Source organism: Cricetulus griseus (assembly GCF_003668045.3).
Source record: "Cricetulus griseus strain 17A/GY chromosome 1 unlocalized genomic scaffold, alternate assembly CriGri-PICRH-1.0 chr1_1, whole genome shotgun sequence".
Classification (NCBI taxonomy): Eukaryota; Metazoa; Chordata; class Mammalia; order Rodentia; family Cricetidae; genus Cricetulus; species Cricetulus griseus.
Window position 1 is genome coordinate 192,139,767 of NW_023276807.1, and position 144,179 is coordinate 192,283,945.

A 144,179-nucleotide genomic window follows, 5' to 3' on the forward strand; every position below is an offset into this window, starting at 1 on the left:
AGGGAAGAGAGAGGGAACTGGGATTGACATGTAAAAGAAGCTTGTTTCTAATTAAAAAAAAAATTGTTGGAGCTAATCCTGGAGGTTTGTCCCCCAGGTGATTCTGAATCCTGTCACAATCACAATCAGTATTAATCACCATACTAGACTAGTCCTAGTTATCGTGAATATCCTATAACAGAGTTCTACAATCGGGATAGGATTTTTGTTTTGTTTTTGGGGGGGTTAGGGGATTGGTATTTTGTTTTGTTTTGTTTTCTTTGGTTTGGTTTGGTTTTTAGAGACAGGGTTTCTGTGTGTAATGCTCCTGGCTGTTCTGGAACTTGATTTGTAGACCGGGCTGGCCTCAAACTCACAGAGATAGTTATGTCTCTGCCTCCCAAGTGCTGGGATTGAAGGTGTGTGCCAACACCACCTGGCTTCGGGATAGACTTTTAAGCATGGGTATATCATGTTTTTAATAAGATGACTAATAATCAGTTCTGAGAAAGCATGACTACTCTCAGGGCATTCCCATTTGTAACATGAGGCTAAAACTCATGTTGTCTGTCTTCCTGGAAAGATACAGAAACAGTGTAAAATAACAGTGGGTCTAACCAAATTTGCAGTGAAACAATATATAATGCCATCCAGTGCAATAAAGGTGCCACAATTGTCAGACCTGAGGATCACAAGGGGAAAACACCAAATCTACTACTGTCCAATTAAAGCAAGCTATATTTCGGGGTGCGCCGAGGACTGACCAGCCAGTTGTCTCACTCTAAGTTGGATTTTGAGAGAACAGCCCCTGCCAGCCTTTTGAGGTCCCTTTCATAGAAGAGATAAGGTGTTCTCAGGGGTGAGAGAGTTGGCTGGTATACACTGTTAGAAAGATGGGTGGGAACAAGGGTAAGAATATACATGATATGAATGGGGTTTGCAAGCAGCTAACATCATATCTACGAATCAGGAACTTATTCCTTTTTTTTAAGATTTATTTATTATGTATACAGTATTCTGCCTGCATGTGTCTCTTCATGCCTGAAGAGGGCACCAGATCTCATTACAGATGGTTGTGAGCCACCATGTGGTTTCTAGGAATTGAACTCAGGACCTCTGGAAGAGCAGCCAGTGCTCTTAACCACTGAGCAATCTCTCCAACCCCAGGAACTTATTTCACAAATAGAAACCTTAACGTGGAGGACTTAACACAAGACAAACAGGAACTTATTCTTTAACTGCAAACAGAACCCTTAACTTGCAAGGTATATTGTTTTAGTTTTGGTCTCACACAATCACATAAGAAGTAAATTTAAAACAGAAAAGCTTCATAATGTATTTGTAGCCAGTTCAGTTTAATTGAATGAGTTAAGAATGAGCCTTAGAAGGTACACATGTGGCACTCAGCAAGCTACTCCTCTCATTGGCTGAGAAGGGTGCTGGAGGAGTGAGTTGGGAAGGAAAGAAACTCACATCTAATTTTGTTTTCCCTTTTATGTATACATTTTTTTTTGCATGAATGTGTTTGCTCTCAATCAACAATCCTTTTGTAAAGTGTGAAGGGAAGGGGAATGGGGTACCATCCTGTGTCTATGGCAACACAGCCTTCCAAGGAGTGTCAGACATCATCAATCTGTGCTATGGATGCCTCCTAGAGAGAAGAGGCAATCAGCTTCAGTTTGTCTTCTGCACAGAGAGATTTCCTTTCTTTCAGTGGAGGACTGGAGTTTTTTGGTTTGTATTTTTTTTTTAATTTTGCCTTTCCTATCTGCAGCAGCAGAGCAGAGTCTCACAATTCATAATTACTTTCTTTTCTCTCTCATTAGCTACACATTGTGAACACTACGGGAAGACAGACTTGGTAATGCTGATTATTTTCATTCTGATTTATTATTCAGCTTTGGAATCGTCAGCCTCTCTGTGTCTCTACCTCCACACTTCACTTAGGAGGTTCTAGGTAAAATAAAGACACATGAATCAAAAATTTCCATAAACAACTAATTTTAATTTTATATATCCTCTTCTAGGGCATTTTTAAAGGGAAAGTAAGGCTCTGTGCTGGTTAACTGTTCATCAACTTGACACAAACTAGGGTCATTTAAGAAGAGGCAACCTCAATTGAAGAACTGCCTCTGCCAGACTGGCCTATAGGAAAATCTGTGAAGTATTTTATAGATTAATGATAGATGTGGGAGGGCCCAGCCCACTGTGGGCAGTGACACCCCTGACTGGGTAGGAAATATACTTAGCAAGTAGTCAGTAAGCAGTGTTCTGCCATGGTCTCTGCTTCAGTTCCTGTCTCCAGGTTCCTGCCTCATTTTTGCCTTGGCGTCCCCCAATGATGGACTGTCATCAGGATGTGTAAGCCAAATAAACTCTTTCCTCCCCAAGTTGCTTTTGGTCATGGTGTTTATCACAGCAGTAAAAACAAACTAGAACAGGCTCGAATAATTTTATAAAATTCATATAACATCAGTATAAAAACAAGATATTAAAAATACAAGAAAGGAAAATTCCAAGCCAATTATGATGAACACCACAAGAAGAAAAAAATGTAAGTAGAGAATGGTGGTATACGCCAGACATTAGCATAATCATTATGACCAATATGTTTATATAAAATATAAGTTGATCTAATGTTAGAAAAATGAATTAATGCGCATATAAAATTTATAGATTAATTTTTTAAAATGATTAACCCAATAGATTGAGAAAAGCAGCATGATAAAAGTAACATACTAAAATTTTTCACTGGTGTCTTCTCGGTATCCCTGATATACAATTACACCCATGATCCTTCCCAGCAAGTTAGCTAAAGAAAGGGAAAACACCAAGGGAGGTGGGAATAGTAGAATATAGATAAAGGAAGGCAGAGTTGAGGGAAAAAGTCAGATTCAAGCAGGGAGTGGTGTTGTGAAACAATCTTTCTATACACTCTGAAGAATGTCACTCTGCTTTAATAAAAAGTTAAAAGGTCAGTAGCTAGGCAGGATTTCCAGGCACAGAGGATGCTGGGAAGAAGAAGGGCAGAGACAAGACACAGAGGAAGCAGGAAAGCAGGATGGGCAGTATGTGGATGGTGTAAATGAGCCTCAGGGAAGCACATAGATTAATAGAAATGAGTTAATTCAACTTATAAAAGCTAGCTAAAAACAAGCCTAAGCTCTTGGCTGAGCTTTCATGGTTAATAATAAGAAGTCTCTGTATCATTATTGGGGAACCAATGGTCCCAATGGACCATCTACATATGGCACCAGTATCCAGGCATGTATTTGTGCATAAGATCTGACAAAGCTTACAAAAAAGGTTCCAAACACACAGCTTCTCATGTAGGCTGCAGTACAGAGATGCCTCTCCCAGCCACAACCTGTGGGCTTGAGCTACCAGCATACCATGAGCTAAGTTCCATGGAGGTTTAAGGTTTCAATCATTCACACAGAAAAAATACATATATGCAGTAAAGCAGGTTCAGATGGGGGAAAAAACTCTAAACAGGTTACAGTGTATTTAACAATGTGCAAAGGCTTAAGAGAAAAAAGAAAAGAAAAAGGGTATAGATAGTAATAAAAATAATAGTTTAAAAATAATAAAGTCTTTAAAGAAAGAGTAAACTATAATAATTTTTTAAAAAAAAGAATATGCCATATAAAGATGGGAAACACACAGGGAGTCTGGAGCCTGTGTGTTATTATGTTGTCTTTGAATTTTTTGATTGCTGATAAACAAATGACAGCTGCTAGAAGACACAGGATTGTCAAAGGGTCTGCTGAATTAAACCAATCCAGAAACTTTAAGAATGCCTTAACTTTAAAAGGAAAGTCAAAAAATGTATTGCTTTGAGGAGAGCTCATGCTTTTGTTATAGCAGAAAATGAAAGGCTGTGTTAAAAAATTATCAGGTTTAATTGGGGGAGACCCCTGAAAATCCTGACTACAAACATAAAGAAATAAACTTAGGAAAACTACAAGACAGGTGACATAGATTTTACCTGCTCAAACATTAAATTAAAAAATCATCATTGAGTATATAATGCACAGTCTATACTTGTATTAATGCAAATATGAATGTTACCTTTGAAAGTTTATATGTTTTCAAAGCAGGGGTACTAGACGCCAATGAAAATGGGTGGCCTTGGTGATCCAGCCTCTCAGAGTCTCTGCTACAGTTTCCTCAGAGTTCTGCATCCAGAACAACTTTAAGGCTGCTGGCTGAGATGGTTCAGCCTTACAGACTACTCTAGTCAGGACTTGACCATTATCCTAATTTTCTCAGGGTCCCCCCAAAATGCCAGCACTCCTAGACATCAGGAAGCAGTTTAGAGAACACAATGCCCACATTCCCATGAAATATGGTGGGTGGTTTGGTCATTCAATGGACTATGGATGCTTGTCATTATTTAGGGGGGCTTGGTAACAATTTGTTATAGGCCATGGTCAAAGAAAACTGAACAAAGGAGATTAGATTCATGAAGATCTTTCTGGAGAGAAACAGGGGGAATATAGTACAAAAATGATGAGATAAAAGGGTGGATTGTTGAGTCTACTTTTGAAAAACCTCTAGCTTCAAATATTTTACATTGGTATGAATTTTGGAATGTTGATACAAATTTATAGTTATTTTTGTTATACTGAATTATGTTTCTACTCTTATTTGGGGTATTGTACTTATGCAGCTCATTTAAAATGTAATATATAATTAAGAAATTCAGGTTAGTAGTCATCTATAATAATCAAACTTGTAGTCATACTAGGTATGTTTTCAAAGTTAAATAGACATATTTAGATGGATAGATGGTCATCAAACACTTCAAAGACCTATAGACTATGGCTTTTAAAATGTTTAATAACATAGGACTTTTCATGACAGTGAGACACATCTGCTTCTGGCAGCACCAATCTACATCATGTAAATGTAAGTTTCTGTCCCACCCAGTCCCATAGCCATTTTAGTCCCAAATAAACACACAGAGGCTTATATTAATTATAAACTGTTTGGCCAATGGCTCAGGCTTCTTATTGGCTAACTCTCTCTTAATTATTAACCTGTTTCTATTTATCTGTGTATCTACATGTAGTCTTGGCTTACCATCAATGCCCATGCCTCTTGCTTCCTCAGTAGCTTACATGACATCTCCTTGACTCCACCTACTACCTTTCTCTATGCCTGTTTGGATTTACCACCTGGATAGATCCAGACTGCCCATTGGCTGAAACAGCTTTATTTATCAACCAATAGGAGAAGCATATATTCACATCATACATAAGGACATTCCCCATCAACATGATGAAAGGATAATGGGCATCAAAAAGAAACTCCATATGGAGCTTTCACTCATTGTGGCAAGGTTAGCCACTGGGCAAAGAAACTGCTCTTGCCTTGACTACTGACAGTCTGCTGTAGAAACTGGACAAGCAGGACACAAAGGAAAAGACTGTCAAACTTTGCCAAGATAAGGCAAGTCAATCCTTCAAACTTCCTGCTTCATAGAAAAGTCTTCCAGACATTCTGCAGGACACACAGAAAATGACTGTTAAACTTTGCCAAAACAAGGACAGTCCTTCAAAATTCATGCTTCACAGAAAGTCTGTCAGATATTCTAGGCCTGTAGGCCAAAGATGGATGCCCCAATGTTGCACAGGAACCTTTGAGTAACTGTCCAGGCAGCTAGATGTCTCTGTCATTTCTTAGTTTTGGAAGTGGCTTGTATTGCACTTCCTGTTTACTCAGGTATATTATAAACTTCTGGGGACTTTGATGGAATTGAAGACTAGATAGTTATAATTCTAGTTTTCCTTAGTCATGATAGAATGTGTAAATGGAGTTCTTAATTGGTCTAGATAATAAAAAGTCAGAGTCAGATATAGAGGGAAATGCTGAGAAATCAGAGAAAAGGAGCAAGCCACCACACACCTTACTCTCTTTGACAAGAGAGCGATTTCCTGTTTCTCCCGTTTATATCCTAATTCTGACCAGCTACCTCACTTCCTGTCTGTCTGTACAGAGCTCCAGACCTCTATAGTTAGCTAGTGGCAAGCTCCATTCTCTGACAGGATTTATTTGTACAAGCAAGATATCACCACAAGAATGTAAATTAGCTACAAAACTCTGGACTCATCAAGAGAAGATAGTTAATGGGATATTTTCTCTGCATTTGACAAATACAAATGGACTAGACATTGTGAATATAATTCTTACCTGATAACTATTCTTTTTTTAAGATTTATTTATTTATTATATAGTGTTCTGCCTGCATGTGCATGTGTCCCTGCAGGCCAGCAGAGGGCACCAGATCTCTTTATAGATGGTTATGAGCCACCATGTGGTTGCTGGGAATTGAACACAGAGCCTCTGGAAGAGCAGTCAGTGCTCTTAACCTCTGAGCCATCTCTCCAGCCCCCCTCCCCCCCCATAACTATGCTTAATGTATATATTTTTACTATGTTAGAGTTAAAACCTTTCCTTTTTATTTAGAGGAAATGGAGAAATGTGGAATAATCTTTTTGTACATTGTGAAGTGTCACTCTGATTTAGTAAAAGCTGAATGGCCAATAGTTGCCAGGATTTCCAGGCACAGAGAATGCTGGGAAGAAGAAGAGCAGAGATTCAAGGAGACGTGGAGGAAGCAGGAAAGCAGGATGGACAGTACGTAGATGAGGTAAACAAGCCTGGGGCAGCACATAGATTAATTGAAATGAGTTAGTTTAAATTATAAGAGCTAGCTAAAAATCAAGCCTAAGCTATTGGCTGAGCTTTCATAATTAATATTAAGTCTCTATGTCATTATTTGGGAGCAGATGGTCCCAACAGATCATCTACAGAGTTGGGTAGAAGTGGAGCAAAGAGTAGACTGGAGAAGGGTTAGCCAAAACAAAGTGTGTATGGTAAAGCTTCATGGAAACTTACAACCTTGTAACCCAAGCAAAAAATAAACTAAGAGAGGACAATAGACCACCTGTGGTTATGAAAGAGCAGGATGGGGAATACAGGAGATTAAAGGTCTAAGTAGAGATGGGGACATAAGAATTGGGAAAATGAGGGGATGGTAGAGTTAACCCAAATTAGGGATATATACAGAAACCTCATGAAATCCCACTAATTTGTTAACAGGATTAAACAAAATCAACCATAGGTCCAGAGGCATGGCAAGCAACCAGTTGGCAGGGAGTACCCATAGGGAGTAAGGGGGAGTCAGGAAGATGGATAAAGAAATGCACAGGGAGTAGTAGGGAGGGACTTTGAGTTTGTCCTTTTTGGTTTGGGACAGTGGAAGAGAAGCTCTCTTCTGGGATGTCAGCAAAGGAAGATCAGCTGGCTGCTTTCTCTGCCTCTCTGACCTATCAGGTCTGCACCCCTGCATCTGGCTCCCTAGTCTTTATTGGTAAAATAAAAGGATAGAGGATTAGTTAAAACAATATTTGTCTCCCTACATGGAGGTGGCTGAGGCAGTAGTGGCAGGACTCAAAGGCTTCCCTGGGACGAGGCTTCATGGAAGGGAAGACGCAGTCAACAGCTGAGGCAGTGATAGGATTAGGTGTAGTTGCTGTGCGCAGATATAAAAACAGTAGGCAAGGCACCCCAAGTGTAAAACTCTACCCATCAAAAGCTCTATCTTGTGAAACCTCAAATTCTTTTCAAAGGAGACAACCTAAAATAAGAATGCTACTAACAGGATTCCCTGAAGGGAAAGGAGAAAAAAAAAAAAAGAGCCCAATGAGACCTTTGCAGCTTTGGCTTAAGGGGATGAGGCTATGTATTGAGCTACATAAAGCTTTTCGGAATCATCCACAAACGGCATGGTTTCCCGGACATAAAAGTTCTAAGATTGAAGGAATCATGGAATCTGACGGCAAGGTTCCAGAGAATTTCTATAGCCAAGCAATGTGTGGCAGGTGGGGTCAGAGTCCCTGAAAAGTGATTGTAAGAAGCCATTTCATAACCTGTGAAGGTGAATCTGAAATTACAATGGAGATCCCAGGTTGTTGGAGATGCCAGATTCATGGGACATTTGCTAAAGAGAGAGGTCATGGAGCATTTGCTAAAGAGAGTTATAGGCAGGGGGTGAGGCTGGCCTAAGAAAAAGATTTATGTGTCACAGGCTGCAGAGCTTGAGAGGCCTGGTTCCCCAGACATTTTACAGTCAAACTCCAGAAGTTTGAACCAATACTGGCGGCTGAGTTGTGTTGAACAGAACTGCCTTCTTGCCCTCCCCTCAGCTCATCATTCCGCACCTCTTCAGGCTAAAGAGACACCACCATAAAGTAATATATGAATGTCTAACAAGAAGTGGACTTGTGACACTCCTATTGTCAACATGACAAGATCTAAAATCATCTAGCAGACAACCCTCTAGGCACGCCTGTGAGAGTGTTCCTAAACTGAGGTAATTGAGATAAGACCTCGATGTGTGCATCACCATTCCAACCCCAGTCCTGGGGTCCTGAACTGAATAAGAAGGAGAAAGTGAGCTGAGCAGCCCGGTCCCCACCCTACCCCACCCCCATCCCTGTGCACACACTCTTATTCTCTCTCCTTGTTCTCTTCTGCTCTTGCTCTCTCTGCTTCACTAAATTACTAAAAATGTAGCGGAAGCCTCCAGCTCCTGCCAGCATGAATTCACTGCCATGATGCACAGGACCTTTGAACTGTGGGGCAGAACAAACCCTCCCTTCCTTGAGTTCCTTTTGTCAGGAATTTTGGCATTAAAACAAGAAAAAATAACCAATGCATGTGATTAATTTACTACGGACAATATTCACTACAAAGAAAACTGGTGAACCCTAAAGCGTTTTCACATTCCTGCTCTTGGAGTTTGAAACTCCCATACCTTGGAACTTCTAGCTGAATCCATAAAAAATGCAGAAAGCAGCAACCTGGCGGTGAGCTGGAGATGCTGAAGAAGAGGCAAGCTGCAGGTAGCACGATGCATCAAGAAGCAGCGTCAGCCGGGCCAGGCTTGCCGCCTCAGCACCTGTGAAGCCTGTGAAGCATGAGAGAGCTACCTTGTACAGGTGGCAAGACAGCTAGGTGGGAAATGTCAGAACAAAGTTTACTAGAAATACTTAAGGAAGCAAGCCAACAACAGAAAAGAAAACAGCCCTCAAGTTCAACAGAAGAAAAGGAGAGGGCTCAGATGAAGACAATTCTGAAATGTAACATTTAGATAGCTTCTACAGCAGTTAGGATCTGTTAAGTGCTTGCTTTGCTTATTTTGACTTCTTTTTTTCTTCTTTTTGGTTTTTGGAGACAGGGTTTCTCTGTGTAGCCCTGGCTGTCCTGGAACTTCCTCTGTAGACTAGGCTGGCCTTAAACTCACAGAGATCCACCTGCTTCTGGAGTGCTGATTAAAGGTGTGTGCCACCACCCACCCCACTCTGCTTGCTTTGTTTATTGTTTATATATGCCTTTTGGAAAAAAATAAGCTGTAATAAAAACTAAAAGGAAAACATGCAGAAAGTGAAATTTCTGACCATGTATTAATTGTGAAAGTCTATGCTTCTAAAAATTTGTGTTCTACCACAATTAGACAACAAATCTCTAAAATTGACATTTGTTTCATTTTTGAGACATCTATAAGACATACAGAAAAGTAATTATATAGACGGCTAAATGGTAAATTATGTACTCTTGAATTGGAAATCTAATAAATCTCGAAAGTAAAGGGTGGATTGGCAAGGTGTCTCAAAGGGAAAGGGTGCCTGCCACCAAGCACACATCCTCAGCACCCATGTGGTAGAAAGAGAGAATTGCCAGTGGCCATGTCAGAGGAGCTGCAGACAGCAATAGAGCAGAATTCATGGGTCTATAATGCATAAAACTTCCTTGTTCTTATTTTCCATCTTCTGAAAAATCTCATATCTAACAAAGCAGAAAGTGACTTTTAGCCCGTGTTTGCCTTTTTTGTGTCTCTTACTGCAACAATTGGAAGGATGATCTAAATCCTGTCCCTAATCATCTTTAGTAACTGTCCTAACCACCTGTGTCTTAGGCTAACTCAGAAAGTCCAGTTAAATCATAGGTCTAACCAATCATCGTTGCTCTTATACAATTCATCTTCATTATAATCTGCAAGTAAATTGCCCGGTGAGGAGTGAGATTTTCCCAAGAAACAATCACACTATACTAGATACAGTGGGATCCTTTCATGTGGTAATCACACGGTGGCAAATACAGCAGGAGCAAGGCAGCAGCAAGCAGGCGGAAGCACAGCAGCAGCAAGGGGCATTCTGAAGACAATCTGCCCCAACAGGGGAAGGGGGCTTTGCTTCTCCAGGATGCACCCAGTGTAGCTTTGCTATCCTCTAAACTGTATCCCATAAGCTCCATTGCGGTCTGTAGTTCCTCTGACATGGCCACTGGCAGAGAACCAACTTCCTCAAGGTGTCCCCTGACTGTGTATGTTCTGTGGCACATGCTTCCCAGCCCCTCCAACAAAAAATAAATGAAATAAAATAAAAATGTTTAAAATAAAAGTGGGGGGGCTAGAAAGAAGGCCCTGATCCAATTTCTAATACACAAAATGGTGGCTCACAACTGTCAGTAGCTTCAGACCCAGCAGATCCAATGCTGTCTTCTGGCCTATGATATATACATAAAACAAAATACATCTACAAATAAAATTTCAAATAGTAAATGACATCAAATTCTTAAGTAAAGGGTGTATCCCAAGCCTGGATTAACACTTGGTGGTTTATGCCTGTGATCCCAGCATTTGGGAAGCTGAGGCAGGAGGACTGCTGTGAGTCCAATGCCAGCTTGGGTTACATGGAGAGTGCCAGGCAAACAAAAGTGGTCTTGTGAAAACTTGGAGATAGCTTCAGGATTTTCCAATTTACAAGCTGATGGTGTTTATATCATAGAAAGAGACAGTAGATGCAATGACAGTTTGGAAGCACTCTTACTGATGATGGAAAAAAAAATATTCAGGATTTGAACAAGGTGTCTGGGAGATCCGAAGTAGAATTTTCTACTTCCATTTACAACTTGTTGAGGTACAGTCATTTTCACACTGACACGAGAAGGGAGATAAAGTTCAAAAGTCATTATGATGCATTCAGCACACCCTTCTTCATAATATAAACTAGGGATTCCGTTTACTGAGCATCTGCTACAGGCCAGGAATAAATGCCAAGCCATAGCAGATGAAAGTCCTCCCACATTTTCCTTTGAACAGTTGAATTAAATGAGATCAAGGACTTCTCTGTGGAGACAGAGATCAAGGGTTGCCTGGGGCTGGGACTGGTGAGTGGATTATGCATTATTTACTATTTTTAACCCTGTGTGTTTAACCCTCAGGATTGACTGAGGCTGTATGAAAAGAAAACAGAAGAGCCTGACCTCTACAGAAGCAGACTGACCTTTTATAAGAGTAGTAAAGGGCAGCTTTCTCTCCGTAAAGTGGAGACTGTGCCCAGATGCAGGAGGCTTTCGTTTTTTGCAGGGCAGAAAAGGGAACTTTTGATGTGGAAATTTCATCTGCAGATCTGTTCCCCTGGGATAGCTATAAATGCTCTTAACCACTGAGCCATCTCTCCAGGCCCCAATGGGATAGCTAAGCTTTGCACTAATACTACAAATACTTATATACATCAACTTTTAAATAAAATCAACATTTGAGTGTGAGAAATGTTTCTTGGTTTTATTATTTGTTTGTTTTTGAGACAGTATTGCTAAGTAACCCCAAATTGGCTTCAAACGAACAACAATCCTTCTGCCTCAGCTTCCAAAGTGAGATTACAGGTGTGGACCACCACATGAAGCACCAGGGGAGACATGGTGGGAGAGTAACCACCCAGGCAGAAATGAAGATACAGAGGCTAAGAGACATTTGTGCTCCTGTCAGCCATCAGACTAGGAACAATTAGAGTTCTCTGGAATCTCTTGCTGGGAAAAAGAAAAGGCCAAGTCTACATCAAGCCAGAGAAGGAGCCTATGTCCTGGAAAGAGCTTTCACATAGGTCTACTTATGCATATCTCTTGCTTCTATTTAAACCTAACCTCATTACTGTACCCCAAACACGGACCTTAGGGAGGAGTTGTTACTAGACCTTCATGGCTTAGGTTGTTAGAACTGTTAGGGCCCAGACTGCCCATGCCAACTCTGGTAAAAGAAGGACACCAGAGAGAGGGAGGGAAAAGGGAACGTAATTGGAGGGGGGGGGCATATGATCAAGTATGATATATGTTTGAAAATGTCACAGTGATACCCATTATTTTGTACATTGAAAAAGACATGACAAATAAGCAGTCATGGGTAAGATACAGTGCAATGGGAGACCAGTTGGTTTAACATGATATATACAGTTATATAATGTAACATATGGTATATATCTACTACACACACAAATTTTGATCTATATCTCTACAACTGTTCTACCTTACACTTAATAATATATTATAGAACTTTTAAGAATCAAGTAAAATTATTATATAAGATAAATATGTAATTCTACCTTGCAGACAATTTTTAAAGTGTCATATTTAATTAATGACTACACACAGAGCTATGCAAACATCTACCTTGGCTCTTGCAGTTTTTGCTAATTCCATGTAATTATTCTCCATAGAGAATAGTCCATTTAAAATGAAATTCGTAAAGCTGCTTGGAATTATTGTTTTCCGTCTGCAAGTCACAATTCACAGTAGCATGGACTGAATTTCCCAGAGAAAAGCTGCACCTGTGTTAAACATTCTATAGCTGGTTGACTGATTGTAGAGAGCTGGAATATTCCAGTTGGGAGCCATCTTGGGGCTATCTTCAGGCCCCTAAGAAGCCACTGATGCTTCCAGCAGTGTATTTGAGTGTGCCTTGACTTCGGAGTTGCCTCGTTCTGTTACCGTTCCCATATTGGAATGTGGTATTTGGGGAAACCTGAATTGGTGTTCCTGGGCCAAGGTCATTCATTCATATTTGAATATAGAATAAGCTATCTTTTCCTTTGAGGTAAATATATATGTATGTACATATGCATGTATGCATACATATATGTGTAGAATGTTTGTTTTTATGTCAGAAGTACTTTCCAATAACCACCTACAGCTTGATAAAATTCCACTCATATCATAACATCTTTATAATCATTTGGTCTTTGGGGCAGGTTCGAACACGCAAGGTTAGAGTTACCATTCAATCTTTCACACACACACTTATTTTTTAAACCCAAACTTAGGAGCTAGAGAGATGGCTCAGTGATTAAGAGCATGAAGCTCTTCCAGAACCCACATGACATCTCACAACTGTCGGTAACTCCAGTTCCAGGGGACCTGACACCCATAGCACATAAAATAAAAATAGATAAATGAAAAATTAAAAACCCAAATGACTATAACACATAAACTGGAAGAATTAAGGCTGGGGAGATAGACCAACTGATAGATTGCCTGCCTTGCACATACAAAGGCCTGGGATTAATTCTCAGAACCCACATTGAAAATCTGGGCATGGTGATGCACACTTGTAACCTAGCAATGGGGAGTGTAGGCAGGAGGATCCTAGGTCCACTGGCAAGACAGCCTACTTGGTGAGTTCCAGGCCAGAGAGTGGGAAAAAAAAAAAAGGTGGGCAGTGTCTGTGATGGCTACACTTGGTTGTCAACTTGACTACATATGGAATTAACTAAAACCCAAGCTCTGAAGTGAGAAGGTCGACCTTCTGCTGGCAGTCTATATAAAGGACATAGAAGAAGGAAGCTTGTTGCCCGCTTGCTCTCACTCTCACTGCCAAACCTATTCCTTCACTGGTATTAGAGCCTACTTCTTCAGGATTCTGGTGTTTACTGAAGACCAGCTGAGACATCCAGACCTGTAGACTGAACAACTACTAGACTCTTGAACCTTCTGTTGGTAGACAGCCATTGCTGGACTAGCTGGGCCACAGCCTGCAAGGCACTCTAATAAATCCCATATATGTAGAATATATCAATTCTGTTCTTGAGAACCCTGACTAATAGAGTGCCTAAAGAATAACATCCAAGGTTGTTCAACACACACATACACCCACCACACACAAACACATACACATGCATATATATCAGAAAGACCCTCAGATCGAGGAGCCTCCACAAATCGGACGGTTTCCCCCAAAAAAGTCAATGTCCAGTCCAGCTGATGTAAAAACAAGAGGTAAGTTTATTGCGGGGCATTTGTGCGAACGGGCCTCCCAGTCCAGCAAACAAAGGAAGCCCTGTTCCTCAAAGGCAGGCCTCTTTTATAGGAAGAAACCACAAGATTTTAGGGAAGGGAGGGGGTTCAGATACATAACCTGAGTCACAGGTCCTTTGAAGGTCTCTTATCTTTGGGGCCAGATGGTCTCCTGACTCACCAGTTGGGTCAACAGCCCACAGAATGTGCTGATTACCGGTTGGTAATTGAAGCTATCTCTTTGGTTTCTCAGGGGCTCTCTTTTGTCAATTGTTGCTACATTAACCAGTGGAATAGTCTGTTCTTATCATCATGACCCCATGGGAGGGTGGCCCTTTGGAAATTCTTGGTATTTAGTTAGGCTATCTTTCCGCCTTGTAAAGGAGTTATTACGGCACTAGGAAATTCCAGGAACTCAAGTCATTGTGGCCTTGGTTAGATTTTTAAGTCAGGCCGCCCTGCTTTTAGTGTATGAGGTTTTTCTAAGCCTCCTTAATTTATTTCTTTGTTAATTTTTAAGTCCTTCAATAATGTAAACATGGAGAGAATTAAATAAAAATTTACAAATCTATAAAATAACCATGCTTTACCAGAAAGAAAGAGCCTTCCTCAGTGGGTTTTTACCAATGTCCAGCTACCTCTCCATTCCTCCCTTCTGTGTGGTATTTTACAAAAGAGGAGAATAGTAGTATTTTTCCTTTCTTAAAAGTAGTGTGTTGGGGTTGAAGAGATAGTTCAGTGGTTAAGAGCACTGGCTGCTCTTCCAGAGGTCCTGAGTTCAATTCCCAGCAACCACATGGTGGCTCACAACCATCTGTAATGAGATCTGGTGCCCTCTTCTGGCCTGCAGGCAGACACACAGGCAGAACACTATATGGAGGGGTCCATCCTCAGTAGCCTCCATGCCTACTGTTTGACTGCCCACACCACCTAACACATGCCCTGCCCTGACGCCTGACACTTCCGGTTTCCTGTGTCCTGTCTTTACACATACCTTTTTTCCACTTGGAATGTCCTTGATCCTTGTCCACCAAGTGACCTACTTCTTCTTGTAAACTGAAGGAACCGGCTTCCCTTTTGGCAGCCATAACGGTCGAACATGTGCTTCTATGACCTTGCCCTAGACACTAGAAAGTCAGATTCCTGTCTTGTGACAAGGAACCAATCAGAAGTTAGCTGGTGGCGCTATGCTTTACGACCCTGGGTGTGCTTTACGGACAAGCGCACAGCAATGACGTAGAGAGCATAGCAACCACCCTGGGAGGGCCTATGGGCCATAACAACCAGTTGACCAATCAACACAGGGCAAGCCCTCCAAGCCTGGAGGCACACCAATTGTAAGCCTGTGCGTACCCCTAGACACTCCCCTTATGCTGCCCTATAAAGATCTATGCGCAGTGGCTTCAAACCGTCTTTTCTAGCTGTCCGCCATGGCAGGTGGGTGAAAGACCCGAGCTAACATGGGGTTAGCTCGTTAAATTACAATAAAGCCTCATGCAGTTTGCAGCAAGCTCTCGAATCCGCCTGGTGATTGGGGTGACCTCGAAGGTGGCCTGGGACCCCGTGAAAGACCCCCAAAGAGGTACTTTCGTAGAAGGAGACCCGCACCCAGGAATCAGCGAGACCACAGACTTGGATGCAAAACCGCAAGAGGTTTTATTAGAGACGCGGGTACCCGGGGCGACTTAGCTTCTGTGTGGCTAAGCGCGCCGAGCCAAGGGAAAGGGGTCCTTATATAGGGAAAAAGGCGCAAGTTAGAAGCAGGGATTCTATTGGATAATTCTAATGAGGCATTGTACAGAGCTATTCCCATTGGTCAATGTAAATGAGGCGCTATACAGGGTTATTCAAATGAGGTGAAACACAGAGTCTTTCAAATGAGGCGAAATACAGAATCATTTCTATTGGATGGTTCAAATGAGACACAGAGCCTATTCCAGATCAGCATATTCTCAAGGTCTGGTGTCTGGTACAACAGACTCAATTCCCCCCCCCCCCCCCGCGTCCAGATGGCTGACCTTGGGGGCGGAGACCTTGGGACGGAGTGTTTCTCATCGGGCAGGGGCTCAGGGGCAGGGCTCCAGGCCGGCTCACTTGGTGTTCGTTCTCGTGCCGGCCCACCTGGTGCTCGTTCTCGGGCCGGGCGTGCGGCAGGTGGCGGGGGAAGGCCGCCGGGGGTGGGGATCGGGGAAGCCACCGACAGGAGGAGGAGGAGACAAACTTGAGAAAGAAAGGGCTAAGGGGCAGGGGTCTTTCACCCGGATACTTGAGTTTCCGGGGGTCTAACAAAACCAAGTGCTCATCTGCATATTATGGGTCCTTCCATACTCTCAGAGAGGCATCCTCCTGTCTTTGGTGATGCTATGAGCCAGATTGGTGAGCCCCTCTTATAGCATTTCCACACTTCCATTTCTATGTGCTTACGGTCTCTTCTAGCTAACACAGAGAGAAATCCAAAACAGTAACGACCTGCTTTCTATCCTCACCAGGAGGCAGTGCTATCACCCATAGCAGCCCAAGGAGCTCTCTTACTCTTTTAGTAAAACCAGATCTTTGGCTTCAGTGCCCAAAGAATTTAAGGATAAAACAACATGAGGCAGAGCTGGTGTTTATTAAAAGAGATTTTCAACAGATTTCTGTTGTGCCCAGATTGCGGAACCCCAAAAGAACCCACTAACAAGGAGATGACTAACCGAATGCAGACAAAGGTTTCTTTATTGACTCAAGGATACGAGCTGCAGCAAGGACCCCATTCATTCAGGAACAACTGGAGTGCCCACTTTTGACTGAGGGGTGTTTTTATAAGGGAAAATTGTAAGGCTGGAAGCCCCAAGATTACAAAACTTCTGTGGTTACACAGGGTGGGACAATGGTTATATGCTTTAGGCAAGGTGCAATTAAGCAGGATGCTGCAGAGGAAATGAGTTTGTTAATTATCACCTGGGCTGGGGACTTTCTACAATTGATAACTATCTGATCCTCTTTGAACTAGAAGAATGTCCACACAGCTCAAGGGTGTGATATCTGGAGTCATGTGGACCTTTGTCCTTGAGTCAGGTGGACCTTCATTTAACCTTCTCTGTTGAGCTGCCTTGAGTCATGTGGACCTTCGTTTAATCTTGTCTGTTGAGCTGCCTTTTGGAACTCAGAGAAGCTTAAGAGTTTTTCTATTTGGGCTTTGGAGTCTGGGTTTTAGACTTTTATTATTTTTTCCCTTTCAATTTCCAGATGGATTAATACAAAGGACTCGATCAGGAAGACAAGACCTACCCTTGAGTTAAGTATGGGCATCTCTGAGAGGGGCTCACACTACACTTGCTTTATAACATTCACACATAGGATTTTGGTGGGTTTTGAGTTTATTGTCTTCAAAAGGTTGCCAAGAAACCTAAATGAGATCACAGAGTGGTTCCTGAGAGGCACCTACCTGATGGGATTAGATCACAGGTGAAAGACCCGCGAAGGGGTACTTTCGTAGAAGGAGACCCGCACCCAGGAATCAGCGAAACCACGAACTTTGGATGCAAAAGCAAGAGGTTTTATTGGTGGCGCACGTACCTGGGGGCTTAGCTTCTGTTAGGCCCCCGGAAGGGGGGTCCTTTTATAGGGGAAAAAGGCACAGTAGTAGTCAGGTGAAATGGCCTTTATCTTCTGCCGCGTCCAGATGGCTGACCTTGGGACTGAGCGATCCGGCAGGGGCCGGGGCCGGCCTTGCGCGGCGGTGGGGAAGTGAGAGCCGGCAGCTGTGGGGATCAAGGGTCGGGGAGTGCAGGGGAGGATGTATTCCCCGCGCGCTCTGCCAGCTGCCGACCGGAGGAGGAGGCAAACTTAAAAGAAAAAGCTAAGGGTGGGGGTCTTTCACAGGAACATGATGTGAGAAGGTATGACATCTCCACTGCAAATAAAGTTAAGTCTTGGTGGTGAGAGTCCCAGGAAATGCCCAGGGAAAGAACGAGGCCAGAGCTGCAGGTCTTACAAGCTTGGGTCTTAAGCACAATTCTACAGGAGGAATATTATTTTGATGTCAGAAACCTTCACAGCAAGGATTGCTCACTGTGCTGGAGTTCTTGATTCTTGGCTAGGGAGGAGCATCCAACAGACTCTAGTGAGCATTGCCTTTCCCTTCACAGATATCTACAGTTTATACCGTCTGTCTGTGTTAGGTTTTTGATATATGGTGGAGGGGGGTTCAAGCGAACACTGAGATGGCTTACCGGGGCTAAGGAGTTTATAAGAAGAGTTATTAATGCCATGGACAGAGAGAGAGGCAACGGCATGGTAGAGACTCTGGGGAGCCTTTAGACCCCTGCCCCACAGACAGACAGCCTTGCAAAGTCTCTGAAGAGACACATCAGAGCCCAAGTGGCCGAAGGGGAGGGGGCCTGTTCTAATAGCTTTCTGAGGATGAAGGAGGTTCGAGAGCCTGCAGCCAGGTTCTCTGGTTCCCAGGCAGGAGGCAGGGAAGAAGTGGGGAACAGGATATGACACCAAGTCCCCTGCCAGTGTCCCGCCTGTATCAGTCCTAAGCTTCAAGGGCCATCTATTCCGTACTGATGTCTTTGGGGCTGTGATCAGAACCAGCCGAACAGCCGTGGGTCTGACCCTGAGTGAGGGAGTGTAGATGAGGGAAGCTAATCACCCAACTAGAAAGAAACACCAGGTCATCTCAGGAGGGCTCTCAGTCAATACTGGAGACCACGGTTTATTGAAGTATCCTCTTAAGTAGTGTTAGACCCCCGGAAAACTTAGGTATCCGGGGTCCCAGGCCACGACCTCAGTCACCCCAATCACCAGGCAGATTTGAGAGCTTGCTGCAAACTGCATGAGGCTTTATTGTAATTTAACGAGCTAACCCCATGTTAGCTCGGGTCTTTTGTCCACCCACCATGGCGGTTGGCTACAAAAGACAGCTCCAACCGGCTGCAGAGAGAGATCTTGTAGGGCAGCATAAGGGGAGTGTCTAGGGATATGCACAGGCTCACGATTGGTGTGCCTCCAGGCTTGGAGGGCTTGCCCTGTGTTGATTGGTCAACTGGTTGTTATGGCCCATAGCCCTCCCAGGGTGGTTGCTATGCTCTGTGTGTCATTGCTATGCACTTGTCCATAAAGCACATCCAGGGTTGTAAAGCATAGCACCACCAGCTAACTTCTGATTGGTTCCCTGTCACGAGGCAGGCACCTAACCTCTAGTGACTAAGACAAGGTCATGGCAAGCACGTGTTACTGTCATGGCTGCCAAAATGGGGAGATGGTCCCTTCAGTAGCTCTCCAAAATCGGGGTAATGGCAGAAGACATCTATAATCATGTATAAAGGTCTGACTAGGAAACATTTCCATTAATCCTAGAGATAGTGCTAGACCGCACTTACTCAAGCCCCCACTAGTCCTCAGGATGGCTGTGGGTTCACCCAGAGCCTAGGTCTTTTGTTACACAAACTAGGAGCCATTCTCCACCGTGGCCAGGCCATCCGTAGGTAACCAGCTGGAGATCTGAACTCCTGGAATTAAGCTGAGGCCTATTATCATTTCCAAGGTAAGAAATCCTGGCTTTGGGATATCTGATAGCCGGGACTCACAGTGTCTCAGCTGAGTGCCTGCAGGGGTCACTGGGTGGACTGCTGCAGACACTGTGGCTTGAGCAGAGGCTGGAGTCTAACATTACAATATTACACCAACCTGTCTCTCTTCATCTTTGTATGCCATCACTATATTTACTGAGCACTTCATGTGTGCCAGGCACTGTTGTAGGCCCTGAATATGGATGTCTTGCCCTATGGGGTTCATAAAACAATGAAAGAAACAGTTAATAAGCCTAGAAAGCACAGCCTGTTTACTGAACAGTCGTCACACAGAATAGAGCTGATAACTTGGAACAAGGTTAAGGAGGAACAAACAGTAAAACTGGAGCCATCTGAGACACAGGCAGAAGGTAAAGCCAGCTGGATTTGATGGATTTCTTGGCAGTGGGAAGGGAAAAGAAAAAATCAAGGGCATATTGTTTTTTCATTTTATGCATATGGGTGTTTTGCCTGCATGTATATCTGTATACCACATGTGCCCAGTTCCCTCAGAGACCGGAAAAAGTTCACCAGATTACAAAAGTTACAGATGTTTTTGAGCTACCATGTGGGTGCTAGGAATCAAACCCAGGTCCTCTGAAGAGCATCCAGTCCTCTTAACTGCTGTGCCACCTACCCAGCCCCAGGAATGTGTTTTAGTATCATAAGTGCCTAATAAATTTTGTATGACTAAGTTCTGTGACAGTAGACAATTTAGTTTTAAACTATCATCCTATAATCCAGATGAGCTGCAGAGGCCTATAACCCTAGCACTTGGGAGGCAAATAGGGGGATCAGGACTTCAAGATTATCTCAGGCTGAGTCTGAGCCCTGGACTACAGGAGACCCTGTCCAAAAACAGAATAAAAAGACCAACCTAGGACCTATATTCTAACACCCAGGAGTGGAGGGGAAAGGGAGGACTGAAACTTGTGGGCTAGCTATTTATTTATTTATGTGATAGAGGGTCTTGTGATGCAGCCCAAACTGGGGTGAAATTCACAGCCATCCTCCTGCCTCACCTTCCCAAGTACTGGGATTACACGCATTCACCATTACACCTGGTGACCTATAGATTTGAGAGCATCTAATGCACCAAGTTTTACAGGAACATTTCTCTGTGCTGACTAGATTCCATGGACATTTCTGTGGGGTTAGACTTAAGGCGGACTGTTTTGGCTCTACTCTTATTCATCTAACCTAAATGAAGCTATTTAACTTCCCCAAGCCTCATTTTTTTATTATCTGTTAGATGGGCACAATACTAGGATCTACAGTTGGGTTTTAATTTTTCTCAACAATTATAGAATATCATTTTATTTACAGAATTTTTAAAATTAAAAAATTGTATTAGTTAATTTCTTTTCTAATTCTGCCATAACACTGAGTTATCTTTTAAAAGACTAGATAGAAATGCAGAAGAACTGCAAAGGGTTAATCTTTAAAGAATAAACTGAGCTGATGCCTTTAAAGTACTTAGCGTATTGCCTAATACATAGGCCACTTTCCATAACTGTAAGTTTATTTCAATAGCTCAGAAACTAGTTTATTTTTTTAAGTTTTTAGTATTGCATTTTTGGTGTGTGTATATGCATATGCACACATGAGCACAAGGGCATGTTTGCTGAGACCACAGTGTATATGTGGAGGTTAGACATATCTTATGGAAAGCCATTCTCTCCTTCTACCATATGAAAACCACGGATGGAACTCAGGACTTCAGAGCCACAAGTGCTGACTGGACCCTCTACTCTGTCTCAACTGCCCATTAAATAGTTTTGTTTTAGTCTGTGTTCAAGAATATTGTGATTAAATTTTTTGTTCCAATCTAGTGATATCTTCAGAAATAAAGTTAGATAATTCTTTCTGTGGCATTATATCTTGTGCCTGCAAACATTTAATGAAGCTATCAAGAGTATGCTTGTTGCATTCACTGAGCATAAAATAAAATGCAAAGTTAAACTGTCGTAAGTCTCCCTGATAGACTGAAAACTGTTCAATTCAGTGCTTCCAAGTGTCTTTCCAAAGTGGCCCATTTTCAAATATTTCGACCAATCTGGAGCATCATCTTGCGAAGCTGGGGCTTCTGAGTTCTCAGAGCCCATCCCCGGGAACGTTAGCAAAGGTGGGTGGCCAAGAAGTGTGTCTCCAGTGGGAAGGAGTAATCAAAATCTGTCATGAATCTCTCTGGAAGTCAGTATAGACAAACAGCAACAAACAAGAGAGTGGAGAGGAGAAACAAGAATGGGGACTCCTGGTCTAACCTTGGGTGGACACACTTAGTTAAGCTGAGAAAGACCGACTGAGACCATATGTTAATATGTCCTCCCAAGAAATGCAGACAAGGAGCCTAGCAACCCTCCCCACTATTCATCCCTTCAGAAATCTCATGTCAAGTTCTACTATTGTCCCCATTTTGTAGGGAAAGAAACAGAAACTTGCAGAGGGTAATGAAGCTGTGTCCCTGGGCTCAACCATTAAGATGTATATGGTAGATGTGAGACCCGACTCCCATCTGTTACCCTCTGACTTTTTCACAATCTCTATGGCATATGTGTTACTTCCAAAATAAATAAATGTAGTTTAAAGGGCTGGAGAGATGGCTCAGAGGTTAAGAGCACTGGCTGCTCTTCCAGAGGTCCTGAGTTCAATTCCCAGCAACCACATGGTGGCTCACAGCCATCTGTAATGAGATCTGGTGCCTTCTTCTGGCCTCCAGGGATACATGTAGGCAGAACACTGTATACATAATTAATAAATAAATCTTGCCGGGCATTGGTGGCGCATGCCTTTAATCCCAGCACTCGGGAGGAAGAGGAAGGCGGATCTCTGTGAGTTTGAGGCCAGCCTGGTCTCCAGAGTGAGTGCCAGGATAGGCTCCAAAGCTACACATAGAAACTCTGTCTTGAAAATAAAATGTAGTTTAAAAAGGAATTGGTTTGTATGGGGCAGTAGACAGGGACATGAGTAAGAACAAACTGTAATAGCACATTTGCAGGGCTGAAGAGATGGCTCAGTGGTTAAGGACATTTTGCTGTTCTTCCAGAGGATCCTGGTTAGGTTCCTAGCACTCACATGACAACTCACAGCAGATCTGTATCTCCAGTTCCAGGGATCTGATGCTCTCCTCTGGCACCACGCAGGCATATGACACACACATGTGTATGAGACACACACTCAGACACATTGACGGGACCAGCCCCCCATTTCGGCAGCCATGACAGTAACGTGCTCACTATGACCTTGTCTTAGTCACTAGAGGTTAGGTGCCTGCCTTGTGACAAGGAACCAATCAGAAGTTAGCTGGTGGCGCTATGCTTTACGACCCTGGGTGTACTTTACGGACAAGCACACAGCAATGACGCACAGAGCATAGCAACCACCCTGGGAGGGCCTATGGGCCATAACAACCAGTTGACCAATCAACACAGGGCAAGCCCTCCAAGCCTGGAGGCACACCAATCGTGAGCCTGTGCATACCCCTAGACACTCCCCTTATGCTGCCCTACAAGATCTCTCGCAGCTGGTTCAAACTGTCTTGTAGCAAACCACCATGGTGAGTGGACAAAAGACCTGAGCTAACATGGGGTTAGCTCGTTAAATTACAGTAAAGCCTCATGCAGTTTGCAGCAAGCTCTCGAATCTGCCTGGTGATTGGGGTGACCGCAGTCGTGGTCTGGGACCCCAGATACCTGAGTTTTCCGGGGGTCTAACAATATAAAATAAAAATAAATATACCTTTAAAAAAATAGCATGCTTCTGTGAAAATGCCATAAGGAAACTCATTGCTTTGTATGTTAATAATTTTTTTAAAGGCAAAAAGGAATCAATGTGTGCTTTATTAATGAAGTTCTTGGGGCGGTGGGGAGTATAGTATAGTTTGGGAATAGTCTCCAAAGGCCCAGGAAGAGAGTCATGATTTTCTGTCATTTTCAATTTTCTATGTTAACCGTGTAAAACCACAACTTTTCATTTAATGTAAGTTTAATCTTCGAAGGTTTCCATTTGGCATTTTCTTATAGGAAGCTGGGCCTATACTGCCATCTGCTGTGTTCTGTCAAGATCAGATTCAAAATCACCCACATCAATGGCTCCGGAAAAATGAAAAGTACATGGGGAAAGCCTGTGTGGCATTGCTTTGTGAGACATGAGCTCTGGAGAAACACATTTGCAGTTGTATATTTCAACATATATGAGAAGTATAGGGAAGGCTTATGTGTGGCTTTCAAAATAGTATAAATTTAAAGAACACAAAAAAATAGAAAATAATGTAGCAAGACTTAGGCCTTCACCATCTTTACAAAACAAAACAAAACAAAACAAAACAAAACAAAAACGTACTTCCACTATACCTTATGGATTTTTTCCTCTGGTCTTATTGTTACCATTCCCATCCCAAGGATTTTACTTTTCTCAGTATTACAGGTATCACTCACTTTTTTTTTTTTTTTTTTTTTTTTTTAGCACCAAAGCCACACTGTCTTGATTACTACAGGTTTATGGGCGTGAGGTTAGTCAGTCCTTTAACTGTGTTTTCCTTCCATATGCCATCGCTTTTTAATACTGTTCCTCATGTGGTGGTGGTCCCCACCCATAACATTATTTTTGTTGCTACTTCTTAACTGTGATTTTGCTGCTATTATGAATTGTAATGTGTTTTCAATTGGTCTTTGGTGACCCCTGTAAAAGGGTTGTTGGACCCCAAAGGTGTCAGGACCCACAGGTTGAGAACTGCTGTGAATCTACCAGGTTCTCCGTGGCTTTTGATGGAGAGCAGTTACAGCTGCTGCTGGATTTCTGTTGTTTTCTGAGACGGGATCTCAGTGTACAGCTAGGCTGGCCTTGGACTAGAAATTCTCCTGCTTCAGCCCAAGGGCTGAGATTACAGGCATGAGGCACCATGCTGGGCGGGGTGGGGGAGGTTTTAACAGGTGATATGTGAGTGTGCTTTTCCATCAGACCACTTTATATCTGATGCTTTCCATGATTAGGGAAGACCTTCCCTCTCACTTAATCCTTTCAGGAAATACAGACCTCAAACCTAGATTCATCCTCACAGTGTGCTACTGTTTGTATCTTAATTGCCTCCCAAAGGCCCATCTTCTGGTATCTTTGTGTGTTGTTAGGAATGGGTGGAGCCTTCAGGAGATGAGGCCCTGTGGACATTAGGACATTAGATGGATGTAGTCCTTAAAGGGATGATGGGGGCTTGGCCTCTCCTCTTCCTCTGCCTTTGTGTGTGTGTGTGTGTGTGTGTGTGTGTGTGTGTGTGTGTGTGTGTGTGTGTGTAGACAGTCTGTATCAAATTGAAGCTGATAGTTTAGTTCCACCAAGGCAGCAGTGTGCCTCTGCTGCCAAAGCAGCTAAGTCATCACCTGTCACCAGGTGCTTTTTTACTGTCAGCTGTGTGACACATGCACCCCTTGAAAGTGCCCAATAGGCACAGTTTGCTCTCTTGTCTCTTGTTCCTCTCTTATTTCTCTTGCCTCTCTTTTTCCTCTTGTCTCTTCCCTGTTCTCTTCCTGTGTCTGTCTTCCTGCCTCTCTCATGTCCTCACTGGGACATGGCCTTTCACTCTTTCACTCTCCCCCTCCCACTTCCCCAGTCAACCGCTTGCACTAACTCTGTTGCACATGGTGTGTTTGCTTAGTGGCAAACCTTGGCAGGGACCCCTAAAAGGCGCCCACTCTGCCTTTCTTTCTTTCTTTCTTTCTTTCTTTCTTTCTTCCTTTCTTTCTCTCTCTCTCTCTCTCTCTCTCTCTCTCTCTCTCTCTCTCTCTCTCTCTCTCTCTCTCTCTCTCCCCTCCTTCCTGATTTTCTTTCTTTCTTTCTTTCTTTCTTTCTTTCTTTCTTTCTTTCTTTCTCTCTTTCTCTCTCCTTTCAGAGGCAATTCCCTCTATGAGGGACTTTAAGTCGTAACAAACTTAGACTCACATTTTGAAAACCCTGTTGGCCCAGCATGGAGACAAGGCTGTAAGAGCACTCCCATGGAGAGCTACCCAGGTGGAAGCAGTGGGTGTGAAGACAGACTGAGGACAACCAAGTTCAGACTGCTCTCCTAATCTTCCCTTAGAAGAACCTGAGGTCAGAGCGGTTAACTAACTCCTTCCCCACCTCCCCTGCCATTTGCACATTTCTTAAGATATTTCTCAAAATTTCCCAATTAAGACCTGAGTCCCTTCACACCAGAACAATTGATGTAATTTAACTTTACTTTTATATAATGTATATCTCCTTCAGTTTCTGTTGTCTGCTCCTGGAGACAGAGAGGAATCTAACTCATTTTGTGAAGCTGTGCTCACAAATGAATCACCAGCATTGCTTGTATGTAAGGAAGGGGAGAGAACTCCACTAATGCAGGATTTGGGTAGGCTTTCCCATTTGTGGAGTTCTGGGAGATCTTTGGCTGGTTGTTTGCTATTTTGTTTGGGAGCCAGGGCCTCATCTCTACTTAGTCCAGTGTGAACTGAAGCTCCCAGAGGAAGTCCACTTTCTTTGAACTCTCTCCACAGGCTAGTTGACTGGTTGGTTAGAACTTTCACAATTGGAAGAGGTGAGAGTGTTGCAGATTCAGAGACTAATTACAGTTTGTCTTATCTTTTTTGTTTTTGTAGATTTATTTATTCTACTTTATTGTGTATAAGTGTTTTGCCTGCATGTGTTTATGTATCATGTGCATGCCTGAAGAGGGCACTGGAGTCCTTGAAACCTGAATTAGTTACAGATGGTTGTGAGGCACCATGGTGCTGGCACCATGGGTGCTGGCAAACAAGCTGAGGTCCTATGTAAGAACAAAATGTGCTCATGACTGATGAGTCATTTATCTCTCCAACTCACCCTTCCTCCCTTCCTTTCTTTCTTTCTTTCTTTCTTTCTTTCTTTCTTTCTTTCTTTCTTTCTTTCTTCCTTCCTTCCTTCCTTCCTTCCTTCCTTCCTTCCTTCCTTCCTTCCTTCCTTTTCTATAAATTTTCATGTGTATGGATGGTTTATATGCATATATGACTATGTACACATGTGCCTGGTGCCCATAGACACACACACACACACACACACACACACACACACACACACACACACCAGATATCCTGGGATTAGAGTCACAGACAGTGTGAGCTGCCACGTGGGACTCAAACTTGGGTCCTCTGGGAGAGCAGCAAATGAGCCATCTCTCCAGCCCCTCCTGAACTGTCTTCAGTCTACTTGTTATCTATTTGCTGCCCATATCTTTGTCTGACTTACTGTCAGGTAAAACATTTGAAAGGTCTTTTCTTAGCAGACTACTAGCTCCTACCAACCCCAAAGCTAAGCATTGGATCAAACAGAATCTAGGGCTGTTAACAGAGGTTCCCGGCTCTGTTGTTCTCTTTCTACCCAGTGTCCCCACTAATGTATTTGAAAAGTTTTGATTTATGACTTTCTTTGTTCTGTTTCTATAAAACATCAAGAAACTGTTACCACATTGAAATATGGAATTCTGGGTAACCTAAACCTGTTGTTATTCCCAGGCCATGGTTACTCATTTGACTCCAGAATTAGATATCTAGAGGTGAGGTGACAGAATTATACCTCTAGAGGTGACAGCTCTGTTTTGTTTTTTTTTATGTGGTCACCAGACTGGCATCAGATTTATAGCCATCTTCCCACCTCAGCCTTCTGAGCCCTCATGTTACAGGTGCCCACACCATGCCCACATGGGGAGGTTTCTGAACCATTCCAAATAAAGTTATAGAAATCACAGGATTAGCCAGACAGTGGTGGCACACGCCTTTAGTCGCAGCACTTGTGAAGCAGAGGCAAGAAGATCTCTGTTAGTACAAGGCCAGCCTGGTCTACAACTTCCAGGACAGCCAGGGATACACAGAGAAACCCTGTCTAGAAAAACAAACAAAAAACAGAGCTGAGAGGAAAATTAGACTCTCAGTGGCACTCAAATGCTGGAGGAGTAGGATCTTTACCTGTCATTTTGCAAAGTGGCTGCTTTTTCTGACCCTGCTCTGTTAAACACCAGCCTCAGTAGGGAGGGTTTCTAGTCTGGTTCTGATATATATATTATATATATATATATATATATATATATATATATATATTCAGCTTTGGAGCCTGTCCTGGAACTCATTCTGCAGACCAGGCTGGCCTTGAACTCACAGAGATCTGCCTGCCTCTGTCTTCCAAGTGCTGGGACTAAAGGCATGCGCCACCACTGCCTGGCTGGTTCTGGTATATTTTATATGCTATCTTAGGATTTCTACTACTGTGATGAAACACCATGACAAAAGAAAATTGGGGAGGAAAGGGGTTATTTCACTCACACTTCCGTATCATAAAAAAAAAAAAAAAACAGGACAGGTATCTGAAGGAAGGAGCTGATGCAGAATCTATGAAGGAATACTGGCTTGCTCCTTATGACTTGCTCAGCCTGCTTTCTTATAGAACCTCGAACCACCATCACAAGAGTGGCACCACCCACAGTGGGCTAGACCCTCCCCTATATATTACTAATTAAGAAAATGCCCTACAGCCCTATCATATGGAAGCATTTTCTCAGTTGAGATTCCCTCCTCTCAGATGACTATAGCTTGAGTCAAGCTGATAAAACTAGCCAGCACATGTGCTAATTTTGACCTCACTCTCCTTCCATACTAAAGTGCAGCTCTCCTAGGCTGAGTTTTATTTATTGCATGATATAAAGTGGAGCCTGCCAAAATCCTAGCAAGCCACAGAGGCCAACAGCAGCATCCTTAGGGATGCCTGTGGAAAGGGATAACTGTTGGAAGGAGAAAAATGCTCTAAAGAGAGATATTTGTGCCCTCCCTTTGTCTGATAGACTATTGAAATGGTACTATACCCACACACAATGAAGACACAACTATAAGGTAGATGAACGAGACCTTGATCAAAAGCTTATGCCCTACATGAGTTCATTGATATGATGTTATAGAAGAGGCTATGGTATTCTATGTTGATAGAAATCAGAATGATAGAAACCAGAATTTACCAAAAATTCTCAAATGTTTAGATTTGTATATAGTTAAAAATCTGTGTACTTTACTGGTGGTAATTTTTTTCTAAAAAAAATTAAAGATTTAGTTTTTTTATGTGTATGAGTCTTTATCTGAATGTATTTATATCCACAATATGTGTGCAGTGCCAAAAGAAGGCCAGAAGAGGGCATTATGTCACCCAGAGTGGACCTACAAATGGTTGTGATGTGGATATAGGGATCTGAACCCAGGTCCTTTGCAGGAGCAGCAAGTGCTTTTAACTGCTGAGCTATCTCTCCAGCCCATGTTGGTATTCTTTTTTGGGGGTGTGGGGGCAGGGTTCAAGACAAGGTTTCACTGTAGCTTTGGAACTCACTCTGTAGACCAGGCTGGCCCAAACTCACAGAGATTCTCCTGCCTCTGCCTCCTAAGTGCTGGGATTAAAGGCATGCACCACTACAGGCTGGCCATGGTATTTTTCTTTTAATGAGAAAAATATTCAAATGATCTAAAAATAGGTAAGTTACAGGACTCACACATCACTTCTTTCTTTTAAAAAAAGTTGAGGCTGGACGTTGGTGGTACAGTCAGGTGGTACAGTCCTGACTGTATCTACAGTCAGGAAGCAGAGAGAGGTGACTGCTGGTACCTTTAATCCCAGAACTCAGGAGGCAGAGGCAGGTGGATCTCTGTGAGTTTGAGACCAGCCTGGTCTTCAAGAGCTAGTTGCAGGACAGCAAAGACTATTAACACAGAGAAACCCTGTCTTAAAAAATGAAAATAAAATAAAAAAGTTGATTACTAACACATACGCAGAACCATTTTTAAAGGATTTTGTGTATATTAAATTCATTTAATTTCACAATAAGTCTCTGAGGGGGAGTCCTAATATTCATGTTTATTATAATGAAGAACAAACTGAAGCAGAGAAAGTAACTTACCAAGATCACATAGCTGTCAGCAGCAGAGTCAGAGTCTCAATCCAGTCGGTCTCCAAAGCTTTGCTAAATCACACTCTCTCTGCTCCCAAACAAAATAGAACACCAAGGCCACACTTTTCTCCTTATCCATGGGTGACTTGTAACTTGTCACCTCAAGGGCTCTTACAAGCTATAAAGGTGCTTGGTATGAGCTAATAACTCCCAGGAACACTTTGGGGCAAGATTATTATCGATGTGACCCTCCATGTAGGTACTTCATATGAAGGCTTTGCTTATAGACTCTCTGTACCTCCCATACACCCAAATAACAAAGATATCCAGCACTTTTCTGAATTCTGGGAAAATACTACCAGAATAGAAAAAAAGCACAGGCTTTTATATAACATTATTCCTGAGAACTTGATACTTTTCAATTCTTCTCTCATAGTAAGCTTAGAAGGTGATGAGGGTTGTTTTATGTTCTGTGGGGCTGTGTATGAAAAGCAGGGCCTTGTAAATACTAACAGTATTACTTCTTTCATTGCTGCAACAGAATATCCAAAGCAATTTAAAGATGGAAGAATTTATTTTGCCTCATGGTTAGAGGGTACAGTCCATCCTGATGAGGACGTCACTGGGGGGTAGGGGGGGCAGCGGGTGCAAGAGCATGAGACAACTGGTCATATTGTATCTACAGTCAGGAAACAGAGAGAGGTGACTGCTGGTACTCAACTTCCCTTTTTCCTTTTACTCAGCTGGTGACCCTTGCTAAGGAAATGGTGCTGCCAACATTTAAGGTGGATCCTCCCTCCCTAACTAACTCAATCTAGAAACTCTCACAGGCATGCTCACATACTTGTCTCCTAGGGATTGAAGATCCAAGTTGATAATCAAGTTGATGATCAAAATCAAGTTGATGATCAAGATTGACCACCACAACCACTGACTGCATCTCCAGCCTTAACGAAGAGTTGCCCTCAGCCAGGCGTTGGTGGCGCATGCCTTTAATCCCAGCACTCGGGAGGCAGAGGCAGGCAGATCTGTGTGAGTTCAAGGCCAGCCTGGTCTCCAGAGAGTGCCAGGATAGGCTCCAAAGTTACACAGAGAAACCCTGTCTCAAAAAACCAAAAAAAGAAAAAAAAAAAAAAAAGAGTTGCCCTCTGTGGACAGATAGCCTGACAAGAACATAAAGACACAAGAGATGAAGATGAAAGACAGAACACACAAAATAAACAGTAAAAAGTTCCGATTGTGTGCAAAGTAGTTAGGGACCAGAATATTTTCACAGCACCAGATTATTTACTAATTGCAAAGAGGAAATCAATATTTATAATACAGAAGTAGGACAGCCACTATTGTAGGATAGTTGATCACATTGTGGACCCCAAGTTTGCATTTGCTTAATTAAATAAAACCAACTTTGGGTCAGGACACAGACCCAGCAACTAGTTGACAGAAAGTAATCATAGAGAGTCAGAGGAAGTCTGGAAGACAGAGAGACATACAGGAAGTAGTAAGGAGGGACTTTGAGTGTGGCAGTCCATTTCAGTTTGGCTGAGCAGAAAGAGGCATTCTTTCTAAGATGCCTGCAAAGAGGAAAGGTCATCTAGTTTCTCCTCAACCTCTCTGAGCTAGCAGGTTTTTACCTCAGCCTAAGTCTTATTGATAAATAAAATGATAGAGATTTAGTTAAAAACTACATTTGGTGGCAGTGGTAGGAGGCAGATTTGTTGGAACGAAAAGTCTGGCTGACTGCTGCCAGAGAATTGGGGCAGTAACTATGGAGCAACAATTAATGGCTGAAACAACAGTAGATTCAGGTACAGCCACTGTGCCTGGAAAAAACATGAAGCCACCATATTAATTCTTCCAACTTGGCCAGAAAGATAGTGGGACAACCTGATATGATTGTGGTAACTATTCTTGGCTGTATCTGGAATGAACTATAATCCAGAAATGGATGACACATACCTTTAATCCATACCTTGAGGCTGGAAGGTACTCCTTTAATCTTGGCTACACCTTCTGTCAGAAGGACAATGGAAGAAGGAAGGGGTGTGTTCATTCTTTGACTGCTTGCTCTCGCTTTGTCAACATATCCATTCCTTCATTGGCATTGGAGCCTATTTCTTCCGGATTCCAGCATATACAGAAGATCAGCTGAAATACTCAGCCTTGTGGAACTGAGCAACTAATAGAATTTTGGACTTTTTATTCACAACTAGTCATTGTTGGACTACAGCCTATAAGTCATTACAATAAATACACACACACACACACACACACACACACACACAGAGAGAGAGAGAGAGAGAGAGAGAGAGAGAGAGAGAGAGAGAGAGATTCACTCTGTAAGTTCTGTGACTCTAGAGAACCCTGATTAATACAATGATGCACAGTGAACTGTAAAATGTCACCTTAGATTACTGTCAAAATGCTACAATTGAATATCCTAAGAGCTAGAGCAGTTGTTGCCAACTTTCCTAATGCTGTGACCCTTTAATACAGCTCCTCATGTTGTGGTGACCCCAAACCATTACATTATTTTTGTTGCTACTTCATAATAGTAATTTTGCTACTGTTACTCATCATAATGTAAATAAACTACCCAGTGTCAGACTCTCAGAGTTTGAACCAACACTAGCTACTGAGTCATGCTGAAGCAGATTTCCTACTTGCCTCACAAAAAAATCAGCACTTTGCTGGCCCTGGGGTTGGTAGAGAGCCCCACAGCAGATATGCAGTAAGGCAAGTGAGAGAGATATGCAGTAAGTCCAAGTGAGAGACAGTATCTCAATATACAAAGTGAAGAGAAACTGAATAAACTCTACATCAACCTCTGGCCTCACAAATGTGCACTGTGCACCCACTTGAGCACACATGAGAATGCACACCTTGCATCTATACACACCACACAAACTCAAAAAGTAACACTTTCAGATTCATACCATTTCACCTCCCAGAAAATAACTACTATTTACATACTTTTAGCCCTTTTTATGTATAAGGAATCAAGTACCCCTTTAAGTAAATTTTTTTTCCAGACAGGGGCTTACTACATAGCTCTGGTTGACCTGGAATTCACTATTTAGACCATGGTGGCCTTGAACTCACAAAAGCCCCTCTGCTTCAGCCTCCAGAGTGCTTGGGTCAAAGACATGCACCACCACAGCTAGGTAGAAGTAAACAGCATGGTCAAATGTATAAATGTATTCTCCTTTCATGCTTCCTCCCTCCATTTGTTTTTTTGTTTCTTTGGTTTTTGATTTTTGGGGTTTTTTTTGGGGGGGGTTTCAAGCCAGGGTTTCTCTGTGGCTTTGGAGGCTGTCCTGGAAGGGATGGATTAAAAGTGTGTGCCGCCAATGCCCAGCACTTGTTCTGTTAGACCCCTGGAAAGCGCAGGCCTCTGGGGTCTCAGCCTAGGACCATGGTCACCCCAATCACCAGGCAGAGTCGAAAGCTTGATGCAAACAGCATGAGGCTTTATTGAAGTTGTTTAATGAGCTAACCCATGTTAGCTCGGGTCTTTGACTCACCTGCTATGGCAGATGGCTAGCAAAGACAGTTCAAACCGGATGCATAGAGATCTTGTAGGGCAGCATAAGGGGAGTGTCTAGGGGTACCCACAGGCTCAGGATTGGTGTGCCTCCAGGCTTGGAGGGCTTGCCCTGTGTTGATTGGCCAACTGGTTGTTATGGCCCATAGGCCCTCCCAGAGTGGTTGCTATGCTCTGCGAGTCATTGCTGTGCACTTGCCCGTAAAGAACACCCAGAACCATAAAGCGTAGCGCCACCAGCTAACTTCTGATTGGTTCCTTGCCATGAGGCAGGCATCTGACTTTTTAGTGCTAGGACAAGGTCATGGCAAGCACGTCATGGCTGCCGAAATGGGGAGCTGGTCCCTTCAGTTCTTGTCTCTCTTTTTCTCTGGGCCCCTTTTTGAAACAGGGTCTCTTTTAGGAGAGACTGGCCTTGAACTCTTGGTTCTTTTGCCTTAGACTCCTGAAGTCTGGGATTACAAGTGAGTGTTTCCATGCCTGGCTGTTGTTTGATTTTTCTTTTTCTTTTTCTTTTTTTTTTTTTTTTTTTTTTTTTTTTTGGTTTTTCGAGACAGGGTTTCTCTGTGTAGCTTTGGAGCCTATCCTGGCACTCGCTCTGGAGACTAGGCTGGCCTCGAACTCACAGAGATCCACCTGCCTCTGCCTCCCGAGTGCTGGGATTAAAGGCGTGCGCCACCAATGCCCGGCTTGTTTGATTTTTCTTAAGAATGATAAACCCTGTATAGCCTAGGCTGGCCTCAAACTGTGGCAGCCCTCCTGCCTTTGCCTTCCAAGTGGCAACCACTGTGGTTACAGAAGAGTCCAAGACATCAGCTGTTTCTCTGACGCTCACTTTGGTACAGGATCCCAAATGCTTATGTGACATGATAGAGAGACCCCTAATATTTCAGAAGGGCTTCTTTTTCATGGAACTATCTTCCAAGTCCAACTACCACCATCTTTAGGATGTTTAGATGTTTGCATAAGATAGCACACCCTCTGTCTTAGTTAGGGTTTTCATTGCTGTAAGAAGACAACCATGGCAACTCTCATAAGGAAAACAGTTAAGGGGGGGGGCTTGCTTACAGTTTCAGAGGTTCAGTCCATTATCAGTGTTGTGATATAAAAAGTGGGGCCCGAGAGAAAGACACCATGTGACAGAGCTCATATGGAGGGTTTTGGGGTTTTTTGTTTTTTAAATTAGGGGGAAGGGAATGGTAAAGGAGGGAAGGGAGGGGGGAGACCAGCCTCTGGGGAAGGAACAGCTGAAGAGAAAAGAGAGATAAGGTGGGAGACAGAGAGAGAGAGATGGGAAGTGGACAGGACCCTTTTAAAAGGGAACGTAGTAAATATGCACAGGTGGTGCTCTTAGTGGCTGCAGCTGAGGGCGTATCCTGTCAGAACCTCAAGAGCAGGCCAATACAGATGCCTGAATACTAACAATCATCATGGCAGGGATCATGCTGGCTCCTCCCTTGGCTTGAATGCAACAGGAAGTCAATTCACTCATTAGGTGGTGTCCTGAGCATAGGAAACCTCAAATCCTGCCCCGTAGTGGCACACTCCCTCCAACAAGGCCATACCCACTCTAACAAAGCCATACCTCCCAACAGTGCCACTGCTTATGAGATTATGGGAACCAATTATATTCAAACTACCACATTCCACTAATACGCTTATGCCCCCCATAAGCTTGTAACAATACCATAATGCAAAATGCATTTAGTCCAACTTCAAAAGTCCCCACAGTCTATCACAGTCTCAACAATGTTTAAAAGTACAAGGTTCAAAGTCTCTTCTGAGATTTGTACACTCTTTTAATTGTAATTCCCTATAAAATAAAAATAAAAAGCAGATCACATACTTCCAATATACAAGGGCATAGGATATACATTACCAAAATATAGGGAAGTGGGGGCATATCGAGGAAATACTGGACCAAAGCAATACTGAAAACCAGCTGTGCAAACTCCAAATTCTGCGTCTTGTCTTGGCAGAGGGCACGCCAGGCAGCAGGAACAGCCACAAGCTGAATAGTCACAGGGTTTATATAGGGATTCTTAAGGGGTGGAGTTTACCCAAGGAGATTTCCAGGGTGAGGATTGGTTGGATTTCAGTCCCTGAGCTTAGAATGGCTAAATCTCCTGCTCAGGGATTAGTTAGTTTTCTGCATAGGCTTAGGGTCAGATTTGGCTCTGGTTTCAGGGTTTCAGGGCCAAAGTGTGTTTCTTTCACTGGTCCATTTTAGCCTTTTGGCTCTAATTTTAGGGCCAGGGTGTATTTCTTTCACTGGCTCTGATTCCAGGGACCAAGTGTGTTTCTTTGGCACTAGTTTCAGGGTCAGGGTGTATTTCTTTGGTTCTGGTGCAGGACCAAAGTGTGGTTTTTGGCTCTGCTCAGGGTGTGTTTCTTCCTTCCTTCCTTCCTTCCTTCCTTCCTTCCTTCCTTCCTTCCTTCCTTTCTGCCTTCCTTCCTTCCTTCTTTCCTTCCTTCCTTCCTTCCTTCCACCTCCCGGCTCAGGGTGTGTTTCTTTAGCTGGCCCTTTTCCCTTAAACCCTTACCTCCAGCAGTTTCCCTGAGGAAGTGCCATTTGAAATTGTTTTGTTTTTAAAGATGTGTATACGTGTGCCCCCCACCTCCACACCCCCTGTCCAATAACAGGGTTGATATAACTATAGGTGTCTCCGTCTGACCTGGGTGTTGGGATCCGAACGTAACGCCTCTGGAAGAGCAACAAGTGACAATTTTGACTGAGTCTTAAAGTATCAACGGGGGTTATTCAGACATTAGCTAGAGACATAGGCACTGTTGTTTAATTGTTCAGTGGTCAGCGACCCACGTAAGCCCGTTTGCCTCTTCGTGCCCCAGAAATAGCTCTGTTAATGACAGGTATACGGATTTGGTCCACATTGTGACTGCTGCTGCAGAAATGAAAGAACTTCAGTATGTAAGGCTTGATGAGATCGACAGACCCACACTGTGCCCTCGGCGCCCCTAGTCTTTAAACATGTTTGTGCTAAAATAAATTTCTACTCTAAATATGAAGTAGGACAGTTACATCTGTTGCTTCTGTCTATTTGGAAACGTCCATCTGAGCCAAGGCGGTTCCCTGAGGCCAGCGGCGACCCTGGGGAGCCACAGACACCCCTACAAGACCCTGAGTCCGGAGAGACCGACTGGAACCGAACGCACCCGCCAGCATGCGCCACTCTGATTGGTTCGGCTGGCCCCGGGCATCCAATCGGCGTAGCGTTTGTTGAGTAGCGGCGGCGACCCGGTACACAAGTGACCTGAGCGAGCTGCGGGTGGGCGGTGGGGCCATGAACCTGGGGTAAGCCGGCGGGGACTCCCTGGGCTGTGGGGCTGGCTTTCAGCCCGCGCGTGGCGTGGCGTGGCGGCGGGCGCGGGAGAGGCGGGCCGGGTTCCAGGTCCAGCGCGGGCTGTGGTGTTGGAGCGCCCCGGAGGGCGCGGTGCTCGGGTCGGCATAGCTGCCCGGCACCGAGCTGGGGGTACCCTGAGCTGGGGCAGGACCATTTCAGAAGTCCAGCGTTTTAGGAAGACTGGCCATCAAACCCAGAGTCTCCGCGCATCCTGCAGCTGAATGTTAGGTTCTCATCGGGGAGCTGAGAAATAAATGAGGCAGCCTGCCACCGTGAGATTCCGGAGCTGTAGAATGGGAACTTAGCAACTTCGGTTTCATTCATGATGTTGCCTTCTAAAGTAAACATGAGCTGTTCGTAGTCCTGCTACCGGGAAGTCTTAAACATTTCTCCCAGATTGTTTTCCTTTAACAAACCGAGGCGTTTTGATTCCTCTACCAAAGCAACATTGGGTTTAGCGTTGCTAGTTAGACCCTTCTCAGCCTGCTCGCCCTTAATTGCTTGGTTTGATATTTTCTCAACACCCCCTTTGTCTTTTATTGCTGTTCATGGACACATTACCCACTCCACCCCACCCCCAGTAAAACAATGAAATAGTGTGGAATCCCTTCAGTGGAGTTTTGATGATGACCCTAATAGACAACAAAAGTTTTGCTGGTAGTGTTTATCGTTCCTTTATGCTGGTGCCTTTGACATGTAAAGTGTCATGTCAACCAAAGTTTATTATGCATTTATTATGGTAGTAAAAACAAAGAGTCACTAAAGCAACCATGTATTATATGAAATATTCCAAATTGGGTGGAATTCTGTGCTCAAGCAGCTGTCATTGGTGACCTTTACCCATTTTCAGACACTTCCAGCCCTCAGAATGTGTCAGTCATGAAATCATTCCAAAACTAATAAATGGCATATCAGTGTCTTATACCTTGGTAAGTAGTTCTGATAGCAGCATGGAATTTTTGGTATAGAGCTACAAGTTAAAGGATGCTGTGATAACTGAATTACTTTATCTTACCAGTAACAAAAACCAGGTTTCAAGTTTAAAATGACAAATGGTTGCCTTTATAAGGATGCCTTTTCCTGTTCCACCCCCACCCCCACTTTGGTTGAAAAATATACTTTTTAAATATTTAACTTTATGTGTATGGGTGTCATGTCTGAACATAAGACTGTGGGCCACTTGTGTGCCTCGTGCCCTTGGAGGCCAGAGAGAGCATTACAGGTGGTTGTTAGCTGTAGTGTTGGTTTGGCTCTGAAAAAATAGACTGTGCTCTTAGCTGCTGAACCACCTCTCTAGCCTTGGAAAAATATTTTAAAATATAAAGACTTCTTCGAGGGAGGTTCAGACATGAGGATCAAGAATTCAAAGCTGGCCTGGCCTACATTGTGAGTTTGAGGGCAGCCTGGGCTATATGGCTTTAGGAAAAAAACAAACAAACAAACAAACAAAAAACCTGCTTTGATAGTCATATGAATCCTATATACATTCGAAGGAATAGGTTTCCTTTCAAGGTTCATATAAATATTTCTGGTTACTATTTAACTAAAATGTCAAAAACAATTTTCTTTTATATCACAGAGATGGTTTGAAGCTTGAAACTGAATTATTGGATGGAAGAACAAAGCTAATACTGTCTCCATATGGTATGCTGTGTTATTGGAAGGCTAAAATGTTTAAGTTTGTATGTAGAACTTGTAATAGTTTAACAGACATTTTGCTTGTAATGAGATAGTTAAGTGACACTTGGAAAAAGCTTTTTCTCTTAATGCCTCAAATTGACGTTTATCCAAGTAAAGACAGATTGTGACAGTGATTACCGCTGTCACTATTGGTTCATAAAATGTATTTCATCTGTAATATATTTTTGATGTTAGCATACCTTCTTGCCTAATAAGTAATGAAGGTAGAGTTTAGAGGATTATGTACTTTTCACTTAAGCTATTGTGTGAGAAAGTTAAATGTATACAGTATTGCTATATAGTTGCTAAAGTCTTTTATTATTGTTATTTGTTAGTTTTTTTTAAAGATTTATTTATTACACATGCACTGTTCTACCTATATGCCAGAAGAGGGTACCAGATTGAATTGTAGATAGTTGTGAGCCACCATGTGGTTGCTGGGAATTGAACTCAGGACCTCTGGAAAAGCAGTCAATGCTCTTAACCTCTGAGCCATCTCTTTAGCCCCCTATTTGTTAGTTTTTAAACTCAGTATAGTTTCTCAGTTTTATCCATCATATTATTTGCCTGCCCCCTCTCTGGCATCTGCTTTTATCCTTACCTTGGAAAGATAACTTGAATAAAAATGAAATGGCGGTTAATACTTGAACCACCACATTGTAAAAGTGGGAATACTCAGTTGGGACTTATGGTTAGTGCTTGTGGGATAGTATTTTTATCCTACATTGTAAACAGTACTTAATGTTATTTTGTCACTGCCTTGACATGTTTTGGGTTTATAGTTTAGTAATTTTATTTTCTTTTGTAGAGCATAAATCAAAAGTTTCTGTGAAGGTAAGTTACGTGATTTTGACCCTACCTGTTTCCACGGGTGAAATATATACTTTCATGGGTGCTGTATGTTGAGGCGGGGCCTCTCAGGTGGACCCAGAGCTTGCCAGTACAGCTCGTGAAGCTGGGCAGCTTTCTCTGGAGGACTTCCTGTCTCTGCTTTCTGAGTGCTGGAATTAGAGGTGGGCCTTCGTATGCACCCAGCATTTATGTGTGCTCTGAGCATCCAAATACTGCTCCTTGGCAAGCGCTTTAACCACTGGGCCATCTCCTCAACCAGAACTTTGTCTTTATAGTAGAAATATTGATAGAACTTGCTTTTTTTTTTTTTTAAAGTGTTTTATTACATAATCTCATCCAGTAAGCTCTTGGGAATGATTTGGGGTTGGTTGCTTTTCTTGCTTAATAACCTGAACATAACTGAATCTTTATAGGGAAGTCTAACTTTTTCTTTTCTTTTTTTTTTTTTTTTTTTTTTTTTTTTTGCATCCTCCTTTTTTGGGGAGGGGGTGGCTTTGGAGGCTGTCCTGGAACTAGCTCTTGTAGACCAGGCTGGTCTCGAACTCACAGAGATCCGCCTGCCTCTGCCTCTGCCTCTGCCTCTGCCTCCCGTGTGCTGGGATTAAATACATGTGCCACCACCATCCAGCCTTGCAGCCTCCTTTTATTATTCCTTTTGGCCTTGAGCTATAGTGCTTAGAATTAAACTAATTGCACCTTGACATGATGTGCCATCACTGAGTTTTTGGTAAATGTTTTTAAAAGACCTTTTCTACGTATCACTTCTGGCACAGCTGGAATATGGCAAAATAATAATAGTTATCGGGCTCTGGTTGGTAGGTTTGTGTCCAGCAGAGATTTTCAGCAGCTTCGAAGCTCCAGCATGGCCTAGAGCACCACTTTGGCTTTATTCCTCCTCTTCAGGAGAGAGAAACAATTAGAAAGCTCCACCCTTGTTTTCTAGAAGTGTGAAGGCCAGGTAGATGACTATAGTGAAAGAGTTAAATGGGAACTAGACACCTGTGAAGGTGTAAACACTGGAGAGCAGTGCCTGCTGATGTAGAACCAAGAGATGACTCTTGCATGAGGTGACTTTGTAATTAGAAGTTCAGAGATGATGGATTAGTTAAAGAAGTTGGGAAGTATATTCCAGGCCCGAAGAAAATACTGCAAAATGCCAAATTATGAAAAATAAGTTATTGTGAAAAATGGTGTACCCTGGGGACATGTAGGACATAAAGCTTAGGTGGAACATTTGAATTTATGCTCAAGGACCTTGAAAATGGTGTGACTTATTATAAGAAATCCATTAAAGACTTTTTAAAGATGGGATTTCACTGTATAACTCAGGCTAGCACAGAATACCACCGTCTTCCTTCCCCAGCCACAGTGCTGGGATTACAAGCATGCACTCCCAAGCTCAGCTCAGTATAGGAGTTTTGATAATGGGAGTAGTAGATATGATCTATTTTTCTACACAGGAGAGCACAGTTAGGTAGCTCCATGAAAGGCAGATGATTGTAACAGGAAACTGGTTCCTTGTCAGTTACAACAGCCTAAATGACCTTTAACGCCTGTTATGGGAGTCTGCCATACTTAGCAGTTTGAATGAGATAATGTTTAGACACTATGAAACAACAAAGGCTCATGAGTCAAGATAGCAAGAAGAGTCGAATTCCAGTGGTTGGAGATGAACTGGGGTGATAGGTAGAGTTCACCTGTTTGAGCCATGTGCAGTATGTAGATAATTTGGTTGATAAAGTAACTTGAAAAACTAAAATTACTTGTTTTTTTATTTTTTTGGTTTGGTTTGGGGTTTTTTGTTTTTTGTTTTTTTTTTTTTTTTTTTTTTTTTTTTTTTTTGAGACAGGGTCTCCACACAGTTCTGGCTCTACTGGAACTTGCTATGTAGACCAAGCTGGCCTTGAACTCACATAGATGCATCTGCATCTGCCTCTGCCTCTTGAGTGCTAGAATTAAAGGTATGTGCCACCACGCCTGGCTCTAAAATGACTTGTTTATGTCTAAAAATGAGGATCTAAAATTGGGCATTCTTGATTTTCTTGAACTATTGGATGATCTTCCAACTAGGCTGTATTCCTGTACAACAGTGCATCATAGCTGGGAAATATGGTAGTATCCTTTAGATGAGAAAAATGACCTTAAAGTCATGCCAGTTTCCATCTGGTCCAACTTACAGAACATATTTTAAATTGTCACCCATCATTTAGACAGTTCTATTGAAAAAGCTCCAGGGATGCAAAGGCAAAAAGATACCCAGATGCTGGTATTATCCAAACCTGGAAGCCAGCAGCTGGAGAGACACCTCAGCAGCTAAGAGCACTGACTGCTCCTGCAACATGGTAGAGGAAACTATTGTTTCTTCTGACCTCAGTGGGCCCAGCACATATATGATGCACCAACATACACTCAGGCACACACACATAAAATGTGTATTTTTAAAAACAACCGAAACCTAAAGCTAGGAATACACAGGGTGAGCGGTTTGATTAGTATGTGTGACAGAATGCAGAAAAAAGAAAAGAAACGATTCTGGTTGGTGGTGGTATCTAAGATTGATAAGAAGGAAAAGAGCAAGTGGGGAGGTGTTATGATGGGAAGATAATAGATTCCAGCACATGCAGACACTACTCAGAATTGGGATGTGGGAGAGAATGAGGTAGCAAACAGGAGATGATAGTCATTATCTAGAAATTAAAATTGAAATTGTAGAGAGCCTATAGTTGTGGGTCCTTATAGGGTCAGTATAAGATCACTGGGGTTCTAGTACAACATCCAGGACACTGGGGAAATGAGTGAGGCCATATGGAGACAAATATAAGACGAACATGAGGAAGTGACTAGCCAGAAAGGTAGAAGAGTAACTATGGGGATGTGAACACAACAGTAATTAAGACAGGACTGGAATTGGAGAGTTGGTGACCAAGCAGCTAAGATAGTTGAGGAATAAGGACTGGTAATCTCAAAGGTAGTATGAGTTATATAATTTACTGACACTAAATTCAAAGCTGACATAGAATGGAGATGACCTATAACATACAATTTTATTTGTTTTCTTTTGTGTCTGGAGTTAAAATAATTTCTCATTGTTGAGTTTTTCAAGTGTAAGTCTGCAAAGGTGAACAATATCTTATGGCTTAGTATCTAGTAGCAAAATGAAAAGTTTTAGAGGCCCAATTTGCTGGGAGTTGGTGGCGCATGCCTTTAATCTCAGCACTCGATAGGCAGAGGCAGGTGGATCTCTGTGAGTTTGAGATCAGCCTGGTCTACAAGAGCTAGTTCCAGGACAGCCTCCAAAGCCACAGAGAAACCTGTATGGAGTGGGGGGGGTTAATTTATCACAGATTTTAAGAATAAAGATTATTGTTTGCTGGGTGTAGTGGTTCAGACTTGTAATCTCAGAAGAGATGAGAGGATCAAGGCCAGCTTAGGCTGCATAGCAATACCGTGTCTTCAGACAAAAATGTTCATTTCGGTTTTTTCATACACTGTCATAAAGAATAAACTTGTGTTTTAACAGATGGGAAATAAGATGAAGATTGAAAAATGTCCTTTAAGAATAAAACAGACTGGACACGTTCTAAAATCAACACAGAATTCTTACATTGGGAATGAAAACAGTTTTCAAAAGAAGATAATTAGCTCAGAAACTTCACAGGCAAAACCTGAGAAAAGTAGATTGACATTTTCACCTTCTAAGGATCTATGTCAGCAGCATGCAGAAAAAGACTGTCTTCATTTCCAAAAACAGTCTTTACTCGCAACCTCTAATATACAGAAGACTATAAACACCACAGTGGCTAAACAGAAGTCTTGCAAAACACACACCACTGAAAACATGAACAGCAGCATGGTGTGTCTAACACAAGATCAACTACGGCAGATTCTGATGAGTGTAAACCAAAGAAATGGATCTATGCCCCTAACTGAAAATGGAAAGGAGGAGGAAACAAGTAAGATTTTTTTTAAACTTTGTTAACTATTAATTTTCTCAGAATATGCTTTTGAATTTCAGATTTATTGACTGCTTTTGTGACTGTGTCTCTTGGAATCTGATTTAACATGCAGTAATCCTTTTTTTTTTTTTTTTTTGGTGGGGCAGGGTCAGGGTTGAGACGGGGTTCGCTCTATAGACCAGGCTGGCCTCAAACCCAAGTACTGGGATTAGAGGCGTGTGCCACCACCATCTGGCACATGCAGTAATTTTAAATTCTTATTCACATTAGGCTTTTCTTAAACATAAAATATGTAAAAACTGCTTTATAGTTTTGCCATATTTTAAGATTAATGCTCAATTTTTATTTATTTGTTTGTTTGTTTGTTTGTTTGAGGCAGGGTCTCTCAATGTAGTTATAGCTGTCCTGGGGTTTTTTGTACATAAACCAGGCTGGCCTCAAACTCACAGAGATCAATCTGCCTCTGCCTCCTGAGTGCTGGGATTAAAAGCATTTGCTACTCTGCCTGACCTAAAAATAATCTTAAAATAGCTGGGTTTGGGCTGGAGAGAGAGCTCAACAGTTAGGGTTTAACCCTGCAATCTCTGTATTCAGCAGACTGAGGCAGGAGTACACAAACTGAGGCAACCTTGAGCTACCTAGGGGGCTCCATTTCAAAAAACAAATTACATTCAAGAGTTTAAAAAGATAAACCTCTGATATTGAAGTGAATCTTAAGAACACCTTGCTATGACGACTTGAGCTTCTGAAATACATTGTTTTGGTTGCTGTGTGTGCTTCCTGTCCTTCCCTCCATCTGTGCTAAGGTTGGCTGTGCTATGCTTTGACAAGTGTAAATCAGATTTATCCATAGAAGAGTATCTTTCTGCTTCTTTTTTTTTTTTTTTTTTTTTTTTTTTTTTTTTTTTTTTTCAAGACAAGGTTTCCCTGTATAGCTTTGGAGCCTATCCTGGCCTATCCTGGCACTCGCTCTGGAGACCAGGCTGGCCTCGAACTCACAGAGATCCACCTTCCTCTGCCTCCCGAGTGCTGGAGTTAAAGGTGTGTGCCACCAACACCCGGCTTTAGGCTTTCTGTTTCACTTGTCAGAGTTATGTTTTAAAAACCTAAGTTCAGCTTTGAGCTAAGGAATTATGACTATGAAAGTACTCGAAATGCCAAAATATTAAGTATAGTGAAATGAAAATAAAATGGTCCTGACCACGGAAGGGTCACACAACTAGCTTGGGTGCTGGATAACTTCTATATGCTCCCACATATTCACAGCAGAATTCCTTCTCCCAGTCTATATTACTTGTGAAATAAAGGAAGTTGGTTTTCTTTAAGGCTAGAATTGTAGCTGAGAACTGTATCTCATTGCAAGGTATAGTGAGAGTATTGGTAGAGTTAAGACACTTTACTTAATCCTAGGATAACTTGCATTTTAGATACTCCATCCTCTTTGAAATGGCATGTTCAGGAGGAATCACAACAATGTTTAAGCTAGAGTATAAACCTTCTGTACAACACTTGGTTTAGTTATGATGGCTGGGGCATATAGACCACAGTTCACAGACAACTTCTACGGGTAAAGAAGAAAAAGAAGATCATGGTATTTTGTTTTGTTTTTAATAAATTTATTTATTCATTTATTTTACATCCCGGCCAGTTTCCCCTCACTCCTCTCCCCCCAGTCTCTCCCTCCATCCCCTCTCTGTTTCCACCCCCCCCAATCCATCCCTCCTTCATTTATTCATGGGATTTTTATTAAACTGTTTGCATTTGCTTCTGTTTATGTTGTGATTTATATTATAATTACATAGAATTACAAATTTGTAATTATATAAATTAAGTTATAAATTATTTTGGCAAGAGTGAATGGAAGTTTTTTTGTTTTGTTTTTTGTTTTGTTTTGTCAAACAGATCTCACATAACCTGGCTGGCTTCAAACTCAGTACATAACTGAAGACTGAACTTGTGTCTTTCCGCCTCTGCCTCCTGAGTCCTGAGACACAGGTATGCACCACCCTACTGGTTCATGCAGTGCTACAGATGGAATATACTGGGTTGGCATATGAGGCAAGCATTTTGATCTATTCTAGGCAAGCTTAATGGTTTTTTGTTTTTCTGTTTTTGCTTGTTTTCTTTTTTATTTGATGTAAAAAGTTATATGGCTGTGGCCAGGAGTGAGCTATTTAATCTCTGGGCCACAATTTTTCTCTTTAGGGTAAGGTCTCATGTAGGTTAGGCTGGCCTCAGTCTACCCTAACTCAAAACAAAAGATCATATCAGTCTGTTTTGCTGTTTGTTATAACAACCCTGCTATTGTTTCCAGGGTGGTCTTGAACTCCTCCCAATCTTCTTACCCTTAGGAATCATCCAGACTCTTGGCTTGCACTGAGTACTAGCTTATATGGTGCTGGGAGTCATCCTAAGGCTGTGTTCATGTGAGGGAGGCACTCTACTGACCGGGCTGCAATCTAGCCTGTTGGGTTTTGTTTTTGAGACATCCTCATGTAGCAGAGGCAGCCTTTAACTCCTGATTGTCTTGCTCTGTCTGCTGAGTGCCAGGATTGCAGTTGTGTGCCATCATGCCCAAGAGTCAGGGTCTCACTGTGTAGCCCTGGCTAGACTGAACACAGAGATTGGCCTGCCTTTGCTTCCTGAGTGCTGGGACTAAAGGTTTGTACCTCTCTACCTCCCTATATTTATTTGTTTGTTTTGAGGCGAGGTCTCACTCTGTGCCCTAGGCTGGCTAAGTACTTGGTATTTTGTCCAGACTGGCCTCAAACTCAGAATGATCCTCTTGCCCCAGTTTCCCGAGTTTTTCCTGAGGGTTATGGGTGTAAGCCATCATGCCTGCTAAGACTTTTCTTTCAACTGTATAGGTATGTTTGGATGAGGTGTTATATGATAGTGTGATTTTAAAACATGCATTTTATCTCCTAGGTCAAGATAGTTTACATTTAATCAATATTGCTAGCCCACTAAAGGATGTGAATGTGCAGAAAACAGAGGCTGTTTCATCTGTCTCAAATGGAAATAACTATGTCTTCAGTAGAACTCAAGAAGCTTTTCCACAGTGTGAGCAGAAAATTGCCATGTATGTGACTCATGTGTGTTTCTGGGGTATCTGGAGAATATGTATTTGCTTGTCCATTGCATGTGAAGTGCTCTGAAGACTTAGCTATTTATGCAGTGGAAACATAATGGTAAGGCTCCTGGGTTTCATGTGTGTGTTTTATCTTAGGGAGAATGAGTGGAAACCAGCTGATATATTCAGTACTCTGGGGGAACGGGAACGCGACAGAAGTTTGTTGGAAGCAAGAAGAGCCCAGTGGAAAAAAGAGCTAGGTAATTTATGTGCTTTCTAGTATAATTTTGCTGGCTCATGGAGTACTTAGTTATCTTTCTGTATGTTACCAAGTCTTGTTCGATAACATGTAACATCTGTAGTTCTCTGCAGACTCCTGAGAAGCTTTAGGGTTTCACATTGCCCTGTGTCTTTGGTGCTCTTCTTCAATGTGCACCAAAATAAGTGTGCCACTAGCATCCTTCTGGAGCCCTGCAAATATTCCTAAACCTTTTCTACTTATGTTGTTCTGTTATAGAAATCCTGTGGATTGAGGTATGGCTTTATTAAAAAATAGTTCACTGTGTGTATGGAGGGGAGAGGTCAGACAACAATTTGTAAGGGTCAGTTCTCTTCCCTTCTTCCACCATCTGAGTCTTGGGATTGAATTTAGATTGTTAGGCTTGGTGGCAAGCACCTTCACCCAGTGAGCCATCTCACATGCCCATAGCTTCAATTCCTATTTCAGATTCAGCAATTAGTGAGAACTGACTAATATCCTTACTTTGTGCTAGGCCCTACCCTGAAACAGGCAATACCTTTACTCAGTTTTACAGAAGAAACCAAGGTTTAGTGGGTGAAATAGCAGTTTGTCTGTTGCATATATAGGAAGTGGTTGAGCTTGAAGTGGACCCTAAAGTTTGTTATGTACCTTCTAAGTTTATTAGTAATAATAACATAGGAAGGTGGAAACGCAGAGTGCTTAGCATAGCATTATTCTGAGAAATTGTTCCATGTTACTGACCTCTATAATAAAAACATTCTTAAAAATAAATAAATAAATAAATAAATAAATAAATAAATAAATAAATAAAGGCTGGGCGTTGGTGGCGCACGCCTTTAATCCCAGCACTCGGGAGGCAGAGGCAGGTGGATCTCTTTAAGTCCGAGGCCAGCCTGGTCTCCAGAGCAAGTGCCAGGATAGGCTCCAAAGCTACACAGAGAAACCCTGTCTTGAACCCCCCCAAAAAAAAAAACCAAAACATTCTTACATCTGTCTGTGCTATACTTAAGTTTGATTCTGATTCAATATTTTCTTTTATCCCATATCCTTCGAAGTTCCTTTCTGCCTTGTGAGTCATCTTCTCCCAAGCAAACAACTTTGATTAACTGCTTCATTTTGTACTCTTTAAAGTCATGATTTGTTTACATGAATTTTTTAGTTTTTGTACATATTTTTTATAAAGGACATTATTTACAGATGAACAGGTTGCTTTAAAGAAGAAAGAGAAAGAAGCTTCTCAAAAATGGAATAATCCTTGGAAAAAATCTGAAATAGTATGTGAGAAACTTCAAATCCTTGACCAATCTAAGGTAAGAATATCAAATTCAGTCAAGCATTCTGCTTATGACTTTGTTATTACAATTTTTTTGTTTTGTTTTTTTTCAAGACAGGGTTTCACTAATTAGCTCAGGCTGTCCTAGAATTCACTATGTAGACAAGGCTGGCCTGAAACTCACAGAGATTTACCTGCTTCTGCCCTCAGATATTAAAGATATGTACAACCATGCCTGGCCTTTATTACAATTTTTTTTGGGGGGGGGGGATTTATTTATTATGTATACAGTGTTCTGCCTGCCAGAAGAGGGCAGCAGATCTCATTATAGATGATTGTGAGCCACCATGTAGTTGCTGGGAATTGAATTCAGGACCTCTGGAAAAGCAACTAGTGTTCTTAACCTCTGAGCCATCTCTCCAGCTCCTGTATTACAACATTTTAAATGTTCAAATTATAGGACCTCCTTTGATGATTTGGGGTTTTTTGAGGCAGGGTTTTGCTATGTAGCCCTGGCTGGCCTCAAACTTATGACAGTTCTTCTGCCTCAACTGATTTGTGCTAGGATTCCAGGCATATGCCATCATGCCCAGCACTATACGTCTTATTTTTAGTGCTCATTGATTAAAAATGAAAACCACTTTTCTTAAGTGTAACATGGTGCTTAATTTAACAATGACCCAACCTAGTTTTCTCAATTTCCATTTGCAATTTGGAAGCTGCCTTGCTGATCTTTATTGGTGTTTAATTTTAGGTAAAGACATAGTTTGTCTTCCTTTTTCTCCCTCCTTTGTTCCTGTCTTTCTCTCCTTCTGTTTCCTCAAACATTCTGTCACAGGTTCCTAGACAGATTATAGCTGTCCAGGGTGATAGATGGCTACTACTTAAGCTATTCAGTCATTAGATGCTGAGATCTAAGTGTTAGTACTTTGGATGTTTGAACCCCGTAGTCCTTTTTTCTGTATAACCTATTTGCTTCGAAGGAATGATTCTGAGTTTCTTTTTTTAATTGCCAATTATTAGATTTTTTTTTTTTTTACTTTTCAAGTGTGTGTGTGTGTGTGTGTGTGTGATTTGCTTAGATATCATGTATGTATATTCTCAAGTATGTAGTTACACATGTGCACATGTGTACATCCCTGTGGAGGCCAGAGAGTAACTTCCAGTGTCTTCCTAACTCACTCTCCACCTTATATGTTGAGTTTCTCACTTGAGTTGGAGCTCCAGTTCAGTGAGTCTGGTTCCGGGGCTTGAACTTACTTGCTGGATTATGGACAGGCTCCCTCAACTGCCCAACATTTATGTGGGTGCTGGAGTCCAGACTTCCTCACACTTATTGTCAAGGGCTTTTATCTGTGACTCAGTAGTGAAAGTCTGAAAGCTAAATCATAAACTCCAAGATTGGATAAACAAGAATGACAGAAGTGAAGCCGGGCAGTGGTGGCGCACATTTTTAATCCCAGCACTCGGAGGCAGAGACAGACGGATCTCAGTGAGTTTGAGACCAGCCTGGTCTACAGAGTGAGTCCTAGGACAGCCTCCAAAGCCACAGAGAAACCCTGTCGGGGGGGGGGGGGGGGGCAAAAAAACCAAACCAAAACAAACAAAAAAGAATGACAGAAGTGTAATGAACTGCTTGTCCTTTCAGTGTTGAAGTGTGGCCTTATGTATTGTGGATGTGATATGCTATTGGGGAAGTTTTTGTTGCTTTTTCTTTTTGTACACACCAGGAAAGAGTTACATCTTCAGCCCTTGGAGGAATACTATTTTATTGAGGAAAAAAGAATGAACTTTGTAATACGAAAGCCCATTCCTTTACAAACACGGTACACTTTTATACTCCTTTTGTGCTTCCAAGTTAATTAAGCATGAGGCTTTTGAGATTACCCCTTAGTTGAAATCTTGGCTTTCCTCTCATGAATAGCACCTCCTAGAAACCTCTGAAATAAAGAGGGTATGTTCTAATACACACTTTAATACAGAATAGTTACCACCGAAGACTACACTCCAGATGTTTGCCATTGTCAGACCATAGTTCTGCAGTTGACTAACAAAGTTGTTTTGTACTTTGCCTAATTACAAAACAAACAAACCCTTCATGTTTTGAGGTAAATTACATATAGCCTAACATTTACATTTACCATTTTTAAAAATATTGTTTTTTACATTTGTGTGTATATCTGTGTGTGTATGTGTGTATGATTGTGTCATAACCTGTGTGGAGGTCAGTAAACAACATCCAAGAGTCACTGGGTCCAGGATTAAACTTGGGTCATCAGGTTAGGCAAATGACCTTATTTGCTGAGCCATCTCACTGGGATGATCAAGTAGTACACTGGGAATAATTAAAGCCACAAGTTATTATGAAGTCTTTAATACGTGACTTAGGATCTCTATTGCTGCAATGAAACAAAACACCATGGCCAAAAAGTAAGTTGGGAGGAAAGGGTTTATTTGGCTTACACTTTTGCATTGTAATTTATCACTGAAGGAACCTAGAACAGGAACTCAAACAGGGCAGGAACTTGGAGGCAGGAGCTGATGCAGATGCCATAGAGGGAGCTGCTTACTGGCTTGTTCCTAATGGCTTGCTCTGCCTGCTTTCTTATAGAACTCAGGACACCAGGCTAGGGATGGCACCACCTATAATGGAGTGGGCCCTCCTCTATCAATCACTAATTAAGAAAATGTTACTGCTCATGGGAGGACACACCTTTAATCCCAGTACTTGGTAGGTAGAGGCAAAAGAGAATCTAAGTTTGAGGCCAGCCAGGGCTGCTACCCAGAGAAACCCTGTCTCGAAAAACCAAAAAAGGAAAAAAAAATGTCCTATAGTTGGATCTTATAGGGACATATTCTTAATTGAGGTTCCTCCTTTCAGATAACTATCATGTGTCACATTGACATAACACTATCCAGCACAGTATGTAAGCTCCTCAAAAGACTAGCGTGCATGGAAAAGAATGTAGAGTCTGTGAACATTTGAAAACAAGTAAGAGAACATTAAGAACAACTGGTGTAGAGAGATAGCCCAGTGGTTAAGAGTACATACTGCTCTTAAAGAGGACTGAGTTCAGTTCCCAGCATCCATCCTGGGTAGCTCACCATGCCTGTAACTCCAGCCCCAGGACACCTGACACCCTGTTTTGGACTCTGTGGGAACCTGCACCTGTGCACACACCTACACATACATGAAATTAAGAATAGTAAAAACCTTAAAACCTTATGCCAAAATATTAGAGAATTTTGACAAAAAAAAAAAAAAGACCAAAGCAGCAGTGATCAAATGGTACTATATTTCTGAAGAAGTTGAATCCATTATTAAAGGTGTCTCTATTCAGGAAACAGGCTGGAGGGTCAGAAGTTTGGGGCCAGTCTGGGATAATATGTAGTGGGACCTTATCTCAAACCAAAGATGAAGAAGGGAAAGAGGGGGACCCCAACAAAGTAAACTCCAGACTCAAAAGTATTTACAATAGGAAGGTTTTCAGTGTGGTGATCAGACTAGTGATCCTGATAACCAAGACTAACAAAGTACCTTTGATATTAAAACTTGACTAGAAACCTTAGAAGAATTAAAAAGAATAATCTGGAGAGTTGGGTTATTCAAGGAATGCAAGGTAGCATTAATATTCACAAACTAATGCTACTCATAGAAATATACTTAATCAAAAAGGCTAGATTAAGCTGGGTGGTGGTGGCTCATGCCTTTAATCCCAGCACTAGGAGGCTGAGGCAAGTGGATCTCTGAGTTTGAAGCCAGCCTAGTCTACAGAGTGAATTCCAGGACAGCCAGGGCTACAGAGAGAAACCCTGTCTCAAAATACAAAAACAAAAAGCCTAGATTAAGATTAATATTTACAAACCGGACGGTGGCACACGCCTTTAATCCCAGCACTTAGGATGCAGAGGCAGGTGGATCTCTGTGAGTTGGAGGCCAGCCTGGTCCAAAAAGTGAGTTCCAAGTGAGTCAGGACTGTTACACAAAGAAACCCTATCTCAAAAAAAAAAAAACCAAAAAAACAATGATCTACAAAAGCATAATGAAACAGTGGGGTCAGGAGGGCCTGAGTGCGGCTGCAGGCTGTGATCCAGTACTGGGGATGTGGAGACAGGCAGATCACTGGGCTTGCTGGCTATCAGCCTAACCTGCCTTAGGTTCCAGTGACAAAACCCTGTGTACAAAAGCAAGGTCGATGGCTTCTGAGTATTGGATGACCTCTGCCCTCTATATCTCACATCCACACAGAAGAAACACTTGATGACTTGGTAAAAATTTTCACTCTTAAATTACCTATCTTGATGAAGGACATATCTAGGATATATATATTTTTTAATTTGGCAAAAGATTCTAAGAAGATAAAACTTTTAAGCATGGTAAATAATCGTAAAAAGCTAGGATTTTGAACTGGACGCTAAACATTTAAGTCATGGTTTCAGAGGGGTTTTAAGTAATGTCAAATTGAAAATAACTTTTAAAAATTTAGTTAAAATATATATCATTCTCCTCTCATGTGCTGCTCCCCTACCAAGTTCACAGCTTTCTCGTTTTTTATCCATTGTTACTACACATACATATAAACAAACATATAAATACAACCTGCTGAGTTAGTTCAGTGTTGCCTGCATGTACATGTTCCTAGGACTAACCACTTGGTACTGAATAACCAGGAGGCTCATCCTTGGGGAAGACTAATTTAATTCTTTCCCTTTCAGCTTGTAAGTCTTCATCTATGGGTAGGTCCCCCCTTCGCTGGGATGTCAACTGTTGTTGGAATTGTTCATGGCTTCTTTAGGTAGCCATGTTGAGATTTCATGGGTGTCATAGCTAGAAGACACACTTACAGCAGACTTTCTACTCCTCTGGTGCTAAAAATCTTTCCATCTCCTCTTCTGTGATGTTCTTTGAGCCTTAGATGTAGGTGTTGTGTTGTAGAGTATCATTTGGGCCTTTGACAAGTCGTGTCTTTCTATAATGATTTGCTGCTGCTGCTGCATAATGAAGCTTCTTGATGAGAGGTGAGATCTATATCTACCTGTGGGCATAAGGATAAGTATTTAGAATACAGTTAGGAACTACATTGCTTTAGGGAAGTGGTAGTTGTAGGTTCTCTAAGGTTCATGACCTTGTTAGCCACATAAGTAGTTGACTAGATTTACAGTAGCAAGCATGATTTCCTACCTATTAAGCGGGCCTTGAGTCCAATTAGCTGTTGTACTGCCAAGATAATCAACTTGAGTGCCACTACTGTCACATTAGGAATATCCTGCTATACTGGTCATTGCTGTGGCATCACAGCTGGTTAGGACAATCAGTTGCTTCCTCCCTTAGCAGCTTATATATTAACTTCCTGTACTATGAAAACTAGTCTTTAGGAAGGATGCTTTCGGGTCATTTCCAGCTCAAATCCTTTAAGGATGTGATGTCTTCAGCAATATGGACTTACCTTCAATTTCTGGGAGGCAACTAAGTAGAAATACCCTATCTTGTTTTAGGAGTCTTTTGCACTCTTCTGACCAGCAGCTTGAAAGGAGGTTTCCTATGCTTGGTACTAGGGGTTTTGTTAGATAGTCTATGGTTCTTGGTGGGGTACAATGACCCCAAGTGATATAACTTCATTTAAACTATATACATTTGTGTACATACACACACACACACACACACACACACACACACACACACACACACACAGAGAGAGAGAGAGAGAGAGAGAGAGAGAGAGAAACTTCAGAAATATATAAAACAGCAATGCTATTAATTAAATAATTTCCTTTGTAAAAATTTTTAAGCATTCTTAAAATTTATCCCTCCTCCCTCCATCTCCTTCCGTATTGTTTTCCCTCCTCCTACTCCCCAGTTGAAGCCCCTTCCCCATTTACCCTTTGTATTACATACCATTTATCTCATTGGAGTACCCCTCACCCCACCCCCACATCCTGTTTATTTTCCTGGTTTTTGCAGTTTCTCTAGGTCAGTGGTCTCTAGGTCAATGATGCTAATGCTGTGACCTTTTAACACAGTTCCTTATGTTGTGGGGACCCCTAACCATAAAATTATCTTGTTGCTACTTCGTAACTGTAATTTTGCTACTGTATGGATCATATTGTAATTATCTGAAAAGCAGGTTGAGAACCGCTACTCTAGGTTATATATTCACATCTAAAGATTTGGAGCTAGGAATCATGGGTGTGAGAGAATATTCAGCATTTGTCTTTCTGTGCCTGGGTTACTTAACTCAGTATATTTTCTAGTTCATCCATTTACCTGCACAATCCATGAATCAGTATTTCTTTTTCTTTCTTTCCTTTTTGTTAAATGGCTGAGTTGTATTGTATTTCATTACGTATATGTACCATATTTCATTGTCCATCAGTCAAAGGCCATACAGGTTGTTTGCATTTCCTAGCTATGTGAACATTATTAAGCAAGTACTTGTAAAGTAGGATAAATTTTGGTTGTTTCGATGTTTTTATTCTGGAAGATCTACTCAGTCACCAGAATATTCTTTCCAAAAATTGCATTTTTATAGAGTGTTTTAAATGAAGAATCAATTAAAACATTTTCTTTCTGTATACCTAGATGTTTTACACCATCTACCAGTATATGTTTAAAATTCAATTCTGCGGGTCAGAGTGTGTCTCCTCAAAAGGGTGGTCAGATTCTTTGTTTGACAGCATTGCTTCTCCTAGGGATAAATGCCTTCCTTACTGGGTTAGATCTGTGTCAATGACCTGGTAAGGTTTATACTTCCAGGCCTGACTTCTGTTGGTTACTGTCTTGTTCAGGAAGCAGGACTGCCAGAGTATCCTTGCAGCACTGTCAAACAGGAGCAGCAAAGAAAATGGATTGAAGACTTGAGTAAACAAGTAGAAGATGACCAGCAAAGGAAAACAGAGGAAAAAATGATATATTCAAAGGTAACGCAGGAAGTTATGGCTTCAATGGAAGTAAGATTCCAAGTCTTTACTCACATAAACTTATAAATATTCTGAAATTGTTTGACAAATTAAGCATTTATCCTTATGAAACTGTTTTCATAGCATGAATGTGTGGTTTTACATAGCTTTTTAAAACTTTAGAAATGAATTTTTTAAAAATTCCCAAGATAGTTATCTAATTACATAAAGAATCAAAAAATGCAATTGTTAATTTTTATGATGCAGAAACTACTTTTCTTTACTTTTTGAGATTTTACTCACTTTTTTATTTGTACAGATGTTTTGCCTGCATATATGCCTGCACCACATGTGTACTGTGCCCAAGGAGGCCAGAAGAGAGTTAGGATCCTCTGGAACTAGAGGAAGGCAGTTGCTTGCTATCATGTAGGTGCTGGGAACTGAACCCAGGTCTCTTCTTGGAAGGGCAGCCATCTCTCCAGCTGATCAGTGTTTGTCATTTATAATTTTGTGTGGGAGTAGTAGAAAAGTTCTGAGCATTTCTTATTTGTCACTGTTAGGGTGAGGAACATGACAGATGGGCAATCCATTTTGATTCCTTAAAGAGTCTTCCTGGGTCTCAGTCTCGGCTGTCCTGTCAGTTAACACACCAACACCCGGAGTCGTTTTGTGTCTCTCCTGACACTCAGGAGCTGGCTGATGTCAGCAGCATTTACACACCTCCGCCTGCCATCCAGGTGGAACCTTCAGAGGAGGAACAGAGAGCCAAGCCTGTTCCAGACATGGCTGTATCACACAGTCAGAAAACAAAGTAAGTTTACTTTACATATTCAGTCCTTTAGAAAGTATGTTTGACTAGGACTGTCACTATGTCCAGTTTGTTTTAGTTTGGCATTTTTCTTTGAAACAGAAATGATTAGCAGATGTTGCTTAAGCAAAAAATGGTTAACCTTTCTGGCATTTTGAATAACTAGTGTATGCTTCACAGCTTTCTCCGTTCTATGACTGCACTCTTAGACCCAGCACAGATTGAGGAGCGGGAAAGACGCCGGTACAAACAATTAGAACATCAGGTATCACATTGTAAAACATTTCCTGTTTCCATATTGTGCCTCACATTTAAAACATTGTTCTTTGCCTTAGCAAGTCATGATGGCCAACATATACCTAAGTAATACAAAATTGATCCCCCCCCCACACACACACACACACACGCTTTAATGTAGTTTAGGCTGGTCTTGAACTTGCTATGTAGTCAAGGCTGGTCTTGAATTCTTGATCTTCTATCTCCACCTCCCAAATCCCAGGATTACAGGCATATGCCACCACACACAGCTGGAAATTCCGATATAAAATTTCAGCTTGGGTCTAATTATATCCTGCTGTAAATCTAGTCTCTTAACACAACTGGCATCATTGTTGTTATTAGGGAAGGGGGGGGGACTGGCTTCTGGGCACAGGAGCAGCAGAAAAGAGGCGGGGCATGGGGGACAGCAAGACAAGCAGAGAAGCAGAGAGAGAGATGGGAAGTGGACAGGGCCCTTTTAAAAGGGAACGTAGTGCATATGCACAGGTGGTGCTCTTAGTGGCTGCAGCTGAGGGCATATCCTGGCAGAACCCTAAGGGCAGGCCAGTACAGATGCCTGAGTACTAACAATCATATTAGAATTAAGCTTGAGCTGAGGCCCATACAGTATTATTGCCGTGTTGCCTGCCTTCTGGTGGAGCCATTAAATGAGTATGTTGTATACATGACTTTGTACTATTATTAAATATTGGCTACTTCCTCAGAGTTCTGTCAGGGTCTTTGAATGAAAACATGCAAAAAAAATCAAAACAATCTAGTAGGTAATATAGGGCTGAGATTAAAACTCTTTTATCAGGCTAACATAGAGGGACAATGGTCTGAGTGACTTTTGTAGTTCTCTTTTGTCTAAAGGGTTTGTGTGTTGAAATGAGCCCTTGCCATGTTACTAAGATGTGGCTCAGGCATTTTCTTACCTAGTCTTCTGAGTAACAGGTGCCACAGATACGCACTCATCACTGTTCCCAGCACAGATAAGACCCTCAGTACATAGCAAACACTGTTACGAGCACAGACTCAGCACACAGCGCTGTGCCTGGGCCAGGTTCAGCATTTCTTTTAAACAGTTTGTGAGTAATTTGGCCCAGTTAATTTTCTTTTTTGAACTCATTGAAAAGCTGAGAGCATCTCCCATTTATCAATCAATGTGGTGAGTACTGTGATTAGTTGATTCTGTGATACACATGCCACACAAGTACAATTCTAACCCCCACTCCATTGTATGTGTAACTGATAAATTGTATCCTTTCATCAAAACCAGTGCTTGTGACAGTAACTTGTAATTATTTATGACTAGAAAGCAATCATGGCTCAGGTAGAAGAGAACCGCAGGAAGAAGCAGCTGGAAGAAGAACAAAGAAAGAAGGAAGAACAGGAAGAGGAGCAGCGCTTGGCTCGGGAACGGGAAGAGATGCAGAGGCAATATGAAGAAGACATTCTTAAGCAGAAACAGAAAGAAGTAGGTGTCCGTATCATGAAAGTAACGAAGAGGGTGGGTGTCTGCACGTTTTGAATTGTGCAGCTCATGTGTGGAGACATTACAGCTAAGGAAAGGGAGACTTGGCAGGGTCACACCCTCACATGGTCCAGATCTCAGATGCTGCACGCTTGGCCTATTAATGAGAGATGGCCAGGGTGAATGCAACACCAAGCTTCAGGAGTAGATATATACAACCTACTAATAATTCTAGGTATTGGGCCCACAGGATGGCTCAGCAGGTAAGGGATTTTGTCAACCAGTACCTAGAACCCATGTTTCAGGGGAGGATTTGAAAAGCTGACTTCTGACCCCCACTGTGGTACAACATTACCACCTCCCCACCCCTAAGTAAATCTAAAGTAATAATGATTCTAGATATTAAAAGAGTAATGATTGGTTGGGATTGCTGATGAAATTCCTAGCTTGTTAAAGGCTTCTATTAGGCTCAGTAATAGTCTTTACAAAAGTTGATGTCTTCTTGTCAGCAAAGCCCTCCGTATTGACTCATAGGGTAGGTGAGGTGGTCCAAGTGCTGTGTCTGAGCTGAGCTGACAGAAGAGCAGATCGCCTAGTGCTATTTCAGTTGTCAGCTTTAAAAACACCAAGTCTGTACTTCGTTGCCAGTTTTTACTTGGTCTTTCAAAAATGGGATGTGAAAAGGTATGATTTGCACTCCAGTTTCATTGAGTAGACAAGAGACAACCGGCATAGTGGTGATGCATACCTGTAATCCTAACATTTGGGAGTTCAAGGGCAGCCTGGTCTACACAGAGAGACCCTGTCTAATAGCAAGAAAAAAACACGTTAGAACTGTTATCTCTAAAAGGCCCTATTGACTGTTCTTCAGCTGATATCTAGACCAGCGTCTGCTATGTAGGGAAAGCTTGAGCATTTGTACTGAATGGGAACAGTCACTTACTTCACTGAATGTGCTTGTTAATTGTTTTACTGTGTATGTCAATCTTGATAGGAAATGATGACTCTAAAGACAAATGAGCTATTCCACACAATGCAGCGAGCTCAGGAGTTGGCACAGAGACTGAAACAAGAGCAGAGGATCCGAGAACTGACTCAGAAAGGCCATGATGCCTCCAGGCTGATTAAAAATCTTGGCTGTAAGTGATTAATCAGAATTTTATTTACAGTTTTGGTTTTGAAGATGGTTTTAAATACCTCTCTAAATCCTTAGGAACACACATTAACTAGATATTTTTAAAGGGACAAAAGCTTTTCACCCAAGCCATCTTTAATAGTTTAGAAAGCTGCCCTGAAACATTACATGTTGCAGTATCTTTTTCACAAAAATTTTCACAGTAAGGGGCTGGAGAGATGCCTCAGCGGTTAAGAGCACTGACTGTTCTTCTAGAGTCCCTGAGTTCAATTCGCAGCAACCACATTATGGCTCACAACCACCTTGATAAGATCTGGCATGCAGGCAAAAGACTATATACATAATAAATAAAATCTTTAAAAAAAATTTCACAGTAATCCTGACATAGGTACAATGTGTACTTTAATGTTCATTCTTTTAAATTCATTAAGGCCTAAGAATATAGGTAACTTTTAATAGTAAATTTAGGCTACACTGTAAGTCTAGCCTTTAAAAATTTTTCCTACAGTTTATGGTGATTAAGTCACGAAGTCTTTTACCGGTACTGTACCTTTGTCTTTCAGTGCAAGGGCTCATACCCAGGGCTTTGTGTGCTAGGCAGACACTGTTGCCCAGCTGTATCCCTAGCCCCACATGGAGTCTGTTAGTATTGTACATGTCACTTTAAGGTCTGTTTCTCTCTGCTATTTGACACAGCACAAATGGATTATAAGGCATCCACTAACATTTCCAGTTCAAGAAGTGATGCTGAGGAAGCTGCTGATGAAACAAGTGCAGCTGCTATTTCCGCAGCCTCTCCCAAGAAGGACGCTGGAGTTCAGACAGGTATTCATGTAAAGTATTTTATTGTTTTGTTTCATTTTCAAAGTGAAGACACCTGAGGATTTTTGTCTTTGCAACAAGGTCTCTTGTAGACAAGGGTAACCTATAACTAATTTCTGCCCCAACCATTGGAACACTGGGATTACAGTTATGGAGCACTATGCCTCTTTTATGTGACACTGGAGAGTGAGCCCAGGATATAGTGCATGCTAAGCAAGTGCTTTACCAAACTAAGCTATATCTCTACCTAGAAATTTGAGGTTTTTAACAAAATAAAGGGATCTCTTTTCTTTGTAGTTTTAGGGAAGCACTTGAACAGTTAGCTAAATATCTAGCCCAGATCTTACCCATTTGATGCTATTTGTTGCATAGGAACTCACTATGGAGACCAGGCTGGCTTGGAGCTCTCAGAAATCTTACTGCCTCTCCCTCCCAAGTTCAACTATTAAAGGCAAGCACCACTATGCCAGCTCTGTTTGTTTTTAACATGCACATACTTGTGCAGTTACCATCACAATTTTAGAACCATTTCAGTATTCAAATTTATTTTCCATGGAAGATGTTTTTTAAAAATATGGACATCACCAGTTTGCATGTCATCCTTGCAAAGAGGCCATGCTAATCTCATTCGTTTTAGTGTTTGTGGATTGGAATTGAGCACAATACTCAATAAGTAACTCATAGTGACTCTTAAGCTCTCTCCAGTTCATTGTGTCTTAGAATATTTGCCTGTTGTGTACTTTTAATGTAACTGGAATTATGCTGTAAGTGCTCTTTAATGTCTGGCTTACTCTGACTTTCAGCATGACATATGGGTTTATCCATGTTGTGGATCTTTATTCATCTATGCAGATGAATAAAGTTAGGCCTGTTTTATATAGTGGAATTAGCCTAAAGAAATTCTGACATGTTTCTAACTAACATGGTTATAAACTCTAAGAATTTTATACTACTTGAATAAGCCAGTCTATCACTTTTATTTTTTTGATAGTGTCTGGGCTGGGCTGGAACTTGCTCCCTGGAACTCTGTAGGCCAAGCTGGCATTGAACTTGTTCCAGTTCTCTTGTCTTGGATTGCTAATTGTTGGGGTGATAGGTTTGTAGCACAGGGCTCTGTGTTTATATGGACTGTTTAGAATAGTCATTTCTAGACTATAAAAGCAAAATAAGCAGCTTCTTTTAAAGAGGATAATTAGCAGTTCTTTAATGAATAGTTTCATTTTGAGTATTAAATTCTTAGGGATGGAAGAATAGCACAGCAGGTAAAGGAGATTGCCACCAAGGTGGGGGACCTCCGAGTTCCATCCTTGTTCACATGGCAGAAGGAACCAATTCTCACAAGTTGTCCTTTGTCTCCCTGTGCATACCATGTGGCATGTCCCACCACCCTAAATAAACAAATGCAACTAATCAGGTCATTAAGTATCTTTGAGAAAACTATATTTCTACCATGCTTTTAAAATTAATCATTTGTATTTTTATTTAGATGATTTAAATTTAGGAATTTTCAATGATGCACTACCATGCTGTGGATCACTAACAGAGAGGGACATTAGAAACTCTTCTCTAGAGATTTCTGCAGAATTTAATGGACAGATCAGCACTAAAAAAGACAAGCAAGAACTAAGTATGGATAAAGGCACTAATTTAGACAAAGAAAACAGCTGGCATAATAACCAGTGTAATCAGTATCGAAGACCAGAGAAACAGAAACTTATGAAGAAATGTCCTAAAAGGCCTGCTTGGAATATAAATAAGCCTCTCAAAAGATATGTTCCTGCATCAGCAAAGTACCCTGTCCATCTCCAGAGGGAGAAAGAAGAAAAAAAGGTAAGAAGGCAGATGGAGCTGCTTCACCTAATAGAAAAAAACAACCGTGAGAACCTCTCCCAAAATAGACACACTTCACCAGAAGTTGCTTCATCTCATCGAGAAACTGAGTCAGACATCAGGTTGCATCTAAGCAAAAAGGTAAGGCTCTTTTATTTGATTACTAAGTTTGTATTAATGTTTCTGAACTCAGTAGTTACCCAAATCCATGCTTTCAGAAGGCTATGGTTCATCTATGTAGGCTATAGAAAATCATGTTAGAGGTCAGAGATCATACTTGTTAATATAACCTGTCTGTTATGTAACACCAGAACTGAGTAGCTACATCAGAGAGTGTAGCCCTAAATGCCAAATACCCTTTATGCAGATGAATGCTTCTATATGCAAATGCATATGAAAATGTCATACATAAAATGAAATACTACTTACATGTAAAGAAAACCAGCCCTATCTCAAAAAAAAAAAAAAAGAAAAGAAAAGAAAAAACAAAAACTTATAATTTAGCAAGCATACAATTTAGGAGACCAAAAATAATAGGCGGTTAAAGGATGGAATGTAGCAGGATACATAAATCCTGAATGAAGATATAAAGCTTTTTTTTATGGTGAACAAGTAAATAAAATCATGGTAGTGAGTATAAAACCCAAAACAGAGTCAGGTGTGATGGGGCATGTCTTTAATCCTACCACTCTGGAGATCGCTAGGGAGTATGAAGCCAGCCTGATCTGCATAGGAAGTTCCAGAAACCCTTCTCAGAAAACAACACAACAAAAAAACCAAAAACCTAAGCAAAGATCTGGAATGGTCATCCTAACTTAAAAGTTCACTGTGATGTAGCATTTTGGGCTGACCATTTTTTTGACTGCCTTCCTTTAAGTAACTGTATGAAGTTTTTGTGAGTTAATTATACTGTGTAAAACTCATATATTTTGTCCATGTAGAAATAATTCCTGGCTTGGTCCTGGGACTATACTGTATCCCATACAATATTCTTATTTAGATATGCCCAGATTATTTAAGCTTGTGTGAGAAGTTGATGAGAAAGCTCAGTAGGTGAAGGTGCCTGCCACAGAGCCTGATAAGGTTATCAGGGTTGAGTCTGAGACCTGTGCTACCAGGACAGAAGCAATTCTAAGTTGTCTTCTGACTTGCATGTATACATTCATGCACACACATACACAATGTTTTACAAGTATCTGGGGACATGTGAAAATGTCACTACTCCATGTTTGCTTGTTTTATCCATCTTTTAGGTAGAAGAACCTCTGAAAACTCCTTCAGTCATTAAAGAATGGTATGTGTATTACTTCCTTATCTACTTAGTGTTTTGTGTGGGGGGGGGGCGGTGACAAAATACCCATTCAAAATTTGCATGACAGTTCCATGTGCAGATGAAGGCAATAACAGGAAAGAGGTATGGCTGGCTTTCATTGATTTAGTAAAGGTTTAATATAGAGTGGTTTTTAGCTGGACTGGCCTAAGCTGGTTTGACTTTTCCATGTCTATCAATACTGGAATAGACAGTATTGGATAAGTCAGATAGGAAAATAATAGACTGCTTAAAAACAGTTCTTTTAAACAAAAAAGAAATCCAGTTAATTAGGTGGGAAGTTTAGACTGGTCAAATTTTTATTCTTTATCTTTGTGCATAAACCAAACTGGTTTTAGACTTGTCTCAGAACTCTTAACATAACTTTAGTTTAGATAGCACAGGCATACCTTCATGGTAAATCATGTAAAGAGAAATGAGGTTAAACCCACCCAATGTTGACTCTTAGAATCGAACAGTTTAAATTAAATGCTCCCCTGTGTGGGTATATCTCCATTGTCCTATTTCATGAAAAATTATAGACCTTAGATTATTATATATAGTATTTAAGGTAGACCAGGCAAATCTAGGATGAAGTGCAATGTGGTTAGATATGTTTAAAACATGCGATTTCTAGGGGTCAGAGAGATGGCTCAGCAGTTAAAAGCACTGGCTGTTTACTCTTCCAGAGGACATGGGTTCAGTTCTTAACACCCACAGGGTGGCTCTCAACTATCTGTGGCTCTAGTTATAAAAATATGCAATTTCTTATTAAAGTTTGGGTTTTTGTTTTTGTTTTTAATAGGCTTCAGTCATCACCAGCAGTAAACAGTAGAACTCAACAAACTCAGACTAATTCATTACACTTACCATTAAAAAATAGTGACTTTGAAAAAGAGAGTCTGACCTTAGGAGATGGTCAAACAAAATTATCAGATGACATGTCTGAGATACCTCATTTTATTCCCTACGTTCGAACAAATGAGATCTATTATCTTGATCCGGATGCACCCTTGTCTAGGCCTCAAACCCAGGACTACCAATACCAAAAATCTCGTGGTAAGTTGAGTAGCATTACTATAAAAATTGAAGATGAGTGGCTAGAGAGATGGCTCAGTGGTAATGGGCTCCTATTGCTCTTTCAGAAGTTTGGTTCCCAGCACCCACATTAGGTGGCACAATGCCACCTAACATCTCCAGCACCAGGTGATTCAAGGCTTTTAGCCTTCACAGGCAGCAGTACTCATGTACACACATAATATAACTTAAAAACAAAAAATTAGTGAACTCCCAACCCTAAATGCTTCAACATTAGTCTATTAAAGATTTAACACACTACAGCTATGACTTTTTTAAACCTTTACAGCTAATTACTAATAATTTGCTTGACTATTTTAAACCTTATCTGTCCTTCAGATTGTGACCAGCAAGAGCTATTTGACTCTGACCATACCAGGGATCCACTTCTTAATCCTAAATTGGTGAAAAACAGGGATCGACAGCAAGCTATCCTTAAGGGGCTTTCAGAACTAAGACAGGTATGAGCTTTTCACCAAGTAAATTTACATGCTTGTTCTCTCTATATGGTGGCAGTGTTTGTATCCTAAGAATGAAAGTCCCGAGACAGTTTGGATATTAAGACAATTTTTATTTAAAAATATGTACATTTAAACATCAAAACACAATAAAGTGCTAAAACCAAACAAAGAAACAAATACACAGTTATGTTTTAGTGAATTTTAACCAATATGGTCCATTTTTTTTTTTAAAGATTAGAACAGAATAGATCTGTTCCAAGAATGAAGTTATATACATGGAAGTATTCACCAGACTTTTCCCCATTCCTGTGATTTTTACATAAGCTTTTTATACAGGCAAAAATAAAACCCAGTAATGTGCTGAAACCTATCCAGGAGCCTATTACATTGTATATAAGAAGAATTTGGCTCATGTGTTGCTTACCTTTTATTATTCTACCTAAAGCTAGAAAACTACCCCTGCTCATACTCATTTACTTGTATCCTTTAAGTGCTACCTCTGCTTACATACAGCTTGACTCAACCTTGGTAACCTCACAAAAAGGAACAAGAGAAAGGAGTGTGATGTCCACACTTCACCATAACTCTTACACTGTTTCAGCAGAGCTAAGATAAACAGTGGGGATATTAAGACTCTCATTGTGTCTTCTCATGATATTAAGAGCACTTGAGAGTGGATTTCAAATCCACAGTTGCAGTAATTTTAAAAGAAATCATCCTTGTTGCTTTTATAGTAGAAAACACTCTAGCTAGGTAACACCCAAAGAAGGAGGTCCACTATAACAATTCTATCCTGAGCTCAGTAATTTTTCTTTATCATGTATTTAAGTTGACTATACACCTTCACTAAACTATCAATGTGATTGCAGGGTCTTCTCCAGAAACAAAAGGAGTTGGAAACGAATCTCATACCCTTAACTGCAAACCAAGAAGATAATTTTAGTTCTTCATTTTAAATATGCTAACCACTCAACTGCGTTTTTCAAGCACCCAATGACAAACTTCATGTGTAGAAAAATGCTGTATTTTTTTATATATAATAAAACGGTTTACAGTTAGAAAAAAAATCTCTGTCATACTAGGGTGTAAAAGTACTTTCTACTTACCATAACAGAGTCTGGAGATCCCTGATCTGTTAACAGTGTTGCTAATTTGTTCTGTAAGAATTTCACTGAGCTAGACTCTTTAATGAAACAACTCAAATTCATTTTAGAATCCTGTGGTTTTTCTTTTCTGTAAATTTTGTTTTCATTGTATTAAAAGTGGAGATGCCCCAGTTTTCACAATATTGAAGATAACAGTAACAGTAAGCAACAGATATAAGTTATATAAGGGCTTAAAATTTATCTCCACCATAGTTTTTGTATTGATTTAATATAGCACTAAAGTGCCTAACTAGTTCTTAATTTAGACCACCTCAAAGACCTATTTCAAATTATCTAATGCCAGTGAAAACCAAAGCCCCATTTTTAAAAGTTCATTTGATTGACTATAGGATCACACAAAACGGTATTTATCAAGGATTTCAAAAGGCTGACCAAAATTTAAGTGAAGTTAAATTTTTACATAGTTAAACCTAAAGATTGAAAAAATTCGACTTGGTATTATGGACATAGGTTTACTACCTAAAATGCAACTGCACTGTAGGTATAGCTTGAGGTATTGAGCCAAAATCCTGTAAATATTGACACTGCTGGCTTATACCTGTGTAAAAACACTATACAAAAAGCTTTAATCAAAATAAATAACTGACATTTCAGCAAATTTAGTTATCATCTGACATTAAAGAAAGTCATTACTATTTACCATTCTTTTATAAACATCAAATTTTACATATAAAACAGACTTCAATTTGAAGCCCAAGTACAGGTAACATAAAACTGAAAGGTGCCAACATGAGTTAATCTGATTACAGTATGTCCAAAAAATATATTTACTTTAATTTTCCGATGTGACATATGGTACAGACCACCATGATTTATAAGTGGGGGTAAAAAAAAAGACATTAGGAAACTTGTTTTTAAATCATCAATTCACTTTTAAGAAACTAAAAAAGTCCACGACAACCTTATTTTTTTTCTTTTTTTGAGTCATTGTAATTTTATCTTTGGACACATCCTTAACTTAATGGAGATTTCTCTCTATCTGAGGTTTTGTAAACGGAAAAAAAGTAATTTTCATTTTCTTGAGACTGAGTTGATGAAAGGGTATATGGTGTCCCCAGAAACGTCTGATGAGTGAGAACATTAAAATGACTAAACTGATGGGACATTTTTAATTGATTTTGATAAGCCTGAACGTTGCTATATGAATCTTGTTCTGCTGAATTGCTGTTCTCTCCTTCAGAGCGTACTCTATCAATAGGAGCTCTCTCTTCACAATCAATTTGGTAAGTCTTATCTTCTAATAAACTGTTTTGCACGTCAAGAGATGACTGCAATTCAATTTGAATATTCTTTTTTTGATCTGTTCCACTGGATCCTTTGGTTTCTCTCGCCAATATTTCTGAATGAAAACTGCTGAATACTTCTATATGTGAGATTTCATCCCCTGAATCCAGAGACATATCCTCTTCATCCTTTTCACCGTTTTCTAAAAGAGCTACATTTAAAAAACAAAAAGCCCTCCTCTATTGAAATACACAATTTGTTTAGTTTGTAAGATTATACACTACTCACACAACATAGTGCGTCAGGATCTGCAAAGTCCACAATCCCTTAAAGCTTGGTCTTCTGCCACAAGTTCACTTAGTCACAACACTCACACTAGGTATGAGTGTCTGGATAATCCGATGCTAAAAGCTTCTGCGAAATGTGTTCACGTTTAATGTTGGGAAATCCCAACTCCCAGCTCCAAAGGGGTTAATGTCAAAACAGCATCTAAAGTTATACGGTAATTCAGTATTTCATAAGACAAATATAAAATAAAACTTCTGACATGTAGCTTCACTGAATTACTAAACTGGTTAACTCTACTGAATGCTCAGTCATCTCTGCTTTTTGCCAAAAATAATTTAAGAAAAACTTTTATTTTAAAGTCTGGAACCAAGCAGAGGCCATCTCACAGAAGACTGATGGTAAGATATCCTTACAACCTTGTATTAAATAGCACATACATCCGAAGACCTTTCGTAGCCCAACAATCCCTCTATCTGCCTCCCTTAATAAAAACTGACAGCAAACAGCAGGCAATAAAGCTTATATACCCTCAGAGGGAAAAATCATCCTTTAAGCATGTGCTGTCATGGAACAGACGAATGAATGCATAGCCTATACTAACAGCTTATACTGACTACAGTATAATAAATGGGTAGATCTTATATATACTAAGTTCTAAGGTGATGTCTGTTATTGACACTGAAGGTAAATGGTTTCAATAAAACATTTCACTATTGGATAAACAAAACCTCTTTCTGCCTCACCTAAAAAAAAAATGAAAACTACTAAAAAGTTACCTGACTGTGACTCAAGAGTCTCATTAGCACCAAGCAGCGGAAGATTTTCTTCTGTGACTGAGTTGTGATATCCCACAAGACTTTTAAAGTTGTGCATAAAGTCTTCAGCTGTTGCAACTACAATTCCATTATCTGTATAACTGGAAACCATCTTGATAGTCTTCTCTAAATTAAAAAAAGAAAATGTAAATAAACTGATACCTACTGTCAACAAAATCCTTTCCACCATATATTCAGAATTATAATTTAACACCCACTCCAGCCCTCTGAAATTACTTCACTCATACTCCCATATCAGCAAGAGCAAGCTCCTACCTGTTAGAAAGACTATGTGTCGCTGCTGTATATTCTGAGCCTGAAGCCTAATAAGGCAGTCCATTTCTGGAGCATTTCGAGTTTGTGAATCACAGTTGTGGTATGACAAAATCTCAACCAGATGTTTCTTCTGATATACATTTAGAAGAGACAGCAGACTCAGAGCTTTAGTATTCAATCTGTGAGATTAAGCTGAGTTCAGTATCTGGATATTGGCATTTTAAAATTCACTACGGAAATTTCTGCTTCAGTTAATTAAAAGCACTTCTTGGCTGAGGAAACTAATAACCACAGCAAGCTGGGGCTTACTATTTAATACACTGGTTAAGAGAGAAGGAAAACTGGATCTGACAAGCATGTTTTGGGAGGAGGAACACCTTTTAATTCATTTAGGCTAAAACCTGGACCAGTCATTCTATTTACTAAATTATTCTTAGCTTTAATCTTAAACTTTAAGAACATTAAAGAACAAAAAAAGTTGGGTATTTTGGGCACAGTGGTATATGTCTATAATTGCAGCACTTCAGGAGGTGGATAGCCTAGATATATAGACAAATAGACAAATAGAGTATAATTCTTCCTAACATGTGGCTTTTAAGCTATTTATAATACTCCAAGGTAGAAACTGGAGATACACCTTTGGGTGAGTTATGTTCTACACTATATATGAACTTAATACTTGCCCTTTGCTTATTTTATAGGCTGTGAAAATGACTAAGTCTAAAAAAGTTCAGTATTAGCCAAGTGTACATTACAACTTTTTTAATTCCAGCATTTAAGAAGCTGAGGAAAGATTTTGAGTTTGAAGCCATTCTGAATTATATAGTGAGACTGTCTCAAAAAGATAAAAGTATTTTAACTACTATACATAATCAAACACCGGAAATCTTTAACCCTGAATTTTAAGACTCATAGAATGTTAACGGGTGTTATGGCAATCAAAAGACCTGTGACCTAGACTAATTGTGGTGGTATATGCTTTTAATCCAGTACTTTGGAGGCAGAGACAGAAGGACTGCCCATGAGTTTAAGGCCAGCCTGGTCTACAAAGTGAATAGCAGGGTAGCTGGAGTTAAATCAACTTTCAAAAAGTAATTGGGAACTGGAAAAAGAAAAAAAAGGCTCAGTGAGCAAGAGCACTTGCTCTGCAAACATGAGGATCTGATTCACATCCACAGAACCCACACAGCTGGATGCATCTACAATCCCAGCATGGGAAACAAAGACTGGCAGTTCTTGAGAGCTCCAAAGCAAACTGTAGTTGATATGGTGAGCTTCTGGTTCAGGGAAAGACCCTGTCTTAAGTCAATTAAGGTGGAGAAAAAGAGGAACACAAATGACATCCTGCACTGGCCTCTACTTGCACAGGTGAGTGTACTCCACAAGCTCATGGCTCCACACACAAAATTTTACGACTTAACATTTATGTTATGAAGACACTGTACTAACAATATACAGCATTTCCAACATACTATACTAACTGTTCATGGAGCTTTTTAAGTAACTAGTACTCAGAAGAAGTAATGTCCAGACATGCTAGAAACCACACAAACATACATATTATAAATCAGCGTTCTAATGGAACTTGTCAGACTGAGATCAATCTTTGACTATTTGATTAGTTACCTAAAGTACATACTTGGCACAGGGTCAGATTTAGACTGCAAATACAGATAGATCAGTTTTTACAATGATAAAATGTGTCGTCTATATCACAACCCTTCTTAAGGCTTGGAGAACTTATGTAAAACAGGGAGCAGAAGAGCCAGATATTGTAGAGTACTGCTTAAAAACTCCCTTTGGGGGCTGGAGAGATGGCTCAGTGGTTAAGAGCACTGGCTGCTCTCCCAGAAGACCTGGGTCCAATTACCAGCACCCATGTGGCAGCTCACAACTGTCTATAACTCCTGTTCCAGGGGGATCCAACATCCTCACACAGACATACATGCAGCCAAAACACCAATGTACAGAAAATACAAAACAAAAACAAAAAACTTCCTTTTGGACTTTTAACAAGGGTGTTTTACTCAAAAAATGCACAACAGCTGGTGTTGCCTACCCAAGACTTGCACAAAATCAAGGCAGCCAAAATTCCAGCATGGGTAGGGAAGATAATTATGAGGTCTTACCCCTAGCTGAGGAACAACTGGCAGCTGATAGTGGTCTGGTAAGTGGGTCCTGCTCTACTGGGCAGCCTAATAAAATAGTAGTGCATGGGCAACAGTAATTAGACTCAGTGGGTTATAAAAGAAAAAAGAGGACATAGAGGATATGGTTAAGTGGAGAGGTCTGAGAAGAGTTGGCTAAAGAGTAGATATGACCAAAATACATCGATAATACAAAGAGTAAATTAATATATTTTTAAAAGGCTTGAAATGTAGCTCACAACATGTGCTTCAAATCTAGAATCACAGAAAATAAGAAAATTTCTGATCCTTGTGATTATGCAGACCCAGAAGCAGATTAAATCAATTCTAACTATAAGAACTTCACCAAATTGTCTATGTCAACAAGAATACCACTTCTTCATTAAGGGAAATGGAGTATTCATTATTAATACACATTTATTGTCTGTTGACATACATGAAAACTTCATAATCCACAAACCCAGAAAAAAGGAAAAAAGTTTGTGAGCACAATGTTAAAAATCAACAATTGTGCAGTATTTTCTTTATCATACCTGCCCAGTTCCTTCAGTTTCTTCTGGAATTTACAGTGGATTTTCCATTGCCATTTTCCTTCTGGAGTACTAAGTTCTTCAAGGAATGCCAAAAAAATTTTAAGGCTCTCTGTTAGGAACAATGAAATTAAGATTTTAAAGTCAGTATTAGTCTATGCCATACCTAAGTTTTTGAAAAATCTCTTATTCACATTTATATAGATTATTTTCTATGTAGCATGTACTCATCATCTTGCACTGAGGGAAAAGGGAACTCCTTATAGCCTTAAAACTCTTTTATAAACACCTGCAAACAAAACAAATATCCAATAATAATACCACCACCAGAGTAATCCAAGTGCCACAGCAGGCAGTGTAGACCAGATTTGCATGAAAGCATATATAAAGACAGAATGGAGAAAATAGAGGTGGCAAAAGCTCAGGAAAAGATAGAAATAACCCAGTTAGCTATGAGTGACACAACAGGTGTCATTTTTTAATCACTTAGTTTTAATATTCCCTGAAAACCCAAGGCACCCATAACCCAGACATAACATGCTGAAAATAACACTCATTCTTACCAATTGTGACAACCTCTGGATTTAGAATTGATTCATCAGACACAATAACGCCACCAGACACAAATAACTCATTGTATGTATGATTTTTAACATCATCCAGGCTATCAACACCGGCAAAGCTAACACATGGGAGCTTCTTTAAAGTCACCAAGCCAGGTACCTGTTAAACCAGAAATAGGATGGATAAATATAACCTAAAAAAAAAGTTTAAAAAAATACATTATTACTCGACAGGCGTTGGTGGCGCATGCCTTTAATCCCAGCACTCGGGAGGCAGAGGCTAGGTGGATCTCTGTGTTTGAGACCAGCCTGGTCTACAAGAGCTAGTTCCAGGACAGCCTCCAAAGCCACAGAGAAACCCTGTATCGAAAAACCAAAAACAACAAAAAAACATTATTACTCATCATTGCCTCTAGATAGTCACAAAACTAATATTTGAAGTATTACTTCCCAATAATGTAAACCAATATGCATGAACAGAACACTAAGGGAAAGGAGTTTACATTAGACTGAAAACACAAAATGGATAAAATGCTAATGTATCTTTAAACCTATAACCAGCCAGATTTCAAAACCAGGAGCCAGGTGTCATCCTATCTGAGATGTGGAGGAAAGATTAGGAGGCCAGCCTGAGCTACACAGGATACTGTCTTTAAAAAGGGGATGGAGTAGGGAGGTGGGAGGAGAGCCAAGGTGCTAGAATATTACTAAAAGGCTGATTTTTTTTTAAAGATTTTATTTATTTATTATGTATACAACATTCTGCTTCCATGTATATCTGCACACCAGAAGAGGGCACCAGACCTCATAACAGATGGTTGTGAGCCACCATGTGGTTGCTGGGAATTGAACTCAGGACCTCTGGAAGAGCAGTCAGTGCTTTTAACCTCTGAGCCATCTCTCCAGCCCTAAAAGCCTGATTTGAAGAGGACAAAATACCTCCAAATCCAAGGTAAATGGGGACTCATGGAAAAAAAAAAAAATTGTCTAGACATACATATGTAGATAACAGTACGAAGAGTTAGCAGAACTAAAGAATCCAGCACATCTATTAATCTTATCTAAATGACAGGGAAGACTCATAACACACAACTTCACATATACAATTCTCACAAACTGGCTCCTGGACAGATACTTAAGTTTTATCTTTATTTTTAAAAAAAGTTCTGTTCTCAGAATAAGATTTAACAATGGTTTAGTTTTAGAAAACAAACCGGTGAACTGGACTTAATAGCCTACCTTGTGAATGAAATCTGCAATGTCTTCATTTTGAATAATAATCAATAGTTTATCTAAGGTCGATCTTCTTTCCAAAAACTGATCTGGATGACATTCTGTATTGCCTAACTTGATAAGATACTCCTGTCAAAGAAAAACAATTAAGTCAACATTAACAAACTTTACCAAACCAATTTCCAATCCAACAGTAAACGTGAAATATAAGCTAATAAGCTTTATCTAAATACTATGAACTTTCACTTTAGAAGACTGGCGAGTTCATCATATCCCAACAATTAGTCCAGATTCTTGACCCACTTACCTCAATTATGGTAAACCCAGGACCTAATATTAGCCACTCCCTGTTTCCACTTTCCTTTCCTTAGGCTGGCTCTTAGGGATCTTTGACAGTATTACCAGAAATATTTCCCTTCAGAGCATGGGTGTCACCACTGCATATTATTTAATCCAAAACTCAAAAAGAATTCATGTGGCATTTTCGGTATGAGCAATGGTGACACAGACCATGTAAGGTCAGCTCCCAGATCCGAACCAGGGTAATAAAGAGAAAGCCTTAAAGTAGCGAAACTTAGGAAAGATTCTTTTTTGTTTTGTTTCTCAAGACAGGGTTTCTCTGTATTGCTTTGGAGTCTGTCCTAGAACTCTGTAGACCAGGCTGGCCTCGAACTCAGAGATTCGCCTGCCTCTGCCTTCTGAGTGCTGGGATTAAAGGTGTGCACCACCAATGCCCAGCAGGAAAGATTCTTATCTGAGGGTTGTCAGACTTTTCTATCTGATGAAAAATAAGACAATAAATAAAAATAAAATAAAAATAAACAAGCACACTTTCTGCTGGTAACCTAAGAAAAAAAGGAACAAGCACATGCTTTCCTGATGGTAACCTTCTTTTACTTCTACTTAAATGATCTCTTGACAATCTCTTTACATACATACATCTCTCTTCTGCCCAGTTACATAGTTCTATATTCAGCTGCAACATCTGTCTATGTACTGTTACATATTTCTCTTCATATACATGTTCAATCTCACATCCACACTCATTTACTCATACACATACTTCTTTTATATTATTCATTCACTCTTTACTCACTCTTTCACCTATTCACTTCCTCACACTTCTCTCATGGTCATAGGAAATCCTTGAAGAGCTCCCTTATATATTGCTTGCTGGCCAAACCCTGAGCCCTAAAGCAAAGTGCATGATCCTGAAATGACACTCTTCATTCCAAAGACATAGGAGATTATTTTCTCTATATTAGCAGAGCTTGTCAGATAGCATAATCTAAACCCTGCTGGCTTGACAAGTGGTAGGCCACCTGTCAAGACAACATTTTTGCATAACTCAAATGTGGGGCAGCATTTTCCACAATGCCTTCAACTCTGAAGATTTTAGGAAGATCTCAAACTACGTTTTAGTTTATTAATGAAAAAGTAAATTATCTGACAGGACTGATGGTGACTGTGCTCACTTTACATTTCTAAATTCAAAATTCAAATTGTTCTGAATACTATTGCTTAACTGATATAGTAACAAAACAGTTTGATTTCAGAAATATTTAGTAGTTTAAATTGTTATTAGAACCTTTTACCCTAAGTTTTAGCAAGAAAATTCCCACTGATTAAAAGAACCAGGAATAGCATTCATAAAGCAAAGCCAGGTAGATCGCTGAGATTGAGGCCATCCTGGTTTGTCTATATATGAGTTCAGGATAGTAAGGGCTACCCTGTTTAAAATAACAATAATGTTCCAACCTAATTTTTCATAAGATTTGAAAGAGATTAATTTCTTACTCCGTATAATAATAACTTACACCATAATTCAAAGCACCATTCATAGAGGGTTGTATTTCCTATCTCTTCAATACAGATGTCACATGGGTTAACAATCCAGTTTTAAAAAGGGAGAATTACACTGTGTTCAACTTAACTCTCTTGCTAGTACTACACCAACATGCAACTATGTCCAGAGTTCTGTGTTAGAAATGTGTTTCTTGCCGGGCATTGGTGGCGCACGCCTTTAATCCCAGCACTCAAGAGGCAGAGGCAGGCAAATCTCTGTGAGTTCGAGGCCAGCCTGGTCTCCAGAGCGAGTGCCAGGACAGGCTCCAAAGCTATACAGAGAAACCCTGTCTCAAAAAACCAAAAAAAAAAAAAAAAAAAAAGAAATGTGTTTCTAGAGTTGGGGGAAAGTTCAGAAGCCCTATATGTTCAATTACAGAGGACAAAGATGCAACCAAGTCTCTTCATCTTCCTAAGAAAACATAAGGAAAGCACAACACTGCTATGCATCCTTTTAATACCATCTCAATGCTCTTCATCTATTATTTGGGATACCACATCAAACAAGCTAACCTTGTTTAGCTTGAGATACCTTAGAAGGGCGGTGGTGATGCACACCTTTAATCCCAGCACTCAGGAGGCAGAGGCAGGCGGATCTCTGTGAGTTCAGGCCAGCCTAGTCTTCAAAGAGAGTTCCAGAACAGTCTCCAAATCTACGGAGAAACCCTATCTCGGAAAAAAAAAAAAAAAACCAAACAAAGATAAATGGATGCGTTTGTTATCAATACTGAGTTTCTGAATTATTTAGTGTTTTGAGTTATTTATAGTCCCTCTGCTTCCTCTAACAAAACACACAGAAACTCCAGTCACAATAAGAGTCCATAAATGGGAACAAGCAGTTACTTCAAAATCCCAAGATCAAATACCTGAAATAGTATTCTATAGCTTTGAAAGTCTTTAAGGAGCATAAGTTTTTTTGTTTGTTTGTTTGTTTTTTTTTTTTTTTATTAAAAGCTGTGACATGGTCAGGGTATTAAGAAATGACAAATGAATTTATCACTATGCCATTTTTGGACAGTTGAACACCAGAACCTACGTTCACTCTCTCATTCACTAAAAACCAAGTAAGCAAGCCTTATTTAAAATCTCTAATCAAAGGCCAGCAAGATAACTCAGTAGGTAAAGGTACTTGCTGCCAAGCCTGACTACCTGAGTCTGATACCCAGGGCTCATGCAGTAATGAGAACTGACTCTCACATGTTGCCCTAGAACCTCCATACGTGCACTTAGTACCCTCCAAAAAGAATAAAACCTGAGGTTTTTTTTTTTTTTTTTTTTTTAATCTCACAATCAAGAAAATCTGCACTATAGCAAGAGGCTTCTACCCCATGATAGTGGGGGTCAAACTCAGGGCTTACCACATATGCTAATTGAGCTGCAGCTACAGGCCCTTATAGTTATACATACAATCTTTAAAATTCAACAAAAAGATTTTGGCATCTATAATGTTGAAATCATAGGTACTATGTTTAGTTCAATGCACTCCTATTTTATTCAATTATGAATTACCAAACTCAGAAAATATATTATGGCCACCTTTAAAATTCAATTTTATAGAGTTCAGACCACTAAGTTTATATAGCAGTTATGATTACCTTCTCAATAGTTACCTTTATTTCTTTGCAAAGCACACTTTCCTCTTCTTCATGAATGTAAAATTTCACAGTATTTTTCTGGACATCTTTCATTATTTTAACCAAACTATTAAATACTTCAGGTTCCAACTGGCTTATAAAATTTGAAAGAGCTGGTTGTGCAGAAATGTTTATATCGTTGGGTGATTTTGATATTTCTTTTTCTACTGACTCCAGGGCAGTATCACTAGGTACAGTGTGATCAGAAGTCAACATTAACTCCTTGCAGAGGTGTGGCTGATTCATTTCTATTACAACTGAAGAGGAATACTGCTCATTAGAACTGTTATCTTTTAAAGGTTCAGGACACAGTGGCTCAAAAAGGTCTTTACTGTTGAAATCACTTGAAGAAATTGATACAACATGCCTTCCCAGAGGATTCAATGTGGTTGTATGAGAATGATTAGGGTTTACTGGTGGCAAATTCCCACCCTTAGCTGATGCTTTAATAATAATAGTATTTAGTTTTTCGTGCAAACCATCTACAAATTCCTGTATACCAGCTTTTGAAGTCTTAGAGTATATGAACTCAGAAAGGCGATTCATCTTCTCTTGTGCTGAAAAGATAGGTGTGGAAATTGTACTAACATACGAAACATTCTTTTGCTTCAAAATCTCTTCTATCTTTCTAGAAAAGAAATGGAACTCTCCTAACACTGTATTCTCTGTAGTTTCGCTAGTCACTGTAGGAGGCTCTGCTGCTGGCACACACTGCTCTTCCACTGTCATCACTGGACCTGTCAACAGGTCCTCCTCCTCAGTGGTGCCCTTTACAGTGTCTGTAAACGGAGAGGATGGAAACTGGTAATCAGAACTTCTTTCTCTATTTATTACCCGAGGGTCGTTAGGAAAGGCCTCCAGTGGTGGTAGACACACCAGTTGTTCTCCTGGTGATTTCATTCCTATACAAGAAGAGTTTATTATTATAAGAGCAATCCAAATGAGTAACATTAAGAAACAAGCAAAAAACTCATTTTAAAATGCATAAGGCTCAGTCATACATTTAAAAATATGCATTGCAAAGTAAATTAAAAACCTCAAAAAACTGTATGACCCCAATTGCTCTACTTACAGGCTGTAGATTTCAGTAGACAGAGTAGCAACATTGAACAGTTTCTTTGCTTTCTTTCCAAGTGTTCAAAAGCACTCTTTGGAAAGATTTTTTTTTTTTTAAAGGTGCCTCTTTGTCATAAACATGTTAAGTCACTTCCCTGTTTTTGCTTTCCTACCATTCTATACATCTGATGCTAACAGATTATGTATAGTAATACTGGATTCCATGGCCAAGTAAAGTTAACACCACATTAGTTTAAGAATGGAATATAAGAGCCAGGCGGTGGTGGCGCACGCCTTTAATCCATCCCAGCACTCAGGAGGCAGAGGCAGACGCATCTCTGTGAGTTTGAGACCAGCCTGGTCGACAAGAGTTAATTCCAGGACAGCCTCCAAAGCCACAGAGAAATCCTGTCTCCAAATGATCCCCTCCAAAAAAGAATATAAGGCAACTGGAAGGCCCAACAGCAATGTTGTAGCATTAAGATCTTAAAAAATTAATTGTATCTATTTTTCAGGCTGACTTTCACTTATAGGTTGGTTAATGGATTGCCAACAACATAACATCATTGTGTCAAGAAAGGCTCAAAAAAAAAAAAAAAGAATTGAAATATTTCATAGCTGTAATGAGTAGTAACTTTGACAATGCTCCCCTAGTACTTCCATTTAATTTGCAAATAATTCCAGTGCTAATGGAACTACAATCTTTTGACTTGTAAGAACTGGTTCAATCTATATAAGATCATACTGTTTGTTTTCCTCAAAAACCTTAAATTCAAACATGATTAAGGTTTTAAAACTACTTTTCAAAGCAAGTGCCCTGTTTATTTTTAAATATAAGAGGAAAATATAGCTAACTTTAATTTATAGTTAATATATTTTAGAGAAATAAAGTCAAGATCTTAGGCTATCACACAATTTTAAGACTTTGAAAAATTAGAAATTCTCCGTAAGTATTAGCAACATTACCTAACACATCGATCCTGTAGTAAAGAAAATGGAACTAAATCAGGAAGTCCATTTATAAATTTTCACTGCAGTACTTACAATGAATTTGTAATTCTCAAATGTAGCTGCACATTCTTTCTACACAAAACTTTGTTTGTTTGTTTGGTTTGGTTTGGTTTTTCGAGACAGGGTTTCTTTGTGGCTTTGGAGGCTGTCCTGGAACTAGCTCTTGTAAAACAGGCTGGTTTGAAACTCACAGAGATCTGCCTTCCTCTGCCTCTGCCTCTGCCTCTGCCTCCCAAGTGTTAGAATGGATTAAAAGAGTACGCCGCCACCACCCGGCACAAAACTCCATTTTTATTTTCCCCACACTCAGTGTTTCATTGTCATGAATACTACATTCAATTATTGTAAAAACACTTATACAGTAACAACAGGCACAAAAGTCAAAACAAAGAAAAATACCCAATTTGTCAACAATTAAAACGGTATGAAATGTACAAGTTCTATAAGACTCAGAAATACTGAATGTTCTACCTTTAAATTTACAACATTTACAAAGTAGTTTAAAATAATTCAAAATATATAGAAAGGCATATAAGAAATTGGTTAACAATGACTAACCTATTGAGAGCAAAATAAACATACTCAATACGTTCTTTTTTTTAAATGCCCACCCACATTCTCTTTTATTTATATGAGACAGGGTCAGGGTAGCTTTGGACTCATAAATCTTCTTGTCTCAGCCTCCTGAGTACTAGATAAACTGAGATCAACTATACTGTTTAAAATAACAAGAGTTTTAAAAATATAGGTAGTCTTCAATACATTTATTTTATGACAATATAGGTATGTATCTTTAACAGATGTTTGAAATAAAAGAGCTGGGTTTGAGCCACCACACCATGGGACCTGAAGACATGGGTTTTAAACAGCTTTTTAAAAAAATTTAAATGTAACTTAAATTCCATGTAGAGTTTTCTCTATTAAAATTTCTAGAAGCAAGCTGGGGATGGAGGCACAGACCTTTAATACCAGTCCTTGGTAGGCAGAGGCAGGCAAATCTCTGAGTTTGAGGCAGAGCAAGTTCCAGGACAACCTGAACTACACAGAGAAACCCTGACTTAACAAAACTAGAAAATTCTAGAGATGGTTCAGTGGGTAAAAGCATTTGCTATACAAACATTAGGACCAGAGTTCAAATCTCCAGAACATACATAAAAAGCCAGGCATGTATGTACATGCCTGTAACGCTGTGGAGTTCAGAGAGGTGGACCTCAGGAGCTTAATGGTAAAACAGCCTAACTGAAAGGGCAAGCTTCTGTTTCAGTGAAGACTACCCTGCAAAGCAGTAAACAGCAAAAGAAGAAGAAACCAATGTTCTTCTATGACCTCCACATGTACTTATTCACATCTACACACTCCAATGTACTTCTCATCCCTATACATACCTACACATGCCACTTATAAGCCAAATAAACCTCTTTAAATTTCGAATAAACATAACTTTATTTTGTACAAATTAATCTATTATGATTTTAAGATCACCATTTTTAAAAAAAACATTCATTGATAAAGGATGTAACAGACAGATGTTACATGTTTACTGATTGTTGACAAAGTACCAGTCATTTGACTTTTAACATGTGAAGAAAATGCATTATTTCTCAGACAGTAATGTCATTTAGATCTAGCTTTCAATTATAAAACATGAATACAGTATCTGAAAAAGAAAGGTCTATCTATCTATCTATCTATCTATCTATCTATCTATCTATCTATCCACAGAACATTATGAAGTTCAAAAAAGACAACTGTTCCTCCTAGAAAGAATTACTGACAATACCAACATAGATGAAAGCTTGACATAAAAGTTGAAATGAAAGAGCCAAACAAACAGGCACAAGTGAATTCAATTTATGGAGACAATATTAAAAATACTGTAAAGAAAGTAAGATTAGTTGCTACCTACTGTGAATGGAGAGGTCATGGCCAAGTAAAATGTGAAAGAAAAGCTAGGGTGCTGGGATTGTTCTACATCTTGACTTGGGTAGTAGTCACACAGATTATACTTACGGAAATATTACTGTATACTAAAACTTGTGTACTTTCTTACATCATGGATTTCTAAAAATAAATCATCTTTCCTAAGATAAGGGTTAATTTACTAAGAAAGATATTTAGTTTTCCTTCTAAATTAAGAAACCTTCATACTTCTCCACGAATACTAAGAAAGTCAACTAACTTTCCTCCTAAACTAAAAAACAAAAAAGATCCACAAGATTTCTTAAAGAGTAAGGTATTAAAACAAAATAGAAACATAAAAAGGATCACTATTGAATTCAGGCAAGAAAATAATGCCAACAATGACGTGCAAAGAAGATGAATCTGACTGAGCTCAGTCAGACAAAAGAGACTATCTCCTGAGCATCCACTGCAATTAATTCATCAATAGGATTTTTGTTTTTGAAATAGTTTCTCAATCTCCTAAACTATCTGAGAAGTTAGCTTTATACTTAAAAAGGATGGCCAAAAAAATTTTCAAGATTATGAACAGAGTATAAAAAGGGAAAAAAAATGGTTCTCTTGTTGCATTTTAAAATAAAGATTAGTTCTTACAGAATATCTGAAAAAATACATTAAGAAAACATTTTCATATCCCTAAATCACCTGATCAGGTAGACAAGAATACAGATTACATTTGTAACAAGAATATATGATACAATTAAATTTTAAAATGACAGTTTAGAAAAAAAGATACTGTCTAAACTTCTCTGTCTGGAGCACAAAGTAAATCCATGCCCAACTGATGAAGAACCAGAATCCAAGTAGCAATTCTGAAGAAGGGCACATTGGGAAGAAAAGCAAAGTGAGCCTTCTCACCTGGTGTTTGTTTCTCACCATGTTTCCCATGCTGGTCTTCTGGGCTTCTTACATTCCCTCCTGAGGAAAGCATCCATTAGATTTGTAGATTTCTCTTCAGATACCAGTGATGCCTTTTAGACAAATGCTAGCAAAGGACCATTCCTTCTTTTGCCTAAACATTCTTGAAAGGTCATTTGGAAATGGGAAATTGTTTCCCTTTCCATTCAGGTGATGGAAAAATCAATACCTATATTACTTCTTTAAATGACTCAACAGCAATTATGAAGGTTTTTAAATGAAGAAAGGTTAAGATAACTACCACCTATACACTACTTTTCTATTTTATTTTAAAATTTTACTATGTCTCCATTTCATAAAAGTTCTCTCTCTACCATTAGTTCTAGGGTTTCTTGCCTCCTCCATAAAGGTATGAAGTAGAGAACAGTGCAGAAGCCCATGGAAACTCGTCAACTTTTAGAAATTCTTCTCAGAATCTCTATAGGTCTCATAGATTGTAGGTCAGAAGCCGGTCTATTTTTCAGCAAAAGTCACTCTTCAACTTCTTTCCAAAGGCTAAATAAAGCTATAGGAATGGAAAAGCTGTGCCCAGAAAACAATTCCAAACATATTTAGCTAACAAAGATGAATAAGAACTTGAATATTAAGAACATGCAGTGTGTGCATGGATAAGAATATTACAAATGACAATCTTTAAACAACTGTCAAATGCCAGTGGTTCAGTAAGTTTCCATGAGGTATTTGCATTTGGTCATTTCAGACTGAGCTCCAGAATGAACCATTAGGAAATCAAATTTCCTTTACACAGATGAGCCTCAACATGATCATTTGCTAGATGACAGACAGCTTGTGTAGTGAAGTTTAGATTAATAAGTTGAAAAGTAGTGGCTACCCAAAAAACATCATTTCATTCCAACACTTGCTTCTCCAAGTTCAGTTTCTATCAACAGTTTTCAATTGACAATATGCATGCTAAAACTCCACAAGAATAGTAACTATGTCCTAAGTTCCTACATTAATAGGCCCTTTTGAAGATACTTGCTGATGTCAATCAAGAATAGTAATAGTGATAAATAATATATCGCTAAAAGTAAAGACTCGTGGCAGAGCCAAGTAAGATAGGTATCTCGTGACCCAAGACAGGAAACTAGAAAAGATGAAACTCACCAGGAAACCGGTCCCTAAGTAAAAGAAAGCAAACCTATACCTAGTATACCAGTCCTTACCTGTAATTGGAATCAATTTCCAATGTATTTCTGTCTCTTCTTCATCATTTGACTTAGAATGTTGTCTAAGGAATCCGTGCTCAATGGAAACAGTGGGACACAGACTGCACTCTTCAAAATTATTGACATTAATTAAGTTTGGATCCTAAAAATAAAGTGCATACATTTAATAGCTTTCCTTTTAAATTTAATATCAAGACTATACTACCTTCTCATGGCAAATATACAAACTTCACTCTAAACATTAGAAATAAATAAAACCAACATGGTAAAGTTATAATACTCTAGCTTTAAATTTAAAATATATTTTGCCAAGGTCAGGTTCAGGAGGCAGAGACAGGAAGATCAAAAAGTTTGGGGCCAACCAGGTTTATACACTGAGTTACAGGCCAGCTACATGTTCAGAGTGAAACCTTGCCCTAAACAAACATACCCCCCCAAAAAAATAAATAAACAATATAAATTGTCCTTAAACTGAGGACTGGCAAGATGACTCAGTGGGGAAAGGCACTTGCTACCAACCCTGATGACCTGAGGTAGCTCTCTTCAGGATCCACATGATGGAAAGAATAAACTTTCAAAAGTTATCCTCTGACCTTCACATGTACACAAAGAGTAAAAAAAAGAATTTAATAAAAAGACATAAAGAGCTGGGCAGTGGTGGCACACGCCTTTAATCCATCCCAGCACTCAGGAAGCAGAGGTAGGTGGTCTACAAGAGTTAGTTTCAGGACAGCCTCCAAAGCAACATAGAAAACCTGTCTCCAAAAACAAACAAATAAATAAGATATAAAGAACACTCACAAATAAAGAGCACCAACTGCTCTTGAAGAGGACCAGAGTTCAATTCCCGGTACCCTACATAGCAGCTCAAAAACATCTTAAACTCCAGTTTTTTCAAGAGATCTGGTACCTCTACTGCTCTCAGAGGGCACAGATATATGTGGGTGTATAAACAAACATACAGGCAAAACAATCACATGAAAAAAATTAAATCTTTAAAACATATAATACATATCACACATGCAAAACTAGTGTTGATTTAAAGCAGTGACTGGTAAACTTTTAAATTTTATAGGTATTCAACTCTAATTTTAACTTAACAATACCAACCAGCAATACTTAAATGAATAGAAATAAATTTATAAGTTATAAAAACAGGAACAGACTTTTTTTTTTTTTTTTTTTTTTGGAGCCTATCCTGGCACTCCCTATGGAGACCAGGCTGGCCTCTAACTCACAGATATCCGCCTGCCTCTGCCTCCCGAATGCTGGGATTAAAGGCATGCGCCACCAAAGCCCTAGCCCATACTCTTGTTAAATGTATTGAGAAACATTAACCATATAGGTTAATGTTTACCACATAAACCTCCTCCCACCACCTTCTTCCTAAAATAAATATCCCAAAACTATATAAAGAAAGGCTGAGATATGCATATATGACTTTTACTCAAAGGCAGAAGAACAAATTAATTATAAGCCCTTAAGAATATTAACCTCAGGGGCTGGAGAGATGGCTCAGAGGTTAAGAGCACTGACTGCTCTTCCAGAGGACCTGAGTTCAATTCCCAGCAACCACATGGTGGCTCACAACCATCTATAATGAGATCTGGTGCCTTCTTCTGGTGTGTAAGCATGCATACAGATAACTGTATACATAATAAATAAATAAATAAAATCTTTAAAAAAAAAGAATATTAACCTCAATGATTTAGCTACTCTTTTAGGAAAGTAAGGACTAATACAGAAAGTCACTGTCTACTAAGCACAAACCGTATTCCTTAATAAGCAACACTGAGAATCACCTTCAGAGACAATCCCAAAGGCTACTCATTTGTATTTGCACAATATAAAACAATTGGCAACACCATGTTACTAAGTTCAGCTGCTTCATCTGCCTCACTTTGATAATCTTACAGCAAAAAACCACCACTGTTTTGGAGGACTCATTTCATTATGAAACAATATGAAATTAACTACTGCTATGCCAATCTAACAAACTATCTAGCCCTAGTTTTTTTATCATACTAGATAAATTTTAGATTATATATAAAGCACATAAGCATATAGAAAATAATTACTTCAGTATTTACCTATTTTCAACAAGAAAGGCTTAGAATCACCCTACAGGACAAACGCTTTTATTTAGGAATATGTCTTAGTTCTTTCTACAAGGAAAAGCCACTCCCTACACTCTTTCTTCAACATACACAAATGCAAACACAGATACCAGAAAGCAATGTTTGCCTTTCAAATGTAGCTTATGGTCAATGCCTACCTCATTTGTAGAAAGAGTAGGGTACTTTACAGAAGCTGCATCAACTTCTAGCAGTGGGCTCTGAGCACCCTTAAAATGAACATTTTCAATTTTTGTACAAGCAGGCTGCTCACAGTCTTTCTTATCCAAAGCAGGATTCAACTCATATTCACATTTTTGTCTTAGCGCTTCACAGGTACCACTGCTACTCAATCCTAAGGCCTTGTTGACTGTATCTGTCAGAAACGCATCTGAGTGCCGAGCATTTGCTAGTGTTTCTGACAACCAATTATAAAGCTTGTGGATGTCTCCAATGTTACATGCCTCTTCCTGCTGCAGTCTCAAGTTAGGTTCATGTCCAAGTAAGCCAATAGACTGTGGAGACTCTGAGAAAAAGAAAGAAAAGCCACCTATTATATTTTAAAAGCTAGTATATTCATTTATATGACAGAATGAAAAATACTTATTTTTTTTAAAAATCAAATATAACTTAAAAGTTACTTGTAAGGCATTTATGGGTAGGGACTAAAATATTTTAGGATAAGGTTTTACAAATATGTGTCTTTACTATAACTGTTTCTGAAAATTTGAAGAGCACATGAAAGAGCAGTAAGCATGGCCAGACTAGTCTGAAAACAAAGCCTTGAAAAGCCAAATATTGGGCCAGAGAGATGGCTCAATGGTTAAGAGCACTTCCCGGCAACCACATGGTGGCTCACAACCATCTACAATTCAATCTGGTGCCCTCTGCTGGCATGCAGGTAGAACAATGTATATGTAATAAATAAATAAATCTTTAAAAAAAAAAAAAAAGAAAGAAAAAAGAAAAGCCAAACACTGAAGGTGAAAATGACAATGCAGAGAGGATACTGAAATGAATTGAGGAAATTTAAAAATCAGGAAGAACCCAAAAGAGATGAGACAGACACTGAAAGTAAAGAAATACCTAAGTAAAGAAAAAGCCTAGAAAGGTGTACCAGACAACAGCACCGTCAAATAGAACTTTCTGCAATGACTGAAATGTTTCTATCTACATGTTCTAATACAGCTGCATGGCTGATGAAATGTAGTATTGTTTCGTTTTAGTTTAAACCTAAAGAGATACGTGTAATGACTACCACAATGGATAATTCAAGAATAAAAGTAAAGGTTCCAGTTCTAGTGGCACACTCCTATCCTAATACTTGGGAAGACAAGACAAGAGGATAGTAAAATGTTAGACTGTCCTAGGGAATAAGCTAAAACCCAATCTTGTTTCAAAAAGTAAAGGGAGTTGGGACTGTAGTTGAGTGGATGAGTGCTTATGTAGCATAAACAAGGCTTTTGGTTCGTTCAGAGCATGAAAGTATATAATACAGCAAGGACATTAATTTGCCCAACCCAGTAAAAGACAAACAGATTTGAAATGAAGACAAGCAAGGTTTCTGAGCACAAAACAAAAGCCCAAAGCTCACATTTCATGCTTCTGAACTAGCCAGTATAAAAAGGTAAAAACACTGCCTGAATACTTAACTTACTTGCAATACTTAAACACACTATGGTAATAGTCCCTCATTTCTATCAACTGAAAATGATACAACAAAGAAACACAATAGTAATTATATGAATCTAAGCAAATTCATTTTAAAGCTCAGAAGAATCCATTCATCAATTAACAGCCTGAAACAATCCAACAAACATCTCATTGTGAAAACAAAATATAGTATAGGAGCTAAGTTCAAGCTAACTCAAGTGTTCAGTATAACTTACCATAGTAGCTTAAGCTGAACAATTAAGAAATATGACATAAGAGCCTGTTTTTTTTTTTTGGGGGGGGGGGGGTTGAGGTTCGAGACAGGGTTTCTCTGGAGCTTTGGTGGCTGTCCTGGAACTAGCTCTTGTAGACCAGGCTGGTCTCAACTCACAGAGATTCGCCTGCCTCTGCCTCCCGAGTGCTGGGATTAAAGGCATGCACCACCAACGCCCAGCTCAGGCTGTTTTTTTATACAGGATCAGGCTGTAAATTTTTTAAACATGGGCCATGCAGAGTCTTTACTGTAAAGACTCTGCCATCTCAGAGTATATAGCAGCTATATATACATAAATAAATGGCCATGGTTGTATTCTAATACATTCTCTTTCCAAAAACAGGAACAACTCTTTCATTCCTTAGCTGCTTGAGGATCTGTGGTCATCAAAATTGACACAGTAACTATCTGAACCAGAAAGTTTATGACCAACCAAATACTTCAAAGGAAACAAACGACTTAAGTCTGTCATGCTGGAAAGGCAACAGTAAGACAAAAATTCAGGAAACAAGAAATAAAAACAAACCAGATCCTTGTATTTTCAGAACCCATTTTGGTGGAGCAAGGTAACTGAATTCAGGATGGTTTATGTTTTCTTGGATTGTGCAAAGAAAAATGGAACCATAACACACTCTTGAAAAATACAGCTTGTTGAGAAAGGACCATGAACAAACAGCAAAAGAACATGTTATAGTACTGGCAAAAAGTAAGCGAGAGTGTGAATGACAACCGAAAAAGTAAAGCCACTGCAGTGACTTATCTGCCTGTGAGGGTAAAACTTCTAAGGAATAGTATTAACAAACTGTAACCAATCCAATCAACCAATCCTGAACAAGCCATGTAGGCATCCCCATACCTGTAACTTCACTCTCTGGAAAGCTGAGGAAGAAAGATTGGTGAGAATTACAGGCCACCAGAGCTCCAGTGTGACACCCTGACTCAAAAAAGATAGGGGGAAAAGAAAAAAAACGTAAAACCTGAACCCAACCAACAACCCAGGACATTTTGGATTTGACTCTCAGGCTTATAGTAACTTGAGGATCTCTATAACATGGAGAGAATAGGACCAAGGTTATGTATTTTGGCTATTATCATAGAAGCAGTGTGTTATTTTACCTTCATATAGATGGTAATTATCAGATGAACTGCTGGTCTTGGCGAACTTTCTCATATTTTCAGGTAGATCCTCAAGCTTCCTCTTTAAGACATTTTTGCTTCTAGTATCTTCAGTATCTGGGTCCCCACCCACATTTTTTTTCGTACACTGAATTAAATTAATCAATTCTTTGACTCTATCCTTATCATAATCTAAAGAATGAGATGACTTCTGCTGTGAAGGTTCAGTAGTTTCACCCCTTGAGCTATTTCGTTTTCCAAATTTCATTTTTGAACCATTAATTTCTTCTTCTTGGCCTTCATAATCTGAAAGTGGACTAAATTGTTGCCGTTTTAGATTTTCTTCAAATAACTCTTTTAATTTAAAAATAGGTAACTGATACATTTCTGGCTGAAAAATGTAGGTATGTAAGCAGTCATCGATATGAGATTTATTTCTTGGTGCTGAGTAGAGGAACTTTTTATCATCTAATCGTGAATCATATGAAAACATGAAAAATTCTCGCTTACCTGAACCAAAACCTCGCTTAAAAAATTCACTTACGTACTTTTCAACAACAGAATGAAAATTAATAGTGTTTATATCTTTGAATTCTTTTCGACATTGAATCAAAGCAAACTGTAAAAACTGAGTTATTTTTAATATATCTGATATGTTCTCATGTTTCTCCTGTGGTAATGGATTCGTTACACCTTTTTGTGCTGCAAATAAACAAAAAGTAAACCACAGTAGCAATAAAGAAATTTCAAATATAAATCTTCATACTACTGAAGTATAACAACATTTGAACATTAATGTTGAGCCAGTGAGTGTCTGTTTTCTAATACACATGTAGTACAGCAAACTGATGAGCAGCATGCTTCTACTTAAAATGGGCCAGGAACCAAAACAAATGAAAAGGGAGAACAGATTTTAATGGAAAAAAACCTCCTCGATAACAATTACACTTTCTTCTGCCCCCAAGTCAACACAAATGGTGGCAAGAAAATTAATTTGCAAGGAATAGGATAAAAGCAATATTTGAGATTCTAAGCAGTAACTCTCCTGTAATGACAACAATGCCACTCCATTTTTCTCATAAAGTAACTTTATATAAACTCATTTTTCCATAAGCACATATCCATGCACTGAATAGCCACAACTGAAAAAATCCAGGCTTAATCCAAAAGCCCATGGAATTACTTAATATAGTATTCAAGTTTGTTGTTAGACAAGGCAAACAGCAAAATCATCTCTAACATAAATATTCTAAGTTTTCATTAACTATGAATAGTCTAAAGTTTACTATTGCATATGATACTTCAAAATCACTACAACATGAATACAAAAATGAGAGAAAAATGTCACATAAAACTCTTACTGAGCTGTTGTACTGAAACAATTATAATAAAACTTCATTAATGAAAGCGCTGAACAAAAAAATGTTCCACAGTCAAGAAAAAAACTTCAAAGCCAGGAGTAATGGCCAACACAAAAACAGGGAGGGGGAACACATCAAAGTCATGTTTTATACTGCTAATTCTACAGACTAATCCCAGTATTTCAAAAAATAAGGTGTAGAAAAAATAAAAGATTTCAATAATATATCTACCAGCAATTATGCTTCAACATTAAAAAAACAACTTACTGATAATTAGGCATCTAGGTTCTTGAAACAGAAACAAAGCATGTAGGATTCGAGACTTGACAGTCTGATGTTCTAAAAAAGAAAGGAAAGAAAAAGCCAATTGCATTAGCAAGTAATTTTAACTATTTCTTTAAATTGTAAAAATTAAAGCCAAACTACCTACCATATGGAGAAGTCATCTGGTAAGGAGAAAGAAGAAAAAGGTATCCACGGTCTCCTAAAGGTTTAACAAGAACCTGCAGATTGGGGAGGAAGAAGGGTGCATCCACCATATTACTACTACTATTACTACTCTAAAGTAGATACAACACTTTCTAAGTATAATCTTTTTTTTTCTTAAAGTAAATAATACTACTAAATTAGGTTAAAATTCTTAACTACAATATAACAAAATAGCATTTAAACCACCAAACTATTAAGAAGATCCCAATTAAGTGAAAACTTACATTTATAATATACTGAGAGTGTTCTTGAAATAATTATAATTATCTGTGAGAATATCTTGATGCTAAAATATACAGATTTCTAATATTTCTTATCAGTGCAAAAGATATTAATTGCCAGACAGCATGCTGAACACTGTGTACAAAGCATGTTTTGAAATAACTGCCTATGAATATTCAAGATAATGTTCAATGAAATGTTGCCAGAATCTAATCTTACAGTTATTTAATGAGTATCAATCACATTACCTAATTTTACTTGCCAGAGGTAACCTGAAGCCTCTTAACAATGTAAAGAAAGTAACACACAAAATAACAGTAATTATAAAAGACAGAAAAATTCTCCCCAAAGATTTAAAAAGCAGGAGAGAGGGCCCAATAGGTACTTGACTAACACATGGAGTAAGAATAGAGTAGGGAGAATGGCTAAATGTTTAATAGACAAAGATGCAAATATCAAATAGTAAAAGAAAGAAAATAAGAATTCCAGTTTAGCCGGGCGTTGGTGGTGCACACCTTTAATCCCAGCACTCAGGAGGCAGAGGCAGGTGGATCTGAGGCCAGCCTGGTCTACACAGCGAGTGCCAGGATAGGCTCCAAAGCTACACAGAGAAACCCTGTCTCGAAAAAAAAAAAAAAAAAAAAGAATACCAGTTTAACCAGGAACATCTTTAGTGTGTATACTGGTAACGACTTCCTTTGGTAACAATAACAAAAAAGATCTGAGGGCACTGTATCAGAGGAAAAGAAAACAATCTAACATAAAGCATTTATTTTGGGACCTACTAAGATAGCTTCTGGATTAAAGAATGAAGTGAACAGAAAAGGATATTTATACTGTGAAAATTGTGCTACCTGCATTACTATTAACAATACAGATAAAAAGTGACTGTACTAACAAAAATACTATAAAAATACAGTGGTATCGTGTTTTAGAGGTTTCAAGGTGCTTCCAACTAGCCAGCTTCCCTGGGTAACTTCTCTTTAATCCAATCATAAAAAATAATTGTCTGGTGCTCTAGCAAGGCTCTTTTAGAGCAAGAGTTGAGTAAGCTGCCTGGTAGCATGAGCCAAAATTGGGGATGGGGATGGGAGTCTAGAAGACCAATGAGCCAGAAATATCCCAATCTAGAGATCATTCATAAAAATTTAGGGAATCCTTCCCTTTAAAATAAAAAATAATTATACTCAGTGTAGTCAACTGTCACATGTTTCTGATATAAATGGAGCTTATGCCAAAAGTAAGATTTTGATTTAAGGTATTAAAAGTTACATATACCCTGAAGTGGCCTTTGTCTCCTGGAGACCTCTAGGGCAGGCTGGATCATACTCCTCAGTGACAGTGCTTAAGTTGGCCTTATGACTACCATTAATGTTAGAGCCACAGACACCGATATCTCACAGACAATATACCTACACAGACAATATACCTGCAAAATTATTTCAAATCTAAATACTCTAATCCAAAATGTTTCAAACATTATATATCTTTCCTTAATATTCTGTTCAAGTCCTAGGTGTTAGAACAGCATAATGAATCTGTGCTCACTATAAACTAGTTACCTGCCTTAAACATCATACTCATTCCAAATATAATACCACATTTTACAAATACCACAAACAAACTTAGTGGTTTACAGATTATAAATAACCACTGAATCAGCTGGGTGTGGTGACACATGCCTTTGATCCCAGTGCTCAAGAAGCAGAGGCAAGCAGATCTCTTGTGGTTTTGGCCAGTCTAGTCTACAGAGTTATTTCCAGGACAACCAGGACTACACACAGTGAAACCCTGTCTCAACCTGCCCTCCCCACCCCTCAACCCCACCCACCCTACCCCAACCCCACAAAAAAATTGCAGACAGAAAACACAGGCAGTTAACAGATAGGAAGAGAGCAAAGAAGTCTCTTCTGGCTCATAAAGTTGTGACTACAGAGAACGAAGGAGAGTTATAACCAGAAATAGAACTAGCAATCTCTCCAAAAATTAAGACAGAAAACCAGACAAGAAAAAAAAAAAAGTGTGCATGTGTATCACATTGGATATATAAAAAAATCAGTACCTAGATACTGTAATTGCAACACACACACACACACACACACACACACACACACACACACACACACACACACACACACACACACACACCAACCACATGACGGAGGGAGGGAAGGAGGGAGAGGGAGTGGGAGAGGGAGAGAGGAATAAAGAGAGAAAGGGAAAGAAGAAAAAAAGCAACCAGAAACCCAGATCTGAAAGAATAGGCCTGTATTCTGAGATAACAGAATCACAAGTTCAAGGGCAGCCTGGGAAACCGATCCTTTCTCAAAATATAAAAGGGGGAAAAAAAAAAAAAAGCCAGGTGTTGGTGGTGCTGGCCTTTAATCCCCTCCCACCCGCACTAGGGGTTGGCGGGGTGGTTTTTCAAGACAGGATTTCTCTGTGTAGCTTTGGAGCCTGTCCTGGAATTCACTTTGTAGACCAGCCTGGCCTCGAACTCTGATCAGAGATCTGCCTGCCTCTGTCTCCCACAAGTGCTGAGATTAAAGGTGTACACCACCACTGCCCAGCAAATAATCTTATTCTTTTGAATCTATAAATATGCTACTGGAAGATATGGAGAAATGGCTCAGCAGTTAGGAGCACCTGCTGTTGCAGAAGACTTGGGTTTGATTCCCAGCATACATATTATGAAGATTCACAACTACCTATAACCCAAGTTCCACAGGATCTGACGTCCTTTTCAGGCATCTACAAGCATTAAGTATGCACACAGTATATGTACATACATGCATGCAAACATACAAAACATCTTTCAAAAACAAATGCTATTGTCTCTCTTCAACCAAATTAAATAACTTTGTTCAGAAGTCTGCCTCATTTGGTATTCCATAAATATTTTGACAATAATACAACATTTATAATCACAATCTATAATAAAAATGGGTCTATACAAAGTCTACTGTCATGGGTAAAAGGAAGAGTACTTTATCTACTTTACATAGCAAACTCTAGACTAGCAAAGACTACATAGCAAGAGCTGGTCTCCAAAGTAAAAATATAATGATAATAAAATACTGTTAATTGAGAGCACTCAACAGAGACCTTGTAGGACTTCCAGAAGCAAAAATAAATTGAAACATTAATAACAACTTTAAAAATTTTCAAGGGATAATGGGAATATTTAAAACTTTTCACTCACTAGTTTTTCTTTTTCCAGTTTTTGCAGTAAACACTCCATGTTACTTCCAATTCTTGTCTTTTCTACAACTTCATAAAGGCTACAATACATCCCATTCTTTAAAACTGACACAAAGAAAAAATACACAGTAAAATATCAAATCAGGTCTGCTTCTTACATATTTTAGTAAAATGAAATTACTTTACCTTCATTAGGACCCACGTATGTGTCTTTATAAAACAATGCAGGAGGAATTTTCTGTTTCAAATAATCAATACTCATAACTGTTTCAACATCTAACTTCTCAGGACTGAAAGAAAATATAAGAGCATGTTTGGCATACCTGCAATTTTAACTCTAGCAATGTTATCAGACACATTAATATATACACTTAATGAAGATGGGGCTGAGGACACAGCTCAGTTGCTTGCCTAGCATACAGAAGGCCCTGAGTTCAATCTCCAGTATCATATAAACCAGATGTGGTGGTGCATCCCTGTAAAACCAGCATTTGAGAGGTGAAGGAAGGAGGATCACAGGTTCAAGGTCACATCCCCTGCTATACAATGAACTTGCAAACAGCTGCTACCTGAGACCTTGCCTCAAGGTCAACAAAATAAAATACAACTGATGGGAAAATGTATGCATTTGTTAGTTGTTTAACCTTATTCTATAGAGGACCTGATACAGGAAGCTGAGGTATCTATGCTCAAGTAAGTAGCAACTGGCAATATTGCCAACCTTATATCCTTAAATCAGAAGCTAATCCTACATGCCAACTTTAGGAACAAAAAGAATAAACAGTAGTCATTTACAGTTACAGTTTGAGCTGGCATAGTTCTTTTCTTTTGGAGATGCTGAGAATCAAACCCAAGGGTTGTATAGCAGGCAAGCATTCTATCACTGACCTGTATCTTCAAGCATTTATACCATCTTCTGCATATTAACAATAAACAAACTTTAATTCTAACATGTTATGTGAATTATAAACTATATATACACATCAACTTACCACAGCAAAGCTCTTTTCAACAAAGAAATGTTTAACCACCACCACCCCTTTTTTGTTTTAAAGCAGGGTTTCACTACAGTCTGCAAAACAGAGGTCTAGAATTCACTATGCAGCCAAAAGTGCCTGTGAACTTGAGATTCTCTGCTTGAGCCTCCCACATACAAGTGTGTTCCATCATACATAGCTAAAACTGGTCAACCTCTAAGTCTATTATATACAAACTGCTAAATAAGTCTAAACAGAATAAAATTTTAAACTCATCTTTCAGACTTAAAATCACTCATAACAGACTACCCAACCTACTAGTAACCTTCAACGTAGAGCACCAAAGCTTGTTTACCAATTAACTTCCTGAAGTTACAAAAAACAATCATTTTAGAAACACATTAACATTTATATTTAAACTTTTATGGAGCACATTAATTTTGAAAAAAGGTAAATAGCAAGCAAGCCAGGAATGATGGCACATACCTATAATCCTATCACACAAGGCTGAAGAACACAAGACTGCCTAGGCTATAAAATGAATTCCAATCCAGAATAAGATAATCTCAAACAATTTTTTTTAAAGAAACAATCAAACAAAAAACTAAAGCAACTAAGTCTTCTAAACTGTCTGTCAAGTACTATTTTCTTTTTAATTTTTTAAGTTAATTTTTAGTCTAGCAATGTGAAATAAAGGGTTATATGTCACTATACTTTATTCTCCTTCTCTATGATCCTCCTTCTGCCCCTTCCCACTATTTTAATGTAATATACTTACAGCTTGACAGGCAAAAAGGCACGAGTGGCCGACCTCAAAGAAATATAACACAGAAGCTTTCCTTTATTTAAAAGTTGTCCTTTCCACAAGGTGTAGTTACATTTTTCTAAACAAAAGAAATAAGAGTCCAGTTGCTTGAAAACCCAGAAGGTAAATATTTACTAGAAATGAAAAGTATTTAGAAATAAGGTTTAAATACAAAATAAACACAGAAGTGACATGCCCTTCAGGGCAAGGTTCAAAATGCTAAGATTTGAGTTTCAAGTATCTTTTCCCTTTAACAACAACAAAAAAAAAACATTCTAACTTCAAAGAACAGACAATCTAAGTGCTCTCATTAGAAAGCAGAACAAACAATAGTTACTGTCCCAAAGGAGCCAATTATATTAATGTCTCCTCTCTTCTATTTATTTTTTGTGATAAAGAAACTTAAAAGGTAGTATTGTTTTAAATTTTCTTTATCAAAATTAAAAGCCTCTGGTGAATATAATGCTTTTAAAGTGTTCAATTGTAAATCCAAATTTATCTTTTTTTTCCCCCCAATTCAAAGTGCTAGAAATTCTGGTCCATCTTCAGAAGCAGTAGCATCTTCTAAAAGGAGTCCTTATGTTTGAATGATCAAGTACTGATGCTACATTATAACATGACCTCACCTTGCTTTATGTTTCATATTTGTATTATGAAATTAAAACACTAAACTTAATCTTTCACTGTTTATACTTTCAACTTATAAAAGTAAAAAAAAATAAGACTCTTACCTATGTTTCTATCTGCATTAAAGCTGTTAGATCTACAAATAATTTTTTAAAAAGAAAGGAAAATTATTACTGATTGGAAACAACATGAATGTTAACATTTAGGACCCTGACATACTGTCTGTGTTTTTGTTGTTGCTGTTGTATTTTCCAGTGCTGGGGATGGAACCCATCACCTCACATGTACAGCAAGCAATTTAAACTGAACTAAAAGCACCAACCTGTAAGTGTCATTTCCAATGGAATTACAGGAGAACAAAATTCTTCCAAGTAAGAAAAACTTATTCTTTACAAAATTTAGTAAACCTAATTCTTAAGAGAAGTACTTGCTGTTTTATTAATGTATTTGCCAAAATTTATGAGAGCTGTTTTATATTTCAAAAAGTATCCATTAACAGACATATGACCTGTCGATTCTATCTTGAAAATAAAATTAGAAAAAACAGCCGCTCTCTAAAAATACATCCATTACCCATTGAATAAATATTTAAATTCTTATATTTACTAGGCATAATGCTAGGTAACAGAATTTTAAGTATAAACAGAACACAGTCCCTTATTTCAAACAATTTACAATCAAATGATAAAGAAAGGTAATTATAAATAAGTACAGTTTATTAGATGATGACAGTTTCAAGAGATACACAAAAAAGGCCAAGTACAAGAGTTTAAAAAAAAAATTCAGAGAACACCAGTGATATGAAAGGCTAGAGGAAACATAAGAAACATAAGCTATGCAGTAATGGGTGAAAAGAAGTCCAAAAAATGTGGGGTCCTGAGGCAAACGTCCTCATGACACACTCATTCTACAGGATACATGTTTCATCAATGTTTGTCTGAAACAATCTGGGGGGGGGGGGTCAACAGAAGGGCTTCAAAAAAGTAGGAAAAGAGCCAGGCACTCTCAACATTCAGGAGGCAGAAGAAAGTGGAGCACTATATTTTTGAGACCAGTCTGGTCTACATGATGAGTTAAGACAGACTACATAGAGACTTTGTACCAAAAAAGAGACATAGAGGCAGAGAAACAGAGAGACAGACAGACAGACAGACAGACAGACAGACAGACAGACAGACACGCGCGCGCGCACACACACACACACACACACACACACACACACACACACACACACACACACACAAAGATGGAGAGGGAGGGAAAGGAAGAAAATTAACAGTCACTATTTTCAGGGATATGACTCTCATAATTATAAGTGGTGTGTCTTTTAAAGACCACCTATGAAAAAATGCTATAGTAAATGTGCATGAAGCAAAAGTGGGAACGCATTCATCTCTGTTTTGCATGAACTAGTACTTGTAGAGGTTTTGAGAACTTATTTACCACTAGGGCTTGGTAGCTAATGCCAGCACTCAGGAGGTTGAGGCAGGATCTTTCCAATCTTAAACCTGAGATATCTATAGTAAACTCTAGGCCAGCCTAGGATATAGCATACAACTCTACCTCCAAAAAGAAAAATAAACTAAACAACAAGAGTGTTCTTTATCAAGCACATTTGATGTTTAAAAAAAAAAGTAGAGGTCACCCTAAAAAATGTGCATCATTAAAGGTTTTTTTTTTTAAATAGTTTTAAAAGTTACTGTAAGCATGTTTATGAACTCAAAAAGAAAATAATGATCACCTGACTCCTAAGACTAGGAGTATCTAGGCATTCCACTAAATTATTTCATTGGGTTGGGATAGAGCTTTATAGAAACTCAATTTTTTGTTTGATTTTTTTTTTTTTTTTTTTCCCGAGACAGGATTTCTCTGTGTAGCTTTGCAGCCTATCCTGGCACTTGCTCTGTAGACCAGGCTGGCCTGAAACTCAGAGATCCGCCTGCCTCTGCCTCCCAAGTGCCAGGATTAAAGCCATGCACCACCAACGCCCAGCTTAGAAACTCAATTTTTAAGAGAGCTAAAAACACAAAATTTCTGTTTTGGGGAAGGCAGGGATCATATAGTGAAGGTGGCTTCAAACTCACTGGACAGCCAAAGCTGACTTCTATATCCCAAGTGTTAGGAATACAGGCATATACCACAACAACCAGTTAAAATTTCACTTTTCAAAACTGTTATATATTAAAGTACATATAAACCTTCAAAACAAAACAAAAGAAAAAAAAAGAAAAAAGAAAAAGCCCCACAACTTAGCTAGGTGAATAAAAGCAAATTTTAGTTCCTATTTCCATACCAATGGTCATCCTTCATATTTATAATGAACATGAAAACATCTAGTTAATGTCCAAAAAAAGCTGAATAGAGCAATGGTAGCTTCTGAACTATTTCTCTGTGTAAAATTGTCTTACCTCAGTGAAGACATAAACTTTGGAGTTTGAATTTCATCTTTGTAAATAAAAGACACAACTGCATATGGACAAACATGTCTTGGTCTCCGTCTTAGTTCATCGAAGCCATACTCATAAAAGTAATACTAAAAATAAGAAACACAAAATTAACATTTTAGAATAGGCAAGTAGTAGAGAAGATATATTTTATTAAAAACCTAAGCACCATTTAAGCAACTTTGGCAGGAAAGAAATTTCCTTGAGGTGGTCCACTTAACTAAAACAAAAAATTTGTACTTTTTTTCTTTTTATTTCTTATTTTTTTAATTTGTACTTTCTATGCATTTTATGTACCAGGTAGCCCAGAAGTTTATTTTTAAAGTGTTGGTAACAGAAATATGCAATTAACTTCCTAATGAAAATACTGTAAAATGGAGCCTAAGCTAGGTCAGCCCAGAAAAGTCAATTAGATTAAAAAAGTAAAATACTAAGGACAAAATTTCAACCAATATTAAGTGTTATTTTATGTGTTAGTGAAAAAGAAAACAAAACTGGAACTCAATTGCATAGAATGAAGCAAAGGAGGGGTGCAAAAGAAGACTACAGATGTAAACATCCAAGTAGATAATCTTACTACTCACAAGTCTCTTCCCTTCCCCTGTTGATGACAGTCATCATGCTGGAGTTTTCTGACTGCAGAAAACTAAGAATGCCTGAGTCTATAATCAAGTCCTTTTCCCTAGAAAATTACTGATTTCAATGTTGTTTTTCTCAAAATTCTTCCTAAAACATAGCTCTGATTTGTAAGTTCTAGAAAACCTAACAACTACTCTTCAAGTCTACCAACAACACTATAATCTAAAAGTAGTGAATTGAGAAAGCTCCTGATGCCTTTCATGAATATAATTTTGGTTAAATCTCTAGCCATAGATCTTCTCCACCAACACATTTCAACAAGGAGCCAACAAACTATTTTCCACAAATACTGCAAAAAAACAACAACAAAAAAATGTTTCTGAGCATTTGCCTACATATATGTCTGTCTGTCTGGGCACCACTTGCCTGCCTGGTGCCTGAGGAAGCCAGAAGAAGACATGCAGACATTTGTGAACTATCATGTGGTACGAACAAACAAACTCTGGAAGAGTACCAACAATCTTAACTATTTTGCCATCTGTTCAGTCCCAACAAAAATTTTTGAAGAGTATTTCTTTTTTTTTGTTTTTTTGAGACAGGGTTTCTCTGCATTGTTTTGGAGCCTGTCCTGGAACTCACTCTGTAGACCAGGCTGGCTTCGAACTCACAGAGATCATCTGCCTCTGCCTTCTGAGTGCTGGAATTAAAGGTGTGTGCCTCCAACACCCAGCACTGAAGAGTATTTCTAGGTTCACCATATAATGGAAGAGGACAATACCCACAACTAGACATCTTATGCTATCAAGTAAAACACCCAGGGTAAATAATAACAGGTTACATCTTGTGTTGTTGGCCAAAGGGGTACCATGAAACTCATCAAAACATCGCAGGATATTGCCCAAGTTACTGGTTACCCTCTACAATCTGACAATACGGCCCTATTGCTGAAGATATGTCATCAAACATGCAGAAATTGGGCTAGTGACCAACTAAGGAGCTTCAACCCCTACTGACCAGCATTCATGGTGCTGGAAAGATACTATGCATACTACAACAGAAAAGTAATCATCCGTATTATTCAATTCTGACCTACAACAGCAATCTGCCTATAAGATATGCTAGTGCAACAGTGACACAAATGTTATGGGAATAACCAAACATTTTTTGACTGGATTTAAGGCACACTCTACGAGATGGAATTCTATCACTGCAAAAGTGGCCAAGAACCTGACACTAAATAAGTCATGGGCCCTATCGAAAAACCTACTACTCTTACTCTGCAAAACGAACACATTAATAAAATAAGTCCTAATGACGTATTGCTATACCCTTTGATTAATGCATCACTCAGCCCTCACAAGAGAAGTTTCTTACAGTAGATGGGAATTTAACAGAGACCCATAACTGGACAATGTGCACAGAGTGAGATACTTTGTAGCACTCAGTCCTAAATGGGATATCTTTATTAAATTCCTCTCCACTCAAGGCCCAGGATCTATGCAAAGAGGAAAAGGAAAGATTATAAGAGCCAGAAATGGTAGACTCCAAGGAAACACCATCATCTAGCCAAAACAGGACTGATACACACATGAACTCACACACAAGACTTACACAAGTTCAAACCACATAAAATCCCAGCATGAAGAAGGGGAAGTAGATACATAGTACCACTCCTAACTAAGAAGCTATTTGTAATAGATACCTACTAGGAAAGGGAAAATCAATTTTCTCCAATGGAACAACAATGTGTACTGTATCAGCTCCAGGGTAGGTCCCATGCCTAAGAGTAATTGTCCAACAAAAAAAAACAGACTCCATGCTTTTTGAATGTGTTTGGTTTGGTTTGGTAATTTCTTATTGTGAGCTGGTTTTTGTTTTGTTTTTGTTTTTTGTTTTTTTTTTTGAGAAAGAAAATGAAGTAGGTAGGAAGATATGAAAAATCTGGGAGGAGTTGAGGAAAGGAAAAGAATATATTAAAATATATTGTTGTACAAAATTTTTTTAAGTAACATGTTTTATTTTAATATATATTAAAACAGGTTAACATCACTACTTTTCACATACAATCCATTGGGGTTATACATCTTTTACATGCTTATTAAGGAGGAAGCTCACAGGCCTCAAACCTAGACAAAGCTACAAGCAACTAAGGAATACCGAGAGTAAGAAAAATGGTCTTGCCTAAAACTCATGATTTTCCCAGTAGTCAGGGGATGAGCCAAGAGGATCATGAGTTTGATGTCAGCCTAAGTTACATTTAAAAAAAAAAAAAAAAAAAAAAAAAAAAAAAAAGACAGTGAAATCAGGAAAGAGCTCAAGGCTAAGGCTAGTTTCCAGTACATAGCAAGTTTGAGACCAGACTGGACCTACATGGGACCTTGTATCCAAAAAGAAAAAACAAAGTCTAGTTTTATAGTGGCACACACCTTGAATCCAAGCATTTAGGAGGCTAAGGCAGAAATATCTCTCAGTGTGAATTTGAGGTCAGTCCAGTCTACATAGTGAATTTTAAGCCAACCAAGAGTACATAATGAGACCCTGTTTCAAAAAGCCAGAAACAAACTTTATCAACAAAAAGCTAACCATGTCAGAACATAGCTTTAATGCCAGCACCAGGCAGGCAGAGGCAAAAAGATCTTTGTGAGTTCATAGCCAGTCAGCCTGAGTTCATAGCCAGTCAGCCTGATCTACCTAAACAGTTCAGAGATACATACTGAGACCTTGTCTCAAAAATATTTTTTTAGAAAAGAGAACAAAACATGTATAGTTTTCTATATGTCTGGTAAGGCTTAAAAATATATCCTAAGTCTGCATTCTAATAAATCAATAGAAGAAAATGTTAAGAATTAAGATAGTCAAGGGGCTATCTTTTTTACTTTTAAAAACAAATAACGTCGCCAGGCATTGGTGGCACATGCCTTTAATCCCAGCACTCGGGAAGCAGAGGCAGGCGGATCTCTGTGAGTTCGAGGCCAGTCTGGTCTCCAGAGCAAGTGCCAGGATAGGTTCCAAAGCTACACAGAGAAACCCTGTCTTGAAAAAACAAACAAAACAAAAAACAAAAAAAAAAAACAAAAAACATGGCATTTTATTTTCTAGGGTCCTGAAATGCAGGAAATTTCAAGGTGTAATAAGGTGATGCTGGTTCCACATTTAAAAGTGCTGGCTTGCTTGCTTGATCATGAAGGACCAGAGTATGGATCCCAGTATCTTTTTTGTTGTTGTTGTTTTGAGACAGGGTTTCTCTGTGTAGCTTTGGAGCCTGTCCTGAACTTGTTTTGTAGACCAGGCCTGCCTCTGCCTCCAGATTGCTGGCGTTAAAGGTATGCACTACCACCTGCTGGCTCCTAGCACCCTTTTAACAAGCCAGGTGGGTATCCTGTAACTCCAGCTCTAATCTGATGCTTCAGCCTCCACACCTACAAGCACAAGCACCTGTATGCACACACTGGAAAACAGACACAATAAATCTTTCTCATTAAAATGGATCCAAGTACATACCTGAGTAAGCTCATAGGCTCTGTATGCCAAAAGGGATGTAATTCTACTGGCATTTTTAGACACATGACATTCATGCTTTGGTGTAGGATCCAAAGCATTTTTATTTAACATAGGTTCCAAGCTTTTTACACTCAGAGGATCATAAATACTCTTTATTTTACCCTAAAATAGAGAAAACATTTTAAGTATCCATTTAACCTTACCTTTACCATATGCTATCATAATGAAAATACAAGTGCTATTAAATGGTTCACCTACTTATATTACCAACATGTTACTTTTTTTTCCATCATTTTCTTTTGGAAAACAGTTGTGTGTAGAGGGGGATGTGGGGTGGGGGAGTGGTAGTGAGGTAGTTAAACAGGTAAAAACACCAAGCCTGATAACTTGAGTTTCATTCTCAGGATCTACAAGGTTCAAGAATAACTAACTCTCCCAGTCCCCCAAGTCTTCCTCTGATCTTCATATACATCCTGTGGCATGTGCACCCACACATATACATACATTAAAGTAATAAATAAACATAAAAAGATAGCAAACCAATTACTCTTAAGAGTCTAGAGTATCAGGGGCTGGAGAGATGGCTCAGAGGTTAAGAGCACTGACTACTCTTCCAGAGGTCCTGAGTTCAATTCCCAGCAACTACATGGTGGCTCACAACCATCCATTATGAGATCTGGTGCCCTCTTCTGGTGTGCAGATATACACGGAAGCAGAATATTGTATACATAATAAATAAAATTTAAAAAGAGTCTAGAGTATTTTCATATACCACCAAATATACTTTTAATTCAAACTCCTAAAGTCATGAGAGCACTTAAAATTGAAATCCAAGTTAAATGTTGTCTTTCATAAATACCTATGTTAAAATTACCTTCATTATTTTAAAAATAACAACGTCGCCCACTGCCCCGGCTTCCAAAGGATTAGACTGTAAGAGATCTGCATATCTACACAGATAGATACCTAACAGAAAGAGAAAAATAATTTGAACAATTAGGTTTTTAATCAAAATATTCAACAATAAAAGCAAAAGGAGGTATGCCAACTGTTTAAAAGCAAAACTAAAAGCAGTAGAGATAGCTAGAGTAAAACATGAAATTAATCATGTTTTTCAAAATCATTTTGACCAGAATAAAACATTTTGAATAGTAATAGTTCATCAATTAAAAGTATGCAAAATCAGAAGCAAAGAAATATCATTACATTTCAGAACAATACTAGTCTCCTTATTTGAAAATATATATAAAAAATAAAAAAAGATTTAATTAGTGATTATAGGCAGATTACATTAAGAGTTTTAAATGGCAACTTAATAGTAATTAAGTATAAATAAAAAACAAACAAACAAAAACATTACCCATGGAAGGGCTGCCAAGAATAGTTATTTTGGACTGGCCCACCTGCAATCCTTTTTCACATATGCTTTGAACCTAAGTAAACAAAACATTTCAGTTGGAAATCACAATAAGAAAAATCAGTTATTTATTTATTTTTGGTTTTTCCAGACAGGGTTTCTGTGTGTAGCCCTAGCTGTCCTGGAACTAGCTCTGTACACTAGGCTGGCCTTGAAATCACAGAGAGATCCACCTGCCTCTGCTGGGATTAAAGGCCTGCACCAGCACCAGTACCAGCACCAGCACCAGCACCAGCAGCACCAGCAGCACCACCAAGCAAAACTTATCTTTATTTATGCTACTTGTGGCAGATACTCTCACAAACAAGAGAATTAAGACCAGAAAAAAATACACAATTTTTTTAAGACTTATTTTTAATACTCTTATTTATGTGCAATATGTATTTGTGTGTGGTGGTACTCTCAAACACCAGAAGAGGGCAGTGGATTCTCTGGAGCTAGAGCTACAGGTGCTTCTGAGCTGACCAATATGGGTGCTAGGAATTGAACTCAGGTCCTCCTATAGAGCAGCAAGTACTCTTAACCACCTCTCCAATATCAAGCAAAATATTTAAAGAGAAAGTTAACCACTAAGGGGAAAAAATGGCTATTAAGAATACACAGTCAGCATTATATAAAGCAATCTTGTTTTCATAAAAGAAAATCAAGCATGTCCTAAGGGAACAAATAGAACTGATCAGAGAAATTATTACATTTGAAAAAGAAATTACAAAACATATACTTTGCCCCTCTGAATCATTTATTCTACTTATATGTCAATAAAAACATAGGTTACAGTAAATGCCTTTAACTCCAGATGACTGGCAGCAAGATGCCCCCAAGTTCAAGGACAACCACAGATAGATAGATAGATAGATAGATAGATAGATAGATAGATAGACAGACAGACAGACAGACAGACAGACAGACAGACAGACAGACAGCACTGGAAAGGTGACTATTAAGAGCTCATACAGCACTCATGTCAGACAGCTCACTACTGCTGTTAACTTTCACTCCAGGAGATCCAATACATGCCTATCTCATGTGCATATACCATATACTTTATTAAAAATAAAGATAAATCATAAAGAATAAACGAAGATTAGAAAAGATGGCTTAGTAGGTAAAGGCACCTACCACCAAGACTGACAACCTGAGTTCAACATTCTCTCTCTCTCTCTCTCTCTCTCTCTCTCTCTCTCTCTGGGAAGAAAAGTTATCTTCTATTTATCAAATGCATTGTTGAATAACTGTGAAACTCCTAAGTTACAACGGAAACAGTTACCTCACCTGGTATCGATCAACCATGAGAAATGCGTAAGATTCTGAAAGTTCCTTATCCAAACGACCATCAAACTTCAGTTCTCTTCTTTTTTCTGTAAACTAAAAGAAATTAATTTATAACTAATTAGCATGATTGTTTCATTAAGCTTAAGAGTTAAAGAAATTTTTGTAAGAAATCTCAAACCTATCAAAATAAAAATCTTCCTATGTTTTCTGCTATTCAGGGTGTCAATTTTATTTCTTCCTATTTTAACTCCCCGTGTGTGTGTGTGTGTGTGTGTGTGTGTGTGTGTGTGTGTGTGTGTCTGTGTGTCTGTGTGTGTGTGTGTGTGTGTGTGTGTGTGTGTATTAATTAGTTCAAAGTATCTAGTACTTACCAATTTTAGCCAATTTTCTAGCAAAAAAAAAAAAATGAATATACCTCCAATCTCCTCAAATATTATATAATGATGTTATCTTTTTATCTTCCACTTAACATGGTATACTAAATACAATTAATTGATGGTTTAATTTATTTAAGCCAGGCACAGTGGCACTTAACCTTGTTAACCCAGCAGTTTGGAGCAGGAAGATCCCTTTGAGTTCAAGGCCAGTCTCTGGTACAGAATGGGACCTTGTCTAACTTATGTTCCCTATTCGTCAAGTAAAGTAAAGTAAAGACTGACTGGGCTTACTTTTAGATTCAAACAGATATCTATTTAAACTATAGAAGAGCAAGCATTTTGTATTTGTTTTCTGGCTACCTCTTCAAGGAGGTACTATAACTTCAGATAAAATTTCCATATACAATTAACAAATAATCCCTACTATCCCATGAAACCACATCAAACTATCAAATTCTTACTTTCTCTAGAACTAGTAAACAGTGACCTTCAGGAAGACTTTCAAAGTTAAACTTTGGTAGCACATTACCAAACTTTGTAGTATTTCACATCTATTGGAAAGCAATAAAAAACATTCTAAAATTCCATTTGTGTTTTACCTCAGAATTCTACACGATGGCTTTTCCTATATTAAACTCAAAGAACATCTAATTTGTATATGAAATTAGGATTCATTGTCACCTGTTGCCCTTTGTATATACTTTTTCAGTAAGAGTTTCTATGTGGGAAGGAGGACTTACCCCTATAATTACAACACTAGGAAAGCTCAGACAGGAGAATTACTTCAAGTTCAAAGTCAATCTGACCACACAATGAGTTCCAAACCACTCTGGACTAGCATAAGACCCAGTATTAAAAAAAAAAAAAAAAAAATTTAACTTAGTTAACAATACAGCCAACAATTTTAGCAGAAGAAAAAGATTATTTCCTAACAAAACACATTAAGTCTTAAGTCTTAATTTTTTTTAAAAAAAGGATTTCTTCCCCAGGCTAATTACATACCTCTTTTTCCAAAAGCTCATTATGTATCAAGCAAGCTCTTCTATAGTTAAAATTTGTTACTGAGGATGGCTCAAGGTAAGATGAATGGAGAATATTTAAAACATCTTCGAATTCTCTAGAGCCTGGAGTTAATGACTGGAAAAGTGCTAAAATTAAAAATATATATATATATATGAATTATAAGATTATTCTATTACAAATATATACGTTTTTCTGTTTTTCTTTAAATATCTAACTTCAAATGAATAAAAGGCATCAAAAGTTACTCTATTTTAGCCGAGCGATAGTGACGCACATCTTTAATCCCAGCACTGGGGAGGCAGAGGCAGGCAGATCTCTGTAAGTTCGAGACCAGCCTGGTCTACAAGAGCTAGTTCCAGGACAGCCTCCAAAGCCAGAGAAACCCTGTCTGGAAAAAAAGTTACTTTATGATGTGCAAGAGCTATTAAACTCACTGAGGATGAACAACTACATAGCCCAACAGGTAATGGTGCTTGCTGCACAGACCTGAACAATTGAGTTGGGTCCCTAGAACATACAAAGTTGTCCTCTACCTGCACTTGTATACCCAAGTGCCCATGTGCATGTACACCCATACACAGAATTTTTTTAACTCACTGAAGAAAAATTAAGACTTACCTAAACTAATTCCTTCACATACAAATAAAGGTTCTAATTTTACAAACCTCGGGGATGCTACATAAGGCAATCTATACTGCTTAAACTCTCATGAGAATCTATACATATACTCAACTTGTCTCAATTTCTATTTACATTACACTGACAAAGTACATGTTAGACTATGGTAGTTTAGCAACAATTTACCATAAATGAAAGCTAAACCAGCAGGATAGGTCTTATCTGTAATTCCTACACTTGAAAAGCAGAGAAAATATAATCAAAAGTTTAAGGAAGCCCAATCTACAGCCAGCCAGGACTTTATAGGAAGATCCTGTCAAAAAAAAAAAAAAAAAAAAAATCCAATTTAGACAATGCATCTATAAAATGGTTCTTTGCATTTAGTGATAAAGACAGAATAACATGCAGTTCTCATATGGCTTTATTATCAATATAAAATAGGACATTTTAAACTACCAAATCTTAAAATGAATGCAGGGCTTTGAACCAAACCAAGCAGCCCAAGTCTTTTTGGTTTTCTTTTCTTTTGCTTTCCTCTGAGACAGGGTTTCTCTAGTAGCCCTGGCTTTTTGGGACTCACTCTGTAGACCAGGCTGGCCTTAAACTCAGAGATCCATCTACCTCTACTCCGGATCACTGTGAGTAAAGGTGTGCACCACTTTATCCTAGCTATTTGATGGCTAAGTACATACCAAGTTCAAGGATGGCCTGGACAAGTTAGTGAGACTCTCTTCAAACCAAAATGTAAAATGTAGTAAGTAGAACATTTGTTTCACAAGTTTCAATACCAATAATGGAAAACAACAAAGGACTTGGAGAATTTTAGAGTAAAAACTGAAATACCAGATCTGTCATTTACTGGCTTTGTAGCAGATGATATATAACTTAAACAGCCCAGTTCTCTCATTGTAAAATGGAAAACTCCACTTCTAATAACCATTATATGCTGAATACTATATAAGGCAGTACATAGCAGAACAAAGCAGCTGGTGCAAAATTAACACAAATAAGTGTATATGCTTTTTGTTTTCAACATTTTACATCCCATTTAATTTCCTGTTTCCATATCTGATACAAGTTCTCACTGGGCAGTCAAGGCTAACCTCAAATCCAGTCTCCAGAGTGCTGGAAATACAAGCATGTCTCATTACATCTGGCTCAAATTTGTATGCATGTATGCTCATGCCAAGATGTACATGTAGAGGTCATATAACAACTTTCAGATCATTTTTCTCCTTCTACTGTGGTTCCAGGAATCAAACTGAAGCTTACATACATAGGAAGTGCTTTCACCAGCTGAGATAACTGTCTAGCACTGGAATTTCTATAATACCAAATTATCTAATCTATTTGGTTTAATAACCAAATATTGTGGCACATGCCTTTAATCACAGCATTCAAGACAAGCAGATTTCTGAGTTTGAGACCAGTTTGATCAACAGATTGAGTTCCAGGCCAGCCAGGGCTACATGATCAGATCCCATCTCAAAAAAAAAAAAAAAAAAAAAAAAAAACTCCAACAACAAACAACAATAATTTCAAGACAGGTTTCTCTGTGGCTTTGGAGGCTGTCTTGGAACTAGCCCTTGTAGACCAGGCTGGTCTCGAGCTCACAGAGATCCGCCTGCCTCTGCCTCCCCAGTGCTGGGATTAAAGGCATGCATCACCACTGCACTTTATATGAACAAAGGATGACTACAAGTAAGCTAAAAAGACATTCAAATAGAATAAGACTACTAAAAGTATCCTGTAATCAAGTTTGTAGATGTATCCAGTAATAAACTGTCAACTCCATGAGAACACCAACTACACCTGACTTGTTTGCTTCATGTTTTCCATATGCTATTAAGTAGACAAGTGAGTAGTTCCAAGTAAACTCAATGGTTAAAATACACTCAAGGCAGTACTTTTTCTAAAGTTCATATAAAGGTTTTTTTTGCTTTCAAAGTTTAAAATCACTATAAAAGCTGAAGCATGGATCACAAAGAGCTACTTCCCAAAGATGAACTTTGTAAATGAATATGCTACACTCAAGTCATCTGTTTTATATCTTAAAATATCTTACTAGGAACCATCCATTTCACTTAGTAAAGTCATTATCCAAAACATTATTTCCTGGATTCTGACAGTTACTGAGTCTTACCACTAATAGGTCACCAACACTTTTTAGATACTGAAACCTTTACATGCATAATCTCAAGTTATCAAAAACACAGATACAATCTGCCACCTTCTCAAAACAAACTAACCCGAGACAGTTAACAGTTATGGTGACCTCAAAGCTACAAAATTAATTGATAATAAGGTAGATGGGACACAAATTCAAGTTCTCTGGATCTAAGGTTATGTTGTAGGTGTGAGCTACCCAATCAGATCAAGAGTCAGAAAAATGTAATTGCATCCATATTTTGTTTTTAAAGAAAAAATTGCTTTATTTGGTTTTTCGAGACAGGGTTTCTCTGTAGCTTTGGAACCTGTCCTGGAACTCAATCTGTAGACTAGGCTGGCCTTGAACTCACAGAGTTCTGCCTGCCTCTGCCTCCCAAGTGGTGGGATAAAAGGTGTGCGCCATCATGGTCCAGCTGAAAAATTCATTTCTAACAAGTTTTCTACCCTTGTCTTTCTTTTAAGTCTTTTTAAAAGTGTATTTAAGTGTATGAGTATTTTGCCTCCATTGATTGTATACCACAGTGCCCAAGTGCCCAAGTGCCCAAGACCAAAAGAAGGTATGGAGTTACAATCAGTTGTGTAAACTGCCATGTAGATGCTGAGAACTGAACCCAGGACATGTGGAAGAACAGCAAAATTGCTGGGCCATCTCTTCAGTTCCTTCTTTCAAATTTATATTAAATATATCTAATTTTACTTATATTAGGAAGAATGGAGCCAAAACACATTACTAATACTCATTGATTACAAAGGATAAAAGGAAGAGAGGAATGGTTAACACCTGTTGTAGGGAGGTGGAGGATCAGTAGTTCAAAGACAGCCCAGGCTATTTCAGACACTGTCAGTTAATAACAGAAGCAACTTAAGTTTTTCACACAGTAATAAACAAAAATAAATAGCTGGGCAATGGTGAGGCACACCTTTAATCCCAGCACTTGTGAGGCAGAGGCAGGAGGATCTCTGAGTTCGAGGAAAGCCTGGTCTACAGATCGAGTGCCAGGACAGCTGGGGCTGTTACACAGAGAAACCCTGTCTCAAAAAAAAACAAAAAAGAAAAATAATTTTGTTTAAATCCCATAAAAAACATGTCAGAAAGATGGTTGGTTGAACTTCATGTCAGTTTCCATATTGAGAAACTAGTTACATATATATATTCCATAAAACCAAACAACAGACATCTAGGATGATATTTGGAGATAATCAGAACTAGAGCCAGATGTGGTGGTGATTACCTGTAATTCCAGAGGCTAAGATAAGAGAATGATTACAATTTAAATTCAACCTGGGCTACAAATTGAGTTCAAGGTCAGCTTGATTTATATACAGTAAGACTGTCTCAAAAAGCAGGTTAAAAAAAAAAATCAAAACAAAAACAAACAAAAAGTCTGAACTAGAATTTAAGTGTCATGATTCACAGATATGGCATCACAACTCCCTCCCCCCAAAAAACCTTTAGGTCAGGTATGTAGCACAAACCTGTGATTACAGCACAGCAGAGGCTGAGGCAGGAAAAAATGAGTTTTTAGTCAGCCTAGGCCACATGGAAATACCTTGTTTCAAAGAAAAAAATAAAATAAAAAATAAGTCAGTCAAAAATTAAGTTTACACCTAGGCCCAGTAGCACAGGCCTGTAATCACAACTACTCAGGAGGCCTAAGTACAATGATCTCAAATTCTAGGCTACCCTGAGTTTATACAGGGATTTCTTAAATGACACACTGTCTCAAAATAAAAAGTAAAAAGATAGCTAATGAGTGAAGTCAATGGTTAAGGGCTTGCCAAGCATAGATGAAGCCTTGGGTTCCATCCCTACTGCCACATCCACACAACACACAAAAAGAATTTACATTTAAGCAACTGGCAATAGGTTTAAAAAAGAATAGCAACTTTGATCTTTAATCAAAAGAACATTTTCCAGGCTGGAAAGATGACTCAGCCATTAAAAGCACTAGCTGCTCTTCCAGAGGACCTGGGTTCAATTCCCAACATCCATATGGCAGCATTCATAACTGTCTCTAACTCCAGTTTCAGGGGATCTGACACCCTCAAACATACCTGCAAGCAAAACACCAATAATTAAAACAAAACAAAACAAAATTTTCCTCAATTAGCTTGACCAATTTATTTTGTGCCAGTGGAGACCTTCTTGTATTGTATATACATGATATGCTAAAAATGGAATACTGCTATTGAAACACATAATCAGAATGTTTTCTGACTTACAAGTAATCATAAAGTAATTACGACTAAATTAGCCAATGAATAGGACTTCAATGTATCTCAGCAGAGCACTTGCCTAACATGCAAGAAGTCAAGAGTTCCATCCCAAAACCACAAGAACACAAATACCAGCTGAATGTGATGGTATATATATATATCTATATTCCTAGCATTTAGGAAGCTGGGACAGGAACATCAAGTTCAAGGCAAGCCCGTAGAATAGTGGGGCTGTCAGCTACTGTCAGAGAAGCTTCATTTTACAGTGGGTGACTACTAAAAGCAGAGAATAAATGACTGAAGAATTAACCTTAGGTAGGGCATCTATCACTCCCTCCAAGTTCCAGCAACACTGGAGAAGGGACACCTAAAATGTACAAGTCGGTAAAGGGTATGTGTATGGCATTTCATTCAAGCATTGTGATTACAAGACTGAAAAGGAAGGGATGATAGAGTTCCATTCCTCTCTGAGGATTTATACTGTTAATGGTTGATGGGGTAAGGGATGATTCTCTTCTGTGGTATACATTGGGTAAGATGACCATGCTATGAACAACCCTAAGCCTCCCACCCAAACAAAAAATAAAATAAAAAGATAAATGTTGAGATGGATGCTATCTGGGAAGGGAATCAGCAAGGGAAAGGGCTGGAAAGATGGCTCAATCCATTAAGAGCACTGCCTGTTCTTCCAGAGGACATTGGTTTAGTTTAATTTCCAGCACCCACATGGCAGCTCACAATTGTCTAACTCCAGGTCCAGGGGATCTGATGGCAAACACATGGTACAGACACACAAAAGACCCATACATATATAATTTTAAAAATGAAGTGTTTGGGGGAACACAAAAGAGGGTAATGGGGTTATAATATGATATCATATACATGTATGAAAATGTCATAATGAAATCCATAAGCCATTATTGTATATAACATATGCTAATAAAAAATTGTAAATTGCCAGGCAGTGGAGGTGCACACCTTTAATACTAGCCCTCAGGAGGCACAGATCTCTGAGTTTGAGGCCATACTGCGATACAGAGCATGTTCCAGGGTAGCCAGGGCTACAGAGAGAAGCCCTGTCTAGGGGAAAAAACAAAACAAAACAAAAAAATAAAGCCAGCCTGAGCTACATGGAAGAAAAGAAGGAAATAATTAGCAAGGCAGCTCGGGACCAAAGATGGTCTGTGATTTATGAGTCCAAGGTTGGTATCTACTGGTCTTCATACAATGTGTCTCCATTTGTTTACAACTGATTTGTAAATGGCTTTTCTACCTAAAAAATATTACTACCTGACAATGTTTTAAGAATGTGTTTTGCTGGAGCCTGGCGGTGGTGGCGCATGCCTTTAATCCCAGCACTCAGGAGGCAGAGGCCGGTGGATCTCTGTTCAAGACCAGCCTGGTCTACAGAGTGAGTGCCAGGACAGGCTCCAAAGCAATACAGAGAAACCCTGTCTGGAAAAATAAAAACAAAAAATAAAACAAGAATGTGTTTTGCTGGGCAGTGGTGGGTCTTTAATCCCATTACTCGGAAGGCTGAGGCAGGTGATCTCTGAGTGTGAGGCCAGCCTGGTCTACAGAGCTTCAAGACAGGCTCCAAAGCTACAGAGAAACCCTGTCTCAAAGAACAACAACAAAAATAGTATTTCATCTCTACATCAATATTGAATGAACAGTCCTGTTAGTAACAAATACACTGGTATAAGTCAACATGAACCAAGACAAATGAAATGTCTTGCCCAGGTTTACTTCGATGTAGAGAAAAATCATTGTTTTCAAAATCCAGTTATCCACAATTACTAAAACAGCATGGCTCAAAAAAAAAAGCTACAGAGTCAGGTCCAATTTCAGCAACTGGTGGAGGCAGGAAGTAAATCCAGCCTGAACTATACTAAGACCTGGTCTATTTAAAAAAAAAAAAAAAAAAAGGCCACTGCAAATTTTTGTTAGAAAAGATGTTCATGTTTTCGAAACTGTATTAGTAGTCTATTCTAAGAACTTTGGAGAGAAATACTGTCAAATTCAATTATTAATTTTAATTTACTTTTGAGGACATACTAGATATAGAATAAAACATGACAATGCATCTACAGGTCAATGCAATTCTCATGACTCACTATACTACAGAAAATAGCCCAGCCAATAAATACAACACACATCAGTAAAATATTGGTATTCATCATATAACTCCCCTAGAATTTATGAACATCATCTTTCCTCTCAAAATTCTCCCCAATGGTTAAATATTCTAATTTCACCGGAAACTAAATGTTTCTCATACAACTGATCAAAAACTAGCTTCAATTCTAGATAATGCCATAGATGGTGACACAAGCCCATAAACCCAACACTTAAAAAGCTAAGATAGTAGTATCAAGTTTGAGTTTGAGGCCAGCCTGGGCTACATAGGGAGTTCCTGCCTCAAAGGGGTGGGGGGGGGGGCTTTCATTTTTCTGACTGTGGATGTATGTAATGTGGTCAACTGCTAGGCTTTTGATGTTACAACTTCTTCCCATGATGGACTATACTCTGAAACTGTGAGCCAAAATAAGCCCTGCCTCCCTAAGTAAGTAAAAATAAAATTTAGACTATTAAGAATAACCTTGCTACACAGTTGAGTAGTTACAAGTAGTGTGTGTGTGTGTGTGTGTGTGTGTGTGTGTGTGTGTGTGTGTGTGTGTGTATGTTCAAATTCAATCTCCACCATTTACTAATTAACAAGTTACTTCTTCGTACTTCAGTTTTTTTCCAAAAATGAACATCATAACTACCACAAAGGATTCTTGAGAATTAGTTATTATAAACAAAGGTTAGAGCAAGGTCTACAACCTATCAAGTACTATATTCCCTGCTAGTATTATTACACCACTAAAATGGCAATATTTTGATGTCATACTAGTATAATCAAGGACAAATCAAGCACACTTTTAAGAGTTGGACAAGTCATTATAGGTATGAAACTATAGCACTTAGGATACTTGAGGCAAGAGGATTGCTATATTTTTAATGCTAGCATGGGCTATGCAATAAGACCTGTCTCTAACTTTGAAAGTCAATAAATTATATTGAATGGTATTTACTTTTAAGATTTTTTTTAATTAACATCCTAACTTTAAATTTCACCAGAAAGCAGTTGTCTATTAGAATATGAATGTAACAAAACTTTTGATGCTGAAAAATTCAAGATCTGCAAAAAATTCCTTATTCTACTAAGTCAGATGACCACTAGTACACCAAGCCACACCCTAAACATTCTTTTCAAATCTTCCAATCAATGATGTTGGAAAAAAACTAACAATGCCTATGCTTTTTTTTTCCCTTTCTTCCAACCACTTGTTCTCTATTGCTTACTCTAAGTCTATTATGTGATGTTAAGAAAAATGAGAAACAGGCTAAGTGAGATGGAGTTCCAGGCCAGGACTATGTAAGAGACCCTTTCTCAGAGAGAGAGGGGGGCTTGTAATTGTCCTAAAGTGATAAACTATGTTTTTCTACTAAAAGCTGAAATTCCAAGACTGACTTCTCCCAACATACGATAAAATCTGAGATGGTAAAGCAGTTGTTGAAAGCTCTATCATCTGTAATTTCCAACAGTAAGGAGACTTAGACAGGAACATTTCAAGCTCAAACCCTGAACAAGTTAAGGAGATCCTATCTCTACTGTTCTCTATTTTAAAAGGTTTATTTATTCCTATCTTATACTATTTGAACAACTGCCTGGTGTACAGTTAGATGTTAAGAATTATTTTCAGAAAACATGAAAAGTCTACTGTGCTTTCTTAAACTATAACCTCTCTTATACAGATGAGCATAAAACCATATCCCTAAGCAAAATGGAAAAATAGAAGCATTTCCCCCAAGGAATATATCAGACTCCATGGAGAAAGCAGCTAGGGTTTATATTCCCTAAGTCCCCATGCCACATTTAGTATTTTCAATTTCAGTCAGAGCAACTTCTGGATTTGGCTTATGCAATTTAAGAAACATACTACCTTACCACATTTCAAGCCAGATCCTAAGGCTAAGACAGTTAAAAGTGGTGTTTTGGTGTTGTTTTGTTTTTAAGGTAGTTTGTTCACACCCTTTAGTCATTTAAAATCTAAATGATGTCAAAAAGGCTTGATAAAGGTTGAAAATGTTAAATCCCCTACTCTCATAATCAGATTATATATGAAAGAACTTCCAGCCTATTCTACCAATGGCCATTAGGAATGAGTATCTAAATGTTCTTGTATCAACACAACCACACACACCTTAACTACAGCAAGAGAATTCACTATCTTGCCCTACATTCTAAAGTATTACCTCACCTTAAAGAACATTTCTAGAAACACTCCTCAAATTAGGTGGGCAGATGTCTATTTCATCCTCCTCTGCATGGTTTCTTATGCCATTTCCTTGGCTTTGTCATTTAAATAGAAAGGAATTTTCTTTGTACTTTCATAAATCTCCGGTGTGCAAATAGAGTTGGTTACCCGGATGCACACTGTTTCCATCAAGATTCTAAATCTTCACAGATTCAAAAAAAAAAAAAAAAAGCAGCTTTGGGAAATAAACCATTAAAAAACTGTAACATGCAGTAAGGCAATAAGGGAAAATTTAAATCAAATCCAGAAAAAATCCAAATGACTGGACAGTCAAAACCTACTTTATCAACGTGTTGTTGCACGTTTTATAATATGGCCCTAAGATTTCAAATGTAAGCAACTAATGTAACTGTTCCTATTTAAAAAGTAGACTTTTTAAAAATTTGAAGTTCTAGATAAGTTGGAGATTCTTGGTCAAATCGAACTTCTCATTTTTCCCCCATAGGGAAATTAATGCACCAAGAACCTACCTTCCCATCCTTTTAAAATATAAAAAGCCATAGTAAGTTTGGAGTTAAACCTAATCTAATGCTTCAAAAGAAAAAAAAAACTATATGGAAATGAAGTGTGATGGAAAACTGTGCATGGAGCTTATATACTAATGGAGATTTTCTAAATAAAGAGAAGACGCTGGCATCGAGCACATTTCAAGTAGACACACATAGCTGAAGAATTTCCATAGTGAAAAACACTTGTCCTCAGAACGCAATGGCCTTGGAGAAAGCCTCAGAATCCATGGCCACGGGCTATTTCCACAAGCAGACTTCTCAGAAGCATCTTTGGGAGGCCACATCAGCTTCTCTGCCTTCGGGGGTTGGGAAGGAGGGACACCAAGCACCATCTTTCCTCTCTGGGAGCTGCAGCCTTATGGATACGCTTCAAACCTGAGCTACTTCAACTTCCACGGGGAGGGGGGGGGCGGCGGAGCGTGGTTCCACCAAGCTCTCTCACCAAGCGCAGCTGGGCGGCCGTGGCAGCGAGGGGAGAGACGGCTGGCGCTTGCGTGCGTGTTTACGTGTCTCGGATGGGTGTGGGAAGAGAAGACAGAGAGGTCCTAATGAAAAGATGGAGGGGGGGAAAGAGAGAGAGGGGTTGAGGAGGGGGGAGGCACCACCTTTCTTTTCTCTGCTCTTCCTGGGGATCTGAAAACTCCGCCTAACAGGCCTTTCGGGCTCTTCGGCGCCTTTGTGGAGAGCGACCGCGGCCGCCTCAGAGGTGTGCTGAGGCTGCTCGTGACTGTGGCTCCGGGCGGCTTCGGCTGCCGCGGTCTCCTCAGGCCCCGCGCCGCCGCCGCTGCCGCCGCCATCTTGTAGAGAAGACTCAAGCTCCGGAAGCGCTGGCTTCATCCCGTCGTCTCCGCCGAAGCCCCGGCTTCCCCAGCTCGCGTCCGTCGAAGAGGCCTCGGTCTCCGCGGCGGTCGCCATCGCGCGGGAGTGACGAGCTCCGGGAAGCTTCCGCCCACAAGGTCGACGGGCGTGGGGGGGAAGCTGGCCGGCCGCCGAATTCTCCTCAACCCACCCAGCCCCTCCGCCCCCCGGGGCCGCACTCGGGCCTCTGAGACGCCTCTCGAACGTCAAAGAGGCTCCGAGCGCGCCTACTCGCCCCGAGAGCCGCTCCCGACTCCCGCAGCTTTTCAACCGGCCCCAGCCTCCCAACGTGCTCGCGTCGGGCTCGGGAGGGGGCGGGGCCTCAGGGGGCCCGCTCTACCAATAGGAACGTAGTGCCCGCCTTCGAGACTGCAGATAGACCGCGCCGAGGGGCGGAGCCTCGCGATGCCGAGCCCGCCAAAAGGGGCGACTGCCACACCCGACGAGAGCGTCGACGCCGTCGCCTCAGGCTGAGGGATTGTGCCTCGCTGCGCTCTGAGAATTCCTAGGCCCCCGGCCCTGGCGGACACTTGGTGTTGCCTCTTAACGGAATGTCCGCCTTCTCGCCTCCCGAGTTCTGTGAACCCAAACCGGCAGATAATTGGCTGACTCCGGTTTTGTGACGTTCTCAGAAGTTTAGAGCACTGAATGCTCTAACAAAGGACCACGGTTCGATTCCCAGCAATCCACATGGCAACTGACAACCAACCTTTAACTCCAGTTCAGGGGATTCATCCCCTTTTCTGGCCTCTGGGCACCAGACAATCATGGTGTGCTCTGGCGTACATTCAGGCAAAACACATGCACACATATAGCCTATAAAATAAGTAATAAACCAGACAGGGAATGCAGATAAGAAAATGGCCTCCAGTGAGACGCTAAAACAGGTGGTTTCTATAATCTCTTATTCCTCCCAGACCTTCTGCCTTCCCAGAACATCACATGTACCGTCCGCCCTCCCAGGCTCTAGTGTGACACAAGCAAATACTCAATACTTGGGATCCTTCCACATAATTTTCATTCTAATGATGATGAGAGAAAGACTGATGGCTTTTAGACATTCTCCCTTGACTTTTTTTTCTATAGCGCACACACACACACACACACACACACACACACACGCACGCACGCACGCACGCACGCACGCACGCACGCACGCGCACATTATCACCATGAAAAAAAAGCAACTTGATAGTCAAATAAATGGTTTCTACGTAAATCAAATGGTTTCTTCCTAGTTAAGCTGTCTTGTGCTACTATCAATACAGACAGTACATAAACAGTGCTTTCTGTATGCTAGGTAATACATCAGTTGAACTCCATTTCATTTTCACAACGGATACCAAGGAGAAGCTTTTACACAATTTAAATATTGAAACTTGGACAAACTGAAGTGACAAAAGTCCATATGTAAGCCAGTTCTAATCCCACCCAAACTACTTATACACTGCACCCAATTTTTTCAAGTATCTCTGCCTTAATGCATTTTATGAAGAAACATGTTTTACTCAAGGTCTCCAAGCAGCAGCAGCAGGACTCCCAGATCTTTGTTCCCCAGCACCTCAATATTGCTGAAGGAATTGTTAGGCCAAGATGATAAACTACAATAAAGCCATGACCCCTGTCAGGTGCTTGCTACTTGAAGAGCCTTCCAAGAATAACAGACAATCCGGGATAAGTGTCCCTCGTTTGACATCAGGAGGTGGGGTGTGTGTGAATCAGTAAAGCAGGGGAAAATGTGCAGAAATCAATTATCAGTGAACAGTTAGGGTAGGTTTGGGGAATTTAATTCAGTAGGATATACTTGTCTAGCATACTCAAAGCCGTGGATTTGATCCCCAGCACTTCATGAACTGAGTGGGCACAGCGCTGGGGTGGGGGTAATGAGAGAGAAGTTCAAGGTCATCTGGGGCTACCTAGGGAGTTGGAAGCTAAGGAGAAAACACACTTTAAAATTTATTTTAAATGGTGATAGAATAAAAGTTAGGTTTAGGGAAACTCATACATTATTGTTAAGTAACTTTTTTAAATGGGGAGGATGAGCTTGGTGGCACATACCTATTCCCAGCATTCAGGAGGCAGAGACAGGTAAAAGGATCTCTGTACAAGTTCAAGGTCAGCCTGGGCTATATAGTAAGAACCCTATATCAAATAAAATAAAACATAAGAGGGCTGAGAATTAGCCCAATGATAGAGACTTTGAGCTTGTCAGTAGCATTCTGGAAACACTACAAAGATAGAGATAGATAGATAGATAGATAGATAGATAGATAGATAGATAGATAGATAGATAGATAGATGGGATCAATCCCTAATGTGAAAGAATATCAAAAACTCAGACTTTGTACTCCTTATATGGTAACCTTTTTCCCACATGTTCATTTGTATCAAGTTAAAAGTTAAGTGGAAACTAATTACATGCTGGTGTTCTCTTAAATAATCCACTCAGCAAAAGCCAGCTATCCTTGTCTATGTATAGACAACCAGAGTTTGATGGGAAAGAATTCTTAAAACTAAGACCAGTGAAGTATTGTTCTAACCCAAAGCAACATTTATTTTAGAAAATTGGTGAATTCAGGGTTATAATTTATACTTTTAAATTGGGAAGCTCTAAAATATAATATGGCTTTTGTTTTTCTTTTTTGCTAAGGTTTCATGTACAGCAAGCAGTCCTAGAATTCCTAATCCTCCTGCCTCCATCTCCTCAGTACTGAAATTACAGGTATGTGCCACAACACCCATATTAAAATAAGTAAAATGGATAGTAATTTTAAATTTCATTGCATAAAGCTACTAACAGTCAATATTGGAAATATTTGTCAGGTTGGAGAGATGTCTCAGCAGTTAAGAGCACTGGCTGCTGTTTCCAGAGGACCCATGTTTAATTCCCAGCACCCACAGGGCAGCTCAAGACTGTAGCCCCAGTTTCAAGAGTTCTGACTCCCTCACACAGACATACATGCAAGCAAAACACCAATGCTCATAAAATAATTTTTTTAAAAAAAATATTATTTGTCAGTTGCTTATTGGGACCAAGCATTGTGAAGTAACAAGGAGAAGACTCTGGAGCAAGCAAACAGACATAGTTACTTTTGTCAAATTTACAGTTCAGTGGAGAGTGGATCTAAGTCTAGCATCTATAGGGACAGCTAGGCTTAGGCATAAATATTGAATAAACAGTCCCCTCTGGGAGGAGCAGAAAAAGGGGCAGAAATTTGCTAAATCCCGCCCACGTGAGAAAAGCCATAGCAAAATACAAAAAAAAAAAAAAAAAAAAAAAAAAAAAAAAATCCATCTACAGGTTTATATTTGTATACATGGCGGTGGGGATATGTGGAGGGAGGGGTACTACCACAGATGCATATAGTTCTGAAGCCAGAGTAGGAAAAGCAGAAATGCAAAAACACCAGAGAATAGGGGGCTGGAGGGATGGCTCAAAGGTTAAGAGCACTGACTGTTCTTCCAGAGGTCCTGAGTTCAATTCCCAGCAACCACAAGGTGGCTCACAACCATCTGTTATGAGATCTGGTGCCCTCTTCTGATGTGAAAACAGAATGTTGTATACATAATAAGTAAATAAAATCTTAAAAAAAAAAAAACCAGAGAATAATAGTAAACAGTGGGAAATTAAATTTTGGGACCACAGTTGCCTTTGTAAATTTGCAAACATATGCATCTAGTTCAACTCTACATTTTTGTTAATTAATTTTTCTAGTTAGTGTATAAAATAATGGGTTTTATTATGCTTTCATACATTTATATCATATTTTGCTCATATTCCCCCCTACCCTCCTCTGCATCTTCTCTCCACTTCCTCTCAGTTCTCTTCTTTCCTTCTTTAAAATAGTCTTTCCTGCTTCCACGTGTCTCTCCTTCCTCCCCCCTCATATACATATGCACACACACACACACACACACACACACACACACACACACACACACACATATATATATATATATCAGACAAATATGTATTTCCTCTCATGCAGAATCTAGTAGCACACCATCGAATCTAGTTTATGATGTGGTACTAGGGATTGAACCACACCCAGTTTATCCATTGGGTGGGATATCACCCAGGGCTTCATTCATACTAGGCAAGCATTCTTAGAGAGCTTGCTTTGTAGCCCATGATGGAACTGGATTTGGGGTCTGGCCTTGAGCTCATGGAACTCCTTCCTCAGCCTCCCCTGGTTACAATCACAGCAGTGCAGCACCACTGCCAGCTGCCACTCCTTGTCTTAAAAAGGGAAAACTATAATGGCTCAAGATCACACAGCAATCTAGTAATAAGGATTAATCCCCGAGGCTCTGGTTTAGCATTTAACTAAAGAGGATGAAGAGGTAGTGGTGGTAGAGGAAGAGTTGTGAGGGACCCTTCTAAGGGTATCACTGTACCTTCTGATTAAGCCTTACAGAAGACACTGTTACCTTTGTTTTAGAGATGAACAAACTAAGACAGAGTGCTGTCGCTTTTATAACCTGGCGGTTCTTTTCTGCCTGATGAGACAGGCTCTGCCCTTATCTGCCAGAATTTATGGTTTGCTTATCCAAAACCTTTTCCCCTAACTCTTGAGCATTGCTTTTAGGCCATAAAACCCACTCTTACAAGTGAGGTCACTGGTGCTTTACAATAGTCTAAGTGACTTCGATGTTGTCTTAGGGCCTGGCCAATCCTGACACCCACAGGCATTATGTTTACCTCAGTCAAACTCCCTAGACCTAAATCTTGGGCACTATCTCTGAGTCAGTGGTACCATTCTTGTGAAAGAAGCCAGATGTCCTTTGTAAGGACTCTCAATGTAAACATGTCTTAAATTGTTGTGCACTTAGGGATGAGTTAATTGTTATCTGAACACTCTTTTTCAAAATTGTACTGTGCTTAAATATGGCTAAAGTAAAATGATCTGGGCCAGACTCTAGATGTCCTGGTCCAGCACTGGTTACAACAAAATTGGGCTGAGCCAAGTTTCATTCTTTTCTCTTCCTGGATCATTTTTCCCTGCCTGCTGTAAAGTCTGTAGGAGAATGCCCCCATAAGAGTGGTTATCTTCTTACTACTACCTAATATATAAGCAACCAGGACCAAGTTCCTAACCTCTGTAATTTGCCTCCAAAAGCCCATGCATTTCCTCATATGTCATTTGATCTCCCTTCATTACACTGAAGGTCAAGAGCCACATATTGGTGGTGTGTAACCGTATTACCATCTATTCCCCAGGCTAAGATGGGGGGAGCATAAGGCAGGAGTTCAAGACCAGCCACAGCAACACAGCTACAGCACACACACACACACACACACACACACACACACACACCAACAATGATAGACTATTAGTAGTATAGCTCAGCAATAACAATATTAGTTACTGATGCATAAACCCAGCAGTTTTACTTCTAGAAATCTAAGCTAAAAATGTACACATTTGTATTATAGACATTCAAGTATATCCATTATAGTGATACTTATGATAGTAAAGAATTGAAAGCAGTCTAAATACTTATTTTAATACTATGTAGCCATACAATGGAATAATTTTTGGCCACAAAAAAATTGAGTACTGACATTAAAACACAGATGAAACATTACAATGTTATGTTAAATGAGAAAAGAGGCACACCTTTAATCCAGGACTCAGGAAGCAGAGACAAGTGAATCTCTGAGGCCAGCCTGGTCTACAGAGAACTCCAGGACAACCAGGCTACACAGAGAAACCCTATCTTGAAAACAAAACAAAACAAAAAAAGGTCCAGAAAAGGTAAATCCATAACAGAGGAAGGTTGGTGGTTTGCAAGAGTTTAAGAGAGGAAGGATTAGGAAGTGGGTGCTATTAAGTATAGGGTTTCTTTTTAGTGATGAACATGTTCTGGAATTACTGATGATAGTATAATTGCACAAATACTAAAACTCATTGAACTATATATCTTGAAAAGGATTTCAGGGCTAGGTAAATAGCTCAGTCAGTAAATTGTCTGCCTTGCAAACATAAGAACCTGAGTCCAGCTGGGCAGTGGTGGCATACGCCTTCCTTTAATCCCAGCACTAGAGAGGCAGAGGCAGGTAGTTCTCTGTAAGTTTGAGGCCAGCCTGGTCTACAGAGCTAGTTCCGGGACAGCTAGGGCTGTTACACAGAGAAACCCTGTCTTAAAAAGAAAAAAAAAAGAACCCGAGTTCAATCCCTCAGAAGCCATGGTTTTACTTTTGTTGTTTGTTTTGTTGTTGTTGTTGTTGTTTTAAAGGCAGACTTGTTTGACTGAGTTTATAATCCCAGTGCTGGGGGAATAGAAATAGATTAATCTTAATGACCAGCAGCTTAGCCTGCTTGGTGAAGCCAATTAGAGACCCTCAAAAAACAAGGTGGACAGGAATTGAAAATGACAGCAAAGGTTGTCCTCTAGCCTGAACATACACAACCATGCACACACACACACACACACACACACACACACACACACACACACACACACACACACACTACATTTTGTTACATATAAACAGAATAGGCATTCTTTGAGGACAAAAACAAGAATAGAAAGATCATTTCTTTCCAGCTGCTATTTTTGTATAGTGTTTGTTGTTTGTCTGTTTGCTTTTGATTTTGTGGTTCTTTTTGTTGGTGGTGGTGGTGGTTGGTTGGTTTGGTTTTTTGGTTTTGGTGGTGTTGTTGTTTTTGAGATAGAGTGTCTCTGTGTAACTCAGGTTTACCAGAACTCTGGATTCTTTTCCTTACCCTGCTGAGATTACAGATATGGACCAACCCACCTGGTCAGTCACTGGCTTTCAATATACAGATTACCATAAATTCTACCAATGAAAATTTGAAGGAACAGAAGTAAATCCTTACCTGGCTGAGTCTAGACCCTTCAGCATGCTACCCAGCGGAGCCAGGCCCAGGCTTCTAACCCAGAGAAACCAGGAGCAAATACACATGTATTATCCCTACCCACTAGCTTTATGGTAATTGTTAAGCAATAATATAAAGATTAAAATTTGCCTGGCATTTTCTAGGTGCTTTGCATATTAACTCATTTTATTTTCACAGTAATCCTGTGGGATAGGGAAGATACTCACCCCATTTTTCTTTTTTCCCTCACTTTATCTCTTCCTTCCTTTTTCTCCACATTTATTTATTTATTTATTTATTTGTGTGTGTGTTCACAAGTGTGGCAATCCAAATGTTAGTTTCTGCTTCCATAGCAGCCTGCCTCTGTCTCCAAAGTAGTTACATCATCACCTGTCCTAAGGTGCCTTTCTCCCATCAGTTCTACAGTGTATGCACTCCTTAAAAGTGCCAGCCAAGGGTACTGGAAAGATGGCATAGAGTTTAAGAGCACTGGCTGTTCTTCCAGAGGTCCTGAGTTTAATTCCCAGCAACCACATAGTGGCTCTTCTGTCAGAAATGGTGCCCTTTTCTGGTCTGCAGGTATACATATAAATTAAGGGGGGGGAGGTGCCCATCAAGAACCCACAGAGATAGCTGACATCACCTTTGATTTTTTATCCTTTCACCCGAGGTCACCTGGCAATACATTCTCTCCTTCTACTGTGTGGCAAACTCAGGCTTGCTGGCAAGCATCCTTACCCACTGAACTACGTCTCCCTCCTCCACTCTCTGTTTTGGGTTATGTAGATGTTTATTTTGATACAAGGCCTCAACCCAAGCTGGCCTGGAACTTGAAGCAATCCTCCTGCCTCTGCCTCCTAAGTGTTGTCTCTTGGTATCTCATGTGACTTGATCTGGGTTCATTCCCAATAAAGTCTTCCAGGTGTTATGTTTTTGTTTAAATTAGATATAAAGAAAAAGAGGAGGGCAGCAAGATGAGACATATTAACCAGTTTATTATAAGCTCCCGACAGAGTAGGGAGACTAAGAAAGAAGAGAAACAGAGTTAATAGCTGATCGCCATGGCGGGTCGCCATAGAGAGGCAGAGAAAGCGCGTAGATGGGAGAAGAGAGAGCGAAGAAGAAGCAGAGAGATTGAAGCAGGGAAATTGGAACTTTTAAAGGGAAGACTGTGCATGCGCACTGAGGTTCCACGCATGCCCAGAGTCCTCACAAAGGCTGTAAATGCATGGTGGGTGATGTGGTGATGGCACGTCCCTGTGCGTGCGTGTGTGTGTGTGTGTGTGTGTGTGTGGTGTGTGGTGTGTGTGTGTGTGTGCCCTGACTGTTGTCAGGGGGCGGGGTCTGTCTCTAAAAGAGGTAGATTGGATCAGCATTAAAGCCTGAACCTTTCACCAGGTGTATATCTTACTTAAATAAACTGGCTGTATTATATGGAAAATCTAGATTTACCCCCAATATAACTTAGGATGTACCTATTCAAATGTTTTTACATGATTCGTACAGATTCAAAATGCCTGTTTACTGCATCAGAAAAAGTAGATGAAATCATTTGCTAAATAAACCCAAGGCTAGCTGAAATAAAAGCAATCAAAAACAATGAGGAGTGACTGTGTTGTGGCAGATGGTCGTCAGATGAGACTCCCTTGCAGTCATTTCCATGACTGCCATTTCCATCTGAAGAAAGACCCAGGTTTATATAAACTTCCTATAGTGATTGGTGGATTTCTTTAAATAGGGACCCTGGTGCCAAGCACAAAAGTTATACTAAGTATTAGGGGCGGGGGCTGCTCAGGACAAGGTGGTGTACTACAAAGTGCAAAAGCTGGTTTAAAATGTGCACAAATCTTTATAATAAAGCAGGACAAGAGAAAATTGTGTGGTGCTCCAGTTCTGGGGCAGATAACCCATCTCACCACTCAACTCGGAAGGGGATGAACAAGTAGCTCTGTGGGTCTGTGCTGCTGTCTTCTCCTCCTGTTCCTTCTCCATCTTTTCTCATTTCCTTTCCTTTCTTAAATATTCTGGTGTGAAAACTGAACCCAGGGCCTCACATATACTAAGCACACTTTCTAATTGTGAGCTATGCCCCACCCCTAGAGTGCAAAGTATACCATAATGCATTTCCATTGCTCTGTTTCCTTACATGCCATTTCTCTCCCTTGTTTTGACTTTTTTTTAAGTACATTTATATTTTGTGTGTGTGTGTGTGTGTGTGTGTGTGTGTGTGTGTGTGTGTGTGTGTTATGAGGTGCATGTGGAAGTCCAAGGACAACTTTTGTTTGTGTGTGTGGAGGGAGAGGGAGGGTAGTTATCTCCTTCCACAGTGTGAGCCCTGAGGATCAAACTCAGGTTGTCAGACACCTCACCTGGTAGACCTTCCCTTTTGGGAGTGTTTTGAGGGGAACAGACCCATACAGTAAGACTAAGAAACTGTAGTACAGTGTCTGTTCCCTAGAAGTCCTTAGCCAAGGCCAAGCATTTGGATAAAGGTCTCCATTCTCTTGGGAGCTTGAGGAAAATTTCTGCTTGATAAAGCAGTCATTCTTATCTCTAGCAAGAGGAACTTGTGGCCCTTTCATTAACATATGACTGGTGCCTATTGTCAAAGTTAGTGCTAGATTCCTTAAGCCCTGATCTCAAGCCACACCCGAGCTCACATGTCCCTTGTCTCCCCTTTAGTCCTGTGTGCAACTATGGAATATAAAGGTGTAGTCCTTTTTCAATTAAAGGTTGCTGGCAGACATCCTGATTCACCTTCAGTTCGATTCCCTCTCTTCTTACACCCCCCACCCCCCACTCCCACTGACTCCACTTATCCTCTTTGGAACCTGAAACCCCCCCTCCCCTCGTGCTTCCCTATCCCCCACACCCTGGCCAAAGCTGGTCTCCAGCATTCATTCACCCACTAAGTCATCTTGGCTTTTTATGAATGACTAGTGGTACTTGCTAACAACTTTTTTAAAAAAGCACAAACATCTTCATTTTTACTCTTTTTTTAAAAAAAAAATAGTGTTTCCAGCAGATTTATAGATGATTTCTGTGCAGACAGATGTCATCAATCATCTGGTTCCTTTGACCAACTACTGAATTTCGAGCCAGACTTTGTTTACCAGATTCAGGCTAGTGCTTCATTATTTGGTGGGTCAAAGTACCAAAAAGGTTCTGGGGCTTACTTTAATTTTTCACATGTCCTCTCCAATTCACAAAAGCCTAGCAGTAAAAGGCATTTGGCATGATCTTGTCTACAGAATAAATGCTATAACTATTGGTTTTAAAAGAATGTTGAGCCGAGCATTGGTGGCTCACGCCTTTAATCCCAGCACTCGGGAGGCAGAGCCAGGTGGATCTCTGTGAGTTCGAGGCCAGCCTGGTCTCCAGAGCGAGTGCCAGGATAGACTCCAAAGCTACACAGAGAAACCCTGTCTCAGAAAAAAAAAAAAAAAAGAAAGAAAGAAAGAAAAATAAAAAGAAAAGTCTCCATTAACTTATAAATGAATAGATGAACAAAGTATAGTATAACTATAACATGGATATTATCTGGCCATATAAAATATAAAATATAAAGTGCTGATAAATGCTGCTACATGAATAGAACAGTATGCTAAATAAAGTAGTCACGAAGAGGCATAACATGAAATGTCCAGAAGACAGAAAGCCATAGAGAAAAAAAAAAAAATTAGTAGTTAGATTGGTGACCAGGGGAATGGGGGCGGGGAAAGTAATGAAAATACTCTTAAACTCAGTGTAAGAGAGGAACCCAGTGGTACTTGCCTGTACTCTCAGCATTTAGGAGGCCAAGGCAAAAGGATCAGTGAGTTCAAGGCTAGTCTGTACTTACATCAGCTCTCAAATAGATGAATGATGGATGGATAGATAGACAGATAGATAGACAGACAGATGGATAGAGTAGTGATGGTTACTGTAACAGGTTCCCCAGACCTGAGCACAGCTGACTCCCTGACGGAAGTACCATTCAGGCTATAAAATTCAGCATGTAGACAGCACCACCTGCCAAAACTAAAACAAAGGCCTAATCCATCAAAGTTCATATAGCTATGGGGAAGTATTGAAATGTACTAACCTTGTTTTTTAGTTTCTGTAGTTTTGCTTCTGGCTAATTGTTCTTGTTAACTGAAGTATGCCAACCCTGAACATGGTCTTTGTGCTTAAAAGCTCACCTCGAGAAAGGCTCAGGGGCACCCAGTGTAGTCTAATAAATACTTTCTATTGGCTTAAACCCAAGCCTGAGCAGTCATCTGTGATGAATACCCTACAACATGGCCTAACTCTGAGAACACTACTTGTTATTCTTTTGTTTAAAAAGAAGAAAAGAGAAATATTGAGACAGACATATTGACTATAAGTTTATTATAAGGCAGAATGGGTAGACTAAGAAGAGGAACAGGATAATGGCTGACCGCCATGGCCAGTCGCCATAGAGAGACAGAGCGGGGAAACAGAGAGAGGGGACAGAGAGCAGGAACAGGGGGAGACAGAGAGAGAGAGAGAAAGGTGCAGGGGCCTATCTTTTAAAGGGTCCTCTGCACCTGCGTGCAGACTTCTTTCCCATGGAACCTTGGGCTGACCAGGGTATTGCCTGAGTGGATTCCACCAGGTAACAGGGGCAGGCCAGCATAATGCCTGAACCTTTCATTCCCACCTCTACTTATTATTAAAAAAAGGTGGGTGTTTAGACATGGCAGGTTAAGGAATAAGGGCGTCGACTTCTTAAGACTGCTTCCTGCTGACATGGGGGGCGTTGACCATCTTTGGGGGACCCGAGAAGGTTGGGGTGCTGCCACGTCCTGGGGAAGCTGGTTGTTTCATTGTAGTCCAGGCTGTATGCAACTCCCTGGCGCCTCTTAGACCTGGCAAGATGTTGACAGAGCAGAAGACAAGGTTGAGATTAGAAAAAAAATTTTTTCTTAGGTCCTGTCACTTGAGGGGAAGATTGTAAGATGAGGAAGGGGTTCCCAAGGAGTCCCAAGATGAGTGAAGGGAATTTGGGACCAGGGAAAGATTGAATATTACCTGGAGTGAATCTGACCTGTTTGGATCTGATTCAGCTCCCTGGAACTTACAAGAATCCTTAGAGTTTGTGGAAACATAAGTATTAGACACATTAGTAGCATATTCATGTTAGAAGCAACTTGGCTAAAAGCATTACCATTTTAAAACAGACAGATTTTTGTAGGACAATGAAAAGCATCTTAATCTTGACCTTGTAGTTATGATCATATGGTGGTATTGTTGAACTTTACTATGAACAGTACCATGAGAAATAGAGAAATCAGGAACATATTTTATCCTTTTTTAATGTCTTAACTCATTTTATCATCATTTAAGCCTTTTTATCCTCAGGCCTTCATACATCTTAGATAAACCTTAAAATACCTGTTACTGGAATCTGTTTTGCTTTAAGCTGGCAAGACTATCAGTCGTCAAAAGCATCAGAGTTCTTGAGAAGGATAAGATTTTACCTGAATCAATGATTAAAGAATAACAGAGACTTGCCAGCAGGCTGCATGGACAGCCATCCTCAAGGTGCTCCATCCATAGTAGTGGGCTGCAGGACACCTGCCTTCTTGCTGATAACTTGCGACCTGTGGATTAGAGACTTTGGGAAGACTCGCCTACCGTTGGCCCAAGCAACGCCGGGAAAGTCGATTCCGTTGTCCTCTTGTCCATGGTCTGGAATACTTTGTACCAGTTGAGGTGAAGGGCAGGGTTGCTCAGTGACCAGCGTTGTCACTGAGATGAAGTTTCTTCAGTGCCCAGTCTTCTCGGAGGAAATGGGGTGGGGCCAGCAGCTGGCCTATCTCTCTGTTACAAAAAGCTTTTTAACAAAACATTTTAAATGCCATATTCTCTAGATCTCTGAGCATTTGAGGGCTGTCTGTTTAGTATCTTAGCAGTTAAGTTTGCCTTTAGTTAGAGAAAAAATACCTTTTTTGTAATAAAAGCTGTACCTTTGTAAACGGCTTACAGGATAAACTGAGTGGTATAAATATTTTGTTAATTTGAATAGACTTTAAATGTTTATCATCATTTAAAGATATATAGCAATTTAGAAATATGAGACTTAATAGTTTAATTTAAGTTGTATATAGAGCTAGATAAGTATAAAGTTAAATTACAGGTACAGAGACAAGCAGGACTGGATAACAGTAAAGGGGGAATCAGAATGTAATCTCTGATCCGTACATTGTAGCAAACAGACAGGAGATTTAAAGGGACAGAGTAGACTTAAACAGAGGGCCCTGGAAAGGCACAGTATTTAGTAAACAAGCCATGAACAACAGAGCCAGTGAAAGAAGAAATCATAGACAAAAAATAAAATAAGAAGAAAAAGACAAAAATAAAATAAAAAGCAAAAAGATCTGGCAGAAATCAAAAATCTGGTAGACAGGTAAGCTGTTTGTGCCTACAGGTAGGTCACATGACCAAAACGGCGGCAACCGTAAGCCGCTTTTGTCTGTTTACCTGCTTGTTGGATGAAACCAGAAAGGTTCCTCTATGCATTTCCCATGGGTGAGGCAGGTGGAGAACCGGCAAAAAGCTCCTCTACGGATGCACGTCTGCCCGTGGGAGTTGCCAGGGGCCTGGCCCCGAAGGGGACACAGCTGTCCCGAAACTGAAAAAGGACCCAGCAGTCCGAACTGAAAAAAGCAAAAAAGCACCGCTCCTGGAGCGGGATCCCATGCCTGACCTTTAGGAAATGCACCCAACAAGTGAAAGAAATAAAAAGTAAGATGTCAGGTGGCAGTGCTTGCCGGTGGAAGTCATTGAACTGAGTGGGTAGGCCTAAGCCAGGTCACCTGGTTATGACCAAGATGGCGGCCCCCAGGTTAGCACATGTGGCCGATGGCGACCCCCGTAAGCCCATTTTCAATTGCCAGAAAAGTTTTAAACCTCATTCATGTGGAAAAATGAAAACCAGCAGACAAACAAAACTCTCAGAGCATCTCAAGCAGACATTGCCAACCAAGAAGAAACAGTCAGAGAAAGAACAAACAGAACAATGAGGGACATTCCCAGGTGAAAGAAAGTTCCCACTGGGAGGCAGAACTCCGCTCATTTACCTACTCACTGCCAGTAACCGAAAGATCCCGTAAAAATGTATTTCCCGTGGGCAAGGCCGAAAAATGCATAGATTGCCCTGTCTGAGAGCACCCGGCCCGAAACGGAAAATGGACCCAGATTGAACAGCGCTGGGTCTGCCCCATAGGAACGGTTTGGGTTTCTTACCGGATTGTAGCGAATAGGCAGATCAGTGAGTTCCAGAAATACTTAGTTGGAAAAGCCGCAAGTTGAATTCCGGCATCTCAGGCTGCTGCAGGCAGGAGGGAGTACCAGGAAAAGCGGAGATGAAAGTGGGTTGTAAGGTTGCCCTTGCCTAACACGTGCCCACCAGCGGGTCTCGAGAAGGTATAAGGGCAGAGCCTTTCCACGTCCGGGCGCCAAAATGTTATTCTTTTGTTTAAAAAGAAGAAAAAAAGAGAAATATTGAGACAGACATATTGACTATAAGTTTATTATAAGGCAGAATGGGTAGACTAAGAAGAGGAACAGGATAATGGCTGACCGCCATGGCCAGTCGCCATAGAGAGACAGAGCGGGGAAACAGAGAGAGGGGACAGAGAGCAGGAACAGGGGGAGACAGAGAGAGAGACAGAGAGAGAGAGAGAAAGGTGCAGGGGCCTATCTTTTAAAGGGTCCTCTGCACCTGCGTGCAGACTTCTTTCCCATGGAACCTTGGGCTGACCAGGGTATTGCCTGAGTGGATTCCACCAGGTAACAGGGGCAGGCCAGCATAATGCCTAAACCTTTCACTACTAACAACTGAATAAATGCATGTGACTGAATGGATATCTAAATTACTGAACTAGATGGTGTACAAATTATACCAAGAAACTTTTTTCAAAGAAACTTTTTTCAAGAAAAAAAAGAAAATTGATATAGGTCCCACTGATAAGAAGAGAAAACACTTTTGGGGTATATGATACAGGAAGATATTCGACTTGTAACTACTGCTTAAATTTGAGTTGATTACACAAAGATAACAATAAAATTTTCCTATACCCACTCCCAAATAAAATAAAACAAAAAAACCCACTATAAATACAGTAGTAACATAAAGCAAACAGGACAAGTAAGACATGATTTAGGTTATTTAAACTAGCTACACCCTCTGCAAGAATGCCAGCTACATCTCCCTCATTTATTTTTATTGTTGTTTAATTGGTTGGGTTGTTTGTTTTGTGAGTTGTTTTTTGTTTGTTTGTTTTTCACTTAAGGTCTTCCTTTATAGCTTAGGTTGGCAATCCTACTGCCTCAGTTTGTTTTTTTGTGTTTTTTTTTGTTTGTTTGTTTGTTTTGTTTTGTTTTTGGGGTGATTCTCTGTGGCTTTGGAGGCTGTCCTGGAACTAGCTCTTGTAGACCAGGCTGGTCTCGAACTCACAGAGATCCACCTGCCTCTGCCTCCTGAGTGGTGCACCACCACGGCTTAGCTCTGCCTCAGTTTTGAAGTGCTGGGATTACAGGTGTATAATACCATTGCTGTGCTTGGTTTCTCTAGATTATCTCAAATCAATGTTTTTTGCTAAAGTTAATTAATATTAACCTTCTTTTTAAAAGTCTACGAACCAGCCAGGCATGGTAGTACATGCCTTTAGTAGCAGCACTCAGGAGACAGAGGCCAGCTTGGTCTACATAGCAAGTTCTAGGACAGCCAGGGCTACACAGAGAAAGCCTGTCTCGAAAAACAGTCTATGAACATGGTATGGTGGTTTACACCTATAATGCCAATTCTCAGGCAATTAGGACAAGAGAATGACTCTGAGTTCTGGGCCAGTTTGAGCTATATCCTGTTTTTAAAAACACCCAAATAAGTACATACTGTGAAACAAAGTTCAGTGAGTTAACAAATAAAACATCCCAGATTTATTTCCAAAATAATTTCAAGGAAAGAAAGAAAGAAAGAGAGTTCCAGTACAGGCTCCAAAACAATACAGAGAAACCCTGTTTCGAAAAACAAAAAAGAAAGAATTAAACCACACATTCCCAAACCAGGCAGTGGTGGCATACATCTTTAATCCCAGAACTCCAGAGGCAGAGGCAAATGGGGGTCTCTGAGTTTGAGGCCAGCCTGATCTATAGAATGAGTTCCAGCAGCCAGGGTTACACAGAGAAACCCTGTCTCAAAAGAGAGGAGGAGGAGGAGGAGGAGGAGGAGGAGGAGGAGGAGGAGGAGGAGGAAGTGGAGGAGGAGAAGGAGGAGGAGAAGGAAGAGGAGGAGGAGGGAGAGGAGGAGGAAGAAGAAGAGGAGGAGGAGGAAGAATAATTCTCTTTCAACTTTTTAAAACAAAATTTTATCTGGCTGTTTTGCTTTGTTTTTCTGAGATGGAATCTCAAAGTTGCTCAGTATCCAAGAATGGCCTTAAAATTCTGATGCCCCTGCCTCCACCTTCTCTTGAGTGCTTGGATTACAAGCATGTCTCCAGCCCAGGTTATGCAGTGCTAGGGAACCAAAGCTGGGGTTATCTGGTTCTCAAGCATCTCTTTCCAAAATGTTCCCAAGTGAAAAAAATTAGCCTTGTATTTTCTACTCAGTGTAATATAAAAGTCCTGGTTAAAAAGAGATTTGTAGCTAGGTGGGTGGTGGTGTCCGCCTGCTTTTAAAACCAGAATTTAGGAGGCAGAGGCAGGAGAATCTCTGTGAGTTCAAGGCCAGCCTGGTCTACAGAGTGAGTTCCAGGACATGCTCCAAAGCAACACAGAAAAACCCTGTCTCGGAAAAGAGAGAGAGAGAGAGAGAGAGAGAGAGAGAGAGAGAGAGAGAGAGAGATATTTGTAAAAAAGAATAGAAATTTGTAGCTAAATAGTTCATGTCACCAAGTTTTAGTATTCCCCAAAGTTCTGAAAATTAGACAATTAATTATGACAAATTTTCTTCTAAGAAGTCTTTGGGGAACTAGCCAAGTTTAAATCAGGCGATTGTTCTGTCTACTGTTTCAATTTATATAAATTATAGAAACATAACACCAGACATTTCTCTAATTGAGGAAAATGCGGTTTTCAGTTACTTATCTAGAGAAATTCTATCTGTGGTTAGTGCCATTTGGTGATTAATTCATTCTCTGGAGACTCTGAATTTCTCTGGGGGTGAAATACATGGTAATGATATTTGAAGAATCAGTTTTGCTTTGCTTATTGAAAGCTAAAAAAAAATAAACGAAAAATGCTATTCACTTATTAAAACTGGCATTAAGATCACACAAACCTGTCCTTCCTTAGATGTTTGCTCACATTCCTGCCGAAGGTGCTGCTTGGACTCACAGGAGGGATGCCCCACCCTCTTCCTGCTTGTTGCACAACCATTTCCTCTGAATTGAAATAGTACCTACCTCCTGTTGGGTTGAAGAAAGCTCTTAAGACCCAGGAAGTTTTTGTTGTTGTTGTTGTGGTGGTGGTGGTGGTGGTGGTGGTGGTGGTTGTTTTGAAACAGGGTTTCTCTGTGTAGCCCTGGCTGTCCTGGAACTCTATTTGTCCAGGCTGGCCTCGAGCTCACTGAGATCCATCCGCCTCTGCCTCCCGAGTGCTGGGATTCAAGACATGAGCCACCACCTCCCACTAAATTAGACATTTTACAGAATTCACAAGCCTTCCCTGAAGCTATACCAACAGTAAGCAATTGATCAGACAGAAGAAACAACCAAGGAGCTACCTCTGCAGGTCAGGCAGGCAGTTGCAGGGATGTGGCTTTCCTGAGTCCTTGTCCATGCCAGGGTAGACTTTTCTATGATGCTGTCTTTGAGTCACCCATGTTCCTGTAAGTAACACCAATAAGGAGCTGGAGAGATGGATCAGCAGTTAAGAGCACTGGATGCTTCTGCAGAGGTCCTGAATTCAATTCCCAGTACCCATATGTGGTGGCTCACAACTCTCTTCTGGTGTACAAATATAAATGCAGACAAAACACCTATATACATAAATCACAACAATAAATAGATAAATTTTTAAAAAGTAACCTCAGTGAATTCATTGGTTCACCTGGTTACACTTCAGTGGAATGTTTCTTTGGTCTATCAGTGTTCTATCTATGATAAAAATAATATTTCTTTACATGTCTTCAGTAAAAATGAGTTCTTCACTGTCTTATCTGGTTTGGTGTCATAGATCATATGGCCCATAGTATTATAAGTTTCTTATAAATACAATGGACAATGTAAGCCCATAAAATTGTTTTAAAATTTATTGGACCAAATATAATATTAAGAAATACATTAGAGAATATATTAGAATCATATATATTTATATACCCAATCTTTTGCCCAACATTTTAATGATTGAAAACTCCACAATGGAATTACTTAAAATAACATTCAAAACAAATCTCATGGTGTTTGAGTAAGTTTATGACTTTATATTCGGCAATTGTCATAGTTTTCCTCAATCATATATATGCAGCCCATAAACCAGTTGGTTAATTACACCTGCTAGATTCTCATAGAATTACATATAAAGTGTTTTAGTCAAGATTATTATGTTAGACCCCTGAAAACTCAAGTATCCGGGGTCCCAGGCCAGGTTCGAGGTCACCCCAATCACCAGGCGGATTCGAGAGCTTGCTGCAACTGCACGAGGCTTTATTGTAATTTAACGAGCTAACCCCATGTTAGCTCGGGTCTTTCACCCACCCGCCATGGCGGATGGCTAGAAAAGACGGCTCCTAGGGTCTCCCAAAAGATCTTATAGGGCAGCGTAAGGGGAGTGTCTAGGGGTACGCACAGGCTTACGATTGGTGTGTCTCCAGGCTTGGAGGGCTTGCCCTGTGTTGATTGGTCAACTGGTTGCTATGGCCCATAGGCCCTCCCAGGGTGGTTGCTATGCTCTCTATGTCATTGCTGTGCACTTGTCTGTAAAGCACACCTAGGGTCGTAAAGCATAGCGTCACCAGCTAACTTCTGATTGGTTCCTTGTCACAAGACAGGAATCTGACTTTCTAGTGTCTAGGGCAAGGTCATAGAAGCACATGTTCGACCGTTATGGCTGCCAAAAGGGAAGCCGGTTCCTTCAATTATTGCTGTGATAAAACACTGTGACAAAACCAAGCTATAGAGGAAAGGATTTATTTGACTTACACTTCCACATTATAGTCTGCTGTTGAAGGAAGTTAGGGCAGGAACTCAAACAGGGCAGGAACCTGGAGGCAAAAGCTGATGCAGAGGCCATGGAAGGATGCTGCTTACTGGCTTGCTCCTCATGGTTTGCTCATAAAGAACCCAGGACTACCAGTCCAGGAACGACACCATCCACAATGGACTAGGCTCTCCCCCATCAATCACTAATTGAGAAAATGCCTTACAGGTTTGTCTGCTTATACCTCAATCTGGAGGCATTTTCTCATTTGGGGTTTCCTTCTTTAAGATGACTATAGATTGTGTCAAGTTGACACAAACCTAGCCAGCACACAAGGCCACTTAAATATTTAGGCTTCAGAAATGATTCAAGAAAAATTTTACTCTTCTATTGACAGACACTGAATGTTTATGTCTCCTCAAGATTCATGTGTTGCAACTTAACCTCTGATGTTATGGTATTTGGAGGTAGAAACTTTGGGAGGTGTGGCGGTTTGAATGAGAATGGCCCCCATATGTGATGATATTTTGTTTGTCCTCTAACAAATAAAGCTTGCCTGGAGATCAGAAGGTGGAGCTAGCCACTGGTTAATCATAGAGATCTGGAGATGTGTGCAGACAGACAGAAAGTGATAAGGCCAGGAAGAGACAGGAACTCTCCCTTTTCAGTTGAGAAGTTGGTGAGATAAGATGTGGCTGTGACTTGCTCCTTTGTCTCTCTTGTCTTTCAGCATTGACCCCTATATCCGGCTCTGGATTTTTAATATTAAGACCAATTAGAACATGTACAACACTCATAGGCTCATAAAAAATTTGAATTCTTGGTCCCAGTTAGTGGGACTGTTTGAGAAGGATTAGGAGGTATGGCCTTGTTGGAAGAGGTATATCCCTGGGGATGGGCTTTGAAGTTTTAAAAATCCAGGCCAGGCCCAGTCTCCTTCTGCCTCCATCTTGCAGATCAGACGTAGGTACTCAGCAAACTACTCCAGTACCATGCCTGCCTGCCATGATGGTCACAGACTAACCCTCAGCATCTGTAAGCAAGCCCCTAATCAAATGGCTTCCTTTTATAAGTTATCTTGCTCACGGTATTTCATCATAGCAGTAGAACAGTAACTAAGACAGGAGGTGATCAGGCCATGAGAGTGAAGCCCTCAAAAAGGAGAATAGTACTGACCTAGTGGCTGGCTGCTTTACTTTTCTGATCTTCATCTTGAGCCCCAGTCTCTGTCTCTGGGTCTTTTATTAATTGTGTTATGGAGAAGAGCTGGGAAATGCTATCTTCTAGACAAGACATGGCTACTGCAGTCATGAAATCATAGCAGCTCCATATGTCTGCACTGGGTCTATACAAGAATGGGCCCATCCATAGTTAGGAACTGAGATAGGAGGAGCTCAGGGGGACCTATCCATCACTGCTGAACATTTTGCTACTGGTAGATTCATGGAAAGAGAAAGTCGTTGCTTTCAGTTGACTCTGCCAGGCCTCAATGGATAGTATCCACCAATGGCCACACGAAGGGCCTCAGTTATACTAAATGGGTCATAAAACAAAAAGTTATAAATCTGGGAAAGGGAGTGAAAGACTAGTCAAAATGCTTTTGACTAGCATTTCAGCCTTCTTGGGTCCCTAACTTCGTCCCAAAGTCAACAGGAAGTAGCATGGGAATGTAATACATTGCCTATTTTCACTGGTTGAAATGCTAAGTCAAAATAAACTCCCTTACATATGGGATGCCAATAACTCTCACTCCCTGATGGGGACGCTGGAAAGACAGCAATTCCATAATTGGAATCTCCAAAAAGAAAATGGGGGAATGAAGGGACCAGCTCCCCATTTCGGTAGCCATGACAGTCTAACGTGTGTTTGCCTGACCTTACCTTGGTCACTAGGAGGTCAGATGCCCTTGTGGCAAGGAACCAATCAGAAGTTAGCTGGTAGTGCTATGCTTTGCGGCACTGGGTGTGCTTTATGGACAAGTGCATAGCAATGACGTGCAGAGCATAGAAATCACCCTGGGAGGGCCTATGGGCCATAACAACCAGTTGACCAATCAACACAGGGCAAGCCTGAAGGCACACCTGTAGGGAGACACCCTAGCCCCGCCCAATAGTCCTGGGACAGGTACCAGGTGGACCCCGGACTCGCCCATAAGGGCGTGGTGAAGGATAGCCGGGGTTACGTAAGGGAGCTTCTTAAGGGGCTGCACGTGGGGACCCTGGCCCTTTTTTGTTCTGGTCGCGCTTGCTGGGTTCCTGTAACCTCACTCTGGCCTGCGTTTTGCCCTGGTGTTTTCTTGAATAAAGAGACTTTAATCTTCACACACCAATTCTGAGCCCGTGCATACCCCGAGACACTTCCCTTATGCTGCCCTATAAGATCTCTATGCTGTGGCTTCGGGCATCTTTTCCAGCCATTCGCCATGGTGGATGGATGAAAGGCCCGAGCTAACATGGGGTTAGCTCATTAAACAGCTGCAATAAAACCTCTTGTTGTTTGCATCAAGTTTTTGCCTCTGCCTGGTGATTGGGGTGGCCTGGTCCTGGGCTGAGATCCTGGGGGCCTGAGCCTCTGGGGGTCTTTCAGGAGTAGAAGAAATATTGATAAGGATGGAAGGGAGATAAAAGTGGGGGTGTAATCAGAATGTATTACATACATGTCAAAGAAAACAAAAGCTCCATTATTTGTAAACCACTTAGTGGTATTCTGTTGCAATATCCTGAACAGACTAAAACATCTGTTTGCTTCCTATCAAGTGTAATGCAATGGTGTTTTGATGCCACAAGTACCATTATCCACAGCTTTCCTGCAATACTCTGGGAAATAGGCACCCTGTAGGGGAAGGATCATGGTGACACATGACACACCTCAGATTAGGGTCCACTAGTAGTTATTTTCACATTTCTCCCCATATATTTTTGAGTAACATCTCAGCAATTTGAGTCATTTGGAGCTGGCGCCCACTTAACTACATTTACTCAACAATTTAGTAATCAGTTATTGAACAACTTGTGCTTGCCAAGTCACAGGAGGCAAAACACAGGATACAGTTTCTGTTCACAAATACACTCAAGCAAAGGGGAGAGCTAAGGCCATCCTACAGGGGAGACTAGATAAAGTTAAAGGCCCACAACGAAGAAGTGACATGGTATGGACCATGAAAGGACTTCCAAATAGAGAGGACAGTGACAAAAGAAAAGGGAAATACTAACATGAAAAGCAGAAAAGTTTCTAGCCCACAAGCATCCATGGCTGTGGTAAATCTCTCTCTCTCTCTCTCTCTCTCTCTCTCTCTCTCTCTCTCTCTCACACACACACACACACACACAACCACAGTTTTCCAGAAGCTCCCCTGGAGCCATGTGAAGGGTCAGGAATGAGCTCTTGCTTAACATGCATAAACCCCTAGGTTCAGTCCCCAGTACAAAAACAAAGGTATCATCAATTGTTTTGGATATGTTGTATGTTGGGTATTGAACCCATAGCCATACATGTATCTACCAATGAGATGTACGCCTCCCCCATCCCAGATGCCTTTTAGATCACTTGGGCTCTCCCCAACCCCAGAAGGTGGGTTCAAAGTAGAATGGAAGCAACAAAACTAGTTAAGACACTATTACAAGCCTGGAGGTGGTGGCGCACACCTTTAATCACAGCACTCAGGAGGCAGAGGCAGGCAGATCTCTGTGAGTTCAAGGCCAGCCTGGTCTACAGAGTGAGTTCCAGGACAGTCAAGCCTATGCAAAGAAACCCTGTGAAAAACAAAACAAAGAAACTATTATAAAACAATCAAACAAACAAACAAAAAACAAAAATAAAACCCAAACTAGATATAGGTAACAGAACATTTAATTATTGTCAGCCCAGATACAAACCAAGATTGTACTAAGTGTGGAATTTTCAAAGGGAAAAAATAAGGGAACAGAAAAAATTAGTGGTGGGCTGGGGACAGATTAATGGTAGGACTCTCACTTGGCATTTACAAGATCCTGGAATCAATTCCCAGCCCAAGGGAAAAAGTTACTAAAGGAAGCTAAGCTACTGTTGATCTCCCCACTCTCAACGTATTCTTTTCAGCAATTTAGAATTTTCTGAAAGTATTAACTAGTAAACCATAAAATGAGGCTGTGAGATATTTTAAAAAATAATTTCATAATACTTCCAGGGCTGAGTGATAATGCTGTTCAGGAGTAATAGGCCCTGAATTTATTTTCCACCACAAAACCAAAGCACTCACCACTACCACCCCCACTGATGCCCCTACACCCCCCCCCCAATTCACAGTTCGTGCTATAAAGACACCACAGCAAGCCGGGCATTGGTGGCACATGCCTTTAATCCCAGCACTCGGGAGGCAGAGGCAGGTGGATCTCTGTGAGTTCGAGACCAGCCTGGTCTACAAGAGCTAGTTCCAGGACAGCCTCCAAAGCCACAGAGAAACCCTGTCTCGAAAAACAAAACAAAACAAAACAAACAAACAAACAAAAAGACACAACAGCAGGTTATAGTTTAAAAATATGTCCTGTGAGTGTGGGTGCTTGTGGAGGCCAGAAGAGGCAAGGATACTCCGGAGCTGGAGTTAAGTTACAGGTGCTTGTGAGTCACCTGGTGTGTGTTCTGGGAACTGGACTTGGGTTCTCTGGATGAGCAGCAAGTGCTTTTAACTGCCAAGCCATCGCTTCAGCCTCTGGAATGTTTTAACAGAAGCCCACAGGCTCAAAAATCTGATGCAGGGCTGGAGAGTTGGTTCAGTGGTTAAGAGCATTTGCTCTTCTTGCAAAGAATCCTGCTTCAATTCCCAGCACCCACGTGGAGGCTCACCACCTCCTCAGGCACCAAGCATGCATTTGATACACAGGCATACATGCAAGCAAAACACTCATATACATCAAATAAAACAAATCTAAAAAATATTTAAAAAGAAAGAAAATCTGATGGAACACAGATATAAAGGCAGATAAGACTAGACCCAGAAAGTATCTGGTGCCTGATCATAATAGATCATAGTTGCATATGTAACATTTGTTTATTTTGTGGTACAACACTCAACCACTAAGCTACACCTCTAACCAATATACCTTTTAGACACACAATCCTGTTTTTATGAAAAATAGTTTAAACATCTCCAAAAATAAAATGCAAATAGCCACTTGTAGAATTCCTGAGATACTCCTTGAAGCTCTAGATTCTGAGAACTGAGAACAGAAACTAATACTAAACTGGTCCACAATAAACTTAAGTCTTATGATGCTGAACAGATTCCCCAGAGCACACACACAATTATTCCAGCAGAGGGCAGCAAGACATCACTACAAAGTTTCAAAAAACTAGCTTTTCTTCCTTCCTTCCTTCCTTCCTTCCTTCCTTCCTTCCTTCCTTCCTTCCTTCCTTCCTTCCTTTCTTTTTCTTTCTTTCTGTTTTTCAAGACAAGGTTTTTCTGTGTAGCTTTGGAGCCTGTCCTGGAACTTGCTCTGTAGACCAGGCTGGCCTCGAGCTCACAGAGATCCACCTGTCTCTGCCTCCCGAGTGCTGGGATTAAAATTTGCCCAAAAACTAGCTTAGATGTCCATCTAGGACAGCCTGTATCCCATTTGATTTTTGATGGGAGCTCCCAGTCTAACATGAGCAAACACCCCCTGGATCCAATCTCCAGCATCTTTCACATAGCCCCGGGGCATTTTATAATTGAAGCTTTTATTAAGATAGTTGTAAACAGGTAGCTCTGATAATTCACATAAGGAAACCCAGGTCCTATAAGCCCTTTGCCCCCTTTCTCCCAATGGAAACAATTTGCAGACTGTCACATCCAAACGCTAATGTGGATGTAATCTGCCAGTCTTATTCAGATTTCTTTATTCTCGCTTACACACAAATTATTTATGATTTATTAAAGCTTGCCTGAGGATTCAGAAAGCAAAGTCAGCCTCAAGCTATAGAGATCAGGCAGTGGTGGTACACACCTTTATTCCTAGGACTCAGGAGACAAAGGCAGATGGATCTCTCTGAGTTCAAGGCCACCCAGGGCTACATGAGATTGAATCAGTCTAAAAGAGAAACAGAGCTCATGCCAATTAATCCCAGCAATAGAATGATATAAAAAACAGGAGCAGGGTCTTTAGTAGTCAGTCTCAGGAGTCTCTGGCCACGTTGAGGGGGAGCATAACAGTCTGAGTGAATCTGAGGAGCAGTGAAGTCGGGATCAATTTGAGGATTGCCTCTTTGGTCTGAGCTGAGGTAGAGATAAGAGCTAGTGACTGGCTGCTTTACAAAATATTGGCTGTAGTTTCCTTGTCAGAGAGCCCAGACCTCCTTTTTTTTTTAATCATTTTTTAAATTTGAATTAGAAACAAGATTGAATTACATGACAATCCCAGTTCCCTTCTCCCTCCCTCCCGTCCTTCCCTACCACCCCCGCCCCCCAACCAAAACCCTACCTATCACATAACCTTTCTTCTATTCTTCACCTGACTCAACCTTTTTGCTCCCTCACGACCTCTGCATCCTTCTTCTTCTTCCCTTCTCATTCTTGTAGCCCCCCCCCTCTTCCCAGGCTCTCAATTTGCTCAGGGGATCTTGACCCTTTCCCCTTCTCCAGGGGACAATGTTTGTCCCTTTTAGGGTCCTCCTTGTTTACTAGTTTCTCTGGCAGTGTGGATTGTAGGCTGGTAATACTTTATTCTATGTCTAAAGTCCACATATGAGTGAGTACATATTATGTTTGTCTTTTTGTGATTGGGTTACCTCGCTCAGAATAGTTTCTTCTAGTTCCATCCATTTTCCTGCAAATTTCAAGATTCCATTGTTTTTTTTCTGCTGAGTAGTACTCCATTGTGTAAATGTACCACATTTTCTCTATCCATTCTTTGGCTGAGGGGCATCTAGGCTACTTCCAGTTTCTGGTTATTACAAATAGTGCTGCTATGAACATCGTTGAACAGATGTCCTTGTTGTATGAATGTGCTTCTTTTGGGTATATGCCTAGGAGTGGAATTGCTGGATCTTGTGGTAGACTGATTCCCATTTTCTTGAGGAGTCGCCATATTGATTTCCAAAGTGGCTGTACAAGTTGGCACTCCTACCAGCAGTGGAGAAGTGTTCCCCTTTCTCCACATCCTCTCCAGCATAAACTGTCATTGGTGTTTTTTATTTTAGCCATTCTAACAGGAGTAAGATGGCATCTCAGAGTTGTTCTGATTTGCATTTCCCTGATGGCTAAGGATGTTGAACACTTTCTTATGTGTCTTTCAGTCATTTTAAATTCCTCTATTGAGAATTGTCTATTTAGTTCTGTACCCCACTTTTTAATTGTATTGTTTGGTGTTTTGGAGACTAGCTTCTTGAGTTTGACGGGACCAGCTCCCTATTTCGGCAGCCATGACAATAACATGTGCTCTATGACCTTGTCTTAGTCACTAGAGGTTAGGTGCCTGCCTCGTGACAAGGAACCAATCAGAAGTTAGCTGGTGGCGCTATGCTTTATGGCTCTGGGTGTACTTTACGGACAAGCGCACAGCAATGACGCAGAGGGCATAGCAACCACCCTGGGAGGGCCTATGGGCCATAACAACCAGTTGACCAATCAACACAGGGCAAACCCTCCAAACCTGGAGGCACACCAATCCAGAGCCTGTGCATACCCCTAGACACTCCCCTTACGATGCCCTATAAAGATCTGTATGCAGCAGCTTCGAACTGTCTTTGCTAGCCATCCGCCATGGCGGGTGGATCAAAGACCCGAGCTAACATGGGGTTAGCTCATTAAACTACAATATAAAGCCTCATGCAATTTGCATCAAGCTTTCGCCTCCATTCTGTGATTGGGGTGGCCAAGGTCCTGGGCTAAGATCCTGGAAGCCTGAGCTTTCCGAGGGTCTTACAAGTTCTTTGTATATTTTGGAGATCAGCCCTCTGTCAGATGTGGGATTGGTGAATATCTTTTCCCAGTCTGTGGGCTGCCATTTTGTCTTGCTGACTGTGTCCTTTGCCTTACAGAAGCTTCTCAGTTTCAGGAGGTCCCATTTATTAATTGTTGATCTCAGTGTTTGTGCTACTGGTGTAATGTTCAGGAAGCGGTCTCCTGTACCAATTAATTCAAGGGTATTTCCCACTTTATCTTCTAATAGGTTCAGTGTGGCTGGATTTATGTTGAGGTCGTTGATCCATTTTGACTTAAGTTTTGTGCAGGGCGAAAGGCTTGGGTCTATTTGTAGTCTTCTACATGTCTGCATCCAGTTATGCCAGCACCATTTGTTGAAGATGTTCTCTTTGTTCCATCGTATAAATTTGGATTTTTTTTTTTTTTGTCAAAAATCAGGTGTTCTTAGGTGTGTGGGTTAATATCAGGGTTTTCAACTCTATTTCATTGGTCTACATGTCTATTTTTGTGCCAATACCAAGCTGTTTTCAGGACTATAGCTCTTTAATAGAGCTTGAAGTCAGGGATGGTGATGCCTCCAGAAGTTCCTATATTGTACAGGGTTGTTTAGAGCCCAGACCTCTTGATCCCAGCTTTTCTGTACATGTGTGTTTTCTTCATTCTCTTGCCACCCCATTCACATTAGTCCTTGGAGTTATGCAAGGATGCAGAAAACCTCTGTGTTTTCTCACACTGACTACACCATTTTATGCTGGTTAAGTATCTGTACAAATAATTTAATTTTATTCTTATATTTGTATTTTTTGTGTGCGTGTGTTTATCTGTATGTTTGCCACTTGTATGGCTGGTGCCTGCAACGGTCAGAAGAGGGCATTGGATCCCCTAGAATGGGGTAATGGATGGTTGTGAGCTGCCAGCTAGGGTCCTCCACAAGAGTAGCCAGTGCTCTTAATCGCTTGTCCATCCCTCTAGCCCACTTTGATACATTTTCATCCTGCTTCTGTATATGTAGTTTACTGAGCTTCTTGGATCTGAGGTTTAGAGTTTGGAATTACTCCCTATTTCATGTTATTGTTTTTTTCTATTCTTCTCCCCTCCTTTTTCCATTGGAGACTGTTTCTATATGCATATGAGGGTACTTAAAGTTGCCCCATGGCTCATCTCTTTTCATTAAAAAAACAACAACAAAAAAGTCCTCTGTGTTTTAATAGTTTATGTTGCCTTTTTTACTAACATTTTCTTCTTCAATATCTTGTCTTCTCTTAAACCCATCCAGTGCATTTTCTACTTCACTCATGGTAGTTTTTATTTGTAGAAATCTTTTCCATGTTTCAACATTAAAATTATAGAATAGTTAGTGTATGGTATGTCTGCATGTATTTGGGAGGGAGGGAGAGAAGACAGAGACAGACAGACAGACAGACAGACAGAGAGAGAGAGAGAGAGAGAGAGAGAGGGAGGGAGGGAGGGAGGGAGGGAGGGAGAGACTGTGACCAGGTGTGCCTGCAGATGTGCACATGTAGCAATCTGAGAGTAACTTTTTTTTTTTTTTTTTTTTTTTTTTTTTTTTTTTTTTTTTTTTTTTTTTGTGGGGTAGTGGTGGTGGTGGTTTTTCGAGACAGGGTTTCTCT

At 39.9% G+C, this 144,179-nt stretch overlaps 2 protein-coding genes across 8 annotated transcripts; one reads left to right on the top strand and one right to left on the bottom strand.

Annotated features, from left to right (window-relative positions):
- Nucleotides 1–36,388: 36,388 nt before the first annotated feature.
- Ccdc66 (coiled-coil domain containing 66) lies at nt 36,389–65,923 on the top strand. Of its 3 annotated transcripts, XM_027389610.2 has the most exons (18): nt 36,389–36,443; nt 38,072–38,136; nt 38,981–39,006; nt 42,545–42,977; nt 45,909–46,062; nt 46,210–46,313; nt 47,513–47,625; nt 54,375–54,506; nt 55,046–55,296; nt 55,474–55,558; nt 56,867–57,028; nt 58,020–58,164; nt 58,857–58,985; nt 60,469–60,953; nt 62,066–62,106; nt 62,927–63,180; nt 63,538–63,659; nt 64,529–65,923. In XM_027389610.2, exons 1-18 carry the CDS (start codon nt 36,433–36,435, stop codon nt 64,613–64,615), a joined length of 2,799 nt encoding a protein of 932 aa, XP_027245411.1. In that variant the 5' UTR covers nt 36,389–36,432; the 3' UTR covers nt 64,616–65,923. The 3 variants fall into 3 exon arrangements, 2 of the variants coding, with proteins under 2 accessions (XP_027245411.1, XP_027245414.1); XR_004772252.1 differs by lacking the exon at nt 62,927–63,180 and having other exon boundaries at nt 64,529–64,549; XM_027389613.2 differs by lacking the exons at nt 36,389–36,443; nt 38,072–38,136; nt 38,981–39,006 and adding an exon at nt 44,883–44,975 and having other exon boundaries at nt 42,839–42,977.
- On the bottom strand, nt 65,748–115,973 carry Tasor (transcription activation suppressor). 5 transcript variants are annotated; one of them, XM_027389609.2, is made up of 24 exons: nt 115,431–115,973; nt 104,925–105,070; nt 103,546–103,638; nt 102,217–102,289; nt 101,731–101,822; nt 100,857–101,018; nt 96,741–96,865; nt 94,437–94,468; nt 93,679–93,784; nt 92,110–92,213; nt 91,925–92,028; nt 88,442–88,514; nt 88,279–88,350; nt 86,651–87,352; nt 83,769–84,133; nt 81,491–81,635; nt 80,265–80,324; nt 75,357–76,282; nt 71,908–72,030; nt 70,669–70,828; nt 70,109–70,217; nt 67,429–67,607; nt 67,114–67,278; nt 65,748–66,260 (listed from the first exon to the last, which is right to left on the bottom strand). In XM_027389609.2, the coding sequence occupies exons 1-24, from the start codon at nt 115,738–115,740 to the stop codon at nt 65,779–65,781; spliced, it is 4,908 nt and encodes a 1,635-aa protein (XP_027245410.1). In that variant the 5' UTR covers nt 115,741–115,973; the 3' UTR covers nt 65,748–65,778. The 5 variants fall into 5 exon arrangements, with proteins under 5 accessions (XP_027245410.1, XP_035308146.1, XP_027245408.1 ...); XM_035452255.1 differs by having other exon boundaries at nt 66,148–66,538; nt 75,357–76,159; XM_027389607.2 differs by having other exon boundaries at nt 66,148–66,538; nt 115,431–115,972.
- Nucleotides 115,974–144,179: the final 28,206 nt, after the last annotated feature.

What these genes read in the sequence shown, in the direction of transcription:
- Ccdc66 (XM_027389610.2), top strand. An exon ending in TGGAAAGGAGGAGGAAACAA is followed by an intron (nt 42,978 to 45,908) that starts GTAAGATTTTTT and finishes TTTATCTCCTAG; the next exon opens with GTCAAGATAGTTTACATTTA. An exon ending in AAATCCTTGACCAATCTAAG is followed by an intron (nt 47,626 to 54,374) that starts GTAAGAATATCA and finishes TGTCTTGTTCAG; the next exon opens with GAAGCAGGACTGCCAGAGTA.
- Tasor (XM_027389609.2), bottom strand. Translation starts at nt 115,740, where the DNA reads ATGGCGACCGCCGCGGAGACCGAGGCCTCTTCGACGGACGCGAGCTGG. An exon ending in TAATGCAGATAGAAACATAG is followed by an intron (nt 93,785 to 94,436) that starts GTAAGAGTCTTA and finishes TCTTTTGTTTAG; the next exon opens with AAAAATGTAACTACACCTTG. An exon ending in CTACTCTTTCTACAAATGAG is followed by an intron (nt 81,636 to 83,768) that starts GTAGGCATTGAC and finishes CTTTATTTTTAG; the next exon opens with GATCCAAACTTAATTAATGT.